Source organism: Molothrus ater, chromosome 9, assembly GCF_012460135.2.
Source record: "Molothrus ater isolate BHLD 08-10-18 breed brown headed cowbird chromosome 9, BPBGC_Mater_1.1, whole genome shotgun sequence".
NCBI lineage: Eukaryota > Metazoa > Chordata > Aves > Passeriformes > Icteridae > Molothrus > Molothrus ater.
This window is the reverse complement of record NC_050486.2, coordinates 3738662-3843834: the sequence shown is the minus strand read 5'-3', so window position 1 is coordinate 3843834 and position 105173 is coordinate 3738662. Positions and strand designations below refer to the sequence as shown.

General features: G+C 46.0%; 3 protein-coding genes across 4 annotated transcripts; 2 read left to right on the top strand and 1 right to left on the bottom strand.

Moving 5' to 3' along the window:
- The first annotated feature begins 28812 nt into the window (after positions 1–28812).
- On the top strand, positions 28813–48721 carry FAM20B (FAM20B glycosaminoglycan xylosylkinase). Its single transcript, XM_036387842.2, has 7 exons — positions 28813–29343; positions 32644–32730; positions 34604–34713; positions 36799–36970; positions 40613–40804; positions 43146–43205; positions 45275–48721. Exons 1-7 carry the CDS (start codon positions 28967–28969, stop codon positions 45504–45506), a joined length of 1230 nt encoding a protein of 409 aa, XP_036243735.1. The 5' UTR covers positions 28813–28966; the 3' UTR covers positions 45507–48721.
- A 583-nt stretch (positions 48722–49304) lies between these two features.
- On the top strand, positions 49305–59190 carry TOR3A (torsin family 3 member A). 2 transcript variants are annotated; one of them, XM_054515831.1, is made up of 6 exons: positions 49305–52503; positions 52840–52953; positions 53588–53853; positions 54396–54565; positions 56467–56591; positions 56629–57029. In XM_054515831.1, the coding sequence occupies exons 1-6, from the start codon at positions 52203–52205 to the stop codon at positions 56748–56750; spliced, it is 1098 nt and encodes a 365-aa protein (XP_054371806.1). In that variant the 5' UTR covers positions 49305–52202; the 3' UTR covers positions 56751–57029. The 2 variants fall into 2 exon arrangements, with proteins under 2 accessions (XP_054371806.1, XP_036243444.1); XM_036387551.2 differs by lacking the exon at positions 56629–57029 and adding an exon at positions 57036–59190 and having other exon boundaries at positions 49309–52503.
- A 120-nt stretch (positions 59191–59310) lies between these two features.
- Positions 59311–104771, bottom strand: ABL2 (ABL proto-oncogene 2, non-receptor tyrosine kinase). The gene is made up of 11 exons (XM_036387550.1): positions 104449–104771; positions 74799–74969; positions 73763–74058; positions 72241–72513; positions 71441–71525; positions 69669–69846; positions 68908–69092; positions 68466–68618; positions 67556–67645; positions 66194–66367; positions 59311–65658 (listed from the first exon to the last, which is right to left on the bottom strand). Exons 1-11 carry the CDS (start codon positions 104621–104623, stop codon positions 63962–63964), a joined length of 3477 nt encoding a protein of 1158 aa, XP_036243443.1. The 5' UTR covers positions 104624–104771; the 3' UTR covers positions 59311–63961.
- Between the last annotated feature and the right edge of the window lie 402 nt (positions 104772–105173).

The following is a 105173-nucleotide window of genomic DNA, read 5'->3' as shown; positions in this document are numbered from 1 at the left end:
GAAGCTGTAAGATGATAAAGAGCAGAAGGAATGTGGTATGAACACACCAACACAGAGCCAATGTGAAATGTACCCCAGACTTTGTGTTAAATCTTGGTTCACATCTTGTCATGTGTTAAATCTTGGTTCACATCTTGTCATACAGAGACATCTGGATTTTATTACTTTTAGGAGTTAAAATCGTTCATGCAATGTCAATGACACATAGGGTTCTTGCACACAACTTTGCATTTAGCTTTCCATAGAATCACAGAATGGTTTGGATTGGAAGGTGCCTTAAAGATCATCTCATTCGACCCCCTGCCCTGGGCAGGGACACCTTCCACTAGCCCAGGCTGTTCCAAGCCTCATCCAGCCTGGCCTTGGGCACTTCCAGGGATCCAGGGGCAGCCACAGCTTCTCTGGGCACCCTCAGAGGGAAGAATTTCCTCCCAATATCCCATCCAACCCTGCCCCTTGCCAGTTTGAAGCCATTCTCCCTTGTCCTGTCACTCCACACCTTTGTGAACAGTCTCTCTCCATCTGTCTTGTGGGCTCCCTTCAGATTCTGAATGACATTTGTGAGGTTCCTTCAGAGACCTTAAATGGAATGAGGAAACTGTTTCAGGGTAGATGGCCATTTTGGTTATCTATCTCCTAGCCATTGTGCATGGATATACCATGCTTGCTACTCTGGTATCTAATGAATATTTACTAAACAGCATCTTGCTGAAATCCTCTCTGTTGTGCTGCTCTGCTTCCAGTCCCGTTTGTCCAAATCTAAGCTGAAAAATTCAGTACCTTGTTGGTTATAAGATTCCAGGGGAAACTGTTCCTCAAGAGTGTGGTGGTGCCTTAGTTCAGAACATCAACAGGCAGTTCATATGTTTGCTCTTCCATGGGATTCATCCATCAGTCTGAGTGCCTTCCAGAGAGGGAGCTGCTGTCATCCTGTCCTTGTGCTACAGTGGAGAAACTGAGGCAGAGCAGAGTAGTAAATGTTGTGTTCATTGTGCAGCACTAACAGAATGATATCCAGTGCACTTTCCAATGGGTCATAAATGCATAAAATAATGGAAGAATTTGTCAGAGCAGGTCTGCTCTGGTGTTTCTAGCCAAAATCCATCAGCTACCCTGATTTAAATCATTTTCTGACACTGATGATGTGTGGAGGTAGAGCCCATCAGTGGCCTTGCTGTGAGTCTCAGACAGTCAGCCCCAGAAAAATTCAGGGCAAGGTAAATCATTTAAATCCTGGTAGTGCCAGGGCTGTAGGGGGGTGTCTGTGGACGTGGAACCTCAGGGATTTTGTGAGCTCTGTGCCGACAAAACCATCTCTTGCACTCAAAGAAGCTTAAAGTATCAAAAATAAAAACAATTCTCTAGACAAAGCTCACTGAGCTGAAGGGTTTCCAATAGCTCATCAGTAATGCTCCCAAGGTTAATGATGCATTTGGATGACTGAGCCCACTGCTCCTGCTCAGTCTCCTGCCAGCCTCAGAAGGGGTAGCTCTGTGTTCCTCTTGCCATTCTGTCTGCATAAAAGTGGCCAGGGAAAATATGAGTAAAATAGTTTATTCAAATAAAACAGTAAGGAAAAACAATTTATTAGGTCCAAGTTTAAAAGGGAAAGTATGCAAAACTCTCAATTCACCCCCATATTCTGATCCTTTCAAGAGTAAAAGCAGGTCACAAATCCTGCAAGGCTTATACATTTATTATTTTCTCTAACTCAGTGCTTTGTGTTGCCATTTGATCCTTGAAGTGCTGCTTTTTCAGCACTGAATGTAAACGAGCAAATAGAGGGGTTTTTTTCCCTCCTGCCATGCATGAACATGCCTCTTGCCAAGCAAGAACTTCCAAAGGAGGCTTTTGGGATGCATCAGACTGGTTCACCTTGAGCCCATCCAGTGCTTTAGTTAAGCAAGAGTTCTTTAATATATTGTTTTGCCTGTCACTTCTAGTTAGATGATGACATCGAATGCTCTGATAATATCAACCCAGCATTTTTTCCTTCAGTGTCAAGGATATGCAATGGAAACGTAATAGGCAGTAAGATTAAAGTAAAAATCTGCTGCTGGCAAGGAAATAACAAATTGGATTAGGTCAATGCTGTTTTGAATGTTGGTAACTAGATGAATTTTAATTTCTCATGGTTCTTTAAAAGAGCAGTTTAGGCAAACACAACACTTCATATTTTAAGGTTATGTTACTGTTTTAAATCTACTTCCTAATTCACTTTAGTGTTTCAAAAATGTATTATTCCCACATTGTGAAACTCGAAGCTGCTCCTTACGCATATCCTGGAACACAAGAATGGAAAAGAAACATCTAAAATAAGAGAATATTGTCACATGAGCAGCAAATCTGTATAATCTGGCTATAGATTAAAGATAGGTTTCACACCAGCAAGGAGGGCAAGTTTCTGTTACAGCTCCTCAAAGGAGCAGTGGGCAGCAAACCCATGAGTGTGGGGGTTTTTGTGGGGTTTAATCGGGTCATGAGAGAAATGCCACTCTTAGTGAGGTGTCTGCAGTGCCACGAGGCACAGCTTGGCAATGTGAGAAGGCTGCTCTGGGTTCTTATGAACAGTCTCAGACTGTTAAATATCAAAAGCAAAACCAATCTTCTAAAAGTTCTTTTTAAAATAATTTATTAGTGCAAAATACTGAGTGCAATTGTACTGCAGGGCCAAAATGGTGCAACTGTGAAACCTGCCACTTAGTGAGAGTAGCCCAGAGTTTCCTTTGGTTACACCTTCTATCAAAATCTGAGTTTGCAAGATAAGAATTCAGATTACAATATCTGAACATGAAAGAATCTGAGATTTCTAAGACCTCTGAGCCTTTGTTTATCCTAATTTAAATCATGGGGGTCTCAGCTGTGCTGAAAATAAACTTTAACTGATACAGTTTCTCCAAAGCTGGACTCCAGTTCCTTTGTTGGTATTAAAGATTAATCAGAACAGATTATTAAAGATTATATTGAAGATGAATGGAAAACAGATATTTTGTACTATTAACTTTGTAAATTACTTACAAGCCACAGAAAAATGCTCTTTTAATTTCCCCTAAAAGATCAGGCTGAAGATTTGAAGTCATAACACATTTCTTGTGGTAACTCAAATTGAAGTCATGTGAATCGAGAACTGTAAGGGTTCCATTAGCACACATGGAAAGTGGGATTGGATCTGGAAAAGTATTGACAGAATGTCCTGTTCCTGTATTATTTTTTAAATTAAAAATTAAACAAAGCTTTCAAGTGGTTTACAGTAAGTTGACAGTGCCAACACACTTTAATTTCCATTAAACTGGAGCTGCCATGCTCTTCATTTAAATGGAAATAGTATTTTGCTGGTGTGACTAGTGAGCTTTTTTTCCTTCTGCCACTAAAATATGTTTGTCTTAGAGTGATTTTTGAAAGGAAATCCCTGTGAATATGTTTGTCCTGGTAATCTGCTGCTGCTTTAGATGAAAATTGCTATAGCAGTCAACTTGTGGGAGGATAAAACTTCTTTATTTCTGTCAACTTAAATCCAATGTATGCTGCTAGATATTGGAATAAACGTGGTTAGTTTCTGCTGGGAAGCCTGGTTTAGGAAGAGGTGTCTCATCCCAATGCACAAAGGCTGTTTCTCATTTTATTGTGGTTTTTTTTAAAGCAATGTCTGTCTTTTCTGCTGAAATGTGTCTAATAATAGATGTGCATAAACAAATTTGGGAAATTCTCACTAGTACCTTAGACTTGTGCTTCTCTCTTTCTTTCCCCAGCCCTCAAGGAAGTGCCTGGCTGTACCAGGCTTCCCTCAGGGCTGCTTTTGGGGATCCTTCTGCTCCTTGTCTTCCAGCCTGCTTCAAAACCTGCCCCTTCCATCTGCTCCATAGCAGCTTTTTAGGCAGAACCTGTCCAAGCAGCCAGGGAACAGAATAAACACCAGAGTTAACAGCTTCATCAGCCTGCAGCAGGCCTCAGTAGGACCATTGTTACCTGTGTTTTCCAGCATTGTAAGAAATGTTACTGGTTCTTAAAGAAAAAACAAAATCAAGTTTAGCACTTAGTTGATCTTAGCACTCTCAGACTCCTGAGTCTGATACTTGAGTACAGAATGATTTTTTTTTTCCCTTGATACAGCTTTCATCCAGAAGAGATTCCCAAATGCTTTCTGGATCACACAGAAAAAGAGAAATTGTTTCTGGCACCTACTGGATCAGCCAACAATAAGCAACCTGTTTACCCAACTCATAAATTTCAGAACCTTATTTTCTTAGGACAAGATCAACAAAAAACCCTATCCAGTTCCACCTGCTGCTTACCAAGTTTGCTTCTCTTCTACAAAAATGGCAGGTGGGTTTTTAGTTCTTTCAGTGGGCATGACTGAATCATTTGTGTTTCTAGTGGAAGGTGGTGGTGCCTGGGGTGTGTTTCCACACTCACTCTGTGTCAGTGATTTAGGAGGCACCTCACTTAGCAAAGTGTTTGGAGAAGCAGGACATCTGTGAGAAAGGAAGGGCTAGAAAGAACAGACTCCAGAAATGCATTTTCATAAAAGCCACTTGGGGTGTGTGTCTAAATTGGTGTAGGATTAAAACTCACACACACTCTTTTTCTAGAGCTGTGCTTCTGTGGCAGATGGCAAAATTACCTCCTTTCTTTTTAATTGGAACCCTAGGAAAAAGCAGTGACGTACTTCCAAGTGGGGCTGGTGCCAGTGAGGCACAGCTTCTGTGGGATGTGCTAGCTCTTCTCCAGGGAGGGTTTTCTCTTTGCCTCCTGTTTGAGCACCATTTCTGTCCCCCTGGGGGTTCCTGATGGCCGAGCACGGTTTGCCACGTGTGGGGGTGCAGCTGGGACAGGGCAGGGTGGGCTGTGATAGTGAGGACTCTGAAAGCTCAGGCCAAACACATTTCTGTTTTGTTATCTTTTCCTAGCTTTCTTCCTGCTCTTTTCCTTCTTGTCTTTTTTTTTTCTTTTTTTGTTTTTTTTGAGGCTGGTCTAACGTTGTAATCATTTCAGATTGACACAATTAAGCAAAATTCCACTTCAGATTGCTGGTGATCCCCCCTCTGTTTTATATTAACACTGAGAATTTGTCTGGTTGAGAGACTTTTTGGGTTTTTTCCTCCCTCCCCTGCCTGAGATTGTTGAAGAAATGTTGAACAGAGTGCTTAATGATTTCCAGGGCTTTCTCTTGACGTTTCAGTTTTGGAGAATGAGCGATGCCTCCACTGGGGACTTCCCTGGCAGATCCATGTCTGAACAGCCAGGGCTGCCTTCCAAGAACATTAAATTCCAGCTGCTTTTCCATCCAAGGCAAGGTTAGTTTAGTATCCCCCTTCCTCCTGTGTCTTTACAGCAGGAGATATTCTAGCCAACGTATTCGTCATGTTTCTGAGCCTCCCTGCTGCTTGATTTATGCAGAGAGGGCTGAGGAGAGAGATTCCAGAGCTGTGGGCTGAGTGTGGAGTCCCTGCAGGTGTGTGGTGGGCTGGGATGGCCTGGCCTGGGCTGCTCCATCCCACACAGACACAGAGCTGGGCTTGTGCCCTGCACGCTCAGACACAGCAAACACGGCCCTGCCCGTGCCATCCCACATGGGGGAATGCCGTGGGATCCAGGAGGCCTGGAGAGGCTGAGCTGGGGTGAGAGATGCTGAGACAGGGTTGGGTCTCCAATCTGGGGTCGTTCTCCTCGTTTATGAACAGCAATGTAGGGAGGTACTGAGTTACAGGTAGATAACAGGATGTAAAGCTTTAAGAAAATTCACATTTTCGGTTCTGTAATGGATTCTTTAGGTCTCTCTTGTCAGCTGGGAGTTTGAGTATGTGGCACATTTGGAATTTCGGCCCATGCTGACCTAACAATTGACAAAGCTGAAATCCCAACTGCTCAGTTGTTGTTTACACCTGAGATTTGTGCTTGCCTGTGTCTCACCTGAGCAGGGTAAGGTGTGTGATCTCTCAGAGCTGCTTTTACACGTGCAGCTGTCTGATAAAAGGCACTGCAGCAAACCCCAAATGCAGCCAGTCTCCAGCTGGTAAAATTGTCATCATCCACAGCCTAATTGAGCTGGAAATTTACCCAAGTGGAGGATCAGGTCCAGTGTACACAGCTGGGAACCAAGCTGAGCTCAATAACTATCTGTGCTCAGTCCTCAGCCCAAGCCAACTGGGCTGCACACAGATATTTCTCCTAGGCAGCAGCACATGGATCAATGTCCTCTTGTTTGCTCGTATCCTTGTTGTCCCCTGCTCTCCTTACCCTTCTAACTCAGCAGTCCTCACACCAAAAGGAAAAGGCATTGTTGGTGAAAACTGATCACCTTTTCCTGATGATTCAGAGGAAAACTTTACTGCCTTTACACATTAACTTCTCCAACAGTGCTCATCATTTGCTGCAGACCTTTTCACAGAATCCCAGAAAGGTTTGTGTTGGAAGGGACCTTAGAGCTCATCTCCTTCCAACCCCCTGCTATGGGCAGAGACACCTTCCACTATCCCAGCTTGCTCCAAGCCCCATCCAACATTTCCAGGGATGGGGCAGCCACAGCTTCTCTGGACAACCTGTGACAGGGTCTCCCCACCCTCACAGAGAAGAATTTCTTCCCAATATCCCATGTAACCCTGCTCTCTGTCAGTGTGAAGCATTCCCCCTTGTCCTGTCACTCTGTGCTCTTGTAAACAGTCCCTCTTTTCCTTGTTTCAGAAAGAAGTGTGAGTTAAGCTTGATGTGAGCTGGGGAGAGAACAACAGCAGTAGATATTTAGGGGTGGTTATTCATCATTGCTTCATAGACAGCACCATTACAGGCCAGAAAACTTAAGAGAAGGTTTTGCTTAGCTCTGTTTTTTCTCTGTGACTTTATGGTCGTAATTTTTCCCCACACTTCTCTGCAGATCTGTATTAGGACCCAGACCACTAAAATGCTTTCATTTTGGTCCTTTTCTCCCCCTGTGTATTCAGGTAGTATGGCAAAATGTTTTGTTTTTCTTTTTTTTTTTTTCCAGAGTCTATGAGATCATTCAAGTATGGAGACTTGGCAGCTTCTCCATATGTACAAAGACGGCTGTTTGAATGTCTGAGTGTCTTTCTGGCTAAGGATGAATTATTTGGTGTGTTAAATTAGGATTTGTTGCTTTATCTGGCATGAATAAGGTTCGTTTATTATCAGTGTTTCATCATGATTTACACTGGACTGCATCTTTGGGGTTTTGCTTTTTCACATTTTATTACATAAAAACATAGGTATTTCTTTTAAACAATTTGCTCATAGAAAGGACTGCAGGAGCAAGTTAACGTAGTTGTAAGGCCAAGAAAAGGCATTGCAAGACAGCAGATAAAGAAGAGTAAAAGCAAAAGTAGTGGTGGGATTGGAAAAACAAGGTGGATGTTTACCCAGGCTTAACTGGTCATTTACATAGTGGTCTGTGTAGAATTTAATTGTCACTATAAACAGTGTAATCCATGGAAAAGATGTATGGGCAGTTTTGTAAACATGAAGAATTCTTGGTGGAGGTACAATTCACAAAGAGAAGAAAAAAAGAAGAAAAATTGTTAATACTTTAAAGATTCCATTCTGGTTCCCAAAATGCCTTGTAGCTCTGTTGAGAGGAAAAAAATGTATTTGGTTCAAAAAAGATATACCTTAATGTACATCTTTTGTACACTGGTGTACAAAAGTACCTGTGGCTGTTGTCAGCTTAGAAATTGGGTGCATTTTACACCCACCAGTGACTCTTGGTCTGGAAGGCTCAGTCTTGGCTGCAGGAGCCATTTGCAGGGAGCCACTGCTGGAACTGTGTTCCCTTGCCAGAGTCAAGTATGCCATGTGCAATCCTTGCTCAGGGTGGGTGCTCTGCCCTGCTGAACTGCTTGGAATGCTGAAGGGATGGAAAAAATGCTTTTTTTGAAAATATCTTCAATAAGCATTACAGCTTGATTTACACCATCTGGGTTTAACTTGAAATAGTGTTACAAAAAGTAAAACATCTGTACTTACAAGCTAGAAAAGATTAATAGGACTTTATTTGCTTCTAAATCCTCCAGTATAGATTAACAGCATAGACCACTCTCTCTCCCCATTTTTGTTTAAGTTACACAGGCAGCCAGTCCATCTCTACTGATGCTGCAGCACATAACTGCCCTGGCCTGGGCCTCTTTATTTTCACCCAGGGCAAACAAGTGTCAGTCAATATTCGCTTACATTTCTTCATCTTTTGTCTCCCACAGTGATTGTACAAGTGTCAATCACAGTGCAAGTCTGAACTTCTATTTTGGGCAGTATTTGAAAACTGCTAAAAGCAGAAGGATATGGTAAATATACACAGTTTCCAACACTGTTTGGTCTTCGTGTCAGAAGAATCAAGAAACCCAGACATTACTGTTAATCACAAGGTGGGGCATGTCATTAAAGCCCTGTGCTTACCAAAGGAAAATCATCCATGTTCATCCTTTGGCCATGTTTCAAACCAGAAAATAGGAATGTCAAAATCTGTGCAAAAAAGCTCTTCTTAAAAAAGCCTTTACTGGTTACTCATTTAAAAGAACTCAAGAACTTGTCTTCTGTTTGCACAACCAGTGTTGTGCTAAAGTGCTGGAGTAGCATCCTGGCCTCTGTGTCTGTCAGGTACTTGACCTGCTGCCTTTATTCTTTTCTATTTTTCTTTTTTAGCAGCTGAACTTCTTTAGCATTTGTGCAGATTAATTTCCAACGTGAAATTGAGTTAATATTGGAGACTGGAAGATGAAAGATAAGTGAGTGGGAGGGGGAAGGAAAAATAGAGCAATAGTGTAGAGGGTTGCCAATAAGAACTAAAGGAGTAACACCAAACAGTTGGCCAAGTAGCCTGTGGCTTCTTTGATAGTCCCTCATCACAAGTAATAAAACACCTTTGGAGTTGTTCTTTACCTCCTGGTTGTAAATCCTGGTGTAAAGCTGCCTGTGTTTCCAGGAGTCCTGGGGACCTCACAAAAGCTTCTGCTCTCCCGCAGTCCGGCCTGCCCTGCACATGGAGAAGCAGAAATATCAAGGTGGGGAAGGTGGGAATCACTGAATTTCTCACTCTCTCCTTCAGGTTTTGGTGTTGTAGAGATCTCTCTGAATGTGAAGGCCATATTTTAAAACAAAACACTAGCACATTCAACCTTCCTTACTTTTGCTGCGAGTCACTGCAGCTGTGGTATGTATGAAGCTGGTACTGTCCTATCCTTTTTAATGTGTTTTAAAATGTGCCTGGAGGCTTGGGGAATTTCTCATTTCTTTTATTTGTATTTTTTTAATTCCGGCTGAAATGCTCTGCTGTTTATATTTAAGCAAAACCTCCAGCAGGAATGAATAAAATCAAAGAGCATCATAATGTTGAAAGGCAGGTCAGAGGCTGACAGATAGGTCTGCCTGAAGGGGCCTTTTCACGAGGGATGGGGCAGGCAGTGGGCTGGGAACAAGGCAGCCCCTTTCCCCTCCTATCTCTCTCCGTGCTCTTTTTCCCTGCCATCTCTCCTGCCCCACATCTATCTCCTCTGCCTGAAGCTCATGTCAAAGCCAGGGTTTCAGCAACAGTGAAAGTCTCAGCAGCATGCAGAGAAGTGAGTCTTGTTCAGCAGGGCCTGCCCAGCCCCTTGGCTCTGGCTGCCTCGGGCGCTCCAAGAGCAGCAGCGCTGCCTCGTGCCTGGAGAAGCTGCTCCTTCTGTTTTCCACTGGAACATCTGATGAGATTTCAGTTTCCACACCACAATGCCCTTTAATTCCAGTGTGGTTTTTAGCAGCCTGTTTTCAGCCAAGAGCAGGAGTAAACTCAGAGGGCTTTTTCCCTTTGTTAAGCTCCCTGTGTCAAGTGACCTGGTGTCACATCCTTGGCTAGGGGAACCTTCTGGCCACAAACACTGGGGTTTGCTAGGAACTCCTGCCTTTATCCAGGAAAGAATCCAGCAAAGCAAGGCTCACTTTTCACCGTGCCTTCTCTTATGCCACTTGCTTCCAAAAAAAATGCAATCCAAGCTGGGCAACAGTGCTGCAGCAGGCCAGTCTCACAGCACATCTGTGATGGAAACATGACAGGAAGTTTCATTGCAAGGAAAAGCAGCTGGCAAAGGGGAAATAATGAATTTGTGTTTCATTTTGCTTTCCATGTTGTGCATTGAATACCCATGAGAATTTTGCAGAGAGTAGAATAAAGGAAATTATAAGGGCTTTTTTTACCATATAAGGTGCCAGGCTTCCTTGCCTTTTTAATCCTGGCAAACTAGACCCTTAGCTGCCCAAGGGAATTTTGGAACTTTCCAGCCAATGTTACCCCAGGTTAGGGGTGGTACCAGCAGCAGCAGGGAGTCTGTGCTTAGATGAGACCATCAGTTTCTGGCATGTATTTACCATCTTGGCAAGTAGTTTTAACTGATTGTAGAAAAACCTCTTGGGAGCTGCTGGGGCCTTGTTTAAGGTCATCTGCTGGTGCTGTCCACCAAGTGATTTTTTTCAATAGGTATTTTCTCAAATTAGGTCTGGTAAATGAGACCTGTGGGTGATTTAATAACCTAGTATATAATTCAGGGACTGGAAAGATGCTCCTTCACTTTCTCAATTGCAAAGCAAAAAAAAAGGAAAAAAGAGCCTTGCAAGGTTGCAAGGACAGTGGAGGAGGAAAGAAGTGTTGATAATCCTGTGCCATGGGTGTGGGCAGGGAGATGGGAAAATGGAGCATGAGGAAAGGGAACACTCACCCACCACACACACTGTTTCTACCATCAGCCTGCCTGTGGTCTCTGCTCCTGTCCCTGGCCAAGCTAAAAGTATCCATCTAAAATCCCTCCTGGTGGGGATTTTCATCCATGCCTCTTTTGGCCCAAGATCAAGGTGTTTCCCAAAAGCCTCTGTTGCAGGCATGGCTTAGTGCTGGCTTTAGGCAGGTGTACAGACAGCAGACACGGCTGATTTACACCATCATTGTGCCATGCCCACAAAACAGTGTTCAGCTGCATTTGGAACATCTCTTGCTGCCAGGAGATGACCACAGTTGCAGTTGGATCTTTGAGTCTTCTCCATGGTCTTTACCTCTGATAATTTCAGCTGATGTAGTGCTAATTATAAACTGCTGAGGGTCTGTACAGAAATACATCCCCACCTGCAGAGCTGCCTCCAGCCCTGGGGAAGGACAAGGACCTGTTGGAGCATCCAGAGAAGGCACCAGGATGATCAGGGGGATGGGGCAGCTCTGCTGTGAGGAGAGGCTGAGGGAATTGGGATTGTTCAGCCTGGAGAAGTGGTTTTGGGGTGACCTCATGGTGGCCTTTCTGTGCCTGAAGGAAACCTGCAGGAAAGATGGGGAGACACTATTTACAAGGGTGTGGAGTGACAGGATAATGGGAAATGGTTTCAAACTAACCGAGTAGATTTTAACTGGCTATTAGGAAGAAATTCTTCCTTGTGAGAGTGGGGAGGCCCTGGCACAGGGTGCCCAGAGAAGCTGTGGATGCCCCATCCCTGGAAGGGTCCAAGGCCAGGCTGGACAGGGCTTGGACCAACCTGGTCTAGTGGAAGGTGTCCACTAGGATTGGGATGGCTTAGATTAGATCTTTAAGGTACCTTCCAACCCAAACCATTCCATGATTCTATGTCAGAATGCCTTTTCTCTAAGTGCTCTTTGCTCTGGCCATTAGATTAAGCAAGATGTGTCCATTGTGCCTCTAGTTTTTTCATTGATCTTGAAGTTTAAGTATTTCTATGAACAGCTGGTTTTATTGGCCTGGAGTTCTAAGCCACTGAGGAGCTTTTCTACTGATTTTAACTCTTGCAAGCATTAGTTATTTCATATATTAGTTACTAAATATTTAGTATTTATTAATACTAACCATAGTTATTTATGGTTGGGCTTCTGTTCTTGGCTTTTTTCAGATAAGAAAAAAAAAAAAGGAAAAAGCCTCCAAAACTGTGGGCCTGCCTTATCCCTTCTTGCTCAAGCAGTAAAACCAAGTGGGAATGTCTGGGTTATTTCTGAACTCCACTGATGTGGCCCTCCCTCATGAAAGCAGCAGGAAGATGTCACATTCAGCAGTTCAGGAGAGGATCAGTGCATGCTGCATCCAGCTCAGCACACCCCAGAGGTAACACCATGGGCTGATGCCCCAGAATATGGCAAAGAGCTACCTGCTGTTTGCTTTTTTTTTTTTGTATTTAAAAATGTATGTATGTGTTTGGGGAACTGCCTTTACAGGCTCTGAGAAGAAGAGGATTTTTGAAAGGAGTTTTGGTTCCTTGGGAATTTCTTTTTTTAATCTTTAACGAATTTTTCCTTCATGTTTTGCTGCAGAAGGTGAGGCTTTGGCCACAGGCTTGTTCAGAAGCTCATACTTTGCTTCACTTGGTATTTCCACTGTTTCAGTAGATGAAAAAAACAAAAAAGGCCAAAACTAATATTTGACCTTTTAAATCTGGTAATGTCTTTTTTGTTGTTGTTTTTCCTTCATGGTGAAGAAATAGTGTAAAAAGTTCAACATTTGTTTCCAGGTGATCTGTTCTTTTTCATCCCTCTCCTTCTCTCCCTGGAGATGGAGGCCCCTGCCATCCTTTGAGATGTCAGGAGTTTTAGAAGATTATTTATGCAGCAGCATAAAATGGCATTGGACCATGTAGTGAGGGTCAGACATATGGTAGCAATGATCATATCCAATATATACATGCCCAGTAAAGCAGCTTCCCTGCCTGTATTTGAACATGTTATATCCTTTCCTAGGCAGCAAAATGCTTAAAATTTCATTGTGTATTCTGATCTTATTCAGGTTTGTACCATGCAAAACAGGAGCAGGAACAAACAAATAACTGTTTTCCTTGAGCAAAATAAATTATGTACATTTTGGTGTGAAAATGAGATTACAGTCCTTATTTTCTTTTTGACTTGACTGTAGCTGTGGAGAATAGCAGCCCCTCAGGTCTCTGGTAATGTAGTCTTCAGCTCAAATAGGGATTTTAAAATATTTAAGCATCTCTCTCATGAGGCTTCTTGTTTCCTATTTGTTTTGTGTTGCTAAGCAATGCATTTAAACCCCCAAAGTTAAAATTTACAACTCTCAAATTGTCCCTCAGCCTTATTCTCCAAACCTCACATCTGTAATGGGTTTTCCATCTGCCAGTTTTCCCAGGTCGCCCCATCCATCCTCAAGTCTGCAGAGGAAAAAGCCTTGTGGTGGTGGGGAGGGGTGGGGGGGGGTTCCCCCTTTTTTTTTTTTTTTTAGCCTCCATCTGTAATTAATTTCTTGCAAAGCCACATCTGTCCATTTGGGGCAGGGAGGGGAAGGGGAGGTAAAGAGTGAAGTCACTCTCTCCCAGTAAAATGCAGGTTTGGCATGTGTGACTGTAGCTCCTCGGGGCATTTTAGCCTCTCCCTTGCACCCTGCAGCCCTGCCACCCCCAGCTCCAGTGCATGCCTTGCAGAGGGCAGAGTGCTGGAACTTCTCCTGCCTCTGTGGAGCTTGCTTCTGCTGCTGCCCACATCTGACACCACAGTGTTTCGACTGCTGGGGTTCCTGCAAAAGCTGCTGGCATCCTTTGGAAAACTTCCTTCTGTCAATATTTGAATTTTCAAAAGCCATGCTAAATAGCTGCCATGATGTTTCGTTTTTAAAGACTTAAGAAACAGCCGCAGCAGTCCCAGTCAATATTCCTTCTCTGCCATCATCCAGGGCAGCTGTTCCAAAATATTTTTATGTTCTGCAGACCACCAGGTAGCTTTGAGCAGGAGCTGGGCTTGCTGTGAGGCTGGTCCCCTGCCTGGTGCCCTGCTCTCTGTGGTGGGGGAAAGCAGAAAGAAGCAGCTGTCTTAGAGTCATGGAATTGCTAAGGTTGGAAAAGACCTCTAAGATCATCAAGTCCAACTGTTCCCCCAACACCACCACAGTGCTCACCTCTGAACTGTGTCCTCAAGTGCCACATACAGGGTTTTTGAACAGTTTTTGAACAGTTTCAGGGATGGTGATTCTGCCACTCCCCTGGGCAGCCTGGCCCATGGCTTGACAACAGTTTCCATGAGGAAATATTTCCTAATAGCCAATGGAAACCTCCCCTAGTGCAACATTTCCTCTTGTCCCATCACTTGTTAACCTGGGAGAAGAGTCTGACCCCCACATGGCTATAACTGCCTGTCAGGGGGTTGTAGAGAGTACCAGGGTGTCCCCTGAGCCTCCTTTTCTCCAGACTTAACAGCCCCAGCTCCCTCATGCTCCAGCTCCTTCCCGAGCTCTGCTCCCCTCCTCTGGACATGGTGCTGTTTGTTGCCCTTCTTTACTTATGGAGGACATAAACACAAAAAATGTTAGAACAAGAAAATCCTGAAATCTGGGAGGAAATTATTCCCTGTGAGGGTGGGGAGGCCCTGGCACAGGGTGCCCAGAGAAGCTGTGGCTGCCCCATCCCTGGAAGTGTTCAAGGCCAGGCTGGATGGGGCTTGGTGCAGCCTGGGACAGTGAAAGGTATCTCTGCCCATGTCAGGGGGATGGAATGAGAGGGTCTTTGAGGTCCCTTCCAACCCAAACCATTTTGTAGTCTATGGAAAGTTGAATTTTTAGGCATTTTTGGAGATCTGGAGTTTCATCTCTTTGTTACTTTAAGGCAAGTCAGACTCCAGGAGTATAAATTGAACTGCTCTGATTTAAAGGTCCAGCACCTCCTTCCCACCCAGTGCTCCTCCAAACTTGGTCCTGGTGGCACAACTACTGGGCAGTTGATGAATTGGATGGGATCATTAACCTGGGTTAAAAATATATACTGATTTTGGTGCCAGATTATTTTTAATCTAGGTCAGTTCCGCAATTCAGCTCATTGCCCATCCTCACAGGCCATGGCATTGGCACATTGAAAGGCTGGCAGAGGGTTGGGAGGATAAATGGCAAGGAGTGTGGCAGGAGCAGCTAAAATTGATGTTCCTGCTGAAAAACACCCCTGTTTGTCCAACTGCTGCCTGATATCTGAGGCAGAACATGTTCTGTGCAGGGCTAACACAATGTGCTGCCTGTTTGCTGCCTCTTACAGGCACCTTCCTGAGCATTGCTTTCAGGAGAAGTTCTTTGGGATGATGTCCCTTACACTGATAAGAAATGGCAAATTTTAGAAAAATATGATAAAGAACTGAAATGCTGAGTAGAAAATAGTTGTAGAAACTTCCTGATTTGGGATTCATCTCTGTTGGACATCCAGCAGTGCTTCCAGTAACTCTCATAATTCCAGATTAGAAGAGGAGCTGTTATAGGAATGTTGTAGAAAGCTGGGCCACTGGAAGACGAAGAAAGCTGCTGGGAAGAGGAGTGTTGGATCAGAACCAAGGATCAGTGAGAGCCCAGGGTGTCCCAGCAGAGCCCTGCAGAGGCACTGGAGCTGGCTGTGCTGTCACTCGGGGCACCCACGGCAGTGGGGGACATTGTGTGTCACAGACACATCTGCCACAGCTGCCAGAGCACAGTGGGACCTTGTTCCAGCACAGCCATGGTAGTAACGTGTCTGGAAAATAATTTTTGGCAAGGGTCAACTTAAACAGCTTTGTTCTGCCTCAGAGTCAGCTCTCAAACAGCTCTCAAACGCTGAATGAGTCGTGGCAGGCTCTTGTGGTGGTCATGTCAGTAAAAGGACATGGAATCCTGGGCTGGTGCCTCTGGAAGGGCTCTGGATCAGCTGCTGGAAGTTCCTTGCCCAGCAGCAATTGAGAATCCCACCAGCAAACTGGGAGCAGATTTACAATGGTAATCCCATTGCAGATCCTTCTGAAATCTCCCACTGTCCCCAGACCACGGTGAGTGTGTGTTTCCATCTCCCCGTTTTAAGATGTTTTGTTTTAATTAAATGAATTTAATTTAAATAGAATGAAAAACATGGGCAAAATTCTGTGCTGGCAGCTGCTCTCTGAGGAACAGACTCATAAAAATAATGTGGTGAGAAATTAGTGTGATTCCAGAATAAAATGACCCAAATTTGAAATAACACTGACACCCTGTGGAGATGTTTGGAGGGACCTTCTCTAGGTCTTGCTGATTTTTGTTTCTGATACTATAGGGCAGTGATTAGATTCATTCATGTCATCTTTTAGAGAAACTTTAATTTTTTTCCAGTGGAGGTTTTGTTGTCTACAAAGTCAGATTAAAAAGTGAAAATCCTTTGTATCTTTTCTATTAGAAATATTTCTTTAGTCCTGTGGCTAAACCACAAAAGCTCATTTACCAAAAAGAGAATGATGAGGAATATTCTAACAAGATCTGAAGAATGTACCTGCAGTGGGTTGAGTTTCCTGAAGGACTTTCTTCTGCACAGCTGGAAGCATTGGAGGGAGCTCTTCATGGCAAGGTGAAGTCAGGGTGGTAATCATTTCCTTTCCAGTCTGGACTCTTGTTTAAAAATGCAAGAGCTGCAAAGTTTGATGGTAAATGTGCACTGTGAATATGCAGAGCAGCAGCTTTGTGTTTGTTCTTGCTGCAGGTCACTCACAGGATGGTCTGGCTCTTTGGAACATGTCTTGGATGCCTTCTGTGCTTGTGTTCTGGACTGACTCTGGGCAGAGAGCATCCCAGTTAAAAAGGGGTGAGTTTCCCTTCTCACTGCAGATTGAGCACAGGATTAAAGGTCAGGAAGAGGAGGGGGGTGTTTGAGGAGGCTCCTGGTGATGTGAGAGCAGCCAGCACTGCAGGGGAAGGCATGGCAGCCTGGGAGCTGTCCCATTCCTCACCTGCTGTCTGGAGCACCTGAGTGCTGCAAGTGCCCTCTCCACCTTGAGAGTTGCCTGGTCTAATTGGTCTCCTCCAAGGGTGATAGGATGTTTAATTCCCAGATATTTACATTGTCTGCAGAAGGGGAAACTGAAACAAACTGGGCTGAGCAGAGCCAGAATGTGCAGTAGAAATGGGTTGTCACATAAACTCAGTTTGCTGGAGCTGGAGCTGTTGATCTTTGTGGGTGAGCAAGGTTGGATATCATTAGTCTTACAGTTCAGGAACCATTTCCCCACTGAAGGAATGGTGCTGGTTGATCAGCCTCAGTTCTAGAGCCTCACTCCATCCTAGAGGAAGTTCAAGCTCCAGTGTATCAGTGATACCATCTCCCATCTCAAAATCACAGCAGTTTCAGACTGTGGTATGGTTTTCCTTCACCTCCAGCCATGTCACTCCTCCCTGAGCTCTGTGCTCTCATCCTGCTGAGATCAGTGAGCAGAGCTGCAGCCCTGGGAGCAGTATCCCCTGTAGATCCCATCCCAGTGAACAAGGAAGGGATTTCTGCACAGAGCCAGTGTGTCCATCCAGAAAAACCTTTGAGATTAAAAGTATAGACACGGAAAAAATTCTTACAGAAAGATCCAGCTTCCAAGACATGGAAATAGAATTAGACTTGACATGTGAATAGCTTAGCTCCAAAAAGGCTGGGCTTGCTCTCTCCTTGTCCTTACCCCACTGAAAGCTCTCCTGGTTGTGCTCCAGATGCAATATCCACAGCTGTGCATGGGGGTCACACAGGCTGCCCCTCTCACAAACCACCTTTGGTCCTGAGGACTGCTGTTCACAGAGGAGCATTTCCTTCCAGTTGTCTCTAGAATTTGCTGCCACTGAACAACACCACAACCTTCTGAACAAAAGGGAAATTCACCCTGCATTCTGCAGCAGTTGCCTACAGCCCTGAAGGGAAACCATCAAGGGGGTTATCTGCAAGGAAGTGTCAGCTGGGTAGCCATGGAGGACACTCAGCATCAATTAGTCCTTTAGTAAGGTTGGGTAAATTTGAGTGATGTCTTGAATCACCAGGAGAGGAATTAGAAGCCTTTTTCATGAAAGCAGTTCTCATTCTGTAGCTGTTGTATTAGCAGCCAAGTTTGGGTCCAGGTTAAATGACTTAGAAGTTCTCCAGGTCAGTTCTCAAGGCTGTGTTCAGGATCCTGGCTGTGACCCCTCTCTTTCACGAGGCTCACAAGAAGAAGGAAGGACTTTCATACCAGGAATCTAATAAAGGCCATACATTAAAAATAAATCCCCATGTTCTGGTGACAGCCTGAGAAAGTGACAGGAAGAACCATCAGAGTCTCTGCACAGCTTACTTGGTTTGCTCTGAAGTCAGCTAGTTGTGATTTAAATATCTTGAGTTATTTTGGGCTAATACCCACGTACAAGAGGAGATGCACAACAGCCTGGCTGGCATGTTGTCACAGCACAGTGACTTGTTTCAACCCCCCAGCTTGATTTGTTGTGAGAAGCTTGAGAATTGCTTTAATCCAGTATTTCCAACACTTCTCTAGAGAGAAAGAAAGGTAAAATCTTGGTTCTGTGGGTACTGCCCTTTTTCCTTGGCAGCATCTGTCTCTGGAGTTGGTTTCCAAGCAAGGCAGTCTCTCTTCTCCCTTTCTTTTTCCCAGGCTTTGCTGAACCCTAACATTTTAGAGAAGGCTCAGAACAACTGCCCACTGCTTTTAGAATCATAGAATCCCAGAATGGTTTTAGTTGGAAAAGGACTTAAAGGATCCTCTAGTTCCAACTCCTTGCTATGGGCAGGGATTCTACTTTCCAAAACTTGATTTTGGGCACTGATGCTTCATGAAATTGCCAAACTAGTCTTGCATTTTAGCTTAAAATGAGTCTGAATTTTAAAAATATATTTTTAAATTTATTTATTATTTAATCCAATTTCAGTCAATTTGAAATGGCCACTCCAGTGCCCTTGTCAGGTTTGCAGTATGTGCAGCTGTGATGAGATGTTAATAATCCCCAAATTCTCTGTCTTCTCCTGGCACAGTCTCTGGACTGATGCAGAGGGGAGTTAGTTGTCCTCCAGGGGACCCCAACAAACATCTGGGCTTTGTTTACCTGCTCTTGGTTTTCTTCTCCCAAAGGACCAGGACTCTTCCTCCTCTCTATGAGGAGACTTGCTCTGTAGTGAGCTGGTGGCTGCTCCTCCAGTGAATGAAGCTGGGATTGTCAGCTCCCATGCAGGAGAACAGGCACAGGGCCATCAAAGGTACACAGAGGTGCTGATGAGGAGGGAGGGAGAATAAAATCAGCTTTGTGCAATGCAAATGTGCATTGCTGTTCCCTTAAAGCCTTTGTGCTCAGGTGGAGAGGTGATGTCTTGTGGTGCTGTCAATTAAACTGAGAATAAACACTGTTTAATTTGTGGTGACATTTAAAAGCAATTAAGGAAGTTTAAATGTTAAATGTGTGTTTTTGTCTTTCCAGTTAAGCACAGTTTTGGAGGGAAAATACCTCCCAAATATTTAATTACACACTTACAACTGTGTAAATAAGTCTGACAGTTTTAAAAAGATTTTTAATGCCTCACATAACTGCTTTAACTTCACGTTCAGGGTGTGGTGCTCTGTTAAAATACTGACACATGTAGTTTCTTATTGTAACTCCTGTATCCAGCATTGTCTGGGAGCAACTGGGGTGTGCATTTCCTAATCTGCTCCAGGCAAAATCACCCAGGTGGCTCAAAGCACCTATACAAACGGACCCTGTTGATTTTTCCCTGAAACAGATTAAGGAGTCATGATGCAGAAATGCTGAGCAGCAGACATTTGGTGCTAGGGACTTCATCTGCTCACTGATGAAGTGATGGAGCTCCAGCAGCTGGATCTGCAGAGGGAAGTCTCTTGCTGTCCTTCTCTCTGGTCAGGTCCAGGAGAGAGGAGCCAGCCCAAGGTGCCCTGTCTGCTCCTCAGAGCTGCTCTCAGCCGATTTTGAGGTCACCTGGACACAGACAGCACAGCCACACTTGGGGTTTTGTGCTTGGGGCACTCCTGAGGGTTTACACATTGTCCAAACCTGGTTCCATCCATCTAACCCCAGTGATAAGGATCTGGCCTTTTTGGCAATGTGCTCAGGGACCTCTTTGCCACTCTGTAGTCCCAGTGAAAGCTTTCCTGTGGCACCTTTCCACTGAGCAATGTCCTTGTTGCCCTTCCTTCTCCCCACAGGTCACACTGCAGGGAAGGCAGGGGAAGGTGGGCACTGAGTTGGGTTCTGAGCTGAGTGAACTCCTCACACTGGTGTGAGAAGTCTTGGTGCACATTAAATGCTCCTCAGCTCACCTGCCCTGTCCTTCCCTGCTGTCTGTCTCATGTCTCTTATGTTCTTTCCCATTTCACAGGATCCAAGGACTCCTCCTCCTGGGTGAGTCAAGGCAGTGACTCCTGTTTGTCTCTCCACTGCCTGGCAGAAGGAAGAGAGTTGGAGGTGGCACCTTTTCAGCTGAAGATTTTCCATCCAAGAGTCAGTGCTTGATACCTGACCTCAGAGGCACTCTGCCTCAAATTATTTCTGTGCCTTCAGCTTATTGACACGTGGCTTTATTTTGTACAGGGCACAGCCACGCTTAACATGCTTTGCTAGGTCTAAGTGCCATCCTTGACTCAGGAATTTCTTTTGTACTCTATTAATCTGATTTCAGCCTGCTGCCAGGATCACACAGCTCTTTGAACAGGAAGATCTGTGCAGTATCTGGTGAGAGTGTATGTTGATTTAAAGCTTTCTTCTTTTGAGCATGGAGAGGTTTTCCTGGAGCAGACAGAATTATTTCATAGCCTCTATGGCTTCCTTCCCACACCAGCCCCAGCTTTTGAGATGGCCCTTTGGCTGCTGTTCTTCCCCAGCCTGACCTTGTTCTCCAGCCTGAGACAGTCCTTATTGCCTTATTCCAGCTCTTTCTCCTGATCTTCCTGGGCTCTGCTCTTGGCAAGGGATAACAAAGCTCTTCTGCCTGTCACCTTTGGAAGATGATGGCCCTTCATGACCACCCTGTGTCCTGCTGGTCCCCTGGCCATCCAACACCCCCAGCCCCTTGCCTTGTCTGTAACCTGATACACTTGGCCACTGCTTAGCCCTTAATGTTTCTATAGCTGTAGGCAATTGCTCGGCACTTAAATATTAATGTGCTAATTAATAATGAAAGCTGAGATTGTAGTTAGGTTTAAAACTTTAATTGGGTGAGGAGCTGGCAGAGGAGCAGTCCGTAACAATGAAACTATGTTTTATAGATAGATAGATAGATAGATATTATATCTATATATATATATCTATGTATACCTATATCTATATGTTTAAATATCTTTCCTTCTAGCAATAGCATTGCACAAGAGAAGTAGCCTGAGTGTGGATGTCTGCAAAGATGTTTCCTTGAGGCACTTGGAACCTTGCAGCAGGAAGTCATAAAGCACTAGGTATGATTTTTTTTTTTTTTTCAAAGGGGTTTTTAAAAGTCCTATTAAAAGTTTTCGTTCCCAGTCCTAAAAATGGAGGAGGGAAAGGGAAAATTCCTGGAAAGAAATACATGTATTTTCCACTTCAGGCCAGTCTGCAAGTGCGGTATTTGTTGCAGTGTTAAAGTAGCCGAAGATACTGCATTGGATGCAATGATCTGAGAGCTCTTTTCCAACCTAAATGATTCTGTGGGGACCAAAAAAGGATGAGGAACAGCAAGTGGAGCAGAAAGAATGGAGAAAACGTCCTGGACAGTAAGGAGCTGTGGAGGAAGGGGATGCAGGGGCTGTAGCTGTGGTGGGATGTGCAGGACTGGAATATCCGTGAGCCCTGCTCGGCTCTGCCGTCCTTGCCCTGAGTTTCTGCGGGCACATTTCGGTGCTGCTGGGTGGTGGCTCCTGCTGAGCCAGGCTGGCATTGCACCAGCGGCGCCTTCCCAGCCAAACTTCCAGCGCTGCCTGCCAGATGGAATTGACACTGGAGCGTGATTTCATATTGGGAGTGTGTGAGCGTAGAGGGGAAATTTAAATTAATATGTTATTTGTAGTTGAACGGGGGAAATTTTAAAATTAATATGCTATTTGTAGTTGAACGGGGAGAGATAAAATTCTATTGATGTTATGGTTGAATAGCATCCAATTTATTGGTGCTAGATTATAAAAGGAGGTGTATTGCTCAGGACTGCACATAGTCATAATGTGTAGTATAATAGGGCTATATAGTATAATAATACTGTTTAAGAGGGCTGTAATTCTAAACTATAATTCTGTAATTCCAAAGTCCGAGGAGCCGAGCCCCTCTGAGGGCGGCGCGCGTTGTTACAGGACCCGTTGCCACAGCATCCTGCTCCTGCTGCGCGCAGCCCCGGCTCAGTATTTTCCATATGCACTAGACAAAAGTGTGTGACAAACGTGTATTCGCTGGCTTTCCCCCTAAAGCCGGGGATCCTCCCCGCAGCCGAGCACCGGCACCGGCCGAACCGGGGTTAACCCCGCCGCCGCTGCCGCCGCCCCATTGGCGGGCGCCCCCCCCTCGCCGTTCCCATTGGAGGCGCCCGGCCGCGTCTCCCCAGCCAGGGCAGCGCTGGCGGCTGATTGGCGGGCGGGCGGCGCGCGGCGGGCGGGGCGGGCGCCCATTGGCTGGGGGGGCGGGAGCGGGGCGCTGGGCGGCACCATGTTGTGGGGCTGGCGGGGGCCGGCGGTGGCCGGGCCATGGCGGGCGGGCGGCGGGCGCGGTGAGTGCGGCGGGCGCGGGCGGTGGGGCCGAGCCGGCGGCGCCTGAGGGACGGGAGCGAGACGGGACGCGACGCGGCGCTGCTGCGGCCCGGGGCGGGTGCCGCAGGGGCTCCCGGGCCTGGCGGCGGGAGGGAGGGGGCGGAGGGGCGGCTGCGCCCCGCGGAGCGCCGGAGGGGCCCCTGCGGCCGGAGCGGCGGTGGGAGAATCGCAGGATCCGGGAGTCAGTGAGGCTGGAAAGACCTCCGAGATCGTCGAGCCCAGGCGGTGACCCAGCAGCACCTTGTCAAGCAGCCCATGGCACCAAGTGCCACGTCCAGGCTTTCCTTACCCACCTCCGGGGACGGTGACTCCGCCGCCTCCCTGGGCAGCCCATTCCAGTGTCTAATCACCCTTACCGCGAAAAAATTCCTCCCTGTGTCCAACCCGAACCTCCTCTGGCGCAGCTTGAGGCTCCGTGCTCTTGTTCTATCGCTTTTTACCTGAGGGTAGAGCCCACCCTCACCTGGCCGCATCCTCCTGTCAGCGAGTTGAGGAGAGCAGTAAGGTCCCCTGAGCCTCCTTTTCTCCAGGCTGTGCCCCCCCAGCTCCCTCAGCACCAGAGTGGTGCTCCAGAGCCTTCCCCAGCTCTGTTCCCTTCTCTGGACTCGCTCCAGCCCCTCCGCGTCCTTCCTGACAGGTCCGGCCTGAGCCGCAGCTCCGGACACCCCCGGTCGGCGGGGGCTGCACGGACGCGGCTCTCGCAGATGGGATTTGTATCTGCACTCCTGAGGTTCATTCCTCTTCTGGATGCTCGCTTTGAGCTGGGGACGGAGCCCCGTCCAGCTGTGAAGCCTCTCTGGCCATCTGCTAACCCTTGGGAACAGCCGTCTGCACCGTGGGCTCTCACCCAGTGCCAGTCGCAGCTTAGCGAAGGTCATTGTCCACTGGTGGAAAAATACAATGTGTGTGTCCATAGAAGAGTGCTGACTGTGGTTGTCAAAGGCATGGGTTTAACCCTTTTTTTAAGGATGTCTCTCTTTGGATCCTTTCTGGATACAGATGTGCATGAGCAGTGCAATTGTTTCATTGTACCTTCTGAGGCCCTACAACATCCATAGTGCTTTAGGGGCTGAGCAAACAGAGTAAACTGTAAAATGTAGATCCTAGGTTTGCAGTGGATTCATTGTGAGTGGATCCCACCTTGTATTTATTACAGAACAGATGTTCTTGTATCTTGTTTTAATTTGAAAATGACTCCACGCACCCGTTGTGTCCTTAAGTCTGACCTACATAGTCACTACAAGATTTGCCTCCATTTGAGGTAAAAAGTTTATTTCGCTTCATGGTACAAAGTTGTCAGCTTGGTTCTGACACCAGAATCCCACGGCCTCTCCTCAGGAGTGGAGGAGGCTGATTGGCACCATCCTACAGCAGAGACAGGCTCAGCACTGCTAAAATCCAGATGGGTACATGGACCCTCGCTAAATTTTTAATGTCAGTCATATGTAGGAGATGAATAAACACGTCAAGTGGAGAAGGGAAACTGCAGAATTTTCTTACTGCCTTGGCTTCGTTTCCAAGTGGAACAAGGCTCCCTAAAGCATTTCCAGCTGGCTTTATTGACCTGTAGTGGTCAGGGGGAATGTCAGTAACGGGGACGGGAACAAGGGAGGGTTGTTCTGGCCGTCTTCAGACCAGGTCCCAGCACCCTCTGTATCAGTGCCTTTGGCTCCAGCCCCTGTCTGTTGCATTCCCCATTTCAGTGTTCCCAATCCCTCCCTGCCCACGTGGCATTCCCAGCTCCCTGCCCCTGGGTTGCCCACATGGCCAAGGCAAGCAGACAACTGTTGAGCCAACACTGTGGCCCTTCCTGCAGCACCCCTGGCTGCCAGCTTCCAATAAACACATAAACCCTGTCTTCAAAACATCTACTGTCCTCTCAGATGCGTTTGGAATTAGCTGGTGGATCTAAGTGAAAAGTGTGATTATATAAACTTTGTTTCCATAGGAAACGGTGCTTGGTGGAAAGTCATTCTGCAAGGAGGATTCATGCAGCCTGGTTTCCTGAGGAGTTGTTTGCCACATCCTACCCCAGCAGCTCCTGCCTGGCTCCCACGGGCCTCAGTGCCTGGTGGCTTCTCCTTCCCCAGGGCTGCACCCAGGAGCTGCCTGGATCCCAACCCACCCTGTCCTTATCTGTGCAGCCAGCTGAGTCAGGTGTTCCTGTTTGCTGTGCCGGCAGCTGGGAAAGATTCAGGATATTTACCCAGTTGTCCTTGGCTTCTCAAGGCTTCTGTCCTCTATCTGGGCCTGTGGTTTTTGTAAAGCTCATGCAAATAGTCCTCTGACAAATTTGGCAGAAATGCAGGTGACAGATTCTTAAGTTACTAAGGGATATAACAGGCCAAGGTGGGCAGACAGATGGACAAGATGATTTTGTTTCTTTCCAAAGCTGTGTGAGAATATTTCAGGCAGTTACTGATTGTTGCAGCTGCAGTCAGAGATATTGCAGTGGTTAAAGTGCTCGTGGTCTTTCACATTTATCAGTATTGTAGCTCTCAACCAGGGGTGCAGTTGTGTTTGTGGAAAGTTTGAGTGTAGACTGTCACAGATTTTGCCTGTAGATAATGAAGGTTTTAAGAGGAAAGGAGATGGAGAAACAGCAGAGAAGTAAATACGTGGGAAGCCTTGAGCACTAGATGACTAAACTTGTACACAAGGCAGGCAGCACGCAGAGAGTGGAAGTGACAGAATGAGTCTGAGAAATCCAAGGAAAGGTCTGTGGGAGCCTGCCTCTGGAAACTGGAATAACAAGGCTCACACAGAGAAGGGAGGCATGAGCCACCAAGGAGCTGGCCAGGGAGGGGAGGATGGGAAGGAAGATTGATCTGGTGAGACTGAGGGATGTTTTGGGAAGAGGAAAATGTCACTACTGTGTACGATGTTTCTTCAAGGCATTTTCCAGGATTTACTGGAGAACTTCTAAAGGCCTTTTGATAGGTGATCCCAAAAGGTATAGTGTATATAAGAAAAACCCCTTGCATTAAACAGGAATTAGACTCTACTTTCACCATATCCATTTCAGATCAGTGTCTGTTTGAGCTATGATTTTTTGTGTACTTATGCTGCCAAACTAAACCTTTGCCTGCCCCCGGACCTGATTTGTGACTTGGAGCATAATGAAATCCTGGCAAATTGTACACACAAGTATTTTTGACATAGCAGCTAAAAAGCTTTATGATATCAAAATAAGATTGTGATATGAGACACGCCATTGATTTTGTGACTTCAATAAAAAATGTCTTGTGGGATTTTTCTGGTAACTTTGCAGCCTGCTTATCGTAGCTGTAATTTTTGTAACAGGCAAATTGCATGTTGTTTTTTGAACTGGGAGTGAAGTGGTCTGATGTTGGTATTTAATGCCAGCAGACATGATTTAATTCGTGTGTTTGTGTGCACAGTGACCCCACCATGATACTGAGGAGATGCTGTTATTTGTATATTGAGTTGGGGGACTCATACTTGCTGAGAATACAGAGCTGGTTGTAATAAGAGAAGGAATTGATCAGGAAATTTCCCAAAGAGGTAGTGAAAAACAAGAAACATTTCTTATGCAAACCTTTCCGTTGACTACAGCATTAAAAAGCTGCTGGGGCTGTTTATTTCTGGCTGTTTTCTCTTTTTGGCTGGGTTTACTTTTGTCATTGTCCAAAACCCTTTTGCTCTTCATTCCAGAGTTCTGCTCACGCTCACCTTATTTTTTCCCTTTTAAAATTTTGGTGGTGTATTGTTATTTCAATTTTCTCATCTCTGACCTCATTCCAGGGCCAGCTTGACACTTCTGGAGTTCTCATAATCTTCCTTTCCAATCCAAGACTTTGCCAAAGACATGTCTTTTTCAAATTACCTTCTTCCAAAACGGCATAAATATTTTCTTACATTGCCTTGACGCTGTCACCCTTGCCATCTTCAATTTAGAACAGTAAACTCAAGTTCTTGCTGTCCGTGGTAAACTTGTTCATAAAAGGATTCAATTCCCTTGGCTTGCAGAGCAGAGAGTGTAATGTTGGCACCAAGGAGCAAAGTGCAGGCTGTGCTTGGAGCACTGGGAAATTGATTGCATGGCAACCTCGGGGGTGCTTTGGTGTTTCTTGGAGGAAAGCAGCCAGTGACTCATGTCCTCAGATGTCACTAAAAAGTGAGAGCCGACTCACCAGCAAATAGTTAAATATTGAATTTTATTTATTTTTGTAAATTCTGTTTACCTCATTGGAGGGTTTCAGCCAAAATTAGTTTCAAAGCCGTCACAAAAGATTAACTAAATAAATTACCTTTCATTTAAGTGACTGTAGTTGTATTCTCCCTCCAAGTCCCAGGAAGAATATCCCTAGAGAAACTCAGCACTCCTGGAAATCAATGTAGAAAAGTGAGTGCTCACCTTGAGCTCCAGAGGTGTGGAACATCCTGCCCTGAGCTTTAGTGCTTTAGTCAGGCAGCACTGCACTGTGAGGCTTTCTTTAAATGTGAGTGTACACATACACATATCCCACAGCCAGCAGTTACTGTTCTGAAATGACCTCTGTTCTTCTGCCTAACTCCTTACAAACTCTAATGGATTTTAAAAATGAATTTAAGCAGTGCTCAGAGTGATTCAGAATTAGGAGTTTTAAAGAGGTGAATTATGGAGTTAAAATGAGAGGGTGCAGGTGCAGCCAATCCGCTTTGCTTGTCTGCTTAAATTTAAGAATAATGTGATTATTATTTAAGGATCTGTTCCTGGGTGAGTCTGTATCTGCAGGAGTGAGAGCTTTTGGGTCAGGTGCATCTTCCTTGTCTGTGCTTCACATTCTTGTGCTTGCAGTGGGTAATGTGCAGGTGGCAGTGCTGTCTGGAGAAGAACAGCCTGCCAAAACAAAACTAGATGAAGAATAATAATATGCTCTAATTTCCATATAAACATGTGATTTGTTCTCTTTCAGTATGAGCACAAGCACTTATTTTCCAGCAGATTAAAATCAGTATTACACGGAGACTGTGGTTCTAGTTTGAAGCATCCCAGAGGCTTCTACCCCCTGCCCTTGCTGGGGTCTCTGTCCTGCTGTGAGTGCTAACAGGGCTATGGGAGAGCCGTGGATGGCTCTGCTCTAGACCTCATGTAAATTTGTTCTGGGTGCTGTGGAGTCCTCTGTGCCTTTGCATCTCCTTTTATACATGTCCTTTTATACTTTTATACTATACTCTTACACCATGCCAGCCTGATTCTGCACTGAGGGCTGTGACCTGTGTGTGCCTCACCAGGCATGGCCTGGCTGTCCTGTGGTGGCTGCTGGTGCAGGAGCCTGTGGCAGCTCATTTTTTCCAGTGCCATGATTATTTATGGCTGATTTATACACTTACTGTTAAATTGCATGAGAAGGCTTTCTGTGTCAGTCCTCCCCCAGCTCAGGGTGCTCTTTGGGGTTTACATGATCAGTGTGCCTGGTGAAGAAAAATTCCTGCTGGCTCCAGTGCCCCTCAGAGGTGTGCCTCATGTCCCCTTTCTCTTTGGCTTTTGACTGCATTCAGCTAATACTAGGAAGGTAATTCTGTCTTTATAACCCAATACAGTTGTTGATGGTTCATTCTCTGGTCCTTACATGCAAACACTGCCCTTGCCAAGGCTTCTTGAGGGGCCAGATGTGTCTTGGAGCCCACTGTAAATATAGAAACAGATGTGGTTTTAACTGTTGTAGGTGAGGATGTGAGAACAGGCACGTGTTCTAGGGTATTTTTTCTAGTTAATTTGGTTGAGATTGCAGACACTTTGTATATTTTCTGTGGTTATGGGTTTCACAGTTGAGTGCAGAAGGAACTTGGTTAGCTGTGAGGAAGTAAAGATGTCATCCCCCCCCCAGCTCATATTTTTTTAAGAATGGAAAAAAAGCTGAGTAAATTATAATGGCAGCAAATGAAAGGCAATAAACAATTGAGTCTATTCTGTCCTTATGTCTTGTACCTTCAAGAAAGAAGGCTGAGCAGCTGTTCTCACTGTTGTGAGCTGTCTTAAAATCTACCTGGGAGCTTTTCTGAGGGATAGCTCTTTAGGACACCAGCAGTCATGGGATCTTGCACTAATAGAAGAGTGCATGTGAAATTGCAGCAATCATGTTAAACTACAGTTCCCTGCAAAAGTCTTGCCTGTGGTGGTTGTGGCTGCTATGATTTCAGCTGTGCAGAGATGCTATCTGGCAATTTCCCCTTCTGTGCAGATCACAGACAGGCTGCAGGAAGGCAGCAAAGCCAGTGTGTTTTAACAGAGGTGTTCAGGCTTTAGGATACAGGTTTCCACCAGTGCAGGCTTATGCTCCGAGCATAAACTTGGTTTTGAGTTTGGTGGGATCTGCGGGATTGTAAGTTTGTGTTTTGTTTATTTTTAGGGGTACCAGGAGACGCTTCAGTGCTGAGACATCTTTTACAATGCAAGTTAGGCATGAAATTCATCAACTAACACCCCCTTCCTCACCCTGATCTCCAACAGACTTCCCGTAGCGCTCGGAAGAAAGAGTCAGGGGAGAAGGGCTGAAAGGCACCATGAAGCTGAAGCAGCGAGTCGTGCTCTTGGCCATCCTCCTCGTCATCTTCATCTTCACCAAGGTTTTCCTCATCGACAACCTGGACACGTCGGCCGCCCACCGCGAGGACCAGCGCGCGTTCCAGCGCATGCTGTCGGGGCTGCGCGTGGCGCTGGAGCCGCGCCTGGAGCACACGCTGCAGTCGCCCTGGGAGATCGCTGCGCAGTGGGTGGTGCCCCGCGAGGTGTACCCCGAGGACACCCCCGAGCTGGGCGCCGTCATGCACGCCATGAGCACCAAGAAGATCATCAAAGCTGATGTGGGCTACAAAGGGACGCAGCTGAAAGCTTTGCTGATACTTGAAGGAGGACAGAAGGTTGTCTTCAAGCCCAAGAGGTAAATGCTGCTTTCAATGTCTGCATTAACAAGTGCTTCATTTACATATACTATTCTTCTCCATGCTGTCACATTAGTGTTGAAGTTAGGAATTTGGAAAGACCATCCTGTTATTTTTGAGACAGAAGAGTGTCACTCATGTGCCGGGGTCGGGGCAGGAACAGGCGAGAGGCAGGATCGTAGCAAAGGCAAAGAAGGCTTTATTCAAAAGAACCGTGTGGTTTTTATACAGTGGTACGATAGATTCTATTCTATTGGCTGACTAACTGAAACATCTTTCTCACGCACTGTCCTTGAGAGGAACAGAAAAATAAAGTAGAAAAACAGCACCTGCAAATTCTTCATAGTCAACAGGTTATCACATCTTTCCAGCTCCCTAGAATTCCTCACAAGCTGCTGTGAGAAACGCTTGCCATTTCTCTCTCTCTGTCCCGTGGCATCCACAGAATAGAACCTTGCTGGTGCCCTAGTAACATTGTACAGCCTTGATACAGCCTGTCTTTAGATGAAAAGAATAATCACTGTGTTCGGTCCTGAGAGGATGTTGGTTACACTTGGTGTTTCTGAGCAGTATCTTCCTGACTCTGGAAGTGCAGCTTCTGGCAGTTTGGAGACAAGCTTTGGCTCCTTGTTGTGTCAGACTGTCAGGAGAGGGTGCAGTTCAGGAGCAGGGAACGAAGGAACCTTGGCAGTGGTCTCAAAAGTACATCTCTTTGTCTGGTGTACTTGAATGTAGACTGTAAAATGGTTTGGGTGGGTCAGAGTGAGAGCCACTGAGCCTCCTGTCTGCCAGCAGTGAGTACTGGAGAATGGAGGGTAGTGATACTTCCTTGGTATAGCCTCAGTGTACAGTGATCCTCAGAAAAAACTGAAATGGTTGAATTTTCTGAAGAGTCTTGGCTGTAAAGCTTTTTGAACTGTGTGTCCTTGGGGAAAAAGAGAAGAAAGATGTTAAAAAGTAGCGCCGGGTGTGTTTTAGGAGATTTCACTGCAAATGAGAGGTGTAATCACAGAAAAAGATTTTAGGCTAAGCAGGCATTAAGGTTTCCTGTCCTGTTAATGAGCGAGTGCAGAGGCCACAAAGATGCTCTGAGGGTGGGAGCACCTCTGCTTGGAATCAGGCTGAGAGAGCTAGAGCTGTTCACCTGGAAAACAGAAGACTCCAGGGAGACTTTAGAGCCCCTTCCTGTGCCTGAAGGGGCTCAAGGGAGATGGAGAGGGACTTGGGACAGGGGCCTGCAGTGACAAGACCAAGGGGAATGGCTTCACACTGACAGAGGGCAGGGATAGGTGGGATAGTGGGAAGAAATTCTTCCCTCTGAGGGTGGTAAGGCCCTGGCACGGGTTGTCCAGAAGAAGATCCCTGGAAGTGTCCAAAGGCCAGGTTGGACAGGGCTTGGAACAGCCTGGTCTAGTGGAAGGTGTCCCTGCCCATGGCAGCAGGATTGGAATGAAATGTTTTTCCAGCCCAAACCAGTCTGTGATTCTATGATTAGAAAATGAGAAAAAAATCTCTGTACAGCCAATTCCTGCCCTGGGTGGAGCTCCCCTGCAGGCCCAGGCAGTGTCAGCCTTGCACAAAAACTCCTGGTGGTACTAGAGGGATCTCCTCCAGTGAAAGAACTGGGGATTCACAGCATTCCCATAGGGCTTTCTGTGTCAGGGAGTGCAGTCAAGCATTAACTGAGAGTTAAACTGCATTCTGTAATGCCCTGTCTGTGCAGGCAGACACAGGCACTGAGCTCCAGCAAGGACACATGCAGCTGGGAATGTTTATAGGAGCACTGGAGAGGGTGGCCTTGGCCATCTTGGTAGACCCATGTTTTGTTTGTGACTGCTGAGTAGCCAGGCTGGTGAGCAGAGTCCTGTTCTGGCACTGCAAGAGAGTCTATTTAACCAGCTTTGGACCTGAAAGCTCTGCCAAAGTTACTGCTAAAAACAGTTCTGAGCAAACTTACCAGCAGGGGAAGAAGGAATTCCGTCATTACTTTTGCTCTGGAATGGACTGGATGCTTACTGTGCATGGAAACAAAGAGTTTGGTCAGGATTTCCTAATAAATTTTAGCTCTGCAGCTTTCAAAATGTGACCCTGTTTCCAAAAGCCAGCTGTAAGTACCTACCAAAGACCTGCCTTGAAGGACATGTTCTGAGGATTAGCTCACTTCAAATTTATTTGAAATCCAGCCTAATTTACTAACAAATAATACTTGCTGTCATCACATCTGGTGGTATATGGGGCAGAAGATGCTGGTTTGGTGAAAGCTCCCATTTGGCAGGAATCCTGCACTGGTGAATTCTCTTTTAAGCTGCCTTGCGGAGAAGCTGGAGCATTGCTCAGGCTGGGGAAGTGGGCTGTCTTCTCACCCCACTTCCTCCCTGAGCAGGGCTAAAACATTGAGGTCCAGCTCTTGTGCCTCCTCTTACACTGTTGTTGCTACTGCTTGAACACAAATTCTGCTGGAAATAATCCAGTTTACACAATTTGATACGTAGATGGAAGTAAGAAAATAGATTACCTAATTTGGCCTTATTTTCTTTGAAAACATGTTGCATTTCACCAGTTTGCTTGGTATTGATTGTGGTGTTTCACACTCAGCTGCAGTGTGGTGTTAGAGCAATATCTACACTGATCCAAATGGCAGGCAGCTGAGAAATTGGTGTTTGCCTTGACTAAGTACCATCTACTAAAAGATAAAAAGGGGAGCAAAAAGCCTTGCACTCACCAAAATACACCATTGTTGTTGCAATGAGTGTGTAATTTCTATTTTTTGCTGTTCATGATATCTTTTCTCTGCCAGATTAAAGGCTCTCTCTGTTTATACCCATTATTGTCCTCAGGTTCACACTTGCTGATTTTGTGTCTACTAAAGATTGCATTTGACATCTCTTTCACAATATAAGATTGTATTTGAGAATTGTTAATGTATAATTCTTTGTAACCCCAAAATCATCTGTGGAATTGCTGCTTTCCAGGATAAATAGCCCCCTGTTCCATAGCAGGGTCTGTGCTCTTTGTTCTAAGATGTGACTTGGCATATGGTTGGATTAAAATTTATTAGTTGGGATGTGAGCTGCTTCACAGGCTCTGGACACCACTGTACATCACTGACCTTTCCTCCTTATTTACCACTTCAACAGTCTGGACACTTTAATATCATTGATGTTTTTCCACTCTCCCATTGGCAGTCACTTGCAAAGTGACCCAGAGACTCTTTAACTATTTTTAAATTGTTCCTCTGAACAGCAGAATTGACAGGGATTCTACATAGACTCACTTCATGTGACTTATTTCAATTCCAGATATGCCAGGGATTATATAGTGGAAGGAGAGCCCTACGCTGGCTACGACCGACACAACGCAGAAGTGGCAGCCTTTCACTTGGATAGGTAAGGAATTACTGCTTTCTCTGGTTTTATTGTCTTTGTAAAGTACCAGAAAAAAGGGGTTCTTTATGGGAGCTACCTCTAACCTGCCAGTTTACCACATTGAAGCCAAAATAAGAATCAGCTTACTCTGTGAAACTTCGTTTTTAAGATCTGGTCAAGAGTGTAACATTTTAGATACTTGTAAAAAGTTTGGGAAGGAGAATGAGCCCTGCAACCACTCTAGTTAATATTACAGGGGAGAAAGAGCTTAGCTAAATGCTGTGGAAGAGTCTGAATACTAAATGTGTGTGCTAAGTTCATGTCCAGTTCAGTAAAAAGTCAAGAGTGATGTCTAGACTAACAATTTAGTCTAGAGTAAATATGAATCAGTGCATCCTAGAGGAAATCCAGTTATTCATATCCTAATTGTGCTTGGGGTACCCAGGTGGTTTTGTGGACCTGTGCTGGAGGTGCAATTACAGGAAAAAATGAAAATTATAGGATGTTCAAAGAATGGGACAGAAAACACCAGACACTGAATGTCAATAGTTATGAAATGCTGTTAGAGCTGCAATTTCACATAACATAGATGAGCACAGTCTCTGTTTCCTCATAGGAGGATTTGGAGGTGAAAACACATAAAATCTTGAGAAAAGGAATAAGGAGGGACAAATATAACAAAGGATAGAAAAACTGAAACTGAGGTTTCTCAGTACATAGATAAGAGCCTTATCACTGTGACTGAAGTCACAGGTGGTGACAGTGATGTCTGTTAGTCCTGATTCACCTGTGGAACTCATTGCACAGGCAGTAGAAATCAGTAATTCTAGGAAGAATTAGAATATCTAGGATGGTAACTAGTTGAGTAACACCCATTGCTGCTACAGCCAGCTTGTGCTGGTGGACCAAAATCAGGGTATATTAAGAAGATAAAAAGATAATGGAGCCAGATGTCAGTCCATTAGTGCTTTCAAGGAGCATACAGGCTTCAGGTTCCCTGAAAAGGTAATGACTGAACATTCAATCAAAGCCTCTTTCAAGTGTCCAAATCTCACTTAACTCTTCTTTGCTGTCCATTTGGTCATGATTTTGTGCTTCTTTTCTCTGGTCTTTGTCTGTGGCTCTGCACCTCTTTATTCTTCAGGAATACCTTTTCAGAATCTTTTTCTGAGATGCAAAGACTATCCAGAGGGTGTCAAAAGTGCATTAAGAGAGTTGGGGCTGACACTTCTTTGATGTTTGTACTTTAAGCACTTTTGAAATTCCATTACAAACACCCAAGTCATTTGTGGTCACAGAGCAAAGGCTGTGGCAGGCATGGGAGTGGAACCTGAATCTTGTAACTGCGAGTTTTATGGTTGTTCTTCCCACCTCTGCTTTTCCAGGCCCTTCTCAGGCATTCACTTTTGTTCTACCATTCTCTCTTCCCTTCTCCTTCTTTGTGCCAAACAAAACAACTCTTGGATTGGTTGATTTCAAGTGTAATTGAATTTGGCTTAAGCATAACATTTTAATAGTGGTTCCCACAAATTAGAAATGATCTTTCCAGGTGACCAGTTACTGCTTCAGCCTGCTTCAGACACATGATGGATATTTCTGGTGTGAGGTCTGAGTTCTGAGAGTTGGAGCATGGTGCATCCTCTGTTGCTCTGCTGCAAATGCTTTAATAAAGGAGTGTCACTGATGGCCTATAAAGTAAGATTAACATCCAGGCACATAAGAAAAATGAGTTTCCTTACTTTGCCTCAGAGAAGAGAGGAGGTTGCTGCAGGGCTTCAGCTTTACTCTTTGGTCTCTATCATCTCTGACAGAGACTGTGAGGATGTTTTGGCTTTACTTTTGAACTGCTGCCTACGTTGCAGATTCTCAGGCTCTGTTTTTTCCCCCCAATCAGAATCCTGGGTTTCCGCCGAGCCCCGCTGGTGGTCGGCAGGTTTGTGAATCTGCGCACCGAGATCAAACCCGTGGCCACGGAGCAGCTCCTGGGCACCTTCATGACTGTGGGTAAGTGCATTCCATGGGCTGTGCTGCCCAGGGAAGGGAAAATCCTTCATGGGAGAAAAGAGCTGTGGGAGCCTGACACAGCTGCAGAGCAGTTAACCATGATACAGGAAGCTCTTTCTGTGCCAGGAGAGCTCTTGGATAACCCCAAGGAGGACTTGGTTTTCTTCAAATAGTGTTCCCTCATGCTGCTGCTACAGATGGGATTTTTATTTTTTGAGTAAGAGTTTTCTCTCTGCTGTCAAAAATGGTTAGAAAAGTCTGTGATTAGACCTGAAAAGAAAAGAATAAAGTTGTATTTAATGTGAAGAGAGTGGTGATTTGGGATCATTTATAGAGCTGACACACTGGTTGGTATTAGATGTTGTTTGTGCTGCATCAGAGCCTGCAGAGCATTTACAACCAATGGCAGAACTTCCCTGTGTTGTTTACAGTAATAATGCTGTGAAGGACACATAATGGAAGCTATTAATGTGAACTCCTACCAGGTGGTCATTAAGTACCAAGAAATTACTTATGCTGCAGCCTTAACTCCCTGAGGCTTCCATAAACCATCCAATTATTACTCTTTTGTTTGTTTGTTTCATTTCCTAATCAGAAGGCTCCAGAGATGATTGTTCCTTGCTGCTGGTAATGTTCCTATTAGCAGTACTGCTGGCAGTCTCAACTGCTGCCTGACACTGCCACTTACAAGGTACAACTTCCAGATGAAAGTTTCAGCTCAGCCTCATCAGCCTCTCCTGGCATTCACATGGGCTTCCTGCCTCAGGCAGGCTTTACATTTTCCAATTTCAGCCAAGATAACCAAGCTGTTTGCTAGCAGCAGTGCTGACTTGAGAAGTCAGGCTCCAGAAATGTTCATTGCTGCTCCTTAGATTCCTTGGAACTGCTGTTCTGCAAAGCAGGAACTAAAGAAATGAGTGGATCTATGGAGGAGGTTATGATATTTTGTTAGGCCAAATTTGACCAAGTTCCTGAGGTTCTGAAGAAGAGAGAATTCATTCATACTCAGTGCAGGTTTACTGCAGTTACAGCTAGAATCTCAAAGAATTATGTCTCTTGCTAGACCTGCTGCAGCCCCTGGATGGGAAGAGAGACTTGCAGGCTTTCCATACAAACAAGAGATCTGGTCTGCAAGCTCTGTGTTGGTGATGATCTGTGACATCCTCAGGTTGTCTGACAGGATACTGGGAGCACAGGGTCTGGATGGAGGGCTGAGAGGCAGGGATGTGTGAGGGTGGAAGGGGAAGAATATGGCATTTGGAGAGCTGAGCCTGCTCTAGGGAGGATATTGCATGTAGAACCAAAGGAAGAAATGACAGAGTAATGACAACCAAGTGAGACATACCTGAAGAATATTCTGGAAGAACATCCATGAGCATGGAACTGGATTTAACTTGGCGAGGTTCAAGCGAAGGTGGGTTAAGAAGGGGAAGATAGAAAAGGTTAAACTAAAACTACATAAACATATTTATGCAGGCTGCTGCAGATTACTTGATGCTCCAGGATGCATCAGTGTTAGTGGACTAAAGGCTGCAGTGTTTTGTTGCTCCTCTCCTGTCAGAAGACACTGATGAAGCTTTGACAGATCTGCATTGCTGGCTCATGTGAGAATGATACTTGGTTCTGTCTCCTCTGCTGAGGCAGCTCAAGTAGCTGAGATGTGTGGCAGGTCTCAGGGCACCAAATCCCTTTGAGTTCTGCTGTGTCTCTGTGGGAAATCTGACACATGAAGTATGAAATGTGAAAAACGAGCAGTGTTAACATTGCAAAGTCAGGGTCCTCAGGACTAGGGAAGGATCACAAAAACTTGTTGAGGTTCTAATGTATTAATTCTCAGAGTGATAAAGTCATTAGAAAATATAATTGCTCTCTCCTTTTCATATTATTCTTTAATTGCTCTGAATGAATGGATGTCTGTGTAGTCTCTTTTGAGCCTCTCCCTCTCAGAGACAGGAACCACAAATACAAGTGCAGTAAAATCCTGTAATGGGGAAACCTCTGCTGTAACAACATGCTCCTGAATTTCAGTTGGATTCCTTGGATTAATGCCTCTTCATTTGATACCTCTAATTTTTTCTTTTTAAGGCAATAACACCTGCTTCTATGGGAAGTGCTACTACTGTCGGGAGACAGAGCCAGCCTGTGCAGATGGGGACATCATGGAGGGCTCAGTGACCCTGTGGCTGCCGGACGTTTGGCCCCTCCAGAAGCACCGGCACCCCTGGGGCAGGACCTACCGTGAGGGAAAACTTGCCAGGTATGAGAGAGAACATGGCAGAGTTATTCCTTATAGATGATCATTAGCACTAAAATGGCCCTTGGTTAATTGAAGAGCTCTAAGTGGTTTCAAAACCTACACAACACAAAACTAATTGTGTTGACAGCTTTCTTAGCACAACCGTAGGAGCCGAGAAGTCCAGAATAAAATTTAAATTAAAATGAGGAAGAAAAAAAAAATCTTCATTGTTTTCCACATACTAAGCACTATCCTTTTCCTGTACCTTGGCTGGAACAGAACTCCACAATGCAGTCACTCCAAGCTCTGAAAATCTTGTCTGTGGGCAAGCTGAGATTCTTCTCTTGTGCCACTGGACCTCATGTTGATGCTGTGGCCCCTGAAATGTGGCAGCACTGTCACATACCTAATTTCACTGTATCATACCTAATTTCATGATCCTTGTAGTTCATTTTCAGAATTGTGGAACTGGTTTAACTTAAGCTAGGCCCTGTGTTGTGGTTTGACACTGGCCAAACACCAGGCACTCACAAAAGTTGTTCATTGACCCTCTTCTGTTACAGTTGGGCAGAGGAGAGGGAAGAAAATTAACAAAGGGCTCATGAGTTGAGATAACAACTAGGACAAAAAAAAAACCACTCTAAGGGCAAAACAGGTCCAAATTTATAAAGTAGATTTGTTATTAACAGAGTCAGAGGAGGATAATGAGAAGTAGAATAAGCCTTTAAAACACCTTTTTTCCCCAACCCCTCCTTCCTTCCCACCAACAGCACAGGAAGGCAGGGTGTGGGAGTTTGGTCAGTTCATCATTGGAGATCTTTTCCTGCTCACTCAGGGAGAGGAGTCTTTTCTCTGCTATGCCATGGGATCCTTCCCACAGGCAAACAGTTGTCATAAAACCCTTGTGGCGTGGGTCACTTGTCCATGAGGGTAGGCTGCTCCAGTCTGGGAGCAAGGAGAGAGCAAGCAAGCTCTTTCTTTCTTTCTCTGGAAGCAGGGGCCCTGTTTCTCTATTCAGGTCTCTCACTGGACCACAGCTTTCTCTGGCACCACCCACTCTGCCATGAGCACTTTTCCCATGGGCTGTGCATGGATCTCTGCATCCCCCATGGACTTCATGCATTACAAGGGAACAGTTTGTTTTATCAAAGTCCTCACCACAGCCTGCAGAGGAATCGTAGCTCTGATGCCTGGAGCACCTCCTCCCCTTCTTTCTTTTCCACTGACCTTGGTGTCTCCATGTTGTTTTCCCTCACATGTCCTCACTTCCTCCTCTTCTCCAACTAGAAGAAAAACTGCTGCTTGTAGGTACCATTGTCATCTTGCACCAATTCAAAGACTGTTGCAAGATCCCACAGTGCCCAGAGGTCAATCCCATCCAGGTTCTGTGCTGGGGAGTCACTTGTCTTACTTCCACTGCTGGCCATCAGAGATTGGCTCTGTCAGACATGGTGGAAGCTTCCAGCAGCTTCTCACAGAAGCCAAACCTGTGGCCTTCCCCTGTTACCAAAAATCAGGCAGTGCCACATCAACACACCCTGGAAATTCCTTTACTTTGAATGCCAGCAGTATTTGGTGACCATGCTCAGCATGTAAAGAATGCTAAATCCTACATTTGTCCTTCTGTAAGCAGCATTCTATAATAGATGTAACACATCTGAGTTCCTGAGGTGGGGATGTTTTTGCCATGACTTGAACAAATGAATTTGAGCTTAGTAAATTTTTCTGACTCTGTCTTGAACTTGAAAGTGATTAGAAGAGATTTTCAGTCCTTTATCTAAAGTATCCATTGATTTCCAGTGTGATTGTTCTCAGAAGGAATCTCATCCAAAAGCTCTGTTGGATTGTTTTAGGGTATAAAATGCACAGATTGAATTTTGAGCAGCAGATGTTTTTTCTTTCCCAGCAGGTGAAAATCAGCTGTGTTCAGTACATGATACATTGCAGTGATGAACAGGATGAATTTCTTGGAGGTGTTCCTCCTGTTGAGAGGCTCCTTTTCATCACACCCTGCCTGCTTACACAGGGGTTTACCTTGATTCCTGTGCTGATTTGATATTTGGTGTATTTAAACTCACACTTGCCTCCTGCAGATGAGGTTACAAGGTTCTGGTGTTTTTCACCATGTCATGCTGCACATTTCACTTTGAGAGATCAGAATTAAAGGTTCTTGGTGTCATGCTCTCCTTTTTCTGTGCCTGGTAATTGTGAAAAAATAACTCTCTAAGAATTTTTTCCTGCTCTAGCTGCTGTTTTGAGTTGACCTTTTGAACATAATTCACACAGGCACATTAGTGTATGTAATTTTTAATGGAGGTGTAATAGACAAAATCCCTGACCTTCCAAGGCCTGTGCTAATACAATGTAAATTATCAGAAATGAGTGTTGGATGAAAGTGTCTCTTGAAAGACTGCATGGCAAATGAGAGAGAGCATAGCATATCTGAAAAATTGTGGCAAGGAGATTAAGTACTGCTCTGAAGTAAAGTGAGAGAAAAAGAAGCACTTGAGGGAGAGTGGGATGCAGCATAAGAAATGTATCCAGAAAGGAGAAGAGGTTCTGAGACTGTTGTTGTGTGGATTTGTGCTACACCTTGAGTGTGAGCTGGACCTTGGTGCAAAGATCCCTCTTCCTAGGGGGATTTAGGCACAGTGTTTGAGGAACATGGTGATCTGTTATTAAGCACATTGAGAAGATAAATTTTTAAGCTCTCTGATTTGGATACCTGGAAGAAAGGTGGGATATTGGGATCTCTGGTTCCAGACCACTAAAAGATGAAGTGGGATATGTGGCTTTTGTAGTCAGTAAATTCTGATCTTCCTACTTTTATGAATATCTGCAGTTTTGAGCATGTCAGAAAGTCTCTCCAGCTTGTGTTTCTTCCATCTCTGTTTCCAAATCACAGATGGTTTAAGGCATTTCCAATTTAACTGCTATTTTGTGAAGGATTGTTTTAGTCCTTACATAGAAGATGTCCTTGTTATTTAGGTGGACAGATGGAAAGGATATACACCAGAGATTTGGCTCTTTTGGTGGTGGTGTTGAATAGCTTTGAAAGCTGTAAAGGAGAAAATGAGGAAATTTAAAATCCTAGCATTGGAGAATTGAGACATGACATCCATGTTACGAGATTACCTGGAGAAGGAGAGATAAGAGGGAAGCCTGAAATCATGTCAGTGGAGAAGAAGGTGAGAGGAGGGAGGAAAGAGACAGCTGTGAGTGAGGGACAGTGACCGCTGTGAAGCCCTTCTGTGGGCAGAGGGGCGCATTAAAAAGAAAAAAGGAAGAGGATGGAAACAGCTCAAGGCAATGGAAAGTGACACAGAACTGAAGTGTTCCTTGGGAAGCTGAGGAAGGCAAGGCATGCAGTAATCTTCCCCTAACATAGCCCAGTCACTGTGGAGGTGTGAGGAAGCAAACCCTGACTTTGTTTTCCATTGGAAGATGATCTTTGTGTATCTTTGAACTGAAGTTTGCTCCATAGGCTGGGATGTCACTGCAGGCTTTACTCCTCTCCTAAACACTTTTGTCCAGCTCTCCCTTCTTGGTCCAGCCTGGGCTGCTGCCCTTTCTTGGTGCACTCGCAGTGCCCCAGGGCAGCTGTAGCCGGCTGCTGCTGTGCAGGGCGGTTCCCTGAGGCTGCTTGGTTCCCTCTGGCTGCAGGTGGGAGTACGACGAGAGCTACTGCGACGCCGTGAAGAAAACGTCCCCGTACGACTCGGGCCCGCGCCTGCTGGACATCATCGACACGGCCATCTTTGACTACCTGATCGGCAACGCCGACCGGCACCACTACGAGAGCTTCCAGGATGATGAGGGCGCCAGCATGCTCATCCTGCTGGACAATGCCAAAAGGTGAGCCTGCCCTCACCCCTGCTGGCCGGCAGTGCTGCCTGCAAGGGCACACACTGATCTGCTCTGCCTCTCTCTCTGTTTTCTCTCTCTCGCTGATTTGTTCTTTAGTATTGCTTGTAATAGTCTATCTCCTTTTTATCAGAAATTAATCGCTGAATCTTAGGGTCCTTCAAAGGCTGTGTGCTGACAGGACAAGGGGGAATGGATCCAAACTGAAAGAAAGTGGATTTAGATCAGATAGTAGGAAGAAATTCTTCCCTCTGAGGGTGGAGAGGCCCTGGCACAGGTTGCCCCATCCCTGGAAATGTCCAAGGCCAGGTTGGACAGGGCTTGGAGCACCTTGGTCTAGTGGGAAGTGTCCCTTCCCATGGCAGGGGGATGGAACAAGATGAGCTTTAGCCCAACTCTTCCAACCCAAACCATTTTAGGACTCTCTGATTCTACTCTGTGCTCTAGAGACCCTTCTGTCTTGCCAAAGTCCTACTCAATCTACAGAAACTCCCCAGTTAACACAGTATTTCCCAAAGCAACTTTCAAAGGTTTGCTCAAGTCTCTCCTCCTATCCCCAGAAATGCCCTTTCCTTTCAGGCTTTTAATTAATGGAAGATTGAAAATTTTGGCTTTTTTATTTATCACCAGTCAGTATGAGTGAGTGCTGTAATAAAAGCAGATCTTTCTAAAATGTGTTTCTGAATAATTTGGCATTCCCTGCCTTCTGGATATGCCTACTCTGGCTTTGAAAGGTTAGAAGTTTAGAATGGAGGTAGAAGTGATACCAAACACAAAAATTATCATGTTCTATATGTGGACATTAACTCTTACCCGAACAAAAATGTTTTAAAAATATGTTTAGAATGTGAGTTCTTCTGTCCTTGCTATAGTTTTTTTTGTACATTGTCCACTATAGTTTAGGTTAAAAATCATACTGAAGACACAGCCTTGTTTAAATCATAACAATTTGATTAATTTTTCTTAAAAACATAAAGGTCATCTACTTGCCTTTCTCATCATTTAGTCCAGCAATTCTGGATGGTTTATTTTTCTGGTGGGCACTCCCATGTGCAGTGGCAGTGAGTTTCCCTTCTGTGAAGGACCAGCAGTTCCTGTGGCAGGCTCTGCTCTGGCTTTGCACACCACTTGTACCAAGTGTCCACAGCACTTGAGACCTTGGAGATCCTTGCAAGGCTTGGAGTTACCTTTCTGTTCCCATTTATCTTTTGTATAGTGGATTCCTTCCATCTTTCCATCCATCCTTCCTGTCATCAGCCTGCTCAGTAATACTGCAGTATGACAGCAGGATGCATTCCACCTTGGGACTGCTTCATTACTGCTGCTTTAGGAGAATTTGACAAAAATGCTCTTTCTGTTCCTCACTGACAATGTGCTGGAGGAAGGAAGGTGATGGATTAGTCACTGGAAGTGAACATGGGGTTTGAAGGTCAAGTCCTTTTGTTATCGTCATTTCCTATGGCATTATGAAAATATTTTTGGTGGGGCTTTGCAGGCTGACAGTAAATTGTTTTCTTGAAAATTTAAGTGATTTATTTATAATAAAATTTTAAATTACTTTCAGCTCCTTTGAAATAATGGGTAGGGGACAGTTTTTCATAGAACCATGGTAGATCTCAATTTGGAAGTGACCCATAAGGATCATTGACCCCAACTCCTTGTTTCTTACAGGGCTCCCTAAAACTAAACCATGTGAGCAAGAGCAGATGCTCCTTGGTGCCATGACCACTTCCCTGGGAGCTTATTGAGTTTTAAAGCTATGAATAACAGAATTATTTGGGCAGCATAAGGCCAGGCCCCTGCAGCAACTTATCTTTATTGAAGGGAAAGCTCTTAGTTGAAAACAGTATTATGAGGAAGGTGAAACTATGAAAAATAAATCCAGCATGTGTTTGGATGAAGCTTGAAATTCTATGGAATTTGGCTTGAAATATTTAAGTTAATCACCTTGTCAGTGAACTGTTGCTGCTGTTGGGTTCCTTCCCTGACCAGCTGTGTCAGACAGGCAAAGCTCCCATTCTGCATGCCCAGAATAGCAGTTATTCCTTACCCCTGCACCATTTCTGAACTCCTCTGAAATGCCTTCCTAAGGGGCCTTGGTCTGATAAAGAACTGGGTATGCTGGTGCTGCTTCTGTTTACCTGCTTAACTGATGCTGATGAAAGTTTTATCAGTGACTGGTCTTGGACTGTTTATATTTTAATTTAAATTATTTGATCTCTTGGAGCATGAAATTGCCTAATATTGATTTCTCTGAATTCTTTACAAAGCCCTTTGTGTTGAGAACCTTAGGAGTTCAGCTGGTTCACTTGGTTTTCATTTTGCTTTTCAGCTTTGGAAACCCTGCCCTGGATGAAAGAAGCATCCTGGCTCCTCTCTATCAGTGCTGCATGTAAGTGAAACACAGAGGTGCTGTTCACTTCACTTTACTTATGTAATTCTGTCCTTAGGTTTGCAATTGCATTAACTTGGGAGCCTTCTGGCAACCTGAAAAGGTTTGCTTGGGTCCACAGTGCTGTACTTTTTGAGATATTGTCTGTTTGATGGATGGGCACTGCCCAAGAAGCTGAGGAATCCATTTTCATGAGGGCAGAGGGTTGGCTGCAGAACGTGTTCTCACCTCCAGTTCTCACCTCTCAGTGTGACAGGCACTTTGCATCTGCAGCTGTCCCACCCAGCTCCTGGCAAATCAACATTCACATCCCTGCTTGAGTTCTCCCTGACAGTAGGGGAGGATGGCAATTTAATAAAGGCAATGTAATAATTTCAAACATGGTTTCCAAAAAAAGCCTGCAGCCTTGCTCAGGGGCCTCCTCTCAAGTAAAATGTGTAGTTTCTTTGCAGAGTTTTGTTTCTGCTTTGGCCTTGTGAGCTGTGGGTTTATTTTCAGAGGCTGTGGCTTTCTGATTTCTCTTCTGTGTCCAGTCTCTTACCAGGCCATTGCTGTTTCTCATTAGGAATTAGATGCTCCAAGGGCTGGAGTAGCTCTCCTCTGGAACAGCCTGAGAGAGCTGGGATGGTCAACCTGGAGAAGAGAAGGCCCTGAGGAGACCTCAGAGCTCCTTCCAGTGCCTAAAGGGGCTCCAAGAGAGCTGGAGAGGGACTTGGGACAAGGGACTGCAGTGACAGGACCAGGGGGAATGGCTTCACACTGACAGAGGGCAGAGTTAGATGGGACATTGGGATGGAATTCTGCCTCTGAGGAGGCCCTGGCACAGGGTGCCCAGAGAAGCTGGGGCTGCCCCATCCCTGGAAATGTTCAAGGCCAGGTAGGACAGGGCTTGAAACAACCTGATCTAGTGGAGGGTGTCCCTGCCCTTGGCAGGGGGGTGGAATGAGATGTTCTTTAAGGGCCCTTCCAGTTCAAGCCATTCTGGGCTTCTGTGAAAATTTCCAGGAAGAAAAATACTGAGATACCAATTTCCCAACTCTGATACTTCAGCATGAACTCCTTCAAGCCTTCCAAATGGAGCTTGTCTGTGAAGCTTGTCCTTGAAAGGTTCTGTCTTCCAAATTCTCTGGGACCTTTGCAGAAAGCCTGAGCTCTCATCTTGCTCGCACTAAGCACAGCTCCCTGCAGTACACCTGGCCCATGTTCTGCAGGATCCTTGTAAAAGTCACATGCAGAACAGTTAAAGAACTTTTAAATTCTTTCGTTTTCCTGCATTAGTTTTAGATGTATGTTAAATTTTGTGCCTTATTGAGATTCTTCTGGAGTCTTTGTCATCTCGATTCCCCCAAATGCAACCAGAGGAGAAGTTTATCTCTGTAAGAGACTTGGCAATTTCCTGCTTTTCAGATTTTCCTTCTTTCTGGTACTGGGCAAATGCCATATAATAATTAATTTGCATAATTGTTTTAACTATAGGTTTGTTACAACACTTTCTTATTTTGCTGGTTTTATTGGAAGCCATCAAACCCAAGAGTTTAGACCAGGGATGCTAAAGATTTGCATACTAAAGGTTTGGGGGAGAATCCCAAGAGACTTCACAGAACATGACAGTTGGGATGGGCTGACACAAACAAGCTCAGTGGTCAGTGAAGAGGAAAAGTCACTGCTGTGTTCTCTTTCTTGAAGTTTGGCCAACTGCCTTTTGTCCTTTGTGATTCATTATTGGTCAGTGGTGCTCTTCCTGAGGTGACCTTTATTGAATTTGTTGATTTTCCTTCCTTTTCTTTCCTTTCCAAACTGTGTCTGCGAGGCCGCAGGACTGAAGACTTTCTGTGCTCTCAGCTGGAAGTGTTCCTGTGTAACATCAGAGTTTTGTCACACCAGATTGATTCGTCATCACCTTGAATTTTCAAATTTCATTAGATTAGATCTTGTCTGAGATGCAGTTCCACCTGGACCCTGCCATCCCAAACCCACTTCTGCACGGAGTCTCCATTCTTGGTGAGCCGGTATTCCCGTGGGATGCAGCAGGAGCCTGGTGTGGTGATGTGTGTTTGTTTCTTTTGCAGTATCCGGGTTTCTACCTGGAACAGGCTGAATTACCTGAAGAATGGAGTCCTGAAGTCTGCCTTAAAAACTGCCATGTCTCATGACCCCATCTCACCTGTGCTCTCCACCCCTCACCTGGACGCCCTGGACCAGCGGCTCCTCAGCATCCTGGCTACAGTGAAGCAGTGCACAGACCAGTTTGGGCCAGATGTTGTGCTGGTGGAAGACAGGATGACTCTGTCTCACTTGTAATCCCAGCAGAACACGAGATGAAACTCCGTTTTTAAAAAACAAACAAACAAACAAGCGATAGAAAAACAGCACAATCAGTTCAGAAGGGCTGTGGCCACGATGGACTGACATGAACAGGACAGCTCCCGAGCCAGAGGAAGGGAGGTGACACTGGCTGTTTCCTTGGGCTGGCAGCAGTGAGAGGTGGGAAGGAGCCTGGGGTGGCTCAGCCCCTTGGTGGCCACTGTGCCGTGGCCATTGCCGGCAGTGGGCACCACGCTGGATGAACACGGCTCTGGGTGCTGTGCAGAGTCTGGATACTGAGCTCCTCTGTGGACTGGATTGCAGGGGACCCTCAGAGATGAACAGAACAGTCCCCTTCCCTTCTCTTCCCCCTTTACTCTGGCGAGTTTGTTCATTCAGGGTTGTACACAATCAGCTCTGAGCTGGTTGGGCATTTTACTGCTTCTCTAGAGAACGAGCAGGGGTGAATAAAATAACTGTTGGACTGGAGAGTTGTGCCACCCCCCGGGGTGGGATGTTCTTCTGGTTGTCTGAGGGGTGGGAGAGGGGACCTCTGCTGCTCACTTGGCTTTTCCTTGATAAAAGGCTGGGAAAGGGGGCTGCCTCATATGTGTAATGCTTCAGTGTTTTTGCTGAAGTCCTATCAAAGGTTTATCCACAAGGTTGGAGATTTAGGAGAGGACAGGGTGGTTATACAGCACTTGATAATTAAGGGGTTATAGTAAGTTTCCATGTGTCTTGTCCCTCTTTTTTTTTTAAATAATCTGGCAAGGTCTGAGTAGAGAAATTATCCTTGCAGTCCTGTGTCCATTATAAACAAATGTTCATTTTCTTGTAGCTGAGGAGGACAGAATCTGTCCTTGGCAGCAGTTCTGTGTAGCAGGGTCAGGCTGCTTTACTGTGAGCCCTGAGTGCTGTGGAGCCTCTGGGCATGTGGGACTGGGGGAAGAGGTGTTTGCTGGACTTCCCAGTCACCAGCAGTCACCTGAGGTGTGCAGACATCCCTGAGCTGTGGTCTGTCTTCTCCTCTCCTGAGAGAGCTTTCTGCTGCTCCCTGTGAGCACAGCTCAGCACTTCTGTTCTGGGCACACCAGTGTTGGGGTCCCACGTTCACCTGCTTTGGCTGTGGCTGAGCTCAGAAGCTGTGACTACTTCCAGGAGGTTTTCTGCCTTCCCCAGTTGCTTCCTGCAACTCCCACTGCAATGTTCTGCCTGGGATGGTCATCCAGGAGTCCTCACTAATGGACTATGGCCATAGATAGAGAAAAGTTGGCTTTTCAGGACAGGCCTGCAACACTCACCTTGTGCTAGTCCTGTTGTCCTTCAGCACTGTGCTGAGTTTGTGTCATAAAGCTGATCACCTTGGCACAGGTCTCAGTTTGTGTCTCCAGAAGAGAAGCAGCTTCATCACTGTTTCCAAATTGAACAGCTTTGCATCAGTGTTCAGCCAGCATGGTCCTTAGTGTAAGGAAGGAGCTCCTTCCCCAAGTGATTACAGATTACTGAACTTGAGAGCAAGAGCACCAAAATGTCAGTTTGAGCCCTTTTCCTTGATTTTCTTGTCAGGAAAATCTAACTTCTTCTCTAAGTGCAGTGTGGCAGGCAGGTAAAGAGCTGTTTTGTTCTTGCACCTTGGCCACACCTGATCCAGGAGGTGTCAGGGAGAGAGTTTATCTGAAAAATGCAGGCATTGGTTTGTTTTGTTGAAGTCTTTTTCTCATTGCATGAGCAGAGTATCTTGAAAGTAGAATGTGACTGTTTACCTGGGATTGAATTCTCTGTTATTTTTGCTCTCTTCTGGACTTGGCCACACTCATAGATGCCATAGAGCAATGAGGTGATGGGATGGGATCTGGAGTTATTTACTGGAGTTCTTAGTCAGGATGGTGACACACAGCCAGCTCTGAGGACACTGTGAAGCTCTTGCCTCTATCACCTGATAACAGAACACACTTTGGGTGGTGCCTGTGTGACAGGAGCAAGTGCTGGTTTAAGCTGTCTCCCAGGAAATTTCAGATGATTTACCCAAAGGGGAGATAGTGAAGCACATGATTGGTGGCTTGTAGTATTTCTAAAAGCATATTCTTCTTTTTGAGCTCTTAATATTTTGGGAGGGATCTACCAAAATTTAATTTTTGATTTCTATATGATCACTCTTGATATTTACATTTTATTTAATAATGGGCTAAAAAAAAGCCTTTCAGTCGTTGAAATTAAATTAATGTTGAGGATTTACATATTGCTCTAAGCTAAAGCTTTTGCTGTCAGATGGAACCTGGGGATGAGTTTTTTCCCAGTATAAATGTCAAAGATTTAAAGCAGGGTATTGGTTTGTTTTGGTTTACTTGTGGACAAAGGGCATGAAGTCCAGCAATATCAGTAGAAGGAAGCAAGAAATGGTTGTTTTTTGGATTGGTTTTTTATTTGTGATAGTGATGCTTCTTGTTGCTGTAAACACTACTGGAGGTTGGTGTTCTGCAGCAGGAAAGAAAAATAAATTCCTCTCTTAAACCAAAATCAGGAAGATCTGGTTTTGGCCTTGTGACAATTTCTGCCCTTTTGGCAGTGATGGTCGTTTTGCTCAAATACAGAACCCTGGGAGATTTTAAATTGTAACCATTGCAAAGGAAATGAGGAGCAGCATCCACGTGCCAACAGGGTCTGCTTGAATCTCTGAAAAATAGCATTGTTTGCAAGGCAGGTGCTCTGGGGAGGAGGTTTTCCACACACCTTCTGATGCTTGTTCACTGTGCACGTGTCACCCACTGGCCCCAGATGTTACACACTGGTTGTGTCATGGCTATCAATGATATCAGAGCACTGGAAGCACAGAAATCAAGAACTAATTAAAGAGTCTCATCAGCCATCTGCTATTTCCCTCCTCCTCCTCCTTCCCAAGTCAGCCATCAGGGGGAGGAGACACTCGCGTCAGCTCTCCTTCAGCAGCTGATGAACTGGAGTGTGTCTTGCCAAACAAACTTCAACTCAAAAGTACTAATTTATTAAGAAGGTAATTTATTTAGTGCAGCAGCTGGAGCAGGATGCTGGAAACAGACCCCCCTCTTGGATGTGCCAGAGGAGGCCCCTGGGAGCTGCTGCACAAATGGAGTTGCTAATAAGCAAACAGAATGCAATTATGACTTTCTACTTATCCCCCGGGGTCAGATCCCACATAAAGCAACATTGTGTGAATAAAGATTTTAATAAAGCAACGTTGATGGATTGCCTAAGTGTCTCTCTCCCTCCCCTGTCTGTCTGTCTGGAGTTCCAACATGTGGTGGGCTGAATGTGTGAAGTGTTTTGCTGCTGCTGACTCCCAGTTCCTCCTCTGCTGATTTCTGTCAATGGCATTTACTCCAGTCATGTATATCCAAAAAATGCAGCTTGTTTGCCAGAGCCTTGTTAGTAAGGAAGAAGAGGGATCCCAAAGGGATACAGAAATAAAACACACCTAGACTGAGGTGTGGTTCTGCCTGTGCATCCCATGGCCCTGCATCTGCTGGGCATGGAACCAGGAGCTGGTTCCTGGAGCCAGGGATGAATGCTGGGTTGTCAGGGGTGTCTGGAGAGCTGGCAGATGCTCGTGGCTGCCTCTGCTGAGCTTTTATTGGGATGGGCAGGTCAGTGCTCCCCCAGGAGCAGGGCTGTACTCAGGCTGCAGAGGAGTTTTTCTTAGTGCCCCAACAGGGAGTGTTTCAGAGGCAGGAGAGGAGGTACCTCTGAATTCAGGCATCTTTCACCTGCTCTGTAGCATCAACTGGCAGTGTGAAACCTGTTTTGCTTTAAACTAGAGTTTCTCACTGAAACTTCAGATTTCAGCATTGTTGCATTCTGTAAGAACTGCCTTCTGGGGTTTATTTTGAGGGTTTTGTGGGGGAGGATGTTCTGGGGTTGGTTTGTTTTTTGTTTGTTTCCTAGCATTGTGTGCTGCCAGTAACTTTTCCTTTCCTCCATCTCTATTTTTGAGGTGCCAATTTGCTCAGGGAGCAGGACAGGATTCTTGCTTGTGTATGAACAGTTCAACAGCTACAGATGCTTTTAAGTTCTGACAGGCAGAAACTGGCAGTTGAGAGCTGTTGTTCCAAGCACTTTGTTGTGCTGCTGCTCTGAATTTTTGCAGTGGTTTGCCATAGTAACAGAGTGAGAATTTGTATAACTGAGAGATTTTAGTGTTTCTGATTATGTAATGAATGTACTTTTACAAAAGAATGAATACAAACAACTTTGAGCCAATGGAGAACCAAAGGGTCTTGAAAATAAGCACTTTCCCTGAAGTCCTCAAATCCTTTCCCTACAATTTTTTAATTGAATCTAAAAAATAGGAAAAGAAGTCCTTAGTTCATACATCCCAAGTGTGGAACTGGTGATTTGTTTTTTGTAGAATCTCAGTATTTTTAAGAGACTGGGGATAGGTAGGACTTTGTGGGGGGAAAATGAAGGAGGGAAAAGGACTCCTCTCATACCCTTTTTTCTAGATCTTCTTTATTTAGTAATCTAATCCATAACCGTGTTATACTGAGCTCTGGAGAGAGGCTCTTCTCCTCCTGCCTTCTGTCAGAGTGCAGAGATGGGTGTGCAGAAGAAATTGCAGTATGGAAATGGGGAAAAACCTAAAAGATGGGTGCATGGCATTTCCCTGGAGAGCCTGTAAATGAAATTCTGGACTGTGAGGTTCCCTCTGAGTGTTTGCTTGTCCCAGGCTGCATTGGGGTGTGGAATAAGCCAGGCATAACCATTTCTTGTGGTGCTGTTTTCTCTTCAGATGGCAGCTGAGCTGAGCCGAGCCAAGGTGGTGGAGCCTTAATCAGGAGCTTGCTGCTCACCAGGACTGACTGCCTGGACTAACCAGCTGTGAGTGACAAGCTGAGCATCCTCCCATCAGCTCTAGGGCTGTGCAGGTTCCTGCAGCTGCCTCTGCCTCCAGCCTCACCTCAGGATCAGCAAACTGCACTTGGGGTTTCAGCAGAGCAAGGGAAAAACCATGGGCATCCTATGCCCCTTCAGAGAACCCCAGAATGACTGGGGCTGGAAGGGACCTTAAAGATCCCTCTGTTCCAAGCCCCTGCCATGGGCAGGGACACCTTCCACCAGACCAGGCTGCTCCAAGCCCCATCCAGCCTGGTCTTGGACACTTCCAGGGCTGCTGCAGCCACAGCTTCTCTGGGCACCCTGTGCCAGGGCCTCCTAAAGAGCTGTTTGTCCTTCTGGCTCTGACTGTGTGCTGCACTTGGGCAGGGCTGACATCCCAGGAATTATACCCTGAGCTGGTGCAATGTTGGACAGTCAGTTTATCCTTCAAAATTTTCTGTTTTCCTTTGGAACACAAAACCATCTATAGTAGAGGAAATGTATTTGAATATCTGTATGGAGGCTTTGCCCCAGAGGTCCCGGTTGCCCTTGATGGGCTGCAGCTGCGATGTCCTTAATTGGGCTGCAGCTGTGACCAATGAAGATGACCGGGATAAAAGGGGGCGGGTTAGCCAGTCAGGGAGAGCCTTGGAGGAGCCCTGCCCTGAGAGAGAACAGCATGCAGCAGAAGGAGTCTGTGAAGAGCTGCAGCCATGAGAATACACCAGAGAGGTATGGACTCTAGAAGTCTGATAATATCATTGAATAACAACAACCATCTATTTTTTACAGTATCTGTCCCTTTTAATAAGCCCTTTTCAGCTAGAGCAGTTATCCTGGGTGGGCAAAGTTTGAATGTTCCAGCTATGAATTTTTTTATAAATCTATATAAATGCTTGAGATACCTCAACTAGTTTTTGGAAAGGCTGATAGCAGGGGTTTTTTTGCTATGGCTACAGCAAGTTTGATTTTAATTTATTTCTTTAATGCACTATTTTTAGCTCTGTTTAAGTTGTTGCAAGTGGTGTTCAGGTTTCGCCCTCACTGTTTTTGTAGCTGAAGGGGTCGTTTTGTTGGTCCCAGTAAGTGAAATGTTGCTGTGTAATATTTGCAGGCACCTGTAGATGGTGATGCACTCTGCTCCACGCCTGCATCCCCCCTCCCATCCACCTGGACCAGGCAACTACTAGGCTGGATTAATTCTATTTATGGTCCTACTTACTTTTATTTTTCTGAGCGTGCGAGATAACCTTGAAATCCTTTCCAATTCCAAAATATTTTTTCCTTGGGCTCAGTCAGGATATCAGGACAGCAGGCAGCCAACGCAGCCTGGACAGCCCTGCCGCTCCCCCGCTGCTCCCTTGTTTTTATTTCCTCACCTGTTATTTTTGTGTCCCCTTTGAAAGGACACTGAGGAACAGCTGCCATTTGCTCTTGTGCCTGCGGCTGTAAAACCTCAGCCGAGCCTGTGGGCTACTTAAAATCCAGGTTATTTGCTTCCCCCGGCGCTCGTTGCCGCTGCCGCAGCTCTGTGGGAGGCGGTGGCCGGGAGCCTCCCCGGGCCCCTCCCCAGCCCTTCCCCTCCCAGCCGGGGCTGGCCGGGCCCGGGGCGGGGCCGCAGCCGCCGCTGGCCCCGGGCTCGGCTTTTGTCGCGTCCCCGTGGCTGCGACGGCGACCGGGGAGCCACGTCTGGCCGGGGCCGGCACTGCCCGCGGCTGCTCCCAGCAACGCCTCAGGAAGTGAGAGCGGCTCGGGCCGGGCCGGCCTCGGGGCCCAGCGGGGCTGGGCCGGGCCCGCTCCGTTCCCGGGCCGGGCCCGCTCCGTTCCCGATCCCGCATCGCTGCCATGGGCCCGGCCAGGCTCCCGGGCCCCCGCGGGCTCGGCTGCTTTGTGCTGGTGCTGCTGCTGCTCCTGGGCGGCTCGGGCAGCCCCGGGACAACGCCACCGCCCCGGGCGCCCTGGGCAGACGAGCAGGGAGCCGTCCCGGAGGGGGCACCGTGGGGCAGGGTGAGGTACGAAGCCGTGAAGAAGCATTTGGGAGCTCTGTCCAAGCACTACTGGCAGTACCTGGCGTGCAAGGTGTGGCAGGAGGGCTGCGAGGAGGAGGAGAAGCAGCAAGGAGAACGAGAGGCCGGTCCCATCCCAGGTAAGCGCCTTGCTCTGTTCCCTCCCGTGCCCAGGAGGGAGCAGCAGGTCCGGACCCTGCTGTGGCCCCGGCTCTGGGGCGCTGCCCTTCCTTCCCGAGGTGGCTGCCCCGGGCATCTCCCTCCTTGGCACACCCCGGGATGAGGCTCTCGCACTTCTTGGGCACTCGGAGCCATCTCGGGCTGCTGCCAGTTCCGAGCTCACTGTCCCTCCTTGCAGCCAGGGTTGCCCGCAGGCACATGGCTGAGCCCATGCACCTGGGAGAGGATTGCCGTGAGCCCAAAGTGTAAAAAAGCCTTTCCTGTAACTTCTCTGCTCATTCTGCTCCTGTTTCCAGGCTGGGGCTTTCCTCTGGTGGGCCAGGATTACCTGGAGATCCTCTCTGCCTGGTACTGCAGCTTCGGCAAGTGCTGTGAGACGGGAGACTGCAGGATCATCAACAACATCACAGGTAGGGGCTGTGCTGCTTTGTGGCTTGTTTTGAGGCTTTTTTCCTGTTAAAGTGTATTTTAGAAAGTGCTGTTAGTAAAGGGCTTTTCTGAGTAGGGTGCTGAGCTGTGGGAGGGTGAGCGGCTGAGCTCAGTCCTGTGTCCCATTTGAAGTTCTGAGACCAAAGAGTTTGTTCCTTACTGCATAGGTGTATCTGCTCCAGCTTGCCACGAGCCCTGCGTGCATCCCATAGCTTCCAGGCACATATAGCAGGACCCAAACTGGCCCACGACCCTGCCCTAGGTCAGGAGGGCACACTGAGACCTGTGTGTAAGCCATGAGCAGGTGTCTTTGTGTTTGCTGTCCCTGAGACTCCTGGTATGCAAACCCTGTGCTGGGAGCTTGAGAGGGCCTTGGGGCACCGGTGCTCTCTGCAGCTGCCAAGCATATCTGCCTTTTCCTAAAGGAAAAAAGGAGTCAGTGGAAGATTTTGTGTCCTTTTGGGGCCAGAGGCTGATGTAGGCAGGCACAGGCAACCTGTGGCTTTAATGCCACTTCACAGTCCTCTTGGCCAGGCAGCCCTGCACATTTTCCCCTTACCCCCACGTGCAGTAGCTGTGCTGGCAGGTGGAGCTGAGCTCGTGCTCTCTGTGCAGGGCTGGAGGCAGAGCTCAATGGGCAGCTGCACGGGCAGCACCTGGCCAAGGACGTGGTGCTGCGGGCGGTGCAGGGCTTCCTGCAGAGCCCACGGCCCCCCAAGGCTCTGGTGCTGTCCTTCCATGGCTGGTCTGGCACGGGGAAGAACTTTGTGGCTCGGATGGTGGCCACTCACCTGTACCGGGACGGGCTGAGGAGTGACTGTGTCAGGGTGTTCGTGTCCCTGCTCCACTTCCCACACCACAACTACGTGGACTCCTACAAGGTGAGAGCCAACAACAGGGGATGGTCCCTGGGGCTGGGCTGGAGTTCATGTCCTTCTCAGCAGCCCCTGTGGGGCTGTGCCTTGGGTTTGTGAGGGAAACTGGGTCCCACCGCACTGGCTGGTTACTGCTGAGCAGTGCCTGCACAGCCTCAGGCTTCCCCCCTCTCCCACTCAGCCCCTGAGGTCAGTACAAGAAGTTTGGGACACACCAAAGAGGTGAGTCCTAGTGCCAAAGGCATATTCCATGTCATTTACTGCCATGCTCAGGAATAAAAGCTGCAGGGAGGGGGTTTGGGGGCAGGAAGCCATTGCTCAGAGATGGGCTGGGCATTTGTTTGTGGCAGGGTGGGCAGCTGCCTTTGCACCACTTGTCTTTCTTTCCTCTTTCCTTCACTTATTAAACTAATGTATCTCACCTCACTGGTTTTCCTGCCTTTGCCCTTCCCGTTGTCTGCCCTGTCCTGCTGGGTGGGAGGGGATGGAGCAGCTGTGGTGCTTGGCTGGGTGGTCCCAGGGGCTCCTGACTGCCCTCCCTGCTGCAGGCCCAGCTGCAGAGGCAGATCAGCGAGACCCTGCAGCGCTGCAGGCAGGCCCTGCTCATCTTCGACGAGGCCGAGAAGCTGCACTCCAACCTCCTGGATGCCATCACACCCTTCATGGCTCAACACACCAACAAGGCAGATCAGCAGAGATCCATCTTCCTCTTCCTCAGGTGATTTCTGGTCCCCAAGTAATGGTGTTTGTCCCTAGAGGTGTGATACAAGGGGCTGAGGCAGCAGGGGAGGGCACAGGTACCTCGTTCCCTCGTGGTGGTTGCCTCCATGTTCGGTTTTACCTGTGGATGCTGGGCATCCTCCCTGGGAACATCTGCAGGAGGAGCTGAGGTCCAGCCAGGATGGGACACCTGAGCCTGAGTCTAGATTTGGAGGCAAGGAAGCACAGTCAGTTAACATAGGGTCACCCTGCCCAGCTGGGCAGATGTCACACTTCAGGGAGCAGAGCTGGGGCTGAAGGTCTTGGTGGGAAGTTCCCATGCATCGTTAGGAGCTGGGGAGTTCCCACTGCCTGGCTGTGGCTGCAGACTGAGGTGCTGTGAGGCTGATCCTGGCATCAGCAGAGCTTGGTTTAGTTGGTTCCTTTCCCAGGAAGTGCACCCCAGCACTGTCTCTGTGTGGGATGCAGCTGGAGGGAGAAATGGGACATCTCAGAACCAGGATGTGAGGCAGGCACCTGACTGAAGTGCCCCTAAAGAGTCAGAGATCAGCATCTTGGGCTCCCTTCAGTTTGGGAATTGCAGCTTTGGGCTTGGCTCTGGCAGGAGCTGTTCCTTGTGGTTGGAGGTGAGCAGAGCATTCCTCCTCCACTTCCACCATCCAGGCAAGGGTTCCAACCTCCAAGCTTGGTTGTTTCCCTCAGAGAGGTTTCCCTGTGTGAGTGCCCAGTGCCTGTGGAACTCCCCTCACTCTGGTCCCACCTGTGTGCAGGGGGCTGTGGTGGAAGGGGCAGGTCCTGCCCTGTTGCTCAGCAGGGTGGACGTGCTGCCAGCTGCACAGGGCCTGGTGTCCTGCTTGGCAGCCATGCAGCTCAGGAATGGACACAGTGTCAGCGGGCAGAGGGGAGCAGGGTGCCTTGAACTGCAGCAGTGTGTCACCCCAGGGGTTTCATCACTCCTGGTGGCAGTGTGACACTGACCTGCTTTAGGAGGGATGGCTCTGCCCCAGGGCTCCTGTGGACACTGGCAGGGTGCTGCAGATGGGCTGGGCTGCCTGCCTGTCCAGCCTAAAGGGGCTCTGGGTTGGGAGCAGGAGCAGTACAAGCTGTTTTCTCCCTGACAGTGGGTGGGGGCATGGTGAGAAACAGTGGTGGCTTTTCAATTTTCTCTGCCTCCAGTCTGGGGTCCAGAGCCTCTGACATGAGGGTGGGGTGCAAGATCTGTGCCTCCCACTGCCTCTCTGCCTCCCACCCACACAAGTTCTGCACCCAGCTGGTTCCCAGTTCACTGGGGCATTCAGGGCTGGGGACAAGCCCCTCACCAGCACCTGGGGAGGGGGGACACCTTTCCTGGACCTGCTTTCCAGGCTGAAGGGCTGTCCTGGCACCCTCAAGAGCTGCAGGACCTTGCAAACCCCACCCCAGAGCTGCCCCCATGGGTGTCCAGAGGAGCCCTTCGGTGGGAGCTGTGTTGCTGCTTTGTCCCATGGGCAGAGGATGCTGTGCCAAGTCCTGGGCTGCCTCTTGAATCCCTGCCCTGGACCTTTACTTCCAGTGGGACTCCTGCCACGTGCTCTGCCCTTTAACCTGGACTTTGTGGTGGCTTGTTCAGCGTTTGGTGTGGAGCCAAGTGTCACCTGCAAGGTTGGTGGCTTCCCAAGCCCGGACAGGGGACTGAGGGAGATGGAGGATCCTGCTGCCCCTGGTCTGAGCTGGCAGGATGGCGGACAGCTGCAGGGATGCCTGTGCAAAGGGGCTCTTTGGGAAGAAGGCTGGCTCTCCATGTGCTGATCCTAGACAGCAAATCCTCTGTTGCCAACAGAACTGCTGGGGTCTGTCTGCAGGGAAGGTGCTGGCAGCTCTCTGGGGCAAATCTTGAGTGACCTCTCTCTGTGTCCACAGCAATCTTGGTGGCAACACCATCAATGAGGTGGCCCTGGACTTCTGGCGAGCCGGCCGGGCACGGGAGGAGATCCCCCTGGAGCTGCTGGAGCAGCGGCTGCGGCTGGAGCTGCAGGAGGCTGCAGGTAAGGGCTGGCCTTGCCTGGGGGCTGTGGGCTGCAGGTAAGGGCTGGGCTTGCCTGGGGGCTGTGGGCAGGCTGCCCCTCTGCAGTGTCCATCCAGTGTGTGCCACACAGGGCTGTGCTGGGGGAACAGGCCCTCACTCCGGGGGTTGTTGTCAATGAAAGCCCCATCCTTGGTCCCTGTGATCCAAGAGGCCTTCAGGCACCTTCAGCCCTGAAAATGGCTGGGGCAAGAGGCAGCTGTACCTCACAGGGCAGTGCTGAGGCTTCTCTGGGGCTCCAGGCATCTCTTGGTGACTCCTAGAGATGCTCTGTGCTCACAGTGCTGAGCAGCTGTGCACAAGTGGGTCCCCCTGGATGAGCCCCTCGGAGCCCAGCCTGGCCTCGCAGAGGGATGATGCTCTCAGGTGAAGTTTCTGAGTTTGCCTTTCTTGTGCTGTGCTCCAGAGAACAGTTATGCCCACAGCCAGCTCCTCAGGGAGAACCTGATTGATTTCGTGGTGCCGTTCCTGCCCCTGGAGTACCAGCACGTGAAGCTCTGTGCACGGGACGCCTTCCTGGCCCGGGGCCTTCCCTACACCGAGGCGATGCTCGACCAAGTGGCCCAGATGATGGTGTTTGTCCCCAAAGAGGAGAAGCTTTTCTCTGCACAGGGCTGCAAATCCGTGCCCCAGCGCATCAATTACTTCCTTCCTTGAACACCAGGGGGACCAGAGCGGCCGAGGTTCTTGTGCTGAAGGTGGTTCTGCACTCCGGGAGCTGCTGCTCTCTTTGCACAGGGTCAGAGGCAGATGACCCAGCCAGGCACTTGCACAGAGACTTAACAGAGACTTAAGCTCCCCAGAGCTGTTGCAGGCAAGGAGGTGCATCCCTTACTCCTGGGATGTGGGGGAGTGTGCTTGGCTGCTTTTGGAGCCTGTCTGGTGTTCTAAGTCCCTTCTTTTAGCTGGAGGGGTGATGTGGTTCTGCTGACGGATGCTGTTCCACGTGAGTGGGGACTGGGAATGTCCAAGTCCTTGTTTTGTTGCTGTGTGGTGAAGGAGGACTTGGACAGGCTGGTCCTGTTGAGATAGTGTAGCCAAAGCCACGTCCCTGTCCCCAGTTTTCTCTGTCATTTTCCAACATCACACAGAACTGCTTTGCTGGAGAAGAGTTTTTCCCTTCTGTTGCTCTCATGCCTTTCTAAGGTGTCTGGTGCTCAGGGACATGTGCCAGGATTGTAGTCTGTGCAGGGAAGAAAGGACTGAATAATCTCCTCTGGAGATGCCAAATCCATAGCTCTCACCTTGGAGTGTCCACCTCTCACTGGAGCCTTCCGTTGTATGGAAGCAGCTGCTGGGGTGAGGGGAACTTGTGCTGCAATTCCTTTACTAAGCAGGTTGGTGAAGAGCCCATTTCCTTCGCTGCAGAACCAAAAAGGGGAGAGAACTCCTCTGCCCAAGGGCAAAGGGCAGGTGAGGAGGATGGTGGCTGAAGCATCAGGCTGCAGCTGAATGTGAGTTTTCATGGATGCAGTAAAAGCTTGGGTTTTTTTCCCTTCCTTTTTTTCATTTTTGTCTTCAGTACATTTCATGCTGTGGCTTTTTGGCTGCTAATTATTATTATGATGATTATTATTAATACTACTACAAGGGGCTGTTTGCTGTCTGGGTACTGGCCAGGTGATAAGTGTGCTGCAGCAGCTCCAAAACATTTCATCAGTGTTACGGGAATCGCTCTGTGACCTCTGGCTCAAAACTCCCTTCCAACAGGGCTGTGCTGGCCAGGAGTGACACAGCCCCTGCCAAGGACAGGGCTTGGCTTCCCAGCCACCCCCACGGGGGACCTTTGGTCTATTTTAAGCTCTGACCCATTTTGTGGTGCCAGTGATGAGCAGTGTGGCCTCTGGGGGAGACTGACCAGACAGACACGTCCAGGCCCTGCAGACTTGGAGTCCCTGCTTCCCTCGGGTGCACTGGCTCTGTTACCTGAGGAGGTGTCACAGTCCCAGGCAGAGATGAGCCAGCTGCTCTCCCACTGCTCAGCCAGTGCAGGTGCCTTAAACCAGCTGTGTGGAACAGACCTTGGGGCTGTGCCAGTGGGGGTGATCAGGCATTTCTGAGACTGGGTTTAGGGTTAATCTCAGGTGTCAGAAACCTGGGAACCATTGGGGTGATGCTCCAGCTGGGGCAGGGAGGCTGCTGCCTCACAGGACACAGCTCAGCTTGTGTTTGGTCACCTGGGCAGGAAGTTTAGCAAGCTGTGTGCTGAAGGTCAGCAGCCTAAAGGTTGTGTGTGCAAGCCAGGATAACTCAGGATTTTTCCTGAATGTCAGCAAGTGTTCAGCTGGGTTAGGCTGCCTCAGGCTGGGTGGCAGGAGGTCAGTGGGGGACTGGTTTGAGGTGGGCATGGAGCAGCTCTGGCTGTGGCTGCTGAGGGAGGTGGTGGTGACACTGACAAGGGCGAGGCCAGAGCTGCGCTCTGCTGGGTCACCAGTGTGTGTGTCACACCCGGGTGAGCTCTGATCAGCCCCACAACAGCAACAGCTGCTCTCTGACCACGCCAGGGCAACAGTTTGGTTCTACATAGATACCACATAAATAAAGATACTGCTTTTCCTGCAGCCTGGTGGAATTAAATTATTTCTCCTTTTAACAATTTCTTCTACCCAAAGAAAGAGCTTCTGGTTAGGACTGAGCAGTTTCAAATAGTCACTGAGGGAAAAAAAACCCTCAGCATCTACTTGAGTGGTTTTTGCCAATAAAATATTGCAACCTTTATTTAAAACAAAATGCAAATTGGCAAAACTTTGTGGAACGACAGGCAAAGAGGCCCTTCCAAGGCCTTATTTACATCAAGTTTAACACTGTTCGCAGTTCACAGTCAGACGATAGTGAGAGAATTAAATTAGAAAAACAACCAAAATATATTACAATAACAATTAAAAAACAAAAACAGTTGACAACACTGCTAAGAGTGATTGGTGATTAACGTGATTCATTTCAATCCATTCCTGCCCTCAAGGAGTTCACTACCAATACAAACAGTGCCATGTGAGCCCAGCAGGCTCCACCTCCCGTGCACAACAGACACATGGGGAAGAACGACCTCCTTTGGTACAGACATTGCTTAGCCTGGAGCTGGGAGAAACAAGTCTGTCCCAGAACCTCCTGGGACCTGCTACCAGAGAATGGGCTGAGGGCTTTGTTCCACTCTCCAGGGATGTGCAGCACCACCCCAGCAGCCTCCACACATGCTGCAGTTCCCTTTAAGTCTCCCTGCCAGCTCCTGGTGAGCAGCAGGGCTGAGCTGAGTGTGTCCCACAGAAGGCAGCAGCCTGATGGCTTTGGAACCACCATCCTGTGGAGTCACTGGTGCCTCCAGTCACCCTTTCCACTGTGGAAAAGCCTGCCTCAGGTAAGTGGTAGGACACGAGGGTAGGGATTGCTCTGTGGCTGCAGTGTGACCCACCCACACCTCAGCCTGGTGGGGAGGGGCTGCTCTGTCTCCACTGTGGGGTTTGGCTCCCTGTGCCCCACAGCTCCCCCAAAGCACCCTGACAGATGTCAGCCCTCGTGTTTGGCTGTGTCTCACAGACACAAGGCCAGTGGCACCCAGGAGAAAGTCCTGAGGAGGACAAGCACAGCCCTCCTCTCTCCCTCCCTGCTGTGTCATCAGCAACACTGCTCCCCTCAATTCCCCTTTCCCACTGGCTGAATTTGGTGCAGTCCCAAGACCCAGGCTCCCAGCTCAGCCTCAGCCCTGCCCACAGTAATGAAGAACATGACTAAATCAAGTGCACCACTTTGGGGTAAGAAGGGTGTGGGGTGCAGGAAGAAGAGAGAATTGCACCTGTGAGTCAGCTATTCCCACAGTGGCAGGAAAAGAAAGTGCCCCCCTGAGCTCACTCTGTGCTTTGTGCTTGGCAGGACCAGGCCCGTGGGTGCCTTCCCCATGGCAAAGACAAATTTCAATTCTGGCCCACAGTAGTGCAAGAGAGCCCAGCTCCAGCTGTGCCCTCACAGCTGTCTGACAGTGCTGAGGAGAAACAACAGCACTTCTGCCTTGTCCCCTGCCCCAAACCATGGAGCAGGAAGTCACTGGGACAAACAATGGGGTGTCAGCACCCACATTTGTTCCTTTGCACATCTGGTGCCAGGCTGAAAACAGAGAATTGGCCACAGTGGAGACCTTTAAGGCTGAAGAGAAAGGCAGACCTAGCTAAAGGGAGAGGGAATGGTACAAGTTTTAGAAGCAGCAGTGGAAGGAAAGACAACTGGATGGTAATTTACAGCAGAAGCAGCTTTCCCAGATTCCTTTTGCTATCCTGCCAGAGGACAGGGGAGCATTGCAGTTAGGGAATAAAACACTCTAGGGCAGCAGAAGTCCCAGCAATTCCACAGCCTTCAGTTTAGGGGGGAAAAAACCTGTCAAATCAGCACTACCTCTGCCACAATCTGCCTACCTGATGTTAGATAATAGGTAAGGGCAGGGAAAACACTTCCCATGAGAGTGACAATCCCCAAATTCCACCAGCTTTTGATTTTGACCCAGAGGAGGGGTGAGAACTAAACACTCCTGTGTTGGGCACAGGGCTTGTAGAGTCTCTGTGCTTGGAGATGCCCAAAAGCTGCTTGGACATGGTCCTCACAGGTGACTCTTGGTGGCCCTGCTTGGGGAGAGTGTTTGGACCAGGTGATCTCCAAAGTTCCCTCCAACCTCAGCCATTCTGTGACTCTGGAAAAGCAGCTGGATGCTGCCCTGTCCCACTGCCCATCTCTGCTGCAGGGGCAAGGAGAAAATGGGGCACCTGAAAGGAAGTGGGGATGGCCCACAGTGTTCATTGGGACACAGCTGCTTTCTTCAGCAAGAGGGGAGTTCTAGTAGTAAGAAATTCCATATTGCTATTCTACCACTTTTACTGTAGCTTTTCTGGAAGACTGGCATTTAGGGAAAAAAAAAAAAAAAGAAAAAAAAACCAAAACCACTTCTTTCAAAATGCTCATCAGAATTGGGCTAAACTTTAAAATGTTCTGGTTAAAATTCCTTTCCCCTGGAATCCCTTCAGTTCCAGCCCTTTTGTCCCTGCAGTACAATCATGGAACCATGTGATGGTCTGCCAGAGTAAGCAAGACCTGCCCTTCTGCCCCCAAGAAAGAGAGTCCCCCCCCCCTTCTAAATCCTTCTGATTGTTTGACAGGCCCTGTGAAGCAATGCCACAAGCCACCTTCCCTTTGCAGGTCACCTTTCCAAAGGCAGTCAGTTTGGATGCACACCTTCCATGAAGATGACTGAAAGAGATAAGGTAAACCACAAAAGCCCTCAGTAAAGTCTGGGAGATAAGGGGTTGGTTCTCTGCCTGTGGAGGGCCTTGGGACATCCCCAGGGGTTGCCTGGTTCTTTCCCCCCCAGCACTTCACTTACTGGGCCAGAAGCTCACTGGTCCATTGTACCTCACATGCTGCTCCTCTGCTGTGCCTCCACACACCCTGGAACAACTTTGCTTAGCTCAGACCAGAAATGAAATGAGGATTCTCAGCCCATTTCTAAAGATTTTTCCAGGCCTGTCTCACTATGCTCTGTGGAAAAAACAGGGACACTTGCTGAGACACCCAGCCTGCTTCCAAGCACCACCATGTGCTTCTAGACAGAAACAAAGTGCCCATCTTCTAAAGTCACACCTGTGCCACAGCTCCATTCTAAATGCTCAGACTAAAAGCAGCACAGCCACACTTCAAAAACAAGTTTAGAAAGCGTTTTAGCCAAAAAAATAAAGGCTTAAGGTGCAAAGCAAGCAAGAACCTCTATCACCAGCAGTGTGCAGTGAGCAGCAGCATGCAGGTAAGGTGTATTTGGAGCCAGGTTTCAGGCCTGTTTCCTTTCCTCTCACAAACCAGCAACTGAGCTCTTCCTACTTGCCAGTACATTCACACCTTGGGGAGCTGTGCATAGACACAGACCAGATTTTTGAGGCCACAAGTCTGCAAACAGCACCACGACCAAGGATGACAACACCAACCATTCAGCTGCTCTCATTCTGGGGTTGGTAGAAGGCATCAGAGACCCACTGGGAGCCCTTCAAGGCAGAGCCACAGCTTTTGTTGCCACGCCTCAGGCACAGCAGTGCACAGGTTCTGTGCACATTCCCTACACCACAGTGTAGGATTCTGGTCTAGCCTTTAAAATATGGGAACAAATCCATGGAGATACCTGTGGGGTTTCCTGTGTGCTGCCATACTTTATCACCTTGGGATGCTGAGAAGCTTGTGAGACAGGTAAACAGCAGAACAAATCCCAGGAATCTGGCAGTGTGAAGGGTAAGGGACAGGTGCAGGGAATCCTGCAGCAGTAAGGACACGTGGTGGGCAGGCTGGGCTGTACTTTCTGGTTCTCCAGCTGGCCCTGCAGTGCTGTGACTGCTAAAGGAATGTGGACAACAGCCAGGGAGGCAGAGGCTCTGCCTTACCTACCATGGGTCCTCACGGTGATCACACTGAACTGGGGGGTAAACGTGGGAACAAGTTAAAAACAATCTAGAACTTCAAAAAAGGAACAACCCACCCACCCCAACAACAACACTGGCAAGTTGTGCAAGAGCCCCAAACTACTCAAAAATGACCATCAAGCAGCACCTGTGCTAGACCACTAGAAATAGGTATCAGCTGAGTGAAGGCTGTGTGGTGGGAAGGGGGAATTCCAGTGGTAAGTCTGCCCAGCATCCCTGACACTTCCAATACAATGATGATGAGAAGGTGGTGGATGAGGTGGACAGGAGGGAAAAGGGACAGTTTCATATATTAACTAATCTTGCAGTTCTCATTACAGCAGCAACAGTGCTGTGGAAGTTAAGCCATCCAGACCAGTGCATCCACCTCCAGCAGCTCTGAATACTGTCAGTGCATTAGACCTTTCCCCCAGCTGTACATGACCCCCCTCCGGGGCTGCTCTGCCCTTGGTACCAGCAGAGCCCCAGTGCCTTTCCTTGGCCTTGTCAGGACAGCAAAGCACAGGTGAGAGCAGCCAGGGTGGGATCTGTGCAGCCAGGCAGCTGCAGCCAGCCCAGGGCTCCGGCTGTCACCACCGTCCTGCCCAGAGGGAGAACCTGCCATAGGTTCTCCTGCCTCTGCAGGGGAGGAGAAGGAACTTTCTTTCCTCGCCATACCAAGCAGATCAGCCTGATTAGGTAGGGACAGATCCTTGATGTTCTGCCCCTTACAGCTTTAATCTACCCTCTCCATCCCCAATTTTTGAGATGAACCTGTAAACGTGAGGAGAACTCAGTGATCTGAGGTACTTCACATACTCAAGTATCAGTCTTTCCTTTTGAAAGCATCAGTACAGAAAAACAGTCCCGCCCTCCCCGTGTGTGTTTCTCTTACCCAGATTGACAGTAGCTACCTTTGCACCACATCACTGATTTCTTGGACACATGACAATAAGTTATTAAGGACGGGGTTCGCCCCGTGGACGCCAGCAGCCGTCGAGGACACCTGCAGCTCCTGCAGGCTGAGTTCCAGTTTGCTCACGGCTTCCCGGAAGGCGAATTTGTTGCGCGTGTGGGGGATGCAGTCCACGTAGCCTGAGCAGTAATCCAGCAGCTGGTGCCCCGTGTCCACCAGCTGGCTGTTGGGCGTGGGCTCGGCGATGGCGCTGGAGAGGAGATCCGCGCACTCCAGCAGCGCCTCCTTGCTGATCTTGTCTGCGGGGATTTTCTCAGCCGCCTGTTTGGTCTTTCTCAGCGCCACCTTGGCGCCGGCCGTGCCGTTGGCCATTTTCACTGGGGAGGTGGAAGACGTTGACAGAGGCACTTGGGGCGGAGGCATCGCGGGCCTCCCGGATTTTCCACCAACAGGTGCTGCTGCTGCTGCTGCCTTCTTACTCCCTTCGTTGGGTTCCAGTCCGTGCTGCGCTCCCGCCGCGCTGCTCAGCTCTTCTGCTGCGTCCGAGCAGGCAGCCGGCTGCTGGAGGAGCCGCATCACCGGTGGTGGAGGTGGAGCACACTTTGGTTTTACCCGTCTGGGCCGGTCCCTGTCGCCGGAAGAAGTGACCTGATGCTCAGATAAGAGCTTAAATTTATTACCCTGAGAGTCTGTGCCAATGAGCTGCACGTCTGCTGGAGTGTGTTTTAGAGTGGGTGAGATTAGGACTGGCACTTTGTGGTTATGAGTGGTTGGAAGTATTGCTGCAGCCTTTACCAGAGATGACCACCCCGGCCTCTCGCCATCCTCAAGGGCCCCTTGTCGTGGGCCGCTGTTTTTCTCCTTGCCCTTAGGAGCTGCCACTAGCCCCGGACCCTCCTTTTCTTCCGCCGCGGAGGGAGTTCGAAAAGGGAGTGCTGTGGCACCCCTTGGCAAGAGTTTTGCTTTTGGTCTCTCTCTGGTCAAAGGAGGGCCTTCTTCAAACCTTTTGGGAATCAGGTCACTGGCCCTCTCTGTGCTCTCATCGGGCTGGGAGGAGGTGGACACAGTCCGTTCCAGCTGAATTTTTGACCTCTGGGAATTTCTGGGAAGGGTCATTGCCATCCTATCCTGCTCTGGAAGCCCTGAGGACATGGAAGATGTAGAGTTTGACCTTGGAAAAGGCTTTGAAGCTTCTTCATTGCCAGTGGGTTTTCCTGCTCGTAAACCCAGCGTCTTTTTAATCAAGCGTGGCGTGAAGAAGCCAGTGATGCCCGACCACCCTCCACCAGTGCTCACACCCCCAGCACTGCTGGGCCCAGTGCCCTCCTCGCTGTAGAAGGTCCTCTGCACAAAGCCCCCTCCGTAGCACTTGGGGGGTGCCAGGCTGGTGTCCTGCTGCGCGGGAGCAAAGGAGAACCCGTCCACGTGCTGCAGGGAAGCCACAGAGGAGAAGTTACCCGTCAGCTCGTATTTCTTGTGGGGCTGGTTCTCCATCTCCCGGAAGGAGCTGCTGCGCTTGGGAGGCGTGGGAGCGTTCCTCTTCTTCATGAAGGAGCTGAAGAAGCCCCCTTTCCTGTCCCTGGTGAACGTGGTCTCTTTGGCATCCTCCAGGAGGCTGCTGGGGGACTTGTCCCTCTGCTTGCGGGGCAGCGCGGGGGACCCGCCCGTTGGCTGTGTGCTTCTGATGAAACCTGGCCAGGAGAGACACGTGTCAATCTGGACAATCTATTTCTATTTCTATTTCCACCTCCCTGTCCTGCACTGTGTTTTATAGGCCTGGTGTATTTACCTGCCCAGGTGCTGCAGAGATAGAGTGAGGGAAGAAGCAAGCACTTGTATTTTATTTTTTCTTCACTTTTTTTCATTTCTGTATGTGACTTATCTGTTGTCTATACTGAGAAGGCCACTTTGGGGAGAGATCAGAAAAGAGTTGCTCTTTTCTTTCAGTTTATTACTCCCTTCCCATAATTTTCTGCTCCTTTCCAAACACGCTAAGTATAGGAGAAAATCTCTCGCTGCATTGTTAACTTCAGTTTTGAAGCTGTCACTTAACAAAGAGCAGCAAAACTGAATTTGAAAGAAAAAATACAATGGGATTTACTAAAAGGACATTGAAAAAACCACAGTGTTTTCTATTTGCTAGTAAATAATTGACACAGCAGCACAAAACATGCCCATGTCAGGTTGTTCTTTGCTTCTCTGGGAATTTACACCCTGTGCCCACACCTGGTGCTGAGCTGGATGCTGAATGCTCCACAGTGTCCTGTGTTCCCTCAATGTTCTCCTTGTTCTCTGCCTGCTTCTTCAGGGTTCTTGTCTTGGAGGGAAGCATGGGTAAGCGGGGCAGGTAAGGAACTATGGATGAGGATGAGGCTGTTCTTCCAAGCTCCTCTGCTACCTCTGTAAGGAAAAAAGGGAATAGTCAAAACAGAGACCAGCAAAGAAAGAGGAAAAAGAACAACCTGGGTCTTTCCTGCAAACACAGACTGGCAGGAAGAGATCCATGACTGAGAAATACATAATTTATGGATTTAGTCTTTGTTCAAGTCTAGAAGTATTTAGGGTTAGATGTTTTTCCTAATGATTTCAAACTCATTTACACCTTTATAAATTCAGGAAAAAAAACCCCAACAGTGGTAGGATCTGTACAAGGGATCTATTAAAGGCTGCTCAAGAGCTAAAGGCAGCACTGGATGCATTTGCCTGTCTTTAATCAAGGTGCCTCCTACTGATGCAGCCCCAAAGCTGTGTCCTCCCTGGATCTGGACCTAAGTTGCTTTGCTTGTGGCAAATCACTGCATGCCCCTAGGTGAAGAAATGAAGATTGCATGTCAACAACAGGTCAACAAAAAGAAAACAAACACAGAAAAAACCCCACAACCTCCTGGCCACAGCCAGCTTGGCATTTGTGTGGCCACTGGATGTGTCTATTATAGATCCTCACTGGTAAAATTCCATCTGGTGTCTTTTTTCTGTAGTAGGGAAGTTGATGGATCAGTTGCATATTTAATTTAAAAATTGAGAAGAATGCTCTGACATTTCTGCTTGTCTGCTGAATAGTATCACATTCCTCACCAGTATTTACTTCCTGGTAGATTATATTTCAGACTTGAGCTGCAGAGATTTGCTCCTAGAAGTAGCTAAGCAGAAAATCCAGAGATTAAAGCACACTTTGTTAAAAGTGGAGGCTGGTAGAATAATATTTTGTGACCTAATTGCTGCAGTCAGCAAGGGACTGTGATATGCATACATCTTTCTCTCTCTCCATCACTTACTTATTCCTCACTCTTCAGCCTGAAAAACAAGAGATTTCCTCTGCTAGAGGAGACAATATCTTTAAATCAGCTCTTTGGCATTTACTGCTCAAATGAAATTACACTGTTCCCTGCACAGATGGAATGTGTCTGAACTTTATTCAATATTTGTGAAACAAGTTATTTATCCCAATTATGACTAAAAGAATAAGGGATGTAGATCCATTTTACCCCCACTGCCAGCAGATGAGCCTTAAGGGCCCATCCATGAGACACAGCACTCTGGGGATAACCTCCAGTGCTGTTTCAGGAAGAAAACAACAGCAGCTCTCACCCTCTGAGATGCTCGAGTCATGGAACATGGTTTCAAAAGCCTGGTGGGTCTCAGCAAAGGAAGGTCGGTCTGGTGGGTTCCACTTCCAGCCTGCAATGCCACAAAGCAAAGTCTCAGAGCCTGAAACAGGGAGATGAATTTTTCTTCTGTCCAAGCAGACAGAAAGTAGTCACACTCTGACCCACTGTTAAACAGGCTTTAGAGTCATTCACAGGTGCTGACTCCTGGCAGCAGTTAGCACCCTACTGAATCCTCACAAACAAATCAGGAGAAGGAAGAACCAAGTCCAGAAATCCCAGCTCTCTGCCACCTCTGCAGGTTTTTCTGATCTCCCTATCCCCCTTTCTGAATTGTTTGGGCAAAGGACAATTCTGTATTTGCTACCCTGGCTGCTTGGACAGAACACATCTAGCCCAGTCGCTGGTAACTGAGTGTGTAAAGCTTCAGGCACCATCCTGCTCCCATGCTCTTAATATTTCAGGCAGACCCTTCCAAAAGAAGGATTTGTGGACCCTCTGGGGGAAAGAGGAGAAGAGTGCCTTGATCCTAGATGGAGCTTGGGAAGTTACAGAAGAGTATCATGATGAAAAGTGTAATTTCTGCAGTTAGAAATCTGCACTAGAAGGATGTTTTCTGGAAGCACTGTCTGCTGGTATCACCATAAGGTCTGGAAAGTGACTGGCATTCTGCTTGTTTTGCATTACGATCATATGAATTCCCAGCTTTTGGGATTTTGTCAGCTTCCTTAAGGTTTTTGAAGCAGTAATATCCTTCATCATTCCCCACCTTCTTTGTTTCATAACTGAAGCCCACCCTAACTCTGACATGCTGAGGATCAGGTACTGCTGTTAATTCCAGATTCCTCCCACCTTCCCAGGCTTTGTCCCCACAACTGGAAGAAGATACTCACATGCCCTCATCAGCTCATACACCTTGGGAGGGCACCCCTCTGGCTGCTCCATCCGATAGCCCTTTTCCAGCAGATCATACACCTGAGACAGGTCAATGCCTGGGTATGGTGACATCCCATAGGTAGCAATTTCCCATAACAGCACCCCAAAGGCTGCAAAAGGAGGAAAACAAAATTCCTTGTCATAAGTCTGCCCTTTTGTTGTTCATTACTCTGTGGCCTTCATTGCAGCTTGAGGCAGCATTGTTTCCTTGCAGGTATTTCAGGCCAGTCTATGTGGAGACATCATATGCTAAAAATATTATTAATTCATGAAGTTCTGGCCTGGCCTGTGACTGTCTTCACAAGGGTTTCTGCCCAGGCCAGAAAGCAAGTTATTGTCTGGGCTGGCAGAAAAAAGCAAAATGAACAAGAAAAGGACACTGAAGGTGAGTTTTCTTACCCCACACATCTGATTTGATTGAAAAGGTGTTGTAGGCCAGGCTCTCAGGAGCTGTCCATTTGATGGGGAACTTGGCCCCAGCATGGGCTGTGTAGGTATCACCAGTCATGAGTCGACTCAAGCCAAAGTCAGCCACCTTCACCACGTGGTTTTCTCCAACTAAGCAGTTCCGTGCTGCCAGGTCCCTGCACAAAGGAACAAAGGACACCACTGCAGCAGGAGCAGGGCTTTTGAATGCAGTTTTGGGGCCCTGCTCCCCTGGATCAGGAAGTGCTCTCTGTATGCAGCAGGCAGAGGCAAGGTGAGCTTTGCCCTGAACAGTGTCAGAAACTGAGTGGATTTATTCTTAGGAGCAATGAGGTAAACCTGGATTAGGATTAACTTTTTAAATTCTATTAAGTTTTCAGTAATAGTGGCTGTTAGGGTGTCAAGGATAGGATGGGACAGGATGGGATCAGGAGCTCATCACACAGTGGTAACAGGTTTATGGCAGGGCTTTATCTGCATTTCAACAGGACTTTGGGTGGGCACTGTCTGCAACACAGGTGTTACCAGGCAGTTGGGCACAAGATTGCTGTGGAAGTCCTGGGGAAAAGCTATTGCAAGACAGTACTGAAGCCACCAGAGCCAATGGATAAGCCAGTGTGAATCCCAGCTGTGGAAGAAACCTTCCCAAAAGCTGGAATTCCTGGCCCATCATTCTGGTGGCCTGTTTACCACTGCAATCTGAAACTGTACCAGCTCAACATGACCTCCCCCACCTGTGGATGAAGTTCTTCTTCTCCAGGTACTCCATGGCAGAGGAGATCTGGGTGGCCATGTAGAGCAGCACGACAGCGCTGACCTCCTCGCGGTTGCACTCGCGCAGGTAGTCCAGCAGGTTCCCGTAGGGCATGTACTCTGTCACGATGTAGAACGGGGGCTCCAGGGTGCACACACCTGCCAGGGAGCAGCAGGTGAATAAAGCTTCCCTTCCTCACCTCTGCTCCTGATTTAACACTGCATTTTGTACCACTGAGTGCTCCTCTGGGAAAGTGAAGACTTCCATGTACGACACCCAGGTCAGTGCAGCCCAAACTCAGGGCTTCTGTCTGTTTTTCTCTCCATCCACTTTATGGATAGAGAGAAACATGTCTATGAAAGCACCATTATTCCTATCTAATATTCATGAAGCAGTAGTTCTGTTCTTTGAAAGATTACAGCATGAAAAAAGAGGAATTATGAACACACAGTTTGCTTTTCTTCCCTTCTCTGCCTTCATAAAGCTGAAGAGTGGCCAACTGGAAGCAGGTACCTGTCAGCTGGCAAGATTTCCAGACTGAAATGTCACTGCAGAGTAATGTGAGGCACTCCCATGTGCTGGGCAGGGAATCAGCACGGCGGGACCTGCTCCTAGAGCAGCATTCTCACACATTCCTGGGATGACTCCTTGCTACAGTCACTGTACAAAGCATGTCAAGGCGGAGGAGGAGGGCAACAGGATACTCTTGTCACAGCTCTGGGATCCCCCTGCAGCTCTTTACACATTCAGGACTAAAGCACTGTGCACCAGAAAGAGCAAAAGTGCACCTCTCTGATGACAAATCTCTGAATTGCTGCTCCTGGAACCAGACAGGGCTGGCACACACTTCATCTATGCCCTTTTTTTAAAGTAGGTACAGAACAGTTGCCATTTGTAAAAGCCTTCACATTCTTCACATTTCTCCTTTCATCCTAGGCTTGGCTTGACAGCTCTACTTCTGAAAGTGCCAGAAATCCAGAGGCAATTAAACACTAGTAAAGGTTTAGGGTGTCTCCTTAAGAATCTTTGTGCATGTGGATTTAACAGCTATGCAAACTATTTAATAATGATCATCATATCATGCATCTGCCAGTGAGACAACAGGGCACAGTCACCATGTAAAGCCTGTGGATTTTTTCCAGTCCTAAGTTGTTTGATCTCATGTACTTATTTGGTGATACACAGAGTTCCTCACAGCAGCAGGAATCTGGTGTCTTCTGCCTAATTATGGACTAATTTGTTCTTTTCAATGCAGCTTTTTCTGTAAATGCCTCTGATTTAAGAAGTATGGAGAATAGTATTTGTTGTGCTTCCAACGGAATTTTTCCTTTCACTTTGAATTTTCTTGCAATTTTTTCCTGTTCTCTCAGAAAAATAAGCCACAGAAAATTATTCTGTAAATCTGATTTAACACAGCAGAGAAGGAATCTGTACCTGATCACTGAACCCTGGAGCATGTTAAGGGCAAGGACACAAACCAGCAGGAGGCTGATATTACAAACTTTTATGTAACAGTTGTGCCTCAGCAGCAAAGTTGTCTACTAATGTAAGTGACTGTATTTGATGTTTTATTTAAAATTAGTGTCTCTTAGCTCCAGTATTACATAAAGCTGTCAAAAATACCACCCTATAACCTGACCTGATTCATAAAGTTATATAAATACAGAAAAGCTGCCACTGCATTTAAACCAGGCAAGTTTCTGCCCAAATGAAGACTAAGTAAGAACACAAAGAGCAAGGCATTTCACTCACCTAACAACTGCACTAGATTTGGGTGCTTGATCTCCTTCATCACAGCAGCTTCTTTCAAGAACTCTTCCACCTCCATGGTATCTTCCTAGATAGACAGAGAGGCAAAAGAAGGGAACATTTATTTTCATGACCAAGGTCTGGTTAACACCACACATCCTGGCTGAATATAAATGATGGCATCTTTGTCTCCATTCTGCTGTTTTGGCTTTTACCAAAGCAAACTGTACCATCCCTGAACAGCTGCCTGGCTGATCTGCAGTACCCTGGCAGGGCCAGGCTTGCCCATTTGGTGTTGTGGTTGGTGAGAGGAAGACTCTCAGGATCACTGACTTTGTTTCCCTGTATAGCTATAAAAATTAACTTATTCAGGGGCCACTTAGAATTGCAGTTGTTAATGTTGAAACAAAGGTTTTGTAAAGGAAGAGATATGGAGAAGCTGAATTTTTTCAGTAGTGGAGGACAGCTTGTAGAAGGTATTTTCTACATCTCTGATTTCTTAAAGCCTCCATAGCTCCTCTGGAGGAAGGGAAGTTGGGTTTGAACCATTTTATTGGTCTAACTTGGACATGCAGCTCCTGCTGGGCCAAAATTCCAATTTGTTTCTAAGCCACGTGCACTGGTGTAAGTTTGATGAGGTCACTTTGATTTGCAAAGCTACTCCCAAGCAGGGATTTAATGCAGAGCAGCACACTCTATTCTCTGATGTTGGTATCACGAGGTGTAGTTGAGAACATTACAATTTCCTTACTCACGTCATAAACAGTGACCAAATGACCAGTGCCCAAAATCTGAAAACTCACCTTTAATGTTTTCACAGCCACTGTGAGATTGTATTTCTTCCAGACCCCCACGTAGACCTCTCCATACTGCCCTCCCCCGAGCTTGTGCTTCATGGTGATGTCGGTGCGCTCCATCTCCCACTTGTCGTGGATGGGGGACACTCCGTACACGGTGGGCTTATTGCACTTGGGGGCTGGGTAATGCAGGGTTGTCACCAGGCCATCTGCCACCGTGGAGTGATGGTGCACCAGCTCTGCCAGGGTGCTGAAACGGCTTTCTGCTGTCACATAGACCTGCAAAGCAACAAAGAGGAATCTGCTTAAATAAAGGCAGCTGCAAGTTTTCAGTAATGTTGGAAAACAGGTACAAACGTTCTAATTTTTTTTTTAATCAGAAAACCAGGACTTTAAAATATTTCTTCTCTTCCTGTTGGGCAAATAACTATTAATTTATGGGATTTTTACCTGCAGAAGGCAACTACATGTAAGCCATCACTAAAGAGCTGTGTCAGTTCTTGTGACAATTAAATGTCTCCTGCCTTGTGCTTTACAGGACTAGAAGCTGGGATTCTTAGGTCTCTGAACACAACATGCCACTACTTCATTTTGGTTAAAAATCCTGACTTACTGTCCTAGGGTGATGTTATGATGCTTGTGTCCCCATTCATGTGTTCTGTTTATGTTGGATATTATGTTCTGTGCCTTCAAGACTGGCTCTGAAGAGTGAAAGTTTAGTTTTGGTTTTGCTATCAGCCTCTCCCCCACGGCTGGTGGGACACAGACAGGGCAGTACATGGTGCAGCTTTTGCTTTTTGCTTTGCTTTTCACTTTGCTCTTGCCTCTGCTTTGCTCCTGCTTTGCTCTTGCTTTTTGCTTCCTGCTCATTAGTTAGTTTAGCTAAACAGTCCAAATTTTCCCTAGACTGTTTCTCCTTTCCTTTTTTTGGGACTTACTCGAACCTGCTCCAGGCTGGGACCTGGGAACACCGAGAGTTTGCACCTTGTGGCTGCAGCAGCTGCCCCAGCACCCGAAGGACTGGTAACAGAGTGACCACCCCAAGAGAGACTTTCTGGATTTGTCATCTTTTTCAGAGTGGTGACAGAGTGGTGTCACCTGGTATTGTTCATTCTGTGTGCTGGGGGTGCTGTGCCTGTTAAATAAACAGGTTCTTTCCACTTCTCTCCAAGGAATCCTTCCCAAACCGGATGGGAGGAGGGGCCATGTGGGTTTGCTTTCTGGAGGGGCCCCCTTTTGGCGGTTTTCTCCCAAATGTGCCCTAAACCAGAACACTTACCAAAGCTTTGCTGCTTCTAAGGGGATCAGTGGAAGGCTACCCCCACCTCCAACCACAGCTGCCTTGCTACCCAGCTACTTTCAGCCGAGACAAGAACTGTCTGCACTTCTTCTAAAGTTATTTTTGGGAAGTCACTACCAAACCCTCGGCACACATGCTCTTTTATATTAATACTGGATCTCCAACTTGAGATTCTGCAAGATGCTATCTCCATCTCCTCTCCCCACAGCACTGTGCAGAGGTGCTTACCTTGCCATCTGAGGTGGTGTTGATCCTGTAGTGGTAAACACGTCCTTCGTACCTGAGCGAGATGGACAGCTGCCCCGGGCTGCTCTCGCTCTCCCGGACCAGGAAGCTGCCATTGATGAGGCTGCTGAGCAGATACTCAGCTGCGCTGCGGGACACGGGCCCGTGGTACCACGAGTGCTTCTCCAGGCTGTTCACTGGGGTGATGTAATTGCTTGGTACCCAGCCCTGCCCATTCTTTGAACGTACCTCACTCCATTCGCCATTCTGGTTGTAACCCAGGACTCGCAACTTCTCACCTGGGACCAGAAAGGAAAAACCAAAATAAGCACAGTGCAAGCTACTGGGCCTTCTTGAGGGAGGAACTCAGCACAAGTTGAGCCTGGGTTTATAGCTTAACAAAAGAAATCATCTTCTAAATAAACTGCTACATACAAGGTATTTATGAAGCAAAGGCTCAGACAGCATACCTAGGATACTGTTCACTGGTTTAGTGCAGTGAGATGAACTCAAAAAGCTTCTTGTATCCAGCTTATTAGAATAGGAAGACTTTATTTTCTTGGAGGGCTCAGGTTTGTTTTCTTGAAGCTTTAAATGCCATATGATTTAACAGTTCTAACACACGTACTGACCAGAATCAGAAGGTGTCTGTGCAAGCTCAATTCTTGATCTGCCCCCAGTTGAAATTGCCGAGTTCTGTTACCATCTATAATGTACCAATTTCCCCCGGCCCTTCCTACAGCAGGTACCTCACAGGGCCAGTGATGTGGGGAGCCTGGCACAGGAGAGGGCTGGACTGTGCCTGTCCCAGCAGAACTGCCCAGCAGGTGTCCCTCCAGCACCATGAGAGATGGACTGTCTGCTTCCCACCATTGCTGTCGGGAATCACCTTCTCTAAGTGCACTATTCCCAGTCTCTAAGTGCAGTATTCCCAGTCTCTAAGTGCACTATTCCCATTCCTATCCAGGCAGGGATTCCATTTCCTGATTTCTGTTGCTAAGTTTTCAAGCCCACAGGTGCTCCACACTCCCAGTGTTACCTTTGGTGATGCTGAGTGTGTTGTCACCACTTGCTACAAAATCGTAAAGTGCAACAAAGAGATTGGGGTCGCTCTCAGTGGCTCCAAGCAGGTTCTCCTTGGAGCTCCACCTGATGGCTTCGTTCAGTGCCTGGGGCTCGACGTCGCAGCCGTAGGGGCGGTGCAGGGCCTCTGAGGAAAGGACAGGAGAGGCAATCACTTTGTGTACAGCTCTAATCATTTCCCTTCCTGAGCTGGAAGGGACCCACAGGGATCATCCAGTCCAACTCCTGGAGAAGGTGCTTTAACTGCTATAAGCCAAATAGCAAGCTATGTATATAAAATTTCTATTTAATATTTATTATATATCTACACCTGTAGGTGCACAACTAAAAGCACTTTCTAAAATTACATGAAGTAGTGAAGAAATCTTTCAATCACAAAATGTTATTGTTTCTGTGGTGGACACAGCCTGGATCTGAAACCAACATTACAAATACAAGTAAGAGTGAATTATGGCACAAATGAGATGTATAAGCTGGGACAGTAACTGGTTCAATATTAAGAGGAATGACAGTGATTTGTAATACATTTCAAGACTGTGAAAACAGAGGTGGAAAACTGACAGGAGCAGGGACAGAAAGCAGTACAGGTGATGCTGGGTATTTAGCAGCAGCATTTCTGTTTTGCTGTTTCAATGGACAACTGATGTAAACTTGTCCCTACAAGGGAGTGGGGGGAGGAATCAGACATGTTTTAGCAACAAAAGAAAAAAGTCCCTACAGTTCTTGTGATGATTAAAACGAATCTAAATCCACAGGGGTTTAGGAAGAACTGTAGTAAGAAGCAAAACTGTGAACACTTCATGCTAATGCTATGTCAAGACCATCCCTGGCTTTTCAACTCATGGAGAGGTTTTCCAGGAACATGTAGTAGAGTAAATGTCAATATTAAGAAAAGAAAGAGTGATGGTGTGGTTTCATACATGAGGGCTGCTCAAGGGAACAAGACCACATGGAGGTGTAAAGGTATACACTTATTAAAGTTATATATTTTTTCTCTGACAGCAAAGATCTAAGTCCCTGTCCCAATATCTATTTCTGAATTCTCTAGTTGAAACTTACTTAGATAAATGTATACTGCAAAGAGATTTCATTAAATGCACTAAACATAAAAAGTTCTCTCTAAAATAATCTGAGGCTTTCTTTGCTCTACACTCATTGGTTTGGCCCATTTCTGATGGGCTGAGAAGTCAGGCTTGGGATGTTTTTAAACAGACACTGCCAGAGAATGTGTGTGGCTACACCTACCCCCTTCTCCACAAGCCTCTGAGATTTACACTCATGAGCAAGAGCTGCTCTGTAAGGCACTTGAAAAAGGAACAAAGAGTGCAAATGCAGCACAGGATAGGAAAACTGGGAAGTCAGTGAGACACAAAACAGGAAGAAGCCTGTGCCATGTAAAAGGAACAGTAATATGCCAAATCTGTGTCACAAGGCAGAGCTCAAGCCTGGAAAATGAGGACTCTATGGGGGGCTTCCAGCCTATAATGTAATTTTTTAACTGTATTGTAGGTATATGAGAAAGTAAGTGGTTGAGCTTTGCTCTGTTTCCATTTTTAACTTAGCTAAGTGGCTTTTGACTGCATTTCTGGCAATTATTCAGAGTTCTATTTCTTGCATAACCTACTCATCTTGCAATTACTTAATAACCTAAAAGTAGCCTTCTGTCAAGGTTCTCCTAGCACAAAAAGAAGAGCCTACAGACTAAGGCACCAAAATGTCAGTTCCTTGATTGCACTACCTGCAGATGCAATATTTACATACCCTTCTTATTCCTAACTTTCAACTGCAATTAGTTTTACAAGATGTTAACCCATCAGGCTGGAAGCTATCATGGAAAATAAGAAATCCCAATGCTCAGCCACCTACATTACAGCATGGCTGCCAACACCCCACTGTATTTTCTTGGGGCTGGATGTGTGCATACTCAGCTCCATGAAAGAACACCAGCTCCTAAATCCAGCTCCCTTTATGGAGTAAAAATACTATTTAATTAAATAATACATTCTTTATGCTCCTACAGTGACTTGTGTTCTGAGTGTTTCAATGCTTTAAGCAAAGTCAAATGTGCTGTACGAGACTTACACATCTCTGCTAGAGAGCAAACACAAAAGTAGGCAGTTTCCAAAAATTACCCAACCTTTCAGCTCCAAAACTCCTTAATGGTGTTAATTACCTTCTTACTTTCAATTATGTACCTGCCAGCCAGGGAAAGGCTTTAAACAAAAAACATAGCATTTATTCTAAGTCAAAGCATCCTTTAAGTTTCTTTCTCCAGCCAGACAAGCTCACACACTGAGCAGCCAAGCCCTGCTCACAGACACAAAGTTAGGTGTTCATCCATGCACCCATGGATAGCCTGAAGCAGCCCAGGGCCAGCCCAGCTCCAGAGGTGCTGCAGCAAGCCCTGTGCCCAGCTGAGCCCACTGCAGGCAAGGTGAAGCCAGCAGAAATGCCACCTGCTCAGCACCAAGAGTTCTGCCCACATGGAAACCTGTGGGGCTGTGCTGGACTGGAAGTGGGAAGTCAAAGCAGATGTGGGACTCTTAGCCTTTTCTTGGGAATGCCTGGGAGGCTGGCACAGGTTCTTAACACCCACTTGATGGACAAAAAAGCCAGCAGAAGTTAATGTTTGATGAGAAGCTTCAATCACTTAGCTACAGTGCTTACCTAAAAATCTTATTACCTAAAAATCAAATGCTTTTAAGAGTTCACGTCTCACTAACTTCCTTTACTTGTTAAAGTGACCTGAATGCTTAAATAACTGGAAAGGTTACCCAAACACCTAAAGGGGTTTTTACCAGGACACAAAAGTATTTCTTGCAGGTTATAACTCCATACCAGCCCACCCTGTTCCATACAGTGTGGTATCTACACCATCCATCACAAAATAGAAATATGATCACCACAGAGATAACCAAAGCATGTCACCAATGCTGCCCCTCCAGCTGAACAGTTTGTGAGCTCAGTCCACACCAAAAGTCAGGAAATGAGCTGGGAAATTCCGTTTTATATCAGCTCCTTTTCAAGGCCTACCATAAATCTTACATTATCACTTTCATTTCCTATGCAATGGAAAACTGACATCATCACCTAGTGAACAAGTAATACACAGTCACACAAGGAGGTTATGCTTCATCCATCTCCTTCCTTTTCTTTATTCCCACAATACAATTTGCTTCTCTCCGGATATGAAAGCTTTCCTATCCAGCCACCATGTAAGGGGTGCTTTGTCCCCCACCTTTGCTGCAAACACTCCAATTACCAATCTCTTTGGTCTCAAACACTATAATTACCAATCTCTTTGGTCTCAGAGCAGGAGGTAGAATATGCTAAATTTTAAATTTCAGAGTCATATTAAGTGCTGAAGCGGTCTCTATTTCTGAAATATTGTGTAACTGCTTGTAGAAAATAAGCATTTCACTAATCCTAAAATCCCTATAAAAGCAGGCAATCTCACACCTGCCTGTGGCTGGCCTCATACTACAAGACAAACACAAACTTGAAAGGACCTCATCCTCCTTGAAGCACTTGGAAAAACAGAGGAAAGGGACAGGACAGGATTCCACCCCGAGCATCCTACCTGTGAAGCTCACAGCGGGTTCAGAGGTGCCCTCGCTGAGGCAGCAGAGCAGCCTGCCCTCCTTGCCATAGCTGCTGGACTGGAAGAGGACTGTCCCCACACTCATTTGCTGTGCTTCCCAGAGAGCAAAGAGGCTGCTTGGCACCACGAGGCTGAGCACAGGGGCTCCACACACAGCAGTCACTGCCTGTGAGGCTGGGGGCCAAGGGGAGAGGAAGCGCTGCCGGGCAGGCAGAGCAGAGACTGGAAATATCAGACCCTGGGCTAACTGGTTATTAACTGGATGGGAGGGTGGAGCTTTCCAGGGACTGCTGAACACACAGAGGATGTGGGGAATGGACTGCAAGTTGAAACAACTTTGAGATGAGCTGGAGAGACAGTTTTGTTCCACTACGAGTTAGGTAACAAAGTGTTTGAGAAGAAAGCAAACAGTTTCCTTGGAGAAATTCCTTTGCACAAATTACAAAACAGATCACCCATTAAGGGGACCGCCCAGATTGATTCACTTTTCCACTCCACATACCACTGCTGGAGCACTACTTACAGGAATCAACAGCAAAGGATGTTGGTGAAAATCCACATCTTGGAGAGGTACAAACACTGAGCACATGAATGCTTTTGGACGTGTCAGGAATTCAGAAAGACACAGAAAGCAAGGCCAGCACAGTGCATCCAGTCTGAGCTGCACATTTGCTGATTTAATAATATGGGACAGTTTCCACAAGGGCTCCATCAAATTACCTCTCAAAACCCCCAGATTTGTTGATAAATTCTTTAAAAGCCCTGGTTTTCCAGTAGAGCTGCCTTGTGGCACAACAGGCTCCTTCCTGGTCATGGAAGGGTTAACAAACCAGCACTCACCATGGCAGCCTCACACCTGGGAGGGTGGTGGGCCTGCAGAGGGGTATAAAAGGGAGCAGGGAGAGGGAAGTCTGTGCTTTGGGCTTTGGTAGTGGGAGAGGAGTTACTGCAGTCCAGGGAGGCAAGAAAGCAGCACTTCTGTGATCTGTGAGCTTCACCTTCTGTGATGGGGCAGCTGCACCGTGTGATGATGATTCAAACCAGACTAAAGGTAAGCAAGCAGGCTTATTCCAAATGTCTGTGTTCTGTAAGGCTGTGAATGTAGAAAAGGTGTATATAGAACTGTGGAGATGCTGTGATGATGAGGAGGTGCCTTTCCCATATTGCTTCTGACAAGAGTCATTTCCCCTGCAACCAATACCTGACATTTGTGGGAAACTTACTAGGCAAAGAATTAACTTAGGACACCTGAATACTGCTGTTCCTAAAGTTCTGACTTTAGGAAGGGTTGAGCTCTTTTCTTCCTCTTCCAAAACCAAGCTCAGTGAATCCTGCAGCGTTCTACCCAGTGGTCAGAGGTTGAGACACCTTTACTTGAGAGCTACTAGGCTTTCTCTCTTTTCCTCTTTGTTTTGCTTCTTGCAGTTTATTGTTTTCTCAGTTTGCATTTGCTCTAAGTACTCTGAATTACACTGGCATTTATACTAAGCTTAGCATATCTGTTAACACACAAAGAATAATCAGAATTTGTGGAGAAAGCCAGCAGAGTTTCAGAAAGACACGGATGAGCTTTGTGACAATCACCCTTACCTAAAATGGTACCAGGAAAGGGCAAGCTATGCATGGATTTGTGGCTAGATTAGCCTCAGCTGTAGCAGTTGCTAGCCTTAGCTAAAATAACACATTTACTTCTTAGTTAAAGTACAAGGGATGAGTAATTGGTATTTCAAACAAAGGAGGATTAGCAGGAAGTTAAATTGGATTAATAATGTATTTTGCACATATCCCTACTTACCCCATCAATTTTAGCCCCTGTCAGAAGAGGCTGGAGCCAAAGCCTAATGGCTGGCTGGTGTGTTAAGAGCTCCTGATGGGAACCATGTAGTTGCCAGCAGTGGCATTATTGGTGAGAAACATTTTGCCTGTAAGTCTCCTGCAGCAGAGTAATTTTGAGCCTACACTCTTTCCAGGCACCCTCCTGAAGGTGCTCTCCAGTAGAAAGGACACAGAGTACACAGCAGTTCATAAGGTCCTGTCAAATGAACCCAGACAGAATAAAATCAAGCATCTTTCTGGCTTCTAGATGGGCATTCTCTCTCTCTTAAAACTGATTTTCCTAGATAGATATTTTACACAACAGGCCATCACTTTGACACCTGCATCCACCACATCTGCATCCTTTTCCTGTGCTCTTCACAGTAAGTGCATGACATAAAATCTTAATTCTGGTACGCTCAACTTCCTCAGTGGAAGAATCCACCTTTCAGGCACAGCAGTTCCTCCCAGCTCTTTACTCTATTCCCTGTGGCGCCCTTCAAAGCTGTTTCCTGAGAGTGGTTACCCTTCCTGTACAACTTAAGTCATCCATTTAAAGCATTTTTCTAGTTCTTCCAGCAGTGGGGAAAAGTTGAATAAAAGGAAATCTTGCTGACTATGCTACTTGGTAATGTATAGTTCGGGGAGCTTCTAAAAAACCTGCTATACTCTGAATTTCATCGTCTCTTAATCAAAGAAAAGAATGTGTTAATGAAAATACAGCCCCAGACTTGCTTTGGTGTTGTTTGCCATAGGCCAAAGTGACTGGTTTGTCAATGGAAGGAAAGAGACAAGGTTTATAGGGTAAATACTGGTTATTGCATACAGTCTTAATCTGATATACTATCCAACAAAACCCACAGGGTGTAGACTTGTATTTCTCCACTCAGGGACAACTCAAACACAAAGCCACCAAGATCCCTGCATATGCCACATATCTCATTTTATTTTCACTCTTGAGTCCTTAAACTAAACACCGATAAATTATGTAGGATGCAGTTTTACAGACAGACTCATTTTATTTGCTTGCTTTTAAGACCACCAAAGAACAGGCACTGGTCATCAACTCATGGAAAGTAGACCATCAAGTACCTAATAAGGGCTGGTATAATTGTTATTTTCCACTGCACCTTCAAAACATACATCACATACAAAACATTGCACCACTGGACCTTCAGATCTTTAACTGGCTTCTTAGTGGGAGGATTTCTGCCTTAATGAATACAAGGAAACAAAACTGATAACACAGCAGCAAGTGGGTTTCCTATTTTGCTGACATGATTGGAACAGTATCAAGTTCTACAGCAGCTTTGTTTCTGAAGCCAAGTCTCAGTGCTTCCTGCTAACCAAAAATACTCAAGACAAGTTACACACTGAAAAGCAACCAGTGCTGAACAGGCCAAGTTTCTGCTGTCTAATAATGTGGTAGTATTGAAGCAGACCTGTGAACTTCCTTTACCCTGTAACAGACTGCAGCCTTTACCTAAATGGACCACCTAGACTTTCTGCTGACATCCATGTGGCCAGGCAAAACACTGGTTTGAAGGGGTCAGACAGCTCACATATGGCCTTGGTAAAATGCAGGCACTACCTAAATGCCATTCCTAGGTGTTCCTCTCCTGCAAGCAACCAGACTCTTAATAATGTGGTTTGCTAGAGCCAAGCACAGACCCATAGTTAGTCCTTGGGCCTCCCACAGAGTGGGCCAAGGTTTAAGTGTTGTAAACAACCCACTGAGGAAAGCCAAGAAATACAGCTCCAAGCCAAGAACTTGGGATGGGCAAGGAGTAGGTTTCTATTTATGGTACCAGGCTGGGAGAGACAGAAAGGGAGGAGAATTTAGAATCAGTGACAAAATTGCATCATGAACAGCTCACATCATATAAAAGGAAATATTTCAAGTTGGCAGCACTGTCATGCCTCAATTATCAAAATATATCTGACATGGATAAAAGTGATCTTTGGTTTCAGGTGAAAAATACATGGAGAAAGAGTTCTCTATATGCTTCATCCCTTGCAAACAGATTAATTTTGCAACATGATGAAGTGCTGATATGAAACAGGGGTTAAAGTGGTGGGTCTTAGCCTAGGAGAGGGGCTGCTTGGCTTAATACAAAAATCCAAGGGAAGACAAGGTTTTGGCATTTGGTGTTACTGAATCTAATTGGTAAAAGGAGAGATATTGATCTCAATTGATTTAGTTCCACCAATGTATGAAGAATTCAAGACATTGTCTACCTGAACATTACAAGGGGTTAGCTGTGTTAAGATTTTAGAAAAACTGCCTGTCTTTTGTTTCCCTGGTCCTAGTTATCCCCTCCCTTTGTTATTAATGCAATCAGAGGTGTCCCTCAGCCCATTTCTTTGCTTAGATGTCAGTGACACATTTCTCCCATTGCCAACATAATGCAGTGCTTCCCAATTTCTTCCCCAGCTAATTTCTGGTGAAGTAGCTTTTTGTTGCAGAATCCAGTATGAAATAAATCAAGCTTAAACTCCCAAGCCTTCAGTTGAAAATCTTTATTCCTTGAAACCAAGATGCATCAATTTCTTCATAGATCCAAGTAAAGGCTGTGACTGAACCATCTACAGCAGCATTTGGTAGCTCTGCTGTTTTAAGAGAGAATTTTGAAGTAGATGAAGTATTGATCATGTTCAGTACAATACTGTTAACCAAATAGTCTGGCTCTCATCACCTCTAAGATTTTCACAGAGCTCTGTCAGGAAAGCAATTCTGCTAAGTGTAGCCAGCAAAATGATGCAGGGGTTTAGAAGCATTTACAAAGCACTTTAGGGTGAGGTACCCATGTGAGCACAAGAGAGCTGGACCTAACAGATATTAGAAGGTAGAACAGATGTATCTTGGCAGAGGTACTGGGAATGGTCAGAAGCACCAGACCAGACACAGTTCAAGCCTGACTTCTTTAAATGGGTCTCTGGGTGAGGAATCAAAACCCAACAGCACAGCAGATAAGGAAAGAACTTTTTCCTTTCCTGAAGAGATATTTTAATGTAATTAAAATGAAATCTAAAGAGGTTCTTAGAACAATAAACTACAAATGTAACCCTTTTGCAAAATTGTGAATACTGTATCCAAGTGTTTGTTCCCTTAACTCCCAAGGATTTGCTCAGCTTCTACAGAGGCAGTCAGCTTTGCTACTGCAAGAGTCTAGAAACAAGCAGAGAGCAGCCAGTGCAAATGCTCTGTATCACATACCTCCTTCCATTGAGTACTGAAGCTCCAGTCTCTCTTCCTCTCAATGCTGCCCACAGCAGACAGCAACTACTGCCACAATGTCAGATTTAGGGAAAGGAGTGCTATGAAGGGACACAGATTTCAAAGGTAACTGGGAAATTGTAGATCAAAAGTGTGTCTGACATTCTTCCTCTGTCCTGGCAAGTTCCAGTAAACCTCTCCAGTGTGAAGGGTGAGGAGGATTAGGTCACCCAGTCCTGCTCCAGGAAAGGTGGGATGGCCAAATACACGACAGTTTACAGCAAGTCATTTAGCACTTCTTTAAATCACTACCTTGAGAGAGAAGTTGCTTAATGGGGATTATACTTCACTGCAACAGAATTCCTGGGGAGTTGCTACTACTGGCCACATCAAAGCCAGATATTATCTACTTCTAAGCAAATCAAATGGGTACTTATTTACTCGCAGTGTAACACAAACACTTTAAGTAGGAGCTCTTCTGCAAAAAGGCTACTTGAGAAATCACAGTTCAGCTGATCCCTGAATAAACCAGAAATACCCACACTCACAAAGTCTAGCTGGAGAGAGGTTTATTTTGCAGCTGTAAAGCACTAACTGATCAGACCTTGGAGCTAACATGATATAAATGTCCAAGCTGCTTTCCCAGTGACATAATTACATCTTATTAGATACCTTACAGTATTAGGTACTCTCCTTAGACTCAGCACTTGGATCAACAACCACTTTAAACTGTTTCTCAGCTGCCTTTTTGAAATTTATTTTTAGCCTTTTTAGTTAGAAGGAAAACTTGGAAGGAAAGGGTAGAGATTAACTCATTGACCTGAAATCTCAGGAGAGAAAGAAAATGTCAATCTAATAGCCCAAATCTGAGTTGATGTCACATCTTGAGGCCCAAGTATTTTTGCAAGTGCCTTGGGCAGGCAGCACTGCTTACCTTGTGGAGGATATTCGGAGGGCAGAGCTCCCCAGGTGAGCTGGTACAGCTTCAGTTTCCAGTACATGAGTTTAATATTTTAATGGAATCCCAAAACGCTTGTTTAGCACAGATGCGATCTCTCAGTTCCATCCACCCACACCGAATATGCAGCAACTGCCAAGGCTACACAGTGCTTCTGTTTTAAAAAAAATTCTCCAGCTAAAAATAAATCACAGAACTCTCAACCTCATTTGTCAGCAACCAATATGCTGTTCAAACCATCTTCCATAGCCATTTTCTTCTCTTCAACAAAGAAGGGGGTTCCTTTTTAGAATATTTACTTCATTTGACTAAAATACCCTTGTGATCTTGCTTCCTTTGAAATACATTTTAGAAAACAGACAAGTGTTTCCTTTCCTCCCAGAAAAGCTGAGCTTTAGCGTGAATACTTGCCCAAAAATTGCATGCCGTGTTGTGAACTTCAGAACCAGGGAAAACTCCTAAGTTGGAAAGCCCCTGACATCCAGCTGAGCCCTGGCTGAGGGAGGTTTAGTTGTCCTGCTCCTCCTCAGCCCTCTGGGCTGACTTCCTTTGAGGGGGGAGCAGCGGGAATGTGAAGTCAGAGGAACAAATCCATGGCACTAAACTTAGCTCAGGCTGCGGAACCGCTTCCCCTTGGTGAAAGCCAGACACTTGTCATTGGCTCCACCAAGGAGACAAGGGGCTCCATTGACCAGCACCAGCCCAGCAGCTGCTCAGGGACCAGGGTAACACGAGCCCCAGCCTCTCCAGAGGGAGAATTCCGAGCCCCAGCCTCTCCAGAGGGTGAATTCCGAGCCCAGCGCTGCCACAGCTTTGTAGTTTCAGACTATGTCCCCACGTTTGCTTTTCCAACTCTAACTGCAGTGTTTGACCCCCATGTATCTGAATTCAGTATTAAGTCAAGAATGTACTCACTGAAATAATGTCTTTGGAAAATCTTTCCTGGGTTATGGAAGAATTATTACAGCTTTGAAGGAAAAGAAGTTACTGTAAGACTGAGCAGGTTCAGTACTCCTAAAAGTATTTAAAACTACAAAAGGTTTGACTTGCTGATGTAGAAATGAAATCATGAAAGTGAAAGTTCATAAAAATGAAAGTTTTATTACAAAGAAAGATAACAGCAAGTGAATAGACAAAATTGTGTGTAAGTTAAGTGGAGCTGGGTTGAAAATGTTGATATAATTTAGTATGTTTGTAATGGATATTATAAAGTAGGTCAGATATTTCAAGACAGAATAATAGAAGAAACAATATTTTTTTTAAATTAATTCAAGAGAGGTAAGACTAGCCAATGTATCAAACTTGATGGAATTTTATTCAGTTAAGATACAAACACATTTTATCTGTCTGCTACTAAAGATGCTTTATAAGTTGTGGATTATCTTTTAGGGAGTACAGCACTTCTTGACTGTTAACATCAAAACTATCAAACATTTAAAGGAAGTTATGATAGGAAAAACAAGTCCTGCCCCTCATTTTTAGCAGAACACTTAAAAATGTCAAAAGCAAGTCAGCCAGCTGACAACTGGGATTCTTCAAGCACACAACAACCACTATCCTGGGTCACTTACAGCCCAGCATCCTGCCTGGCAAAAGGGTAATCATATTATTCCAGAATACTTTCCAAGCCTCCAACATGTTGTACTCGAGGTGTTTCTGAGCCAGAGTTTGTGTTGTTGCAGTTCAACTTCCTGACAGGCCTTATTTTGTCCAGTTGCTGTCTGAAGTATTGCAAACTAACCTCACACATAAACAAAATTCTGCTGCCACAGTAGCAAGAGCTCACAGCACCGTGTAGAACAAAGAACAGGCTCTGACTGTTCAGGACATCTCATTTCATTTGATGATCCTCAGTCTCTACAAGGCAAATCCCAAATAACAGTACCCATAGGTACTTTCTCTGCTACTCATGATTTTTAAAAGCCCTTATCTCATTCTACCTCAGCCACCTCTCCTCCAGGCTGAAGACAGCCTATAAATGTTGTCATGATATGTGTAATTACAGCTCAGAAAGGGATTCCTGTTGTTACAGGGGCAGCTCAGCACTTAACACCTCACATGCAAAGGCAGAATCATTTTCCTCTGGGTCCCACCTTCTACATGATCACACTGAATCCTGTTCTGCTTCTTCAACCTCCTGCAAATAAGTTTAGCACTTGCCATTTGCTTTCTTCTTCACATCATTTGTCTGCTTTTAATTAAAAAAGCCCAACAAAGAGTTGAATTTAAGGGAAGTTAGAAAGCTGAGTAAAAGACTTTATTTCTGTTTGAGAGTTTCTTCGTTTCTAGACCCTATTCACTAAAAAAATTGAGGTCTTCTAACAAGTAATATACTCCAAGCAGTGGTTAGTAGTGTATGGTCTGGTTAAGTCAGCAGATATTGCTATCCTAAGGTGAGGAGCACTTTAAAAAAAAGATAAAAATTACCTTGCAGAGGAAACTAGAAGACTGCTGAACTAGAAGACTGGTCAAAGAAAGCATGATTTACTCTAGGGAGAAATAACCCAGGAGGAGGAAAACTTGGCTGTCCCTAGATGCCAACAGAGCAAAACCATCCTGCAGATGATGTTTTTTCTATTAATTTGTTTTCAGAGCAGTAAAGAAAAGCAAACAAAGTACAACAGTGTGGAAATGAGTGACTTAATTCCCCAGACACATTAGCCACATCTTTTGCCTGGGTTCATGACTGCCATTTCAAAAAGCAGAAATTGCATGGCAAATGCTTAGATTAACCTTCAATTTGGCTAGCAAGGACAGAATCTGGTCTACAGACAAACAAACATCACAAGGGAGCTAGTTACAATTTCAGATTTATCTAACAATTTGTCAAAAGACAAGTCCCCTAAAGAGCTGAGATCTGTTGCCAATTTACAATGCTAACCTGAATACTAATGGTTTGTTTTTCTATACCTCTGCCAACATCCCCTCCTGGTGCTGGGCAAATATGAAAGAGGAAAAGAGTTGTTTGGCATTATCTAGGATTGTAACGGGCTGTGAGACAATACTAATTAAATGAAATCCTATTTTATTGATTTGGCACCACAACAACACTTGCTATTCACCTGGAATAAGAAGCAGCAGACAGTGTAAGGTATATTAAGAGTAAGGCTTTTCAAAAATGGATTTTGAACTGTAATCTAACCACGTGCAAAGATGAACAATGATGGGGAATGCACCAATGCTGCCTTACCCCCTCAAAAGGCAGACATTCCAAACCCAAAACCTAGATAAGTGTTCTTTTGGAGCAGTCAGTGATAAGGTCCAATAGAATGCTACTCTCCTGATTTTACCCAAATCTATTCCTCTTCTGTTCTGGTTTTCATCCACTGTTTGGAAGTTTTTGAATAGAAATGCAAAATGACAAGGAAAGTATCTGCTGTGTGCTAAAACAGATCCAGCAGCTAGAAAAAAGCAAAAAAAACCCATTATTTCATTTCTGTCACTTGCTTGCCACACAATGACTTGACTAATTTTTCCTGTTCAGAGAATAAAACAACAACTTAGTGTTGACACACTGAGGGAACAGGAGCCACTGGTGGTTATTTAAGGAGCTTTCCTCCCACTCAATACCAGCATAGCTGTCTGAGACATCTCCCCTGCTGCCAGGGCGGGTGGTATGACTGGGATGCTCTCAGGATTGGCCGTGGTATTGTCAGCTACTTTTAACTGGGGCCACTCAGCCTCTGCTACAGCTCCTGCCTTTGGGTGCCACCTCCCCCAGTGCTTCATTTAGTGTATTTACTATATATATTCTGAGGGAGGAAGGAAGAGGGAAAGGGCTGGAAATTCCCAGTGGGAGGTGTAACATGGTGGCTCACTCAGCAGTTGGTTTCCTCTTGCTCTGGAAAGCACTGGTTAGCTCCTAAACTGCATCCATCCACAACAGCAGCTTGGGTGGATTTTACTGGGCATAGCAAGATGCTTTTCCACAGAGCCAATAAAAGGCTCTGACAGAAGGACAGAAGGACATAATTCATGCCCAGACTTTTGCCAGTTGTGCCATACAGCTGGCTCCAGGGAGCTGCTTCATTTGGGATTGTTGTTTTATGAAATGTCCATTTAAAACTGAAATTGAGACCTAAGTCTGGCTGTGCTAACTTGCAGCATCCCCACATCTTCTGGTCTGAAAGGCCAAGGTCGGTCCCTTTCTCTTGCTCAATTGAGATATTTTCTTTTTTCTAATTCGACAGAGTTCCACCTCATTCCTTCTTCCTCCCACTCCACAGAAAAACATTCCCAGTTGTTGCTGGCCTGTATTGGCTGTCAGACAGCTGACTGCTTGGATTACACAGGGCTGTATTGTATCCCTGCAGGACCCAGCCACACAAAGTGGGATCAGGGCTCACTGCTGGGCTCTACCAGCACACCAGGTGCTGTCTTGAAGTTGGAAATCCCAAGACAACAGGCAGTCCTCCATATGCTCCTCTCAAAGCATTCTCTCTTGAGCCTCTCCAAGTACAAACCTACTCCAAATCAGCTACTCAAGCTACCAAAACTCATGGTGAACTTGTACTCACTCTGACTCAGCCTCTTAGAGCAAAGGGATCCTGTCTTCCGTCTTTTGTCCAGGTACTGGAAATTAAAGCCACTCCAAAGCTTTTGGCAGCTTGGGAGATCTTTCAGTTTCGTTTCTACTATTTACAGCAGTTACCTATGACAATGCTGGATTTTGAAGCTATTTAAATGACCACAGCTCTCCTCAGTACAGTAGTTAGGAAGCAGAACATTTACCATCCCATGCAGATCCTGTTTGCAGCCAAGGGCTTCTCTACCCCACCCTTATGGACACCCCTTATTTACTACAAGCCAGTCAGTCACTGCCAGCTTCTGGAGATGCCACTAAACCTGCCCTTCAGGGCAGCTCTCTTTTGCAATTCCAAGCTGCTGTGACTGTTACTTAATTTGCAAATTTCTTTGGAAAAAGTACCCTTGAGGCAAACTCCAAGTCATGCCTCAGCCCAGGAGCTGCTCCTTGGCAAGCCATGGGGTATCCAGAGGCAGATCCCATTAACTCCTGACTGAAAGCTGGGGTGCTTCAGGTTTAAAATGGGTTTTCAGCTTAGAAGGACTTTGCTTAGAAGAATCAGGAGCTAACTAATATCTGAAAGTTATTTGAAGGGTCTTTAGAATTAATGACATGTTTCCTGTTCATCTACATCACTGCCAGAAACTGTCTTCTCACTATTTTCAAGCTACTTGAAGCACTTAAAAGTCAATATAACAGAGCTGCTGCTGCTGCTTAGAAGTAACCTGGATAGGTAATAGAGCTGAGCAAGTGCCAAAACTGTCAAAAACAGTGAGGCAAGGAAATATGGACTTATTATTGCTTTGGGAGTGAAGTCTCTAAGTCTAAAATAAACCACACATGCAGAACCATGTTAAATTCTTTAAAAGCCTGTATGATCAGTCCCTGAAAAACTGAGCCAAGAGCTGTAAATTGGAAGCACCCAGCACACTAAGTTCCTCCAAGAAGGATGCTGAAGTTCCAGCACGATGCATCAGCAGAGGCTGTGGCACCAACACCCCTTAAGGTCATGCTTTCATCATGAATGGTGCCCCAAAAAGGGAAAGCCTCTGAACAGCACCCAAATCAATGACTGATAGACAAAAAATGAGAGCCTGGAGAATATCCAGCAGGGACCTGCAGAGAGCAAGATTTTGAATTTTTTTTTCCTCTAGAAAGATCAGTGACTTAAACACACAGGGTCACACCTTGTGCTCTGACGCCAGAGACTGAGTAATGGCAAACATCAAATAGTTGTGAGCAAATCCAGCAAGTGGAATCAGCCCTCAGAAGGACTGACTAATCTGGGATGGTGTCTCCTCTTCCCAGCCACATCATCAAACGTGCCTGCTCAGTAAAACTTCCACATCTGAATTGGGTCTGATGAAAATGCAGTGAAAGATTACCAGGGTAAGAACTTCATTCCTAATTACTACAAAACTAGACTAACAGATTCCTTGGCAGAACCAGACTCTTTGGGCACAAATATTGGTCTCTTCTGACAAGTTTCCACCCATTCAGCCTTATCACATTGTCATTCAGATGACCAGGATACAAGTAGGCTATATTCTGTAAAACTTTACTTTGAGATTAGGTACTCCCTAGATCAACTTATAACTCCTCCCTATCACAGGGGAAAAAAACCCTAACCAACCAACCAAAAAAAAAAAAATCTCAAAAAACCCCAAACTACTCCTCTTATTTTGAAAATTCCTAGTCAATCTTTTAGAAATTATATGTGGTGAATATTACAGGCAGATTATTTATAACAGACTTCATACAAGACATACATGCTGTAGAAGCAGGTTGAAACTAAGTTACTCAAAATATATGGAGTCTAATGATTCTGTTTCTAAAGCAAGGGTAGGGCATCCTCCATGATAACAGGTAAAATAGAAAAACAGGGAAACTGCCAGTCTTTGCTTTGTTTTTAGTGCATGAAGGTGGCTGCTGTAATCTAAGACAAATACGTAAAGTACAGGTTTTTCCTTTAAACTGATGAGAAAAAATAACCAGGTCTGGGTGTGGAGGACTCAAACCAGTTTTTGTGGGAGCTTTGCCAATGTCATAAGAGCTGCAAGGGTGGTACCCTCCTCTCAAAGAAAAAACACAACTGGAAAAATGAGGCTGTGCAAAAAACATGTGTAACTTGGGCAGGGGAAAAGAGGAAGGAGAACTAAGAGCACCCTGGTAGGGCACAGGAAAACCCTATGGTCCATAAAAGCATTCTGTATTTTTAGAGGGATGTGGCACTCACACAGGCTCAGAACCCCTCCCCTGTGAAGACACAGCATTACCCAGACAACCTGAACTGGGATATGGAGCCCTTCCAACCATCACTAGACAATTATGAAAAGAAACACCTCCACCAACTCCTAACCCTAATTAAGATTCATAAACCGAACCTTCTGCAGCTGTTGAGATTCTTCTCCTGGTTTTGTCTGGAGCTTTGGGGTGGGGATCATGGTGCAGACACATGTGCTAGCTGTGCAGCTGTCTCTGGAAGCAAGGACCAGGCATTCCTCCTTGCAATGAGGTGTGCAGGCACATTTTTTTCAGATTTAAAGTTGCATGAGGGCTACCATACAAAGTTAAGGTGAGAGGGTTCACCTGCCACCCACTGATTTTCTTTTAGTCAAGAGGCAGTCAGGAAACAGCAGCATGAGTATTTCATCCCAAACTGTGAGGTTTTTCTAAATCTGGATCATTGCTTTCTAGATTTGTCACAAGAGGCAATGATGTTTTTCCACTGAGGATATGAATTCTAGTAAGATTTATTTCTAAACCTCCTAGTAGGTAACCATCTCCCCTGCTCAGGTAACTAAACAGTAAGATCCACAATTGTTGCTGAAATGTTTTATGAGCAGTTAAAGGATGGAAGAGCAAGAGGATGTATTAAATCCCAGACTTCTGCTGGGGCTGTACCTGCTTTGTGGGTGACTCCTCTCACTGCTGCTAACCATGCTCTACCCAGCAGTAAATGCCTATTCTCAGACACATTAAATTCACAGCCTACACAACATTCTCAGTCAGGGCATGCTAATATTGTGGCTTGATACTATACAGGATATTTTTGTAGCACTCGATATATCGAGTGTCTTGCAGTTTTGGTATTTTATTCTTTTGACAGCCCTACAGAGTAGTAGGATAAATTTATACTATGAAGGAGGTCTAAAGCAAAGCACAAGTAATTTCCTAAATATCTGGAAGCTGTGGCAGAGCAGGACTCAAGTTGGTGTTGATCAGTGATCCTTCCTAAAGTGCAATACTCAGAGTTTTTATTACAAAACCTTCACACTATGTAATTAATAACTAACACTTTCAAAGTCATAAAAGACTCTGAAAACAGTTACTGTCCCAACTCCTGATGTTGTCTAAACAAAAACTCCTACTCTTACACTCATGAAGTAGGATTAAAATAAACAGCTTTGAGTTCAAGCATCAAAAAAGGTTAAAAAACCTGCCATGGGGCAAAGCATAATAGAAAACCTCTACAGTCAAACTTGGAAAAAAGGCTTGTGGAAAGGGTATTGCATCCATAGTCCTGCTAGAGATGTGCTGCATAAACCATCTTGTGTGCTCATGCCTCACTTTATCTGTGTGACAAAACAGTCTTCCTTTTATAAACTGACTACCCTGTCAGTGCAGAAAAAAAAATTAAATAACTACTATGGAAAATAGTTTTCCTAACTGCAGAGATTTTTTACTCATGCTAGTATCTTTATATATGTATATTTTATATATATATATATACAGAGAGGGAGAGAGAGAGATGGTACCTTCATAGGGAGAAGCTATTTTCTCCAGCTCCTGCACATCTGTATTCCTGGTTCTAGAGCTGACATCCTTTGTCAGCAAAGCCAAAGAATTTGGGAACAAACTAGGAGCACAGAGTCAGAGAGAAAGAGATTGTGCATCACCTGTCTCATTTTCAGAATAGATATGGCTCCAAATAAGACACCAGCTGAGTAAGAATGCTAAATGCTCTGAGGAAAGGGAATTTTTCTTCCTACTTAGTCACCAGCATCAATTCCTGGACATTCAATTCTGTTTTCCCTTAAACCTCAACCATCCTCATTTCACACAGTATTGTCCATGGAATGACACTTGTTCCCAACACAGGGCCACCATCTCATTTCTAAAAGCACACGAGCAATCCTTGGAGTCACAGCCTTCACTTTGCTGTATGAAAACAGTAAATTCTATGTACTAAAGTCTACTTCTCTACTAACTGTGAACAGAGCTGTTCTTTGCCTAATGGCTTTAATTGGGTTTCAAAAATTACAAGCCTACCTCCCTGAAGCTCAGGGGGTAACTGTGTGATGAAGAGTATTTTTCTGTGAGAGGAAGAATTGATGGGAGGAAGCAACAAACCAGATGCCAAGGCCTGAAATGCACCTAAGATGTCAACTTAGTAGCAAGTTAGGAGAGTTTGTGGGAGAATAAAAGGGCATCTCCAGCATGTCAGAAGTCATGCCTTTGCATGACAGTATGCAGACAGGAAGTCTCCCTTGGTTGTATTTTAAACAGGTTTTCATATCTCCTTGGTAGGAGTTGGTTTAGGACTCATTAATGTGTTTCTTTCAGCATGGCCTTTCACTGGCTTCTATTAATACATGACTTTTAGAAAAACACAAATGCATCCCAGTTTAGTGTAACAACACAGCAGTCAATGGTGTTAGCTATGCTAACACCATGGCTGTGTCAGGAGATTTTAATTTTTGCTAATTACCTGCCCTTAGCACCAGGTTTGGGATGTCCTTGCAGAGATCCTGTTTCCCACACCAGCCCAAGTGCATGAATGCTTTACTGCAATTCCCTTTGCATTTCCCTACTGCTGGGCAGCCTAAGCCATTACTCTACAGTTCTGTCTCTCTTTTAATTCACTGGAGCTTCAGTCTCTTTATGGATATTTGAGAGATAACATTGAGCAAAGTGCAGTGCTTTGGGATTCCTTTTCAAGTCCAACAATTAACACAAACATTACCCTTCCCTTGGACCTATTACCACGCCACAAATGTTTTGAAATACAGGCTAGAGCCACAACAAACACATTTCTCCAAAGCCTACAGGATGAGACAAGAGTGTATGACTGAACATTTAATTTAGCCTGCAGACAGCTTTCCTGGGTTTGTTTGTGCCAAAATTAAGTCTAAACAGCTCCATAAACCAAGCAAGCATAATTGTGATTTTACAGATGAGAAGTGCACAGAAGCAATGAGAAGTGATTCTTAATCTGAGTGCTCAGATTACCTAGCAAAAGTATCAGATTTAATGTCCTTCCATGCACAAAATGCTGTCTGCATACTTGCACATAAACAAGTTGGGAAACTTCCCTTGCTGGCAGATAAAGTTAACTTAGGATAAAGCCCAACAGAAACAAAAACAACTGAAAGGGAAACAGCCCAGCTCTTAATGGCAAAACCAAAATAAACATGTATTGTTACATCTTAATACGGCCACATCTGCCTTTTGCCGTGGGGATCCTGCCTGCTTTCATAACCCAACACTTACTTAAAGCACTGCACTGTAACACAGTCATGTTAAATAACACACCCCACTTTTCTTACTGGAAAAGACCTTTTAGCAAAGGATAAATGAAGGCATTGGAGCACCCTCTCGTGGCAGGCTGGAAATAGCGTTTGGCATGAGCAGCTGTGATCAATCCTTTTCCCATGTAAGTTGAAAATTTCCAAGCTGAAACTGAGTCCCCACCTGGGGCAGAGCAGGCACTGGGAGCCCAGCTGAGCTTTATTCCAGAGTCAGGCTGCACCTAGGAGCAGTTCCAGGCTTTGCCATCGAGCAGGAAATGAGAACCAAGGTGTTTTATTGAGCAGAAATGCTGCCATGGCACACAGAAAATGTCCCTGTGCTGCTGTCACAGTGCAAGCTTGTGTGTGGATGGAAAGAAAGACACATGCCAAGTGTCTGATCCAAATTTAGCTCAACCCTTTGACAACAAAGTGGATGGAAGCTATACAGGCATATTCAAAATAAGAATTTGAATTTCTGCACAAAACTACAGCCAACCTCAGCTTTGACAGACATAAGCCCTGTGGTCTAATTCCATTTTTTTAAGCACATCTATATTTCTATTATATTTCTAACTAAGTGCAATAATTACCACATAAACAATTAGTCTGATAGGACAGTGCCTTCCTTAAGTACATTTTACCCCTAAAAAACTCAAATATATTTCTTTATGATGACCTAAAAGTGAAAACATTTTCTAAGAAAGCAGATGTAGTAAGGGTTCAACCTGCTGGACTTTTATCTCCTAGGATAGCTATGGCAGGCCAAGCCACTCCAATCAGCATTTGGGCACCTACTGAGTAAGCAAAGCAATCCTAAGGCATCTACAGCACCTCTGGAAGAAAAAAAAATATGAAAAATGGGCTTGTTGTTCTTCTGTAGTTCATATCAGACTCAATTTTATTAGATTAGTAAAAAAAAAAATTAATTATAGTTTCTTCTAACATGAAAAACCAGCTTCTTCCCAACATCTATGTTGCAAACCTTATATCCACAGGGTTAAGATCCTGAATTTAAAAAAAGGCTAAATACAACTCGAAACACTAACACTACAAAACCTTACCATTTTCCTATTTATTCTAAGATCTTCTGTAGATAAAGCCTTTTTAATCTCATGAAGTACCTCTGCTTTCTCTATTTATTTAACATAAAATTATGTAAAGCCAACAAACATAACCCTGAATAATGAGCGTACAATTGATGACCAGTGAAAAAGTATTTTGCTGTGCTTCAGTGAGTAACCAGGCCAGAGCACAGGTTTCACAGTGTATTGATCACACAAGCTCTGCTCATCTCCCTGCCTCAGAAAGAGATGCCAAAACCTCCCCAAACCCTACTCATCTTCCCAGGCAGGAGAGGAGAGCACAGGAAGCCTGCAGAGAGGTGGCTCTCACTATTTTATTTTTAATTTATAATTTACTGCCACAAATGATAAAGCTCATCAGGCTTGCTTGATGCCATCCATGTCAGTGAAAAGCAGGTTTGAAAACAAACCAGAATTGAGTGGTATCATCACAAAATGATCAAAGAAAGCACTTTGAGAGCACCTGTTCAAGGTCCCACCTCCACCCCAGCCTTTCTGCCTTGATCAAGGTGCCACTGGGAGAGCAACTTTACCAACACTCTGCTTATTAAAAACAACAATATTCCAAAGAGCACACAAAGGACACTCAGCAATTCACAGTTCAAGTTGTAAAAACTCCCTATTTTAACTTTAGTATCTAGGAACTGAGCCTGAGAGCTGCCACTTATTAGACTGAAATTTTATTGTCAGTTTATAGATGAAAAAACTAAATTTACAAGAGAAAATGAACCACAAATCAGCTGTCAGACAATGGATGCTGTTTCTTTTTTACTTATACTGAAGGGAATGGTGAACATAGAAAAAGCCTTGTAATTCAAACTTGTCTTTTAACAAAAAAATTGCATTAAACACAAGCATTAAGTCCATGTTTATGCACATCAGTCAGGCCTGTATAACCTTGAGTTCTGCTGCACCCAGTGACCTAATGGAAGAAGGAAGCTAGGTCACTATTCAAAACATCTTCAAGGTCATTCAGATTTCTTAGAGTGCATTTCCTTCTTCCTAGATGACCCAATTTGTACCAATTTTTAAAAGACTGGCATAAAAAGGCTTTTTTTACTGCTAAACAGCAGTACACTTTCATTAATTGGCCAGTTTTGACAGATTGCTGGGTGGGAAATAACACTTGAAAATTTCTTTTTTTAAAAACCCTTTAAGGCTAATCTAAATAATCTCTCGGTTTCCTTCTATTATTAAGCAATTTTCAGAAATACCATTACAGCTGTACCTTAGCTCAACTTCTGCTCTTGGCTTTCCTAAGCAGCAGCCCAAAATTGATATTCTCATCAGTCGTGCAGCCTCCCACGGGTTTTTGAATAGCAGCAGTAAAACTGAACAGTCCTGTTAACTCTGTGACACTGCTGGTTAGCAAAACCAACCCTGAGCAGCAAAGGCTTGCAAATCAGCTTGAGAAACTGAGCTGACCTTGCAGGCTAAGGAAGGCCTCATTATATTAATTTACACTCCAGCTTGGGTTTGAAGGGTTATCTTCACAGTCCAGGGGATATGAAATTCAAATGTACAAATATTTTGGGGTTTTGTCTAGAAAACAGATCTGTGCTCTGTAAACACCTTTTAGATCTCTGATATTTAGGGTTAATATAGGAGGTAATACCAATCTACTTGGATATGATAATATTTAAACAAGCTCCTGCCCCAGGCCATGCTGGAGTGTACACAGATTTGTGATGGGGAATGTCCCTTCACTTTGCAGTTCCTGTAGGTTTTGGTGTGTTTGCTGAGGAACACCACTCTCTGCAGTTAACTTTCTGAAAACAAATTACTCCAACTGAAAACACAATCTGAAAAACAGGAGCACTTCATGATCTATGCTACATGCTCCAAAATGTATAATATTCATATAATTTAGCCAATATTCCCACAATTTCTTTCAACCAGAGGCAAGCCTGAAACCTGTTTCAAAATTAGCCACGTTGCTGATCTCAGCTGAGATGACAACAAATAGGAATAGCCAAGACATGCTTGATGCTTTGTTGTTGGGATTATCACTAGAGAAACAAAGGAGAAATGGACACGGAGGTGCACAGGGGTCACAAATCCAGAATGTTCTCATCCTCTTATCCTATAATTCAATTGCTAACTTGACCCAAAAGCAGCAGGAGATGGTTCCTATGCCTTTGCCATTTATAGCTTATAACAAGAAGCAGCTACTTCCATTTCACTTATAATAAATAATAAAACCAAGAAAACATCAAATAAACCAGGAAAGAGGCCAAGATCCAACCCAGCAGCATTATAAATTAAAGGATGAGGCATGCTGTCCTATAGAAAAATGAGTGTTCCTTCATTTAAGAGCTACTTTTCTTACATAACTGTAGTCCCAATTCTTGCATCACTATTGTCACAGAAAACTTTCAAATTAATATAAGTGGAGCTCCAAGTTTATTAATACGTGTAGTTATTTTTAATTGAAGTCTCTTAGTAAGATTAAGATTATAAGGTTAATGGTAGAAGAGGAAGGGAAATTCTTGAAAAAGAAGTAAAGAAGTATGTTTAACAGACCTCTAAAGAGCACCAGAAGATTGAAACAAAACTAATTTAATTTTTTTGTGAAATACTTCTGTATATCTTTGTCTCCTCTTCAAAAAAGGCAAAGTTATTTCAGGGCTGTTTTTTTTTTTAATTGTTCTGGTGAATTAACTGGTACTGAAAGCCACCTATTAAGAAGTTAATTTACACCCAGCTGCAGACAAGTAATCATAGTGAGAGATGCTCATGTCTCTATAGAGAGCCCACAAAGCACAGGCAACTTCCTAAGCAGATATGGGTAATAGAAAAAAGCTTTGTTGTTGTGGTTTGCAGCATTACCGACAGGAAGCCTCAATGGTTTTGTAAGTGTCACTTACTCCAGAGAGAACAATCTCTATGGGTAATACCAAGAAATACTTTAAAATAAAGTATTTCATAACCACAAAGCCAGAGAAATGTGAAGGATGATGCAGTAAGGTGAGAAAACCACGACCTCAGACCCAGCAAGTCAATGCTGCTGCCCCTCAGTACAAGTTTTCTTTCCTGCTGTGGGGAGGGAAAGAGGCTGCCATTGGCCCAAACAACTGAGAGAAGTATTTCTTTACCAGTCCATACTGTGCTGAAGGCTGTTAAGGAGGAAACTCATGCCTTCATTGCAGATTCACCTGCAGAGCCAGCCCTGGGGCCATTTGCCCTGCAAGCCTTGTGTCACCTGTAATTACAGGCTGCTGAAAGCACTGCTAACGGATTGGGGATTTGGGAGATCAGGCTGAAAACAGGATGTACCTGAGGCTTTGGTCTCTGGTCACCCATCCATCCATCCATCCCTCCCTGGCTTTCTGTAACACAACCAGGTGAAAACGAGCTCTGCAAGCCACCACACAAAGCCACCACCCAGCTGTGTTACTTTTAACAACTTCCCCACTCCTCCCTACTGGAGTGAGTACAAAGTGCTGGCTCCTCGTTTGTATTAGCTGGATTGTGATAGTTGCTTATGGCTGTAAATTAGCCAGCTGTCAGCAGTACTTAGAAGGCAGTTTATGGATAGTAAGTATCCTGGAAACATTAAGTTGTGACAACTAAGAGAAATGAGCTAGAATAAATCATGCTAAGGATCCTCTGGCTTTAGCTGTAAAACAAAGATCTACGAAGTACAGTTTGACTTGGGCGAGGACTGGCCTGCTTTAGGAACAAACAAACATGATCTATGCTGAAGTGGGTCACAGAGCAGGTCACTCCTCCTGAACACCAGAGAAAACATGGTTTCAGGCTTACTGTGCCAGAATCTGTAATAAGTACCAGCCATGAAATATTCCTGAAGCCAAGCCTGCTAGAGCATCTCCAGGAGACAGTCCAACTCTCCCCACCCTCATTATGTGAGCTGGTGATGCCACTAGATTAAAAAAGGATGGTTTAAGACACTTGCAGTAATTTGCTTGTAGTGTCCCTGTTCATTTCCTATCGATTTGTTCACTTGGCCATGTCCTCAATTCCAAAAAAAATCCCACAAATTTTTTTTGCAAAACATTTCACTTGCAAGCAATAGCAAGTTTGTGAAATATTGCTAGAACAACTTGTACCACACCATCTGCTACATGGGGAGAACTGAGAAGTTAGAGATATGTCTGGGCTTTGAAATTTGATTTTTAAGTTGGTTCTGAGTAAAAACCTTTTGAGGTAACTTCATTTCAGTCTTACCTTCTTCAGACTGTGTTCACTATCTATGTGAAAAGAATTAGATCAGTAGTCAGTATTATATTGTCCCTTCCATAGAGTTGGTAGCCTCCTCTCTTTTGCAAAATTCATTATACAAAAATCCCAGCTTAACACAAGGTATAAAAATCAATATTTAATGCAATGGATCTGCAGGAATAATTTAGATATCATGGAGAAGGATGCAATAGAGAACACGCCTACAAATTCATGTTCTACAAGGGATGTTCCCCTAGACACTCAGCTGAACAGTCCTTTATTCCCCAAATAATTAGTTATGAGTTATTTATATATTGTGGTCCCACAAGATTTCTGATTTACAGTACAAAAAGCCAGGCACTGAATACAGTGATTATATTCCATCTGCACAGGGCATTTACTGACAGGAAAGTCTGTGGGCAAGTAGCTCTGGCCTGAGCTTGCTGCATTTCACTGGGATGAAGAATAAAGAACATTTTAGGCAGCCCACAAAGTGCAGTTGTTAAACTGACCCTATTTTCTCTCCTTCTTTCCATTTTCCTGCATCCAGCTTTTCAGTTTCAGAATTTCAAAGGGACAGTGTTATTTATGCTTCTTCCTATTTTAGAATGTTTTTATCATGTGTCATAGCACTCTGACTGCCTTAGGGGAGCTTTAATGATAATTTTATTTTTAAAAGTATAGGCTTATCTAGCCTGACCTTGATGCACATAATAAAAGGTTGCTAAACTCCTCCTCTAGAAAACAAAACAGGGAACAAATGTCCTGTGCCTGCTGGATCAAAAGCTCAAGTGTGGCAGAGCCTTCCACTACCCCAAAATATATCACCAAGGCAACTGTGGCAGTATTGCAAACAGGTATTGCAAAGGCTTCCCAGCCAGGATTTAAATAATCTGATTTTCCTGCAGTATGTGCTCTACAACACTCAGCAAGTCTTTTTGGAGATGAAAAGCATGCTAACACCATTCCAAAGAGTATCTTGGTACAGTAGGCTGTTATCAGTGCTCTTCTGCAAGAAAACTACAAGTGTCACTGTTCAAAGGTCAAACCAGCTCAGTAGAGTCCGTGCAGCTTGGAAGTTGTTGGTTGTTGTTGCTTGTTCCCCTTTCCTCAAACAAATTTCTGAAAGGATAAGGAGATAACTGACTTCCCTCCTCACTCTCCTGCTCCTTCTCCGGAAGGGAAAGCTCATCCTGTAATGCAAGCACTTCTTGTCTTTGCTGGTAGCAGTGATCTGTAAGAATTTGGTTGTAAGTACTGCTCACTGCAGCTCTTCCCTCTTGAGCTGTGGTACTCATGAATTCCAGTGGAGTGCACGTGGGAACACCACTGTTTGAACAGTCCTCATGTTCACACTCGTCCTTTCTACTACACCAAGAGCAACCAGCCTGCTAACAATCCATAGCCTGCCTCTGTTAGTCACTGACAACATGGCAGCAACGCTCCCAAAGGGGTGCTCTGAAGGGCTAAATGCAGAAGGCTGCAAATTCATTATTATCTCCTTGCATCCTGGAGAACTCTGCTCCATAACTAATGGAATCACACGAGGGTATCAGCTTGTTTAGGACTTTTCTGCTCAATGTCACACACAGAACTCAATACCATAGTGAGCTGAAAGCCCCAGCAGTCCAGGTGTGTGTTCTCATGATGGAATAGTGGGGTGCAACATTGCAGATCCCTTGCTCTTTCCATAAAACATCTTCAAATTCTTTGTTCCAAGTGCCTCTCCTGTAGAGCTTGTGCCACACAAACTATAAGCCAGCAAATAATCATGGACAGACTGGCTCTACTCAATCTCTTGATTTTCAAGGACATCTATGGTTCAAGTCAGCTGGGTGAAAATGTTTATCTCAGATTTCCAGTAGCTTAGCAAAAAGGGTTTTACACTTCATTCATTTGAGTCAAACTGCTCTTCAAAATCCTGTAGCAAAACAGGTCTGAGGCTGAAAACATTGTTCATTTAAACTCTTTTCATAAACAATCCAGAAGAAGCAACCCCTCAAAATGAACCTTGGCAGGAGTACTCAGCAAGGTTTGCTGCTGGCACAATGTGGTAAGAAAGCTGCCAACACCAGGTAGGGATTTATAAACAGGTTGTCTTTTTCACATCCATGACTGCATCAAGGAAAGCCAAGGAAGGGAGATAATCCAGCCCCATCCTGGGACTGGCTGCTTTAGCCACTGGTCCAAGAGTGCTAACCCACAATCCTGTGCTTTTGCCATCACTTTCCACACCCTGTGAATACATGTCCCAGAAACAGGATGGAAGGTGGAGTTCAGAAGGAAATTACTAGAATAGAGGCATCTGGATCAAGTAACACCACCAGCAACCAGAGCATCTCAGCAGCAGAAGCATATGACTCACTTAAAGAAAACCTGGCTGCCTGCTGGCTAAGTAAAACCGGAGAGCAAGGTCATTAAATGAAAAATAAGAACACAACTTGATGATAAAAAATTCCCTTGGACAAGGAGAGTCAGGATCACAGGAAAGAGTTTCTCTGACAAAGGAAGTGAACTCCAGATTTAGGAACACTACATGCATTTTAGGTTTTGCCCAAGACAAGTATTTAGAAAGGTACCCAACTTTACTAGCATTTGCTACAGATTATTAATACTGACTTGTTAACTCATTCCTAGTAAAATGTGAATGGAATCAGGGAACAATTTAACATAGCTGAGGCATTCACCAAGATGGAAGAGAAGTTTGAAACCTGCTCTGAAACTCTCAAAAGCTGGGTTGCCAAAAAGTCCCACCCCTTCTTCATAATCTAACAGAATAAAAAGCTGTTTCTTGTTTTTAAGGCACACCTTCCTTTACAGTCTACAAGGAAAATAACAAAAACAATCCTAAGTAAAGACCCTAAGTAAAACTACATCCATTACCTTACCACTGAAGCAGATAACCAAAGCAATATAAATAGTAGAGAAATTATTTTGATAGATACCATCATTCTTATCCAAGAGCAATGTTCTTTTCATGTGGTACTGAACAGTTTTATTCAGTCTGTTGGCCTTCCAGGCTCATTCTTGTTTCTCATTCTATGGAAGACAGAGCAGAAGGGCTGGCAGGGCACATAATTTGTCTTCTTGGTGTGCATGCATGCTTCAGAAAGCTTTTCCTCTCCATTTCCCTGCCACTACATGTAAGTAATTCTCCCTACCATCTACCTTTGAAATTTAGTAGGGTGTGGGGAGGAGTTAGAAGGAATTGTTCAGGACGCTGAAGTAAATTTCTACTAAAACATGCAGCAATAACAAAAAGAAGTGCTTGAGTCAGTGTCAAATGTGTTATTGGGAAGTCACTACACATCCCCATATGCTGTAATGCACTTCCCCAAACGCCCTTTCTGTCCTTGCCTTGTAAGAGCAGGAACCAAAGAGTCATCCTGGTACCAAAGCATGGGGAGACAGTTTGACATCAGCAGGAGTGTACACAGCAGTCTCTACAGCATTCTTGCCCTGCTACTAAAAACTTAGACACACCTCACTGAAAGAAGTGGGGTACGTGCATAACTTCTGAGATGTCCTTAACACTGTGAGTGTGCAGTCTGTGACTGCAATGTTTTAGCCAAAGTGCCTTTTAACGTACTAAAACAGGTCTCTTTTACAAAGAGTAAAACGTGAAGTAGCAATAAAATAACAACTCTTAGTTTAACTGTGGGTCAGGCACTCAGCAAGCATGTGCTGTTTTGGTTTTAAAGCTGATACTGCTCCCTGAACTCAAAAGCTGTGATAACACTGAGATTTTTAAGAACCAGATTTAGTGCAGTGCTCTTGTTTTGATAGATACTTACATGTCAGCAGTCACAGAAGATGATATTTACTTTTAGACTGCTGGTTGCACGTTCCTTAATCTTTTTGCTTGAGCTCATTCTATTGAGCAAAAGAAAACGTGTATTGTCAGAAGCAGCCTTGCTTTATAAACACTGACAACTCTCTCTCCACTTAAAGCCAAGCCAGCCAAGCTCTCCAGAGCTGATTCAGGTCTTTAAAATTTGAGATGCATCCACATATCTACTCTCAATATGCTTGTCAAGGCAGACAGGTTTCAGTTGATCTTACATTCCAAAACTTGGCAACATCTTAACATAATGCACAAATAAGTATATATTAAAAAAAAAAAAGAAACATGGTTACAAAGGAGATTTGAAGGTGTGTGGGTCCGTCTAGGAGAGGTTACAGAGACGTATACATGAAACATTTCCGGTCTCGATTTACAGCAATAAGAATAGAAGTGGACAGGCAAAAACTTCAACCTAGAATCAGATGGCAGCTGTAATACCCCAGTCAAAACGAAATTGTTCGCTCTGTCAGGACCGAGACAGTCGCACACATCTACAACGGCAAGTCACAAACGCCTCGGCAAACAGTCGGACAAGGCACATGTTACCTTTACCTTTGTAAACAAAACCAGAGCTCGGAATCGCCGCGGTGACAGCGACGGAACCCCGCAGGTCCCGATTCCCGGCGGTGCCACCTCACTCCCGCTGGGGCTGGCGGGCAGTCCCGATCCCCAACTCCAGCGGGTGGGGGGGAAGCTCCTCCGAAGGCGAGCATCCCCCGGGACGTGGCGGCCGGGGCGAGCATCCCCCGGGACGTGGCTGCCCCGCTCCCCCCGCCTGCCTCTCCCCTCCCCCAGTAAACCCACCACAACAAAAGAGGGAGGGGAGGAAGGCCGATCGCGCCCCTTTCCCCCTCGCCCCGGCCGCTCACCGTGCTGGGTGAAGACATTGAATCCTCCCTCTGCGGAGCGCCCGGCCGCCTCCCGCCGGCGGCCCGCCGGCCTGGCCGCGCTGCTCCCCCGCAGACCCCGCGGCTGCTGCTGCGGCGGCGGCTGGTGCTGGAGCCCCGCGCCCGGCTCCCCGACGCGGCCCACCTGCTGCCCCATGGCGGGCCGCGCTCACATCCCGCCGCTCCCGCCGCTGCCGGCCCGGCAGGCGCGTCCCGGTTCTCCCGAGGCCGGTCCCGGCGGCTCCCGCGGAGCTCCGGGCTGGGGCTCACGGGCTCGCCCCCGCAGCCCCCGCCGCCATCTTAAACCACAGAGCGCCGGCGGAGCGGGGACAGAGCGGCTCCCACAGCCGCCTCCGGTCCGCCCAGGGAGGGGAGGGAGCGAGGGAGGAAAGGAGGGAGGGAGGAAGGGAAGCTGGGATAGAGGAGGGCGGCTGCCCCCCCCAGCCCAGACCGCCCTCCCGTGGCACGCAGAATCCCAGGATTGTTTGGGTTGGAAGGGACCTCTGCGGATCACCCAGGCCCAAGGCAGGGTCACCTGGAGCAGGTGACAGGAAGGCGTCCAGGAGGGTTTTGAATTTCTCCGCAGAGAGAGACTCCATGCCCTCCCTGGGTAGTCTGTTCCAATGCTCTGCCACCCTCAACGTAAAGGAGTTCTTACTCATGCTGAGGTGGAATTTCTTGTGCTTTAGTTTATGGCCATTGCTCCT

Excerpts from the sequence above, each read along its gene's own strand:
- FAM20B (XM_036387842.2), top strand. The coding sequence starts at position 28,967 with ATGAAGCTGAAGCAGCGAGTCGTGCTCTTGGCCATCCTCCTCGTCATC. Across the intron at positions 34,714-36,798 it reads GGGCACCTTCATGACTGTGG|GCAATAACACCTGCTTCTAT; the intron begins GTAAGTGCATTC and ends TTTCTTTTTAAG. Across the intron at positions 40,805-43,145 it reads CTGCTGGACAATGCCAAAAG|CTTTGGAAACCCTGCCCTGG; the intron begins GTGAGCCTGCCC and ends TTTGCTTTTCAG.
- ABL2 (XM_036387550.1), bottom strand. The coding sequence starts at position 104,623 with ATGGGGCAGCAGGTGGGCCGCGTCGGGGAGCCGGGCGCGGGGCTCCAG. Across the intron at positions 68,619-68,907 it reads AATCAAATCAGATGTGTGGG|CCTTTGGGGTGCTGTTATGG; the intron begins GTAAGAAAACTC and ends CTCCTTTTGCAG. Across the intron at positions 66,368-67,555 it reads TGACTCGAGCATCTCAGAGG|AGGTAGCAGAGGAGCTTGGA; the intron begins GTGAGAGCTGCT and ends TTTTCCTTACAG.
- TOR3A (XM_036387551.2), top strand. The coding sequence starts at position 52,203 with ATGGGCCCGGCCAGGCTCCCGGGCCCCCGCGGGCTCGGCTGCTTTGTG. Across the intron at positions 52,954-53,587 it reads GATCATCAACAACATCACAG|GGCTGGAGGCAGAGCTCAAT; the intron begins GTAGGGGCTGTG and ends CTCTCTGTGCAG. Across the intron at positions 53,854-54,395 it reads ACTACGTGGACTCCTACAAG|GCCCAGCTGCAGAGGCAGAT; the intron begins GTGAGAGCCAAC and ends TCCCTGCTGCAG.